Source organism: Scomber japonicus, chromosome 19 (assembly GCF_027409825.1).
Source record: "Scomber japonicus isolate fScoJap1 chromosome 19, fScoJap1.pri, whole genome shotgun sequence".
Taxonomy (NCBI): Eukaryota; Metazoa; Chordata; class Actinopteri; order Scombriformes; family Scombridae; genus Scomber; species Scomber japonicus.
The window spans coordinates 15,008,467-15,150,832 of NC_070596.1; the positions used below are offsets into that span (position 1 = coordinate 15,008,467).

Consider the following 142,366-nt stretch of genomic DNA (forward strand, 5'->3'; position numbering starts at 1 on the left):
TCATTAAAGGAGTTCAGTGTCTGCTTTGTAACTCAGAAGCTAGCATGCTACCTAGCATCACACAACTGTCAGCTGACACAGAATCACTGCTGTCAGCAGGAATGAAGGTTAGCTGGTGGCTACAAGGAAGCAGATTAGTAAACACAACATCCCCTGGCATCCTGTGTGTCTCCACTGCCATCTACTGCTGAAAGTCACACATGTGGGCAGTGGGCACAGTATTCACCCTTTATCAGACAGCTTGTGTGCTCTCTTAGAGCTGAATTTTATTCCAGAGCTTAACTTTACATGTTAAATTTGAAAGTAGTAAAGATTACATGCTGCAGGGATTCATCTCTAGAAAATAACTGTTTTACCAAGTACATTTTCCTTAAAGACTTGAAACAATTAATCTCTTACAAAATAGTTAATCATTGCAGATCTAGATTGGTCTCTGAAAATGAAACTCGTCACACACAACATGGCATCATGAAACCACTCAAACTGATTTTGTATAAATACTAGATTCTTTATTTAAATATTGTACATTTTTTAAAACATATTTACATGAATTAGACCTGCATTGTTACACTGTATACATAGGTGTATCTTTCACACGCACAAACATCGCTTGCTGGAAATAGGACAATCATACCGTACAGACTGCAGAAGCACCTTTGAGAACTGCTTTACAGGAGAGAAAGATGGGGGCAGATTTTGTTAACATCAAAACACCAGGCGACGTGGCCGAGACGAGACAAGCTTGCAATGACAGGAAAGGCCTCTTGATTACAGGTCTATCTATTTGTTAAGGCTGAAACTGTGCTCACCCTCACACTTTAAGTTCACAGCACCAACACCCCCCCTCTTTGTGCATATAGGTTAACATCATTCTGTCAAATATAGGGCTATCTTTGAAGTAAATACAAGCTCAGAGCCTTTATACACAAACCATTCAAAAATACAGAAACAGACTACTGTGTGAAATAAACTTTGCAAAGTGGCGCCAATAGATAAGACAGAAATCATGCAAAAAGGACAGTACAGATAGTTTGACAGCGAATATCCAAATAATGGTGTAGTAAAATTTTGAATTCATGTAAAATGTGGTCATTGGAGAAGACAAACTCTTTCAAGTGTTGTACTCCTGCCATCACATATGAACTGTTTGTAGCATCCTTCCTTCAAATGAAAGAAACATGCAGGACCAGTGGCAGCAGTTGTGCACTTTCTACCATGATAGATGAATAACACAGTGACAATATTGGTCTCCACCAACACAATGTTATCTTTACATCAGGGCTTACACAGCATTGCCCTAATCATGTATTTATATATGGCTTTCCTTCTTTGGTTTCATAAACCTGTCTTATACTTTTGTTACAGATAACCTACACATACAACGCAACCTTTGTTCTGATCAAACAACTATAAGCAAAGAAACATCTTAATGTCTTTCTGAACATTTACATCCACACTACTTTCCATCTTGCCAAGATTCTGAGCACGAGGAATTTACAGTATTGCTGCATGACGTTTGTGACAACAGAGCGTAATGACATACACAAAGAAAATGTGTCTTTGGTGCACCTGCTTTTAAACTGTGAAGACACTGTTCGAACCACTGGAGTGAAGGAGTGAAGTGTTAAACAACAACATGAGCAGGACAGTATTACCAATGTCTTTGATTAATGTCATCGATTTAAACCAGCACACACATTTACATGCACCCTTTTACAATCATGGCGACCTATGTTCGTATAAATCACATCAAGTCATATGCACATGCACACACACACACACATTACAAAAGAGAAGCAGCAAACAAATGTAAAGGGGAAATACGGAACTGAGAAACAGAAATAAAAATAAATTACACACACACACGCACACACACACACACACACACACGCGCACACACATACACGATTCTTGTTAAGATAGCTGGATCTTTTTGTCATCCATCACTCATATCAGCAGACACTTCAAACTTTACCTTTAAAACCAAGTAACGTTAAAAAAATACATCTCTTCCTTTAAATTCAAACCTGACCTATCATTGCAATTGTAAGCATTACCAGATGCTAGCTTTAGCTTTGTGAGATAAACATTAACATTTAAATACAACACATGTCCAAATTACAACTTCTCACATGTATACAACTCACACACACGCACACGTTTTTCAAAAAATCTTTCCTACCGCACAACTGCCGCAGCCGTCTATCTCAAATATGTTAGCAAATGTGTTGTTCGTTTCAGCAAGTGGAAGTGTGGGGTTGATAAAGCTCACTTCAAGATTGACATCTATACAAGAAAATATATTTATGAATGCATGTGTACACCTTCCGCCATAGTGACGTTATAGCTCTTTGCTTTCAACAACCAAAGCAAAGACAACATAAAAAGGCCAAGACGTAGACCTAGAAACAAATATATTTACAACTTATCCGGATGTGCGCAAAAGACAGATTCCTCAGCCAAGAGACGAAACCTGATTAACCATCACATGTTGGCTCTAATAAGTGTTTCTGCTTGGATTTCTCTAAGCAAAAAAGCAATTAACTCTTCCGTGGTTCACATTCCCAAACCCAACTCTTTACATTTCTTTGTCTAGTAACCCCCATCTATTCCTGACGTCAGCTTCCTCAGCCCATCTATACGCTTTATTCAAAACACCTTAACAACATGGAACAGATTAACAAGTGGAACAACAGAGACAGATAGCTGGGTTCAATAAGTCAACTATCACTACACTCAAGGGACTCCCAAACCATGGCTTACTCCTTTTTACAAAACCGTCTTTTTCTACACGAGGGCAACTGGATCTTAAGGCCCTCTCAGCCTGATTCCTGTTCGGTCAAATCAAACCATCTTTAAGTACCTAAAAAGTGTTGATGCCATGCAATGAGACATGGGAGACTGAAAGGCATTCCCCCCAGCCCGCTGTACTCATCTCCTCCTGCGTCATGATCAACATGAAAAAATGTCCTAGCTGCCTGCTTCCCCTCAACCATTCAAGCACCAAAACAAAAACGAGGGAGAAAACAAAATGTACACGGGTGGACGTCGGCTCCCCCCCGTGGTGAGGAGTGTGTGTGTTGTGTTGGTGGGCCTCTCTCTCTCTCTCGGCCCACGGGACGCAGTGCATTTTGGGAGGACTGCAGGTGGAAGACTTGGGCAGTCGGGAAGGAAGAATCAGCCCCAGAGAAGTGCACATACACACACTCTCACACATGCTTTTTTAGTCTGTATATTCAGCCACAATGGACAGCAGCACCGTGATATCGTCCGGCTTCCCTCCTGCAGAGCAAGACAAAAAGAGTGTGAGGAACCGTGCCAAAACATCATCACCTGTTCATGTGAAGTAGGCTTGGGTGGGCTATTTTGAGCCCACTTACTCAAAAGGAAGTTCCTGTTTTATTTTGCTCTGGACAAATGGCTAAACTAGGTGTCAATATAAACATATTCTCTTACGTTGTGATTAAGACATTTAATAACATCTGAACTATATGTACTATATTAAATGTTGCGCGTTAAAAAGGGAAACATCTGAGGAATCTACTCACCTCTTACATTCAGGCCATTGTCACAGGCAAACTGTGCAAAAGGGGACATATAGTTGGGATCATAGGCAAGGTCGTGAGCTTGCTTTGCAATACTCTGTGCGGTCTGCAGGATGCTGTCATAGTTTGTAGTCTGAAATGAGAAAAAAAACTACAAGCATTAAAATGTGAAGAACACAACATGTATCTAAATATATTTATGACGTATTGACACACGTGTGAGGATTATGAGTAAGCTGATATAAGAAGTGACACCTTGAGTTTTTTGAGCTCCTGAAGAATCATGTAGTCCGGCATGTTGTCAAAGAGGCCATCGGTCGCAGTCAGGATGATGTCACCGAGCTGCACGTCAAAAGAGGAGCTATCAGCTGCGTCAGGACTGGGGGGAGGGGGGAAAGGGGGCATGGCAAGATCAGTCACGCGTGAAACAGGAGCACACTGCGTCTGGGCTGCTGTCAACATTTTCCAGTACGAAGTAAAGCAGGTCAGAAGTTACTCTACCAAATCTGTGGGCATTTAATCCGACACCTGACTCGAAAGCAGCCTGTCCTTGCCAGACACAGAAAGGCTTGTTGGTGCCGTGCCCGAGACCTGAGTTTATTTCCTGGGAGCCTTTAACCTTATGTTACCGCTTCATCTTGAGGCTTTTTATTCTTAAGTGATACACCAGAATCATAAAAAGGCACCTAAAGAGAAATGTTTGGTTGGTCAACAAGCTTTACGTGGGAAATAAAAAGAATGAATGAATAATGCCTCATTAATGGATTAGAAAAGGGTTTAGCCTTTGTTAATAAAGCTGCCATTGTCACGGGCAAATTGTGGCACTTATCTGAATAGTCTGGAAAGCCTGTGTGCATGCTTGTGCTTGAGATATTTTGTCCAGACACACCTTGTAAAGTGTGAAAACCCCCGCCTTTCCTTGTTAAGGAACGATACCAGACAGAGCGACTCTCACTGTTTGGTGTGAATGACCACAAGAAGTAGTTGTTTTCATGTTCCCTCAGTGTCTTTATTCAGCATTTATGATTTGGTTCTTTGGGCTTGTTTATAATGTATGGAATTGTATTGCTTTTGCCCCAATTTGTGTGGAGAGCACCTCATGATTGCCATTTTGTGTTGCCACTGTGCTACAGTTGTGGTACCTTTAAATGTGTTCAGTAATTTATATACTCTTAATTTAGTACAGCCAAAGGGGGGAGGGGTGTTGCATTTATGAGTTATTCACTTAGCTCGCTAGGAGTTATATTCACTTGTGATTAGATTTTAAAGGCTACAGTAAATAGCTTTATTGTTTTGAAATTCACAACTGCTCTTCTTGTATATATACTACCACTTCTCTTTTCTAGAACAAACACATAATCACCCTCTTAAGTGTCCTACCCTGACATATGTATGTCCGTTGCACTGTCTAGAACAAATCCTTTGAGCTGAGGATCCTCTCCTGTCCTGATTCTTTGATGGGAACTGACGCCAAATCTGCCAACTCAAACCAATTCAATTTTTAAAAACGGGCCAGCCTTTTTTATACAGAGCCAGACTTTAAATGATCTGCATGGCCAAAATCATCCCCAATTGCATGAATACTGCGTTACTTTTAATCGGGAGTGATGCAACTTCTTCACTTCACATCCAAAAAATTGTGATACTATGCAGTCAATGTTTAGTTTCTACAGCTGTTTGAGCACAGCGAAAACTAAATTTGAGGAAGATCTGTGTAAGTTCTCTGTATAAACTCTTTGTGGCAAACCTAGTTAAGTCACATGATGAAATGAACATAATGCCCCTGTCAAAGATTTTTTTATGGGAGCATTACAACCATACAAATAGTTTTCAAATATCGAACTGACGCTGTAAACCTGCTAGCTTCCTTTCTGGATGTTCATATGTTGACATGCTGATGAGTGTAGGATTTTATTAGATTGTGATGATTACAAAAGATGAAATATCTACCTTTAAATTCACTGGAATATAAATAAACTCAAAGAACTGGAAGAGGAGATTAGGATTTTCCATGCAGGTGATATTAAAAAATGATCAGCTCTGCAGTAGCATAGCATAAATTGGCCAGCAGACCTGTGTACACCTGCATACTGCACACACTGAAGAGTGAAACCAAAGCAGCTTTTGTTTTATCTGCAATCATTTTCCCAAAGTTCCAACTACAACTACATTTGCTATCCACATGAGCAGATGAAGCAGGTTTTAACACAACCAGTGAGCTACAATTAATTACTTATACGAGAGGTGGGAGCACTGACCTGTCACTGAGCACCACCCCTTCAGCTCCCGGTGGAGCGATGGACAGCTGGAAGGGTGTGTTAAAGTAGTGCTGTTGCTCATCTGAGCGATGAACCACCTCTCCTCCCCGAACCACCAGGAAGCCCGAGTCACCAAGGTTACATGTGTGTAGCCGGTGACTCCGTCGATCCAGAACTACAATACAGGCTGTGCTGCTCCCTGTAAACAGAGCAAGAAAACAATAAAGCTATAAATATGTAGAAGGCAGAGCTTGATGGGAGGACACTAGGAAAGAAAGTGATGTCTGCATTTCAAGTGAGGATACAAGTGAAAATTCAATTATATTTTCTCACTGATTTCTTTCGATGCTTTTCTTACTGATTAATGTTGAATACGGCGACTTATAAAATGTCAGAATGGTGGAAAATGTTGATTACCGTTTCCCAAAACCCAAGGTGACATCCTCAAACCCAAATTTATTTAGTTTACTAATCAGTGAGGACGAAAGAAACCAGAAAAATATTCATAGGTTTCAAATTAATTTTAGTGACTCGAGAATTTCGGTATTTTCTTCTTAAGAAAATGACCAAAAACATTTATTAGACTATCAATATCAGTTGGAGATTAATTTCCATCAATGGGCTAATTGATTAATCGACTAACTGTTGCAGCTCTAACATCTCTTTTCCATTCAGGAGGAAAAGAATCTGTGTTTCACTTCACTCTGTGGAGGCAGAATGTTGCAACACCAGTACATCGTCACCTTTTTGTGCACCTTCCTTTTGGAATTTGATGCTTCACTTGTGGATGAAACTGACATTATTAGGCAACCCTTGCACCAAAAGAGGAAAAACACATGTCCTCAATCCTAAGGGTCATGTCCTAGATCCCCAGTGACTGCAGCTTTGGGAGCCAGTCCCAGTAACCTTGAGCAGGGAAGGTCAAGCGCATACCCTGTCACAACTTTCCAACATAAAAATAGACCATTTGATAAATGTCGTGACACGAGGGGGGGGTGTGTGTGTGTGTGTGTAAAAATTAAGTGTCTGTTTTGGCTGTTGGTGAGGGTCACCGAGTCTGAGAAGAAATGTGACCTTGGTCACATGTTTGTCATGTCCTTGCTTTTAAAAATTGCTTCAACCATCCTGCAGTGTCAGTTACAGATGGATTCTTGACCTTTTGGAGCTCTGGTATGAAGCAAAATATCCACCATGCATTAAAGGAAAATGTGAGGTCAACTTGCTAGTGGTATGCGTCACAAAATAAGGCCTGAGCAAGTCGAATTAGTAACCTCATTGGTGTTACATCATTGAGCAGAATCTACATGTATTTGTCTTATTTAATAAAAACCTTGCATTAATAAATCACTGTTTACAGTTTTAATTTGCAAGAGAAATTAAAAGCATTACACTTATTAGCATATTATTTGATCCATTTATGCACTTTTATACAAGTATGGTTCTTGGTATTATATATTCTGTATCTCTCTTACCAAGGTCGCTTCTCACAGTCTGACTCATCCTGCGGCTATGTTATTTATTTCTACGATTATGGCCGTTCACATAGGAGGCATGACTCACCCCACCAGTGACTGTGTGTGTACTGTAATGCGTCGTCTCTGTGGGGGTCCTGAGTCGTGGTGTACTCACCTAGCAGGGGAACTTTGTTCTGTAAGAGCTCATAGTAGCCAGTGGTCAGGATACCCACTGGATTACTGGGCGTGAAGCGTCCCTCCTTCACCAGTCGCTCACACGTTCTCATTAAAGTGGCGGAGAACTGAGACGGGTCGACTCCATAGTCACGCCAGCCACCTACACCATCTGCTACACCTGGTTTACAAAAATGGGAATATGAATTGTAGTTTAGTTGTTATTTTTGGTATTGTCCAACCACCAAAAAAAGAGAGTTTATGCTGACAACGATTCTGGCATTCAACAATTTCAGATGCATGGTTGAATTATTAATCAGGCCTGTTCCTGCCATCCCTTCAAATAATGGTGCTGCAATGGTCGGTTTGGGTTCCGATTTAAATCACTTCCAGTCTGAAAATATGACCACAGCCGGTCCTGACTACAGCTGTTGTGGTGGATAACCCAATCACGCTTTTAGAAATATTCACATAATGGAATAAATTGTTGAAAAACAGATGTAACTATGTAAGTGATATGTCAGAATTAACCAGTGTACTTTACTGGATATCGGTAGTGTGAAGCTCAAGAGCCATGGAGAAGGTGGCAAAGCAAAAACAAAGGCTTTTGGACTTTTAAAAACAAGGATTTCTAGATTTCAGAGCTGTAGAACTATGACAAAATATGTATGATGATAATAACACACTATAACAATTCTCATAAAAGCACACTTCTCAGTTATTTTATGGTAAATGGCTGCATTTTTTACTATGCACTCTGTCAATGAGCTCAATATAATGTTTATTTTGATTCACTGTTCACTGAGTTGACTGACATTTGCCTTTAAAGACAGAAATAACAGAACATTGTAAGTCAATACTGTATGTAAGTGAAAATATTCATGTCAAAAATAGTTTCCATGCCCTGTGAGAAAAACAGGCTCGAGTTAGTTTCACTTTTCTTTCTGCCACAAACAAGGAACTAAAAACACAAAACTCATCCTAGGAATCACCCCGAAATTTCCTTCCGCATCCTCGTGTTAAAAAACGTCGATGATGTGTTTCCATGATAATGTTTTAACACTATCACTATCGACTTTACTACAGACTTCCGCTTGCCATGTGGAGCGATGGGGAGGGGGGCGTAATACTCAGAGCAGGCAGTTTTATACTTCTAATTATTTCCCTTAACATTAAAGACTGTACAATGTTTATGAAACCCATAAAAAGACACCGCATGTGTCTCGGCCCCCGCCACGTGAGCACCCTTTGCCTGTGTTTACCCTCCTGTCAGCTGGGCGGCGAGGACAAAGCAACCGAGTTCAGCTAAGCTAATAGCAATATGGCTGCCTCCTTGCACAACCATATTGACCTTTGCAAGACATTGTCGTGTTCACTTTAACGCGCTGTAATATGAGAGTTTACAACACTTTCCATCTTAACTTAAGCTAACCTACTTCTTCTATTTTGATGCGTTTCGTATCTTGCGGCACCGCTGCGTATTCGCCAGCTGGAGCTCATATAGGTGAAAGGTCATCTGGTGTTTCACGTCAAAATCACCCGCTGACATCACATAATGCACTTCATACACTTAATGCACAACATGACGGGACTGCAGCTTCAGTGGGTCCCCTGCACGCATACACCCGGCTTCAAGTTAGATTAAGATAGCGGATATAGAGACTGTACAAAGGGGGTAAAAGTTGGGGAGGAAGGGGTGGGGGATGCTGTGTTTTCATCCGCACGTGTAGGACAGATCACTGAAGGTCACCCGGAGCATAGCGACACTCTTTTATACACAAAGGAGAGCTTACCCAGGACATCCGCGCTCCTGTGCCGCGCTATGAAGCAGGCATCGTCCCCGTAGCACATCCCTTTCTTCAGGATCCCCTTGCGAAAATCTTTCCCGAAGCCATAACTGGCTGAGACCAGGCTGTAGTCCCGACCGTCCGTCTGAGAGAGTCCACCCAGGACAGCCCTGGCTACCAGTCTGCCATAAGACAGTACGGATAACATCCCCCAGCAAGGAGCAACCCCGTCTTGATTTAAGCCCCCGTCTCTCTCTCCCTCTTTCCCCGCACCGGGCACCGACCTGCTCGGCTACTTCTTCTTCAATCCCCCGGCTGACGTATCTACCCGTCCATTCAACCACGACCGCAGCTCCCGTGAAATAGTAACGTAGCTCCAGACGTTGCTCTAATCACGATTAAAACAACACCGTCTCGACACTCAAAGCTCTTTCTAAGTTCCAGCTGTGGGTTTCATGAAGGCGGCTCCTCCGCTGGGCTCACCGCTTACCGACATGTTTCCTCTCGTTACCAGACGGAGCGCTGCAAGTACATACGAGTGTTTAACGGTCTACCACCCTGACGTCACGGCTACACCTGCATCAGCCAATCAAAGACCGGCGCAGGGGGAGGACGCTCTGGGAGGACTGTGGAGGTTACGTAGGCGTTAGAGGTGCACTTGTTTTAAGCACCGGGACATCCAATGAAAGGCCCACATTGTATTGTATTAATGTCATAATATGTGAAAACAAGGTAGCCCTGTGCACCAGAGTTGTTAGACATTTTCATTAGTTTTTATTTTTATTTAGTATTTTTTTTAAATGTATGTTTAGTTTAGTTAGTTTTACAAGCAGAATTGGGAAGGTTACTTTGGAAACGTAATAATAATAATAATAATAATGATGATAATAATACATTGTATTTATAAAGCACTTTACATTTGAAAAACAAAACTCAAAGTGCTACAATACAGATAAAAAAATCAAAACAAAAACAAAACAAAACATCATAAAATAATAATTAAAATACAAAAGTTCTATGAAAAAGAAATGTTTTAAGTCCTTTTTAAAAAAAAGTGTTCCACAGATGAGGGACAGCAGAACAGAAGGCCCGATCACCCATGGTGCTGAGGTGTTTTGGCAATATTTCTGAGATGGGGAGAAAGGAGATCTTGCAGAGGTGTTTGATATGGGCTTCAAAAGTGAGTTGAGGGTCAACTCTTCCACCAAGGTTGGTGACTGATGAAGAGAGGAGAGTGTCGTGACCAGAGAGAACAGATTACTAGTTACCCTATTTAAAATGTAACAAGTAATGTAACTATTTCAATTACTTAATGAAAGTAATGTAACTTATTACATTTGATTGTTTTTTGATTACTTTTCTAATTTTCTAACCAATGTTTTCAGCTGTTAGGGTAAGTGTTCCCATTAAGCCCACCAACATCTAAGTTCAGGTGTTTTTCATGGACGCTGACATGATTTATAAGGGAGATCATGACTCAGTAGACTCTCACTGGTCTGTTGTGAGAGGTACTCGCAGATCTTTCACTGCAGTAAAAAAAAAGGAACAATATAATAATCAATACAATCAATGGAGAGGATTCCTCTGGCTGCATCTTGAAATTGAATAGTTTAAATCTCACCAGAGTAATGTTTTATATACAATCATATACTCTCCCTGCTGGAGTGTATAATTACACAAAATAGATGGCAGCTGCAAATTGGTTTACAGTTGGAAATTTTAATCATTTAAACCAAATTGGTTTATTCTTTTAGTTACTGACCTTGCTCTTCAATGCTTTTATTTTTCCATGTCATTAGAGAAAGTTTTACCACCAGTATTGGAAAAACACATCTGTAAGCCAAGTAATATACATACACATCTAGTATTCCTAACCCACCTTTGGTCCTAGGAGCAGCAAACTCTTTTCCCACTGATTTTAGTCAGTTTTAGTCAGTTTTTTCATCTTTCCATGAGAACCATGAAAAGGATTAATTTATGTAATTAAACTGTTTCTCTGGAATATTATGTGGAATTGCAGAATAAATGAAAGTTAATTTGGGAATCAATCAATCAATCAATCAATCTTTATTTGTATAGCGCCAAATCACAACAAAGTTATCTCAAGGCACTTTACACATAGAGCAGGTTCTAAACCGAATTCTTCAGGTTTTAACTTTAAAGAGACCCAACATTCCCACATGAGCAAGCACTTGTCAGCAGTGGCAAGAAACAAACTCCCTTTTAACAGGAAGGAACCTCAGGCAGAACCAGACTCAGAAGTGGGCGGCCATCTGCCTCCACCGGTTGGGGTAGAGGAGAGAAAGGAAGGATAGAGGAGAGAAGCACAATGAAAATCAACAATGAAGCTAGAAGGTCCAGGACTGGAATCTGTCATCCGGACGTCTACAGGCCCAGATTATCTGTGAGACCAGAAAGCACAGACAACTCCGGGGAAGAAGTTTATGTTATTGAATGCATTAATAGAACATGAATGTTAATGGATATAAGTACATAAGTAGAAGTACATTAATTTTATATTTTTTCCTTTTAATACCCCTCCTAACATTTCTGGTTATACTCACTTTATTCTATAGTGACTTTTAATTTATTTCTTCCTTATTATATGTTTTTTTAATACTTTTAAAAAAATTCCTACAGCTGGTGTTTCCTCACTACAGCTTCATGAGAGATATGATAGAGTTTCCTCAGTTTCTGTTTTTATTACTTTTTTTCTGTTTGTGTTAAACACAGTTTGACTGATTGATTTGATTGACCATCAGTTATGCTAGAGTTACAGTTAGCCAGCTAATTGTAGATGGCCATAAATTAGGTGCATACAAAATTATATTGTAGGCTATATGCTCGTTAGCAAGCACGCACGTTTTCTGAAACAACCCTTTTGTTTTTATTATTTTACGCTTGATAGTTGATATATTGATCAACAGAATGCGGAGTCACTGCAGTCCCCCGCCCCCCATATTTCCCCCAACCGGACGTATAAACGAGCGCACCCCATCCAAACCCAACGCAGAGCCCATGCACTGGGCCAAGAGGGAGCGACGGGATAACACGCATTATTATTATTGAATTTCCATCGAAGCTTTCGGACAAACCCCCAATTACTGGTAAGAGATAATTCATTTATATTTGATGTTATAATGTTATGTATTTCTGAGCGTGTAGTCTATAAAACAAAGCGGCCTAATGCCCGTTACACCATGATTATAGTGGCTCAGTGTCTCTAGGCCTGATAGGGTGACAATGATGCAGTGGTTTGTTCGCGTACTCTACCCTCTGCATTAACGGGAAAATAAATAAGTCTTGTAAGATATGCTTATAGTCGTTGAGGCTCGCATTTATTTTTTTTGTTGTTTGTTTCTTTTTCATTATCCGAAATTATAAAAGAATAACAGAAATGCTCAACTGTAATATCTTAGAATTTTTATTACGATCAATGATTTAACCCTCCTGTTGTGTTCGAGTCAAGGAAATAAGGAAAGGAGGGAGGGAGGGAGGGAGGAAGGAGGGAAGGAAGAAAGGGGGATGGAGGAAGGAAGGAAGGGAGGAAAGGAAATAAGGAAGGAAGGAAGGACGGAGGAAAGAAGTAAGTAAAGAAGGAAGGTAGGAGGGTGGGAGGAAATAAGGTAGGAGGGTGGGAGGAAGGAAGGAAAGAAGGACAGAGGAGAGAAGGAAGGGAGGAAGGAAGGACGGAGGAAGGAAAGAAGGTAGGAAGGAGGGAGGAAGGAAGGAAGGAAGAAAGGAAGGAGGGAAGGAAGGAAGAGTCAAAACAGATGGGTCAATTTGACCCGGGAGCACAACAGGAGGGTTAATGAGATGATGTGCTGCTAGGTTATATGCCCTATAGAATAATTTAAATGTGTAATCCATAGTTGATTAAAAAAAAAAGTGTTTCATAAGAGCAGGGCTATGTTTGATACTTTCATGATTATAACCTATGAGCACTTGTCTTTAGGGCAATCATGGGGAGGCGGTGTGAGACAGTGCTCCTGTCCCTTCTCATTATGTCTCTCCTGACTACTGAATTGACATGGGCTAAAAGGGGTAGCAGCAGCAGCAGCAGCAGGACCAGCACCAGGACCTCATCTACCAGCAACAAGGGGACACAATCTAAACCTGGAAGCACTTCCAACCGAAACACCAATCCTTATCCTTCTGGTGGAAGCTACCCTTATCCGGGAGCAGGCAATACAAATCAAGGAGGATATCCCAAACAAAAACCAGCCAATAATCCAGGAGTCGGTAGTAACCCCAACCAGAATGCTGGTAGAGTAAACCCTGGAGGTTATCCAAACCAGAACCCTGCTGGCGGCTATCCAAACCAGAACCCTGCTGGCGGCTATCCAAACCAGAACCCTGCTGGCGGCTATCCAGCTGCAGGTGGTTATCCTGCTGCTGGAGGTTATCCCAACCAAAACCCAGCGAGAGGGAATTATCCAAATCAATATCCACCTGCTGGAGGCTACCCAGCAGCAGGAGGCTACCCAGCAGCAGGTGGATACCCAGCAGCAGGTGGATACCCAGCAGCAGGAGGCTATCCTAACCGGAACCCAGCTGCAGGAGGCTACCCAGCTGCAGGAGGCTACCCAGCAGCAGGAGGCTACCCAGCAGCAGGAGGCTACCCAGCAGCAGGAGGCTATCCTAACCGGTACCCAGCTGCAGGAGGCTACCCAGCTGCAGGAGGCTATCCTAACCAGTACCCAGGGGGTGGTTATCCAGTCAGAGGGGGAAATACAGGACAGGGTTGGGGTGCGCCTGCTGCGAATCCAGCGGGGGGTTACGCGGGTGGTTACCCAGGTGGTTACCCCAACTGGAACCCAAACAATAAGATTCTCAGTCCCCGCTTTGGTGGAGGAGGCTATGGATATGGTGGTCATGGGATGGGAGGCTCTCCTTTCTCTCGTTCTGTGGAGACTATGGGATACAAACCCAAGTCTTCAGGTTTTGCCAAGAAAGCTGTGTTGGCTGCAGGTGTTGGTGCTGTGGCTGGAATGGCTGTTGGGTATGGACTGGGGCGTTTCCCTCGACCACATTTCAATTTCCGCAGTCCTGAAGAAGAGTACTACTACAACAACTACATGTATCGTCGTTATGGCACCAAATCCACCGATCAAAAGGACTTTGGTCGTGACTACGAGTACAAGCCTCCACCACGGGCAGAGTCTTATGAAAAATTCATGGATTCCTGTATGAACAGGACTGTCCCTCTTAAAGATCAGGGCACCAGCTCTCCTTCTAATAACAGTCAGAGTGGAGGCGACAAAGAGGATGATGACACCGTCAGCATTGAGGAGATTGGATACCCTGCCTTAATTGAGCAAATGAAGGCCCGGCGTTGTGTTGAGCAGTACATGGTCTACTCCGAGCGTTTCCTCCAGGAACGAAAAGCGGAGCCACAGTACCAGCCAAGTCGCAGCAGTCCCCTGAGCTATGGGATGATTCAGCTTTTCTCATCCCTCCTGATGCTTGTGTTCAGCATGCTCCTGCTCCAGTGAGAATAATAATCTTTACTTTCATCACATCCTGTGTGGATCCTATGTCCTTTATTATACCTGCACATCCCCATAGTGCTAACCTAAATCTTCTCCATCACACTAACAATTGAGGTATGCTTTCAAGATCTTTGGGTTAATATCACCAGAGAAAACCCACAAAAGGTTACAAAATGTTGGCGTGTACATATTAAGTAAATGAATACATTTTAAGAGGAGTTGGATTTTAAAGTTAAACTATCAGATTTATGTTGTACAAGCTGCACTACTTTTTTTTTTTCAAGAATTCATTTTGCACCTCTGTTATTTGCACTTTTTCAATCCTCATTATTAAGCACTGAATGCATAGAGACATGTTCAGGTTATTTTATTTCAGTTTTTGTGGAAATGTATTACGTCAATATATATCTACTACTGTGTAAAATAGGAATGTGACACTAAGAATTTTATATATGTACAGAAACATCCAACTAACACCATAACATCATCCATCCACCCTTTCATCTGTACTGAACAATCTAACTGGCTGATTTTCCAGTAGCTTTAATATGCTTAAATGGAAGGAACTTTAATTTTCAGTGTTTTTCAGCTTTTAAGGAAACTGAACTGATTAAAAGTGGACTTTCAGAGCAGATTTCCAGATTGTAGCAAAGGATGTACTGTGATGTTTGGAAAAGGGAACTAAATAAGACATAATTGCTTCAGTTGGTTTTCAGACACCTATTGTTTCTAAGGGCGCCTCATTAATGGACTTAAAGATGAAAAGGGACACCCCGCCACACCCCCCACCAATTTTAGGTGAGTTATCAATGAGAAAGGAGGAATAAATTTGTCTAAGAGATTGGTCAACACAGTAATGGGTCTGTGAAGCCATCCATTGTGAGCGACGTGGTTTAGTGTTTGGCTTTGCGAGGCAATTAAATGGTCACAAGATAATGTATTTGCACATCATGGTGCAAATATTTATCCCTAATGCTGTTAAATAATTGAACAATATTTCCCTGAATGAGTCCTTTAATCCATTATTAAATCTGACTTCTCTCATAACCAATACATTAGTAAACATCCTTTAAACCATAGACATCTGTTTAAGAACTGAGGGCTTCCCTCTGGACAAATGGTTTACTATCCCACAATAAACAGTTTAACCCTGGTGTGACGGGAAAATCAAATGTGTTTGAAGAACATCCTCAGAGGAAGTAATCCCTTCTGCTCGGGTATGTGGTACTCACATGTTGTTTGTAGTTCAGCTGACTGTAAAATCCTAGATTTCATGTAATAGCCCTCGACAGAAAAAGAACATGTGTCCTCTGATGTACAGAAAAATGAGTGGTTTCGTGGCCGTCAAGACTAATAGGTGCACTTGTTGTCGCTTTTAATCTGTGCAGTACGAGCCCGGTGGAAGCTGGGATTTGATTTAATTAATTTTGTCAGCTGAGGACGTCCACAACAATTCAATGCTTTAATCTCAGATTCTTGCTTCCTAGCTCCAGCTAACTAATTGGAAACACTGGCTTAACATGGAAAGGGGGATTGTAAATGGAATACAATACAAAGAGAAAAAGGGTGTATACTTTATATTCCTGCTGTTGTTGCTGCACTGTCACATTATACAGTCATACTGCTGTCTGGGTTGGAAGATTTAGCTGCTGCCAACCTTGGTTTCATTTTTCCAGGCGTATTCTTAAGTTTACAGAGAGACTCACATTTTCCAGACTATCCAGACTGCCTGGTAGTGAGCTGGGCAGCATGTCTGTGTTTTTCTCTAATCTCTCTCATCTTCCCATAACTCAATGAGATCCGCAGTCATAGGTCAGGTGTTGATGGGCTTTTTAAATCCCTGTAATTCCCACTCTAGCCTCCCCTGGCTGTCATTGTGTGTGCCTCTCAAATAATGACTTGGAAAATTAGTTTGTAACTCAGATGTTTTATTTGACTGCTGTATTTAGTTTATTTGGTTAGTTTAGGCTGCATTTAGTGTTATCTGGACTTTATTAGTTTGTGTATGATATAATTTCAGATGTTTTTTCCTTTATTTGGCTTTACTAATAAATTAAATTTGTATGCTCTCAATGATGCCACCTAGCTCATTTTGCTCATCAAATTGATGATGATTATTGGTTATTTCAAACTGCCAGAGTACTCCTGCACTCCTTAAAGTCTGTATTTTGTGGCAGATATAACTTGCAGTATATGTAAAGTCAAAATAAAAAGTCAATTGTTGTGCTGCCCGAATATTTGTAATGCTCCATTTTATTGTGATGGTCCTTGATTTGGTTTCTATCCAGCCACTTGTACTGCACATTTCTCTTTAACTATTTTAATATCCTTGTAAATCAGTTTTAATATTCCATCCAGGGTTGTGGCAAAATGTTTTTATTCAATTTGAAATTACAGTTTGACATTTTCATACAAACTAGGCTGTAGAATATCTGTAAAGTGCACTTATTTCCCTTCAGGATTGGATATTCTGGATATGTGTCATTGAGTTCATACTGAAATAATATGTCCGTCTTCTGGTTTTGACTTGCAACTGTAAGCGCTTTGAGTTATTCATTAGCTGATATGACTAACATGCTTTAATGTGGTTTGTCATGAATGTGTATGTTAAATAAAAAATGTGAAAAAAATAAGAGTTTCCCTTGCCTCATTTCACAAACACAATCATACATTCTTGCTTATTATATATTTGAATCTTTATTAAATATTAGATTAATAAAACAGTCAAGCATGAGGGGAGTGAACCAAAGACCACTTCAGCTACTTGCAGTTCAAACAGTTTGTCTTGAATGCAGTTTGTCCGCCATTCCTTAGATGAGATTTCTGAAATGGGAAACTTTAATCATTATTTAAGCCAAAGCTTTGATACATCTAGTAGTCAGATAATGGAAAATTAAGTAAAAAATGTAGTTGGCCTAAAATAAGTCAATGTTGGGTCGGTTGGTCCTTTGTGTTTAGCAATAAGTAGGACAAGTTTGAATGCTCACAAGATTGTGGACACAGTAAACATTACACCTGCTTGACACCAGCATGTTAGCATGTTGGCTGTAAACTATAGTCTTGTTAATGTAGAATGTAGCCACGTGATTGCTAAAGGCCCCCAAGTCCCATAAATAATACCATAATGGTTGAGCATAGCTCAGCGGGTAGAGCACCCGCCCCATGTGTTGAGGCTATAGTCCTCATTGCAGGTGATCCTGGTTCAAATCCTGAGCTGAGCGGTCTTACCCTGCGTGTCATTCCCCCTCTCTCTGCCTCCTGTTTCCTGTCTATCTCCACTGTCCTGTACATTAAAGGCAAAAAAAGCCCGAAAAAATATATTAAAAAAAATACCATAATATGGGTTAGGGTTAGGGTTACCACATGGTAGCATGCACTCCTTTAACACTGCCAGACTCCCAATTGACAGATGAAAATAAACTTGATCCCCAGTCAATCTCTGATTGACAGTCCAATCAGAGATTTGTCTATGTTCTGCTAGTGGCAGTGACTTTAATAATACTTGGACAAACGTATCGTTTATTAGTCAATAAAGGACAGAAGGATAATTCATTTAAAGTAGCTTTTATTTGGTTTGCATTTTCACCATCAGCATCTGTAATTGATAGTTTTCTTTGTGGTAAGAGGTCAGATTAAATCACCCGCATCCATGCTGCGATGAGGAGAGGCACGGCATATCCAAGAGTGAGAAAGATGTTACTCATGGGAGCAGGTGCACCTGATTTAACATAGGCTCTCCAGCGAGACTGGTTGTGATATCGTTGGTTTTCCTGGTAGTAAACCCGTTGATCTCCCTCAGAGGAGGAAGTCTTGTGGCCATGATGACTCTTAGATCCATATTTTGGTTTACCAAGGAAGCCTAGCCCATATCCAGTTCCTGTGCCTCCAAGCATGCCCGCCGCTGCTGCTCCTGCCCATTTTAAGCCATTCTTGGACAAGCCACGACTCTGAGAGGGAGGTGCTTCTTTGCTGTCACTTTTTTTGTCTTTTCCACTCTTGAAGAAACCTCCACGTTTACTGTATGCGTACTGTGCACCTGGGCACAGAGCTACCATAAGCAACAGCCAAAGCCACAGTGACAAAAGCTTCTGCTGGCCAGTCATTATTGGAGTTTCTCTGCCCTGCAAAAACACATCAACATCAAGGCAGACGCTAAATAACCTGAACACGTTAACTTTAGATACAAGAGTGGATAATAGCAGATATATAATAGAAAGGGCTTTATTTTAGCACGGTATACTTATTCAACAGACAGCGACAGGTCTTTCAAACCTGTTGGCAGCCATTCAAACTGGCATTAAAGCTTTTGATTTTGCTCAATGCACATCCAAAGTCACATGCTCTCCAGCACAAACACAACAGAGGCCTGGAACGATCCACATTCTCTGTCAACACTGGGATTAGCTGGTCATTATGTGTGTGATGCATTTCTCTCCCTTTCATGATGATGAGCTGTTTTTCCTGACTCTAATATGCAATATACATTTCCATAGCCTGCTACAAAACATATTAATAATGTAGTATCAAACATACATACATATGCAGGTGTATGGACGTCATTGTAAAGAGGTTATTTGTTCAGTTACACAGGTAAAAAGATAAAAGATTTGATTGTTGATATGACATAAACCATCTTGCATTTAATAACATAGAATAAAACAAATATTACAGTTTAATGTAAGAGATTTGTTACCTTTCTGCCTGGTCACACAGAGAGGTTGTGATGCTGGAGCGGCAGTCCTTTCTCAAACCATTTACTGTACAGTGCAGCAGAGCAGCATGTTGGTTTTCAGTATCAATTCAATACCAACGTTCACACAAAAAGAGCCAGCAGAGCCCCTCCCCAAAAACAAACCATGCTTTGCCATTGGTTCTAGATCAATAATATCGTACAGGTTGAATGATTTCTGCTGATGGTGGCATTTCTCATACAGTTGTGACAACTGGATTTCTCCCATTATCCAGCAAATGCAGAGGCAAGTAGATACTAGTTGCCAAAGTACTGAACTGACTTTTGTACTGTGTTTTCCCTGTTATACTCTTATTATTCACTATTATGCACTCCCTTCTTTTTTACCTTTTTACCTGAACTCATTACACAACGTGACAATATTTTGTAAATCCTCAGTGTTGAGTGCTACTTTGAAAAAAAAGTATTGATGCCATGTTTTGTTCCTTACTTATGTGCTGTTAGTGTACCTACAACACAGTGAGAAATTTGGGACAGAGAAATAAGTATATATTTCTCAATATGAAGGACATGCCTGTGCTATGATTCATCACACAGAACAAAGGAAGAACATTCAACTGAATGCTTTATGCACAAAATTAAATGAATGATCACAGTAACAAGAAATATAATAAAGAGAGATGATTGTTCAAAAATATGAGACTACTCACATCCTAAAAATTTGGGAAAAATTCCCCCAGGCAACAACATCACATAACTATGAATCTTTGCTTTGTGTCATGGGTTTAGAGGATCCCCTTGTGCGCATCGCTTTGGACAACTGTAGTTTTGTTCAGTTAAACTGCATAGAACTTTCTGCTCTACAGTACACAATTGATGCAGTCATTTGCTATATTTGATCAATTTCATGGTGTCATCATTATTTATAGTCTGAAAGAGGACTTCCCAGACACATACATTTGAGAAGTACATTTACTCAAGTGCACTTTTTGTCTTTAGAATGCTACCTCCAGCAGCTACAACAGTAAGGTGCTGCTTACTCACTGATACTTATATAGTATATATAGTTATATATATACTTATACAGTATTATTAATCTAATGATGTCATTCATAATAATATATCAGTCAGGGGGACGAAATGAGTATGTTTACTTTAATTTAGGTACATTTTGCTGCTTTACTAATGTACTTTTACTTAAGTAGAATTTTCCATGCAGCACTTTTGCTTGTAATAGAGTATTTTTACATCACTGTATTGGTACTTTTACTAAATAAATGATCTAAATATTTATTTCTCCACTCAACACAGCAAAAACAGGGTGCAAGATACAAAAAATATAAAAATGGACTTGTCGAAGGCAGCACATTTACATAATTTTATTTCAGATTTACTATTCATCTCTGTGGGTAAATAAGGATGTAAAATAAAAGGGATTCAGGAAGTGAAGGTAGATTTTTATTTTAGCAGGTCGGCATGACAATGACTGGGTATCATGTTTACACAAAAAATCTGAAGAATTTAGAAACAATTATTTCTTTACAGTATAATACAGTAACAAAGTATCATCCCACTTATGCCCCAGGTTTCAAAGTGGTCAACCATAAAACCTCCATGTTTGTGTTCAATGTGGTTTGCATCACATGCTTTTAAATGTTGGGGAAACATTCATGCTCATCTTTTACCCACATTTTTCCATATTTCCTTCATGTGCAAAAATAAAACCGTCATGCAAGGAAACATTTTTTCTTTAAGTGATTTTAATGAGTGCTGCACATTTGTCGGCATAGTCTAGTTTAACTGGTAAAGTAATTGTTGCATGACCCAGTTTTTAACTTTCAGAATGAATGAAGTTATTTGAGGCAGAGAAGATTGCAACTGGAAGCACTAAGCGGCATTACTGATCCACTTCCTTCTACGGAAACTTAGATGACATTCTCGAAGAGCTGCATGGAAGACATTATACTTTCATCCTGTTGAGAAAAGAAAACAGATAAAAGCAGAAATGTGGTCAGGTCAATGAACGGAACGTGTGCTAAAAATGTTGATTTTGATGATGGGTTTACCTTCTGGCAGGTTTCTATGAATTCATCGATTGTCACCACTCCATCTCTGTTCCGATCCATTTTCTGAAAAAGGTCAGACATTAGAGAGGGAAAGAGTGGAGAGTCTAGTGGAAGTTTTAGGTCTTAGGTTTTTGGGTTTTTTTTTGAAAATTGAAAAAAAGGTGTTGGATATGAAAATCAGGAGATTCAGATGGACACATGTGAATGTGAGGTAGTGATGCACGGTTGAGAAGTTTTTGACCTTTGTCCGCTGCTGTCACCAGACTTGCAAATACCGGTAACATTGTTACTAGTTGAACTATTAAACTAACACTGACACATTTGCACATGTTAAAATGACAGGTGTTATGCAACTTACAGGTACGTTTCTTAGCTTGTGCATTTCAGTTGGGTTTGATTCAACTTGTTCTTGTTCAGTTTAAATTCCTGAGAGAGATGGTGTCAAAATATTACAGTCCACCAGGTACAATGACATACACTGAAAAAAATGTTTTTTTTTGGCCCACTAAATATTACTTCAATCACAAATGTAGATTCTACAAGAAATTACTATTTCAGTGTTTTTACTTAAAATTGACACCTTTTATTTAATGCGTAACTTGGTATTCATATGTATTTTGGAATCTTCATTTTAGTAATAATAAAAATATATATATACTTGAGCGATGGAAGTTGACCTTTGGTGACGTCACAGTGAATTTGCGCTCGTTACTTTGAGAGTCAGACTGACACAGATCAGGACCTGAACCAGGATGACAATGGCTTGCTCCCTCAGTCGTTGAGTATGTTTATGTGTTTTATCAACATTTTCACGATACTGTTTGTCAGCTGAAGTCAGTGTTTGGTTAGCCGGCTAGCTCATTACTGTACATACTAGCTAGCAAACCTGACCCTGAAGGTAGACAAAGGTAGATGAGATGCCATCATTCGCTGCTTGATGGAGTTCCTCAGAGAGTCTGCAGAGGAGCTCACCAAAGACTACTGGGTACATTTTTACGTATTCTGATGTAAATTTTTTTCAGTGTACACTTTGGTTTTGGACCAGAACAATATCTGAATGTAATATTTTATTAAAATACCAGGATTAGACTGAGTTGATTCAGAGGTAGCGTACCTGGAAGAATTTCTCCACATGTTCAAAGGGGGAATCTTCCCGTACACTCGGTGAAGTACACCTTCCCATCATGTCATAAATGGACGTCATTATTGCCAACATTTCCTGCAGGAAACCAGTAAGACGTACATTACCTGCAGAAATCATGAAACTGCTATAGATTTTGTTTCAGTGTTGTTTGTTGACCACACCTCTTTAGTAATGTAGCCATCCTTGTTGATGTCATATAGATTGAATGCCCATCGAAGTTTCTCTGTAACTGAGCCTCTAAGCAACACAGACAATCCTAACACAAAGTCCTGTAAAAGTAAGCAAAAGTTCAATCATTAGCTTTCCTTAAATGACAATCATTGTCTTTAAAACTAAAACTGACCACAGGACTTCAGACCCTGAAGAACTCACTTCAAAACGGATGGAGCCACTTCTGTCCATGTCAAATGCATTGAACAGGAAATGTGCATACATGGTTGCATCTGAAAACACACAATATGTGCAGGATTGGTAATTAATTGGCTTTGATTAATTGCAACACACTTATAAAACTAGATTATTTATTTTACACTGAGAGTCATGACTGACTTTGCTTGTCTTACAAATGTATGATATTTTGTCCTGTTTTTCAGTCCACACAAGCTATTAGTTTTGATATGGATTAGTCAACTTAATACTGATTATTCAGACACATCAGAGTTTGTGTTATGTGTTACATACTGTACCTCCTTGAGGGAAGAACTGTGAGTAAATGACCTTGAAAGTTTCCTCATCCACTAATCCACTGGGACATTCCTATTAAAAGAACAAACAAACATTCACTGGAATTTCGGTATCTAGAGTATACTAGAGTATACAATTAATTACCACAGCTGTTGTCAAAACATATAATTAGTCATTTTAGATTTTGAAAACTGTATCAGAGATTAAATATGTGAACTTTTGACAAATTTGCAAAATGAAGACCTTGGTTTACATTTGTGTCCAAAGCTACACTGGTACACTTTTTGCAGTAGCATGTTAAAGTTAATATCATGTGGTGCAGGACTAAGACCACTAGAGGGCAACAAGATCATGATATCAAAAAACTGCTTTAACTGCATGGGGTAATCATGACTGAGGCCTTCTGTGCTTTTTATTATTCCTCTGAATACAGCTCCTTCAGAGTAGTCAGTATCAGTAACAGATAGGCTAATGGTGTGCATTTACAGGCTGCAATTTCTTACATACTTAAATCCATACATGTGATGCAAAGAACAGTACTACAACAACACTAGGGAGAAAAGCAAACCAGAGATATTGAAAACTTAAAATGCCCAAAATGGAATCACAGGCTATTTTACATACTCATTCAAAGCAGGCGTTGTCTTGCAGGTCATGTTGGACATTAAACAAAATTAGGTACACTCAATAAAAAGGCAGAATGCATGACTAAAAGCACTTTTGAGTAAGTGGTTGATGTATGCTATTTTCCCAAACTGTTGTTTTTTGTATGGTAAAGTTTTGGATACTAACTGAAAAATAGTATACTACAATAATTACATACTGTTTTCAGTTGGTATGTAGTATGGAACTGGGACAGAGCACAGGTGTGTTTCTTTGTGAATACAGCCTACATGTAAAATTTAAATTAGTTTTTTATTTAATAATAAATAAATAAAAACAACCAAAAACTGGAGCAGCTGATTTCACTGGAACATGCTGCTAAATAAACTTAGTTTCACAGCAGACGGTTTGACCACCAGGAAAAACTAAGGTGGCGCTAATGACATTAACGATGGCTCTCTTCAGTGTGTCAGTGAAGCATCAGAACCCTGCAGGTGACAAAACCAAATGAATTTCAGCCATCATAAATGTTGCTAATTACACCTGTGCTTTTCCTGCTAAGACATGTCAAAATGCTCTGAAACATGTCTGTTTGATTACTTAAAGGTACTTTGTGGAAATGTCATTTCAAACATTTTTGCTTACACTTTGCTTCTCTCACCACAACTCATTATCTTTTCACAAACCCCATAAACAATTGCAAAGCCAGCTTTATTTACATTAGCTTGTGGTTCTTTAAGAGCAGTTTGCTACCTTTAATGGCATCTTACAGTCATTAATTCAATATGCATTACCGCCCTCAGCAGTCACGACCAAAATATGTGTCAGGCCCATGCATGTGCATGCTGGTGTTGGCAGGACACAAAATATTAAACAACAAAGGCAATCATATGGCTAATATACATTATATGACCAACGGCATGTGTCCACTTTAGGCTATGAAGTGGCACTGCTGGCCTTTTTCTTGACCCGCACAAAATGTGCCTGAAATAGCCACATGTAACATAGCAAATATGGCCCAAATATCCCAGATCAAATGTGGGCCTTTTTTGGTAAATATGCAGTGCTCTATGTGTATTCAGGATGTTGGCCAGTTCTGGTTTATCTGGTTTTTCTTGGTTGACATACAGCATTGCTATGGCTTGCTTGTGGCCTAGATCTAGGACACAGGAGTGAACTGTCCAAATGCCATAATTTCATGTGGTATGTTGGGCTGGATAAAAGTGCTGAAAGTGTCAGGGGTGGGTCGCATCTGGGCCACAGCAATTTTGCTATCTGGGGTAGTTTCCAACCTGGGTTTACACAACACAAACCGGAGAGGTCACAAGATGGTTAACAGGATGAAAAAAACATCTTCTCATCTAATCTTTGCTTTCTTCCTGTGTGAATTACTAAATCAGTTTCAGACATCTAAGCTTTGTCTGAGGGGAGGTACAAATTGTCAGACTTTGAAAATCCCTGATCTAAAATATACTAAAAAAAACAGACTGAGAAAGAGTAGAATAGTTGTAGAACCTATATAAATACTATCACTACAATGTTGGGAGGCACAGTTTTAGACAACAGTGTGCCTCCAACTCTGTGGCAACAGTTTTTGGAAGAACAAAACGAGGTCCATAAAGAAATGTTTTTACCTCATATCTGTGCACACTCAGATTATATACATCAGCATCTTCTCACTGTCTTTCTACAAACATATGTCTTTACACAAAGTAAAACATACTGTATAATTACTTACACCCTCAACTGGAGTCTTATAAAACCCATATTCCCAAACTAACCCAAAACTCAGTGTTGATAGATGTTGTGAATGCAGTTGTTGTTGATATCTGTCACATTATCCACATCATTTCTATCTGCTATACTCATTTTATATTTTACTATCTTTTGTCTCCCCCTGTCTCTTCTATCTTTATTACTTTATCTTACACTAATTAAAAAAAGAAAAATGATGACTGGAACCGGATGAACTGGAACATCGACTGAAATTTATATAGCCAGGTTCCAAAATGATGTGGAAGAGCCAAGGCTATTATAGCAGCATGTTTATGCAGGCTTTGGACTGAGAGGTTTAACAAGTACATACATATCAATGTGTAATATCAACATACCTTTTCCACATGTACCCATATTTTTGTCATGTTGTGTATATTTAGTTGAAGAAACTGTAAATTGACCCTGAAACATATTCTTTAATAATTGCTCATTCTGAACTGCACCCCTAAGTCACCATTACAATCTGTGTAATAATCTTTACCCCTGACTGTGCTGATTGTTCTCTTACATTTTTGAAACCTCTGTAAAGCGACTGAAGCTCCTTCCTGGTGAACTGAGTCTGGGCTTGGAGCTGATCGAGGCCCTCAGGTTGGTGGCGCACCATGGATAATTCGAGGTCATTGTCACAGCTGTCTGCCAGAGGAAGGAAACACAGAAAATGGGGGAGGTAGGAAACAGAGGGAAGGAAGAAAAAACCAGGAGGAAATAGTGGTAAGACAAGAAAGAAAGAAAAAAGGAAGGAAGGAAGGTAGGGTACGGAAGGAGTTGAAAAATCTAGAAACCCAAATAGATGGGAGGCAAAAAAAAAAAAAAGATACTGGACATAACTCAAAATGCTCACCATCTTTAAAAGAAAAACAAAATGTAAAATTGAAAAACAAAAATGAGAGGTTTCAGAAGGAAAGGTGAGACAAGGGAATGGGTAGAAGGTAAAAGAGGGTGAGAAGAATGTACAGAATTGGATAAAAAGTAATAAAAGAAGATAAAACAGCAGCAATTAATTCGCAGAAAGGTGGTCAAATTATGGGTCAGCAGAACACATAGCTTTGAGACATAGTGATGCAAAGAAATTAGGGTGGTTAGAGGAAATAAGCAGATACAGTGTGGGATAACTAGTGAGTGAGAGCAGTTTAACGACAAAACATCTTTTCACTGTGGACACTTTCACTCCACTTACTCTGTCACTTATTCACAATTCCCTATAAAACAGAGAGAGATTAGTGACTCTAGTTATGAATAATTCTATTTTTCTGCAGTTGCTGACAGCTGTAGTGATTTCAAACACAGCATTTGACTTGCCATAAAAGAACAGGTGTCACTAATGATCAATTATGCAGCAATAATTGATCTTGTTAGTTACACCTGTTCTTGGCCAGTCTAAATGTCCACCATGAAAAAAAAGGTTTATTATGTCAGGCGATGAGACTAAACTGGCAAAGTCAGTTAAATAAAAAAATTAGGGGGAAGAAGTTTGCAGAGAAAGCTGTGGAGGGGGAAATACCACTGGAGCTACTCACCATCTTTACAAGAAAAAAAAAGTAGAGTGAAGAGGTGAGAGAAAGAAAGAAGAAAATTCACAGTTCACGGTTAAAATTAGCTTAAAAACTATTTACCAATTCACCAACACTGTAAATACACACTATTATAGGATATGTTCACATTTTGTCCAAGTATCTTACAACAAAACTCACATATGTACATTAAAACAAAGTCTCAGTCTTTCCTCTCTGTGTTACCCTGCAGCTCAATGGGGTAACACAAAGACAACGTTTTTGTACTGAAAAGACTGCAACTTTGGGAGATTGATTTGTCTGATTGTCTAATGCAGACCGCTGAAGCCTCCGGTCAAAATGTGGCTGAACTGTGGATTTTATCATCCATCACTTACACTGAAGTTGTTTTTGGAAGTGATCTCCTCACAGCCAGTATGAAGAGGAGGGGCAACTACAGTTTCAATGTAGATACTGCTAAAATGTGAGTATGTGAGTATTGTTTTAAGATAAACTTGAGAGGATGTGAGAGAGTTAAAAGAATGCAATTACTCATAATTTTATCACATTCAACAAAATCTAATAATAATAATAATAATAAGTTTTATTAAGGATTAATATCCCAATGCTACAGAGAACACAAAACCCTTATAACCAACAACATAGTTTATTTTCTTCAAACATCTCTTTACGTCTTACCTTCCAGTGACAAAGGCTCCCAAATTCCAAACTGTTTGAGCACAACAATAAAGAGTCCAATGACAACAGCAATGGCAATAGCTTCCATGCCATCCAATCCCATTGTTGCCATGCATTAGATATCACCTCTGCAAAAGCCTTTTTCAAAAAATGTAACTTAAACAAATGCTTCTCTGATGTGCAACTAAACTGATGAATTTTACCGAGCACTTTGCATCCAATCATGTCTGGCCTTCAGCCACCTCCATCAGTTTGTTCTACAGGCATCAGCAGTTATATTCACTTAAATGAAACCCCTGACTTAAACCACTGACTGGTTAGAAAAAAACTCTAGCAGACTGACTGCAGAGCGTCCTCCTTTAAGAAAAAGTCCATCATGCGCTCTTGTATAGAAATTAGTAGATTAATCTCCCCAAATGATGCAAAGCTATCTCCATTTGCAAACCATCCATTGCTGCATTTCACGTCCTGACCAGTTCATATTAGGATCTCTCCCACAACTCCATCAACCCAGGGGCGGCTCCACCCCCATTTTCTCCATCTCCTCTCACTCTGTGTGTGTGTGTTTGAGGTTGGTGAGGGACAGTGGAGAGAGATAGAGTGTGTATGTGTGTGTGTGTGTGTTACTGAAGGAATTTCTTTACTTATAGTCTCTGATTGACAGTCTAAGCTTTCTTTATTTGCTCAGTCATTTCAAGGATGCAAAGCTGTAAAACCAAGCATTGATCCACATCCATTGATGGTTGGGAACAGCACTTAGAGTGAAGGAGCCTGCCCTGCCCTCTGTGGCGCTGCTTGTGTCTACTGTGCCATTCGGTGATACATGGTCAATAAATCAGACAGCTTCACTCAAAGCTGGTATACAATGTGACTGTTGTGACTGTAAAAACAGCTCTGTTTATGATATTGTAATTAAGAATAGTAAAGTTGAAGTAGAAACCTCTGTGCTGCAAAGGTGTGCAGCACACTTTAGAGATAATGTGTTCTGCCAAATACTCCACATAACAGTGTATTCAGTGTTCTGTGAGCACATGTGGAACATGCATTTTCACAGGTCTGGGTGAGTGAGTCTGTGCATGTATGCTGTGCTGGAATACTATAAGAGTGATGAAGACGAATATGAGCATATAGTTCATAGCTGATGACTCTGCACATCATAATGGATTCAGTTTAAGCAGGAAAGGGGGGTGGAGAGCAAATCAATTGTTGAGAGGTTAAATATTGGTCTTAGAACAGGGAGAGAAAGCAGGCCAGGAGTGCATTTTGATGGCCGGGGAGGGTTTATACAAGTTAGAGACTCCAAATGGACTCATCATTAATGTCCAACAGTGCAACGGCTACTGAAAGAACTAATGAACTACTACCACAAGAAGAGTGTTACCTTTATATGTCTACTGTTCATTTGAACTACACAGAATTTCTTCTTTAAGATGTTTTGGTACAGAATGGGATTTGATGTCTCCAATAACCATCTGTTTTTTAATTTGTGGTTTACTGTAGTACAGATGTTACTACCTTCTCTACGCAACTGAGGATGACTGCTTTTCCTCTATAATAGAAAAAGGATACACTTGTGGTGGTGCTCTGATGAAGGCTTGTTGTTAGGATTTGGAGTAAAATGGTAAACTGAGGCCATTGTTCAGGTTCAAAATGTTTAAGTCTGTCTTAACACAACAGGCAAATGTGCTTACAGTGTAACTGATGCAGGGAAGTTGTCATTTTGTGTATAATGTATTTACAAGTTTATCTAGACAAAATATGATCTAATGGAGTCACATGATGTGGATATCTTCCATAGCTACAGTCTTTTTAATAAAAATGTCCCTGTTTGTGTTTCGATACACAGTGTTTTGCTGTTCAATAGCACTGGACGGATTGTAACAAAAGAGGCAGTTTGGCACTAATAATACAGTAACTTAGAAAGATATCGACTTGATTTAAATAATTAGGACAGCTGGACCTTTATTTTAGCTTAAAAAAACTTTAAAATAGGAGGGAGGACTGTGGATTTTGTCCCTCATTACTTGCATAGAAAGTGCCTTATGAAGGAATCCCTTACTGGCCAGTATGAAAAGAAGGAATCATTAAAGCAAGAAAATGTATCAGTGTTCATTTGGGCACCTGACTGTTGCTTTAGGACAGACTGAAAAAAGTGTGAACCTATCCTTTAAGTTCCCGTTGAGTTTTTGGAGTGCTGTTATCTCAGTTATCACTTCAGCAGTCTCGTCTTTCTTAGGAACAACTGGAATAACCTTACAAAAAATGATTTAGTTAACTGTGCCTTTTATAAATCAACAGATTGTTAACAGTGAGATCATAGATGATGAGACTGTCCAGCTGATACAAGTCTGAAAATACTTTCAATCTATTGCATATAATACTTTTGCTGAAGTGTGGGTTGTTTGCACTTTGCCAGAGAACATGCAAGATGTATGAACTCATGTGGGAACTCATCTGCCATGAAAATAATGCAACATTATAGTGTTTAATGCATCTTAAGTGCTGGTATATCCCTGTTCTTCTATTAAAAAAAGACAAGAGTCCAGTTGCTTTAGCCTGCAGAGATGCAGACAGTGCAGCCATCAGTCTCACGGTTGGGCTCTAATGACTGTAGTGAGAGCATTACAGCACAAGAGCCTGAGCCCATCAGTCAAAAATGATGACACAACTTCTCGATATACAATTAAACACCCTTAACTTTGCTTTCTCTGAGCTTTTTCTTAGTGGGCTCTTAGTCCTCTTTCACTTGCAAGCATTACATTTTTTGGCAAGACATTATTTTTTCCAGAGGCCTCATAAACACACAGAATGAGATCATCTGCCCTTTAGTACAATTTTTGTCCAGGTTTCTTTTAATTATAATGTCAAACACTGTTTCTTAATAGCCACAGCTAAAACTAACTGTCTAAGAAACTGTAAGCTGAGAGAGGGGGACAGCCATTTAAATTGTTTTCAACTATTGTACAGTAGTCAAACGAGGCCTCATCCCTCCTTAAGAGCTGATTCGACAGAAAGCACAAACATGTCTCTGCATTAATACATACCAATTACCTTCTTCTATTAATAATAATTAATAAGAGGAAATCATGTGCAGGAGAAAAAGCTGAAAAGCTGCCACAACAAGGATTTATTGTACATTTTGACCTCCAAAATATGTAGACTTTTTGCTTTAATCTTTGTTACAGTTGCAGACACAGAGTAATAAATACCCTTCTTTCTTTTACTGACACCAAATTAGGTAATAAGCCCAGAGCAAAACATTTTAGGCAGTCACACATGAACAGTCTGCTGCAAATATTTGTGCAAGTTTCTCACAGTTCATAGGTTATCGGCTAAGTGGACATTAAAATAACCGCTTTTTAGAGTGACGACTTTAATTGTAAAAGACAGATTTGAGAACTTCTAAATGAGTGTGATGTGTGAGCCACTCAAGGTCAGACTGCAACAATGCACCAGTGTGCTTGCTAAAGTGAGCACTCTCCACTGGTCACAAACTATCATTTCACCATATACAGTGATGGTGGTTTGTCAACTGAGTGAGCCATTGTATTCAGAAGAATTGGGGCAGCCACTGCAGCTTAGCTTAGGTATAAGGCTAGTCAAGCTGCTGAATATCTGCTCTTTGAATGGGTGGAAGTAGGATTTAAAAGCAGTTTAAAGGTATGTAAGGTATGTATGTCATGGATAGAGAATGGCATCACCTGTCATGGGGCCCAGTAGGTTTATATGGCACAGCCTGATATTCATACTGCAGGGCCTAATACAAAAAATCATCCTTAAACGTGAACACTGGGCTTCCATAGGAATGCTCACCCAGAGCAAGGACCGGGACCGCCAGCTGGGGGAAACCCAAAAACATCCCCCGCCCCCAGAAAACCTACTTTCTACTCTGCCCTGTCAGACCAACATTATTTTCTTCATGCTTTTTGTTGTTGAAATGATAGGTGAGCTAGATGAGATGCACATGTATAAAAATGAGTGCAGACCACCATCTATTGAAAAGAGATGGTGGTGCAGGAGACATTCAAGTGCTATAATGTCTACAGACCAGTAGATGGTGATCAAATTGTTATAAAGTGGAGGAAATGTGCTTAAACCTGACTAACAGTCCTGCTAGGAAAAAATATTAGAAGTCAGAAATTATTTTGTATTTGAGTTAATGATTTTAGTGATTCAGTATGTCATGTCCAATGGAGTCCTGCTGCAGATATACTTAAATGCTTCATAATTAAAGATCAACACCATTTCCTTGATTATGTCCAAATTAGGGATGGGATATAGAGTTGTATTTTAACTGTAGTTACTTGGTGATCATCCATCAGAGCATTTTTTTCTGTTGCTGTTTTCAACCATGTTCTTTCCAAGGTGCAGTCCATCTGTCTCTTGGCAGAGAGAGAAGTCAGCATTAAATGAGTCTGGATGACAACAGCAGGTCATTTCTGGAAACCACAGAGGCGAGATATCGTCCGCTTCTCACTGTATTCGTCACCAAGACTGATTAAAATACCAACTGAGTAAAATATTATATTATTATATAACAATTACATGACAGTATTTGCAATAAATTCAAGTATATGATATCAAGTTGACAGATTGCAGAAATGAACGTCTGTCCTGCCTGTCAGGTGCATGTATGCAGCAGACTGTCTGCACAGAAGGGTGATGTCAATAATTTAGATAAAGCAAGAAAAACGGGGTCATGTCCGTGGAAGACACTGCGCTCTTCATCTAAAGAACGTGCCCCATAAACATGGTGAAAGGTAATCCAGATGCATATATTTTCTAATTGATTAGTTACATTTTGAATTGTGTTGATTAAATTGTTAAGTTTGAAACTAGATCTTCAGTGGGAATCATTACATAAAAACAAAGAAAGGGAGAGCAGGCATTAATTTATAGCGGATCAAACGTAAGTCTATGAAACAGTGTGAGAGGTAAGAGTGGAAAGTGGCATTCGTCCATTCACTAAGTGATTGGCTGCTGAAATGAAGTGGCATTAGGGGAAGAGAGAGGTCTGCACTGTTAATGGTGAACGGAGAGCGTGAACATAGAATTTTAAATGCAGATTTATACGGTAGATTGCACAGACGCTTTAAAATTCATGTATCTCATACTGTATCTCGCTGCTGTGCTCTGCTTCGTGTCCCACTTCCCTCTGCTGTCACACACAATCATGCAGATATTTATTATACTGTATTGCTGGGGTGTAAGCCCACTTGTGGGTCTCTTTATGGGGCTCTACCTGGCCCTTGTTGGGTGGTGCTGGCTATGATCCACTTGACGAGACAGCACTTCATCAGAGATTTACGAGTGATCCGTGGTTTCTGCCACTTGGAGCCATCTGTCTGTCCACCTGGGTTCGGATCTTTCCCATTGGCATCAGGCATCAGGCCTCCATCCACCGTCTTGTCATTCGCCTGAGGAAAGACAGAATATATCTTATATGCTATGATGCTTCTACACTCTTAAAAGTTCCTACCAGAGCACCCTGCTGACCATATCTCAGGCAGGGAGTAATACCTGACCCAAGTTCAGTCACTTTCAGGCCAAAGGTCGCCTCCCTACTTTGTTCTATTTGTGACACCAAGCTTTGTGTTGTGTGTGTCTCATAAGCCAAATTCATCCTTTAATACTTGATCTGAATCAAGTATAGCCATTTGTATTGACATATGTGATTTGAATAGTATAATTTTAAAAACAAGTTTTTTTTAATGATAATTTAATGACAGAGGTGACAGGTTGGGCTTAGAGCCAATGTTACATTCCTGTAGGAAATGGGAGACGCAAACAGATTAGGAAACAGGCCTCAATACAGAAATTATATGAAAATAAAATTGCCTCATCTTCAAATGGGTATCTCAAGCACATTTCAGCCAACCAGCTACCATCTGGATGTATAGTAACATCAACTTTGGACTGGTTAGTACAAAGGATGTTAGATATAGAGCAAAGGATGTTAGATATAGAGCAGAGGTTCCTGAAAATATTACACGGCAGAATGGTTCGTAAAACCCAAATTAAGCACATATTCCTTGGTATGACTTGCCATAACTACCTTTTAGGCACCTTAAATCATAATGATATATACCACATTATGAGGTGGTCTGGTGTCGTTTGGTACTAGTACACCTGCTTTTACAGTTTAACATCGTGAATGTCAGAAAGAATCTTCAGTAGGAGTTACACTCAGTGAGTTGGGATGAACAGATCAATACCTCAGTAATAAATATTTAGACAATGAAACTCTGCTCACTTGGTATTAATATCTCTTAAAAAGCATTGACTTGTAAGATTTATTTAGCTTAATGTAGTTGATTGAAATATTTTTTCAACATTGCAGTTAGGAAGGAATCCAATCAGTTTTTATTTATTACAAACATGAAAGCATTTTAAAGAAGTCTTTAATGTGCTCAGTTGAGTCTTTCTGGAAAAGATCTAATATTCCTATAATAGAAGCACTTCTGAGAATAGGGACATGGAAGCCCTCGTATTCTGTTATTTTCATGATCACATAACATCTTGTCATCTCACACTGAATACATATTCAGTGTACCTACAATCAGATTAATATTTCACTGTTTATAAAGCTTTACATATTTGGCATCAGTGCATTTAACAGCACAATCCATCGCCTGTAAAATAGTCGAAATACTTGTATCATGATGACTCATCATCCTCAAATTTCCATTTTGTTTTCTCAGGCGTCATCACTTCATTGGACTGTGTTTTTCACTCCCATATGTGTTGACTCATAGTCACTGTCAGTGTTATTGTACAATGTACTGTGCTGTCCAGCAGTACCTCATTAAAGCCTTTCTTTTTTGGGGGAAATTCTCTTAGATTTGTCCTATCTGAAGCTACTTTCTTCTTTTTTTTCTTTGACGCCAGTGAGATCTTATTTTGTATAAAAGTCTTCTTTATGCTCTTTTATGTGTTTTTTGTCCCTGAAAAGTACTTGCTCATTAAACAGGCTGTACACATAAAACAGCTTTCTTTCAGAGGTTGGTGAGGATGTAATATAAAGGTTTTGCAGAGAAAATAGAAGTACTATCTGGGGAGCTCCTCTGCCTCTTCAGCCCCCTATTTGAATATGAAAGGATGCCAAAGCATACAGAGCGTCGAGAATGTCGCTCAATAATTCACACTCCTTAAAACGACATCAATAAAAGATTAGAGTTGGCTGCCACTTTGAAGTGTGCCATAACTAGTAGAAACTAAGACTGATGGACCATCATAAAGCGACATAAACAACTGGATACATACACCTCACCTGCACATAAACATACATATATGTTATATGTTATGTTATATGTAAGGATATATCCTCTGGAGTTTCTAAAGCAGTTTTTGGCAACCTTCTCTGGCTTGTGATCTCACTTTTAGGTCCCATACATTTCCATAACTCCAGATATCATAGATGTTGAGTTGTTATGATGATTCTTTTTTAAAAACTAAATGTATTATGATTATGAAAATATATTTAAAAATGTATAAACAATTCAATTCATACAAATGATTTGTGACCCAGCTAAAATATCTGCTGCAATCCCAGGTTTTGAAAATCTGGTGTTAAAGATCTGAAGAGAAGGTGATTAGGGGGATTAACACCCAAAGAGCGCTACATTATTGAGAGGAGAGTGGCCATGTATACCAAGTTCGTCCTGTGATCATCTAAGTCATCATGAACACACACTCACACACACACACACCCAGCGCATCTGCACACACACACACACACACACACACACACTGCTAAAACCAACCTCAAATGTCTGTTTTTCTGTCAGCTCAGATGTAAATTAAATAGCTGATGGCTGTTTCTGTAAATTATATAAGATTCAACTTTATTGTCATCGCACAAAGTATTGCGACAATGGCATATAGTTAGGTATCGAAGTGCAAATAGGGCAAAAAAGTGCACAATTACAGATATTATGTACAAAATATTAGGTGGTATAAATGTGTAAATGCAGGTAAGTAAAGGATCTAACTGAAAAGTGTTGTATACATGCACAAGTATGTCAAAGTAACATTGATAAATAATACATATTATAGGTCAGAGTGGATACATACGCTGAGGATGCTGAGGTACACAACTTATGATGTGTCCCAAATAACATCTGCTGGTGGTTGGCTGGCAAACCAACAACTTTTTAGAGCCTTCTAGAGATATAAGGGATTATAACTGAAGGTCCCGTGTTTTCAATGATATGTAAATTACAAACCTTGTGTTGTTTAATTACTGTGGATTTCTTCAAGTTTGCATCTTTCCGAGCCTGCTGCTTTCACACCTACTATGATGTAATCTGCTTTTATTTATTTTTACCATATGGCTAAATTGTTATTGACCAAATTACAATGAGTGACATTCAGCAAAACTAACACATGCTATACATTCATATGTGCCTTGAGGTCGGTGTGACACATGCATGTGCCTTGTCACAATTCTCTTTAAAGATTAAGATCACATTTTCTCTGTAAAAGTATATGATCCTGATCTTTTCTCTAATCTCTAATGTTCAGCTGAGTTGGAAGACTTTCTGTTGTTAATAAAGTACTGTAAGTTTGCTGCAGATCACCATTTGCACATTGTAAATCTCGATAGGAATACTACCATGATGAATCACTCTGTCTGTTAGTGGATTTTTTTTCAGGAGTGAGAGAATAAAAATATAAAAATAAAAAAGTAATAAATGTTTACTGTACCTGCATTGCGTCTGAGTTTGTGTTGCTGTTTTGTTTTTGCAGAAAATCGGAGCTTCTCCGCTCTAATTCCTTAAATGCTCCTCAGTGAGCTGCAGCAGCTTGCAGAGAGACAGAGGAAGACAGAGAGAGAGAGAGAGAGAGAGAGAGAGAGAGAGAGAGAGAGAGAGAGAGAGGAAGAGCAGCTAGATGAAGGAGGAGCAGACAGAGATATCACACTCAGTGAGCCTGAGGATAAACTCTGTAAAACTATGATCGCCACATGTTGCAGATTATCAAAAATGTGCACCTGATGAGAATGATTCAGTCAGTGACAGTGCTGAGCATCAGTTGTGTGGAAGCCTTGAGCTGATCTCAACAAGTGAAGAGGAGGCAAACAATTTATAGCACGACAGAAGGAGCAAGATGTGGATGAGGTGTTTACATTGTGACAAATGTTATTGGAAACGCCAGACATATCATAACCTGAGTGATGATGATTTTGTGGTGTGGGTCCAAGCTCAGTCAGTCACTAACAGTCCATGTCTCTGTGGAAATTAAAAAGGATTGCTGTTTTATAACTCAGTGTGCTTGGCTTCCACATATAATAATTTAATACAGTTTCTCTGTCACACTGCTAAAAACAATTTCTGACTTTTATCTAGTCACTTTTTTTTCTTTTGGGGACAAACTGATGTGTCATTTTTGTACAGCTCAAAAAATATTTCTGCAGAAACAAAATTTACAACAATATCACAGAAATAAGACACATTTTTAACTTAACTGACTGTTTAATTTTCATTTTTACCATTTCAGATATTTCAGTGCATATAAATCTCATATTACTGTATTTGTTGCATGATGGTTCCCCCAGCAACATATCATCAACAATAAATTAACCACAGTGTCAAGATGGTATCATGCTGCAAAAAATGTATCCAACTGTATCTGACTTTGAACTTTGAAATGATAGTCCGGTTAGTGCACACTCTGTACTTTGCATCAGTTTCTGTATCTATGGCTTCACATTAACCTGAAAGGTAAATGAATACAAGTACAGGAAGCTGCCTCCTGAGCCAAAAATATACACTGACATTGCTCCTGCATCTGTTAAAGTGCCTCTTCTCAAATTCTATGAAAGTTGAGAGGAGGAGGGCGTTTTATTATCAGGGGGAATCTGACGAAGAAAGAGAAGAAAGAAGAGAGAAGAGAGAAAAATATGGTTTGGCTTAGTAATCCATAATGAGGGTTTTGTGTGTGTGTGTGTGTGTGTGTGGGGGGGGGGGGTGGTTAACAAATTTTGTTGTCGTTGCCTTTTTCATTGATGATCAATAATGAGAAGCCAGCAATAAAATGCATGTTAGCACGTGTATATGTTTATAAAGCCACACTGAGTCATCAAAAAGTGTCATTCCATTATATGTCAGTTCTGTAATATGACACAAACATGCTGGTGACATGAAAGCACTCTAGATCATTCTAAAATGTTGCCATGTTTGGAAGCAGGACAAAACATTTTTGAACAATCCTGTGTTATTTATATATTAATATCTATTATTATATAATAATAAATACTCATATTTAATTGGCTTAATGTAATGATTGGCGGTCCGAGAACACAAAATGTCTGACAGCTACACTACTATGACTGCCATCTAAACAAAATGAGACACATTCAATATTTGCGTACTGTCTGTCCTTGTGCCTCTTATCTTCCTACAGGTCTGTCTCACTCCTGCAGACACTGAAGTTATTTTTAGCCTTACAAGTTCCAGAGAGTGCCAAGTTTCCCCGGTACCTTCCACATCAGTTCAGGGTTTAATTGAGGGTGTGTGTTCAGTGCAGATGCGCTGGGTGTGTGTGTGTGTGTGGTGTCTGTGAAAAAGAGTTTCTTTTATTTTCTTCGCTCATAAATGTTGCATTTTTTTTCTCTCCAAAACTGACACGCATGGCTGCACACATTTGTGCACGTATTCACACTTTTTCACCAGCTGTGCTGCAAATATCCATTGTTGCTCATCCTTTCATATATTAGGAGACATATATCATTGGATTGATACCTGTTTATGACTTAGAAAATAAAACCATGATCATAGTTTACATTAAATCTTCACAGCCCCATGGCTGAGATGGTATTAAAGGTTTTCTGTTGTTCTCACTCTGAGGTTATAGCTTTTCCCCCAAATGTCCAAACATAAAGCTGAAATACAGACAAATCTAAATTAAAATCTCTACAGCTATCCTAGTAAACAAAAATAGGAGACCACATTCTGTCTACTAAAATCTGACTGAGATTTTTTGAAGAAGCAATACATGAAAAATACCTTTTCTCCCCTGTGGATAGCTTCTGTATAATTTTCAGGATAACACTAAATTGCTTTACAAAAAAATGCAGCTGTTTGGAGAACAATACGTGAAAGATTTGATTAAAAAGTCAAGGTGTGCCTTCACCAGTCACTGTGACTGTGACTAGACACAGTCGTGTTGCCAGAGGCGATACTTTGTCTTTTTAGGCATCAGAAGTGTTTTGTGGATCCTCTTCCTCATTGTGCTCCTTTCCTCCCCTCCATCCCTCTGCTTATTCTGCCTCTCTGCACTGCTGTCATTGATTTATCTCCATACTTTGGCTGTAATTTGAGTGAAAATTAGAAGCTGTTGTGTTTTTGCTGCATTGGTATATGAGTTTTGTTTTTTATATTTCTTGACTCATTCCATTTAGAGGATCCAGACAGCTGCTGTTTCAGTAATTCAGCTAAAACGGTTTGAACTTTCAGTTTTAAACTTGGTGTGATGCTAGTGAAGATGTAATAAAAATATAACCACTTCATTTACCCTCTGCTGCACCCCACTCACAATTTCCTGACCCACAAGGCTTGCAGGACTCATAATGCCAAAGCATTTCAGCATTTTAATTAACTCAGGAATCCTAATCTGTCTCTTGTGTTAATTACATGGAGCCCTGAGCAGCTCTCAAGATGCTGTCATAGTCGTTTTTATTAGGAACCACCACAGGTTACAGGTTAATTACACTCTGTGCCACTGCTTACAGTAACTTCTTTCCCACTAAACCTCACTGAATATGAAACAGCAGATAAAAATTTCATACTACACTGCCATTTTTCGTTTTTCAGTTTTTGCACATCATAACTAATGCAACATATACACCATATCTGACCTGAATTACTGCAGGTTATTGGATTTTATGGCATTGTAGTGCACAATGTTTGACATGTTGTCATTGTGTGTAATATTTCATAGTTTCACATGTAATAATTGCATATTTAAGCAACAGAACACTTGAAATGGACTTTAAGTTATATTAAAAATAAACATGTGGGCTTTTGTGTGTGGCATTTATAAACATGCTTAAAAGGGGAAATTGTAATTCTCTATTTTGCATTGAACATATTATTGGTTGTGTGAGGGAAATTAAGCACACAACACATCAACAAATCAAGTATGAATATCCTTTATCATATATGCCTGCTTATACAGTTCATTTTTAAATATTTAATTTTTGCTTAATTTCAATCTTGATTATTCTTCATCTTAAGCATGTACTCTTTAACTGAGAGAACTTTTGTTGTGAAAGATGTCTTTTAGTAACTGAGTGTGAACAAAGAATAATTGATTGAGAAAAGCCAAGGATGAAGGTGCAGATGAGAGTGTCATAAGGTGTCCAGTCCGCTGTTTCCACATGCAAAATGTATGAAGGGCCTCTTGACAGGTAGGAGGTCCCCCAGTAAAGAGAAACATGATAAGTCAGAGACAATGGGCTCACTATTATAATGTAATTACTTCTGTGAATGATGGCATGCTTTGTAGCTTCTATGTCAGGTGACAATATATCATGTGTTTCACTCTGCTTCTTTGTTGTTTGTTTCACACAGACACTGAGCCTGTGTGCACGTGTAGCCAAAGTGTGACTCATTTTCAGAGTGGAAAAACAGCCAAGTCAGTAGTCAGTGGTCAGTCTAAATGTCAATCTGTTCTTTTTTGTGATTTTGGAGCACATGAGACATGCAGGGCTTCATACCTGTAAATGTTCAGCACCACAGACAGCTACTGCAGCACCTCAGCCACTCAGCACCATGAACAGCGACATATTTCAGAGGTCACACAAGCTCCTGAGGTCCAGCGCACTCCCCATCTAGATTTTTATAGCATTTTTCAAAAGACACCTACAGTGTGCTCAATTTAGATTAAAACAAACTGAAACCCTATAAATTAATAAATATTTCACTGAGACTTTTTTTAAAGCAGGTTTGAGTAATTTAAAATAAGACATGCAGTTTGTAGCCCTGACTTCCTCAGACAAGTCATTCAAAAGTCAAAGCCAGATACTTACCTTAAGTTTTTACTTACATTTATTGTTTAATTATCTTAACTGCAGGAGAAAAGTCATGCTTGTTTAGTTTTCAATGTGGACACCAGATGTCTCTCTTGTCCAGAACATATTTTAGAGGCAGAGAACTGGCTCTTGGCTAGAGATCTTTTAGCAGTCTGGACAAGAGCAGCAAATTTGAGAAAAATCAGATGCCTACCAGTAAAGGGTAATTGTAAGTTTCTTCTCAGTAAAAAAAAAATCTGAATACTCCCTCCACATATACAGATAGGATGTGAAATGTGCTCTCTTCTGTACTCTCTCTCTTTCACACACATGAATTTTTAAACCCACATCCTAGTTTGTGATTATGTTCCAGTGCATAATCACAGGGTGTCACTGTGATCCAGTGTGAATATTCAAACTGCTCATATGGCTCTGCTCATACTTGTCATGACTCACAGCACTTCTATGTCGTATGGTCGTTGGTTTACCCTTACGATGCTCCACCATCGCACCTGAAAATAAATAAATGAGAATTTTTCGTCAGGCACTCTGTATACTTCCTCTTGAGATGGAAGGATTGGGACTGGCAGGCCTGCTCTTCCTGCGGAACCTATCAGACTGCAGCTCATGGAGCACATGGGTGCAGCTCGGCGGCCTTCTTTAGGCCTGGTTGCACAAGACATTGTGGAGAATATTGCACAGCGGTTCTGCCACCATTCTCCTCCGCTCAACTGCATAATTCAGACCTCTCTCACTCTCCCCACCATGAGGGTAGCCTCAGAGGAGAAAGTAGCCACACTCCTCCGGAAGTTAGCCATATTAGTAGTCCTCCACCTCAAATGCATAGACAGACCTCCCCATATTTCCTGATGCACAAGTCAGGGGGCATTAGACCCATACTGGAGCTGTGCATCCTGAACAGCCACATTGGACACAGACCTTTTCTCATGCTGATGGTCAGAAACTTTTTGCATCAAGCTGGGCAACTGGATGACACCTAGAAGACATGACCGATGTGTACTTCCACATCCTCATCCTACATGTTTGCAAGCAAGGAGGATACCCAGTTTGCTCTCTGGCTCTCCTTGAGGTCAACTAACACCCAACCATTGGGGCTGGATGCATTAGCCCACTTGGTTTGGCCTTCCTGATTTGCCAGTAGCATAGCAAAGACTACTTACCTGGTGTTTTTTTGGTCAAAGTCACATGAGTCTTGTATGCTCTAAAAACAGTGAATAAGGTCTTCTCTTTGCTCAAACACGGTATTATATCAAATATGTTACTAGATGTGTGCGGGCCATTACTTGTTCAGAAACACCCGTCTATTTGGGTAATCTGGAAAAAAAGCTGGCAAACCAAGATTAGAAAAATAAGATTCTCACTTTGGATACGTGAGAGGTGGCATGTTGTATTATCAGATTGAGCTGATGTGCGTAGCAGTGGTAGTGGGTATTTGGGTTACACATTGAGTACTTTCCTCTGAACACCAGTAGAGGCACCCCTCATCACACTGACTCCATCATATGCTGGGCAGATGAGCTCACTTTTCTGATCCTCAGGAAGGATGGCAGCCAGACACTCTTAAGTGCTGTTAATTTGTCTTAGTTGTAGCTGACAGCAGAGCGATGAACTCAAAAAATATTTCCTGTAGCACAGCACAAGCACTAGTTGGGACTGTGTGACAATATTCATTGTCTTATCGACAAGGATTGATAAAAAATCACCCCTCTGGGCTTCTTTGATGGTGTGTTCGCTCACAAAAAACAACACACAGTCTAGTAGCTTCTTCTGCACAGTTTCCTTAAATATATTTTTAAACACTTTCAAAAAACCCATGGAATAGCCCAGGCTCTATTATTCTCCACAGGATGTGACGATTGTTTTCCAGATCTTCATTGTTTCTTTGACAGCCAGTCCTCTGGCCTTCATCTAGCTGATGATGCAATGATCAGCCTACCAAACAATTTCTTGCCTCATACTATTGTCAAGATGACTGCTGCTATTTTAGTGCTGTTTACATTTTTCAGAAAGATGTTCAGGTCTTGTACCCCCATCACTGTCCAAAATTATTGATATCTACTCTGTTACCCAGGGAGGATTTTCTACCCAAACACAGCACAAAAAGTGAACATAAGCCTCTCCAGAGGTTGAGAACTATGGCCAAATGTTTCACACTGTACAAGATATTTATGATCATGTACATCTCATCAAGGAAGCAGTTCACTGTTCAGGAAGACACTGAAAGATGTCACAGTGAACCAAAGATCAACATTCAACAGCAGGAACAACATAGGAACCCAACAGCATGCTGAGGAGAGGCTACCAACCCATGCCCAGTAATATAATCTGTGATTTTCTATAATAAAGTAATGGTTTCCGCAGTGGTATGAATTTTACTGCATTTTCTGTAGTATGATCATTTTTACTGTGATTTTCTACAGTAGTGTGTTGATTAATGTGGCCTTTTTTGGCTTAATACACAGTACTATAGAGTAATATACTAAAAATATTCACGTTGATTATCTGTGTAGAGACGCAGTTAATTATTGTGGATTTCACTGACATGTTTTACTGTGTAATTTACTACACAGATGTTCAAGCCCTCAGGGAATAAGCTGTAAATATCTGTTAAAATAACTAGACGAGGAAAAGGCGATTCACAGGATGCCTGCAATCTGTATTTGTCCACAGTGGAGCTTTGTTCCTGCTCAACGTTTTCTTTCATTGTGTAAATGATCTCTTAATGATCTTGTTTACCTTTCAGCGACAATGATTACTTAGTGGGCCGAGAGCATAGCCATAAAAAGAAGCAGGAAATCTGTTTCTGCTCACAGATTTCTCATTTGCTCTCGGTCAGTGTCTCAAACACACTCGTGCACACACACACACACTCACAAAGTCACATAGAGTGGATTTACATTTTTCTCTAGTTACTCCACAGCAGATTAAGTGATTTAGAGTTTGAGTAGAGCAGGAGTTTCTGGCAGTTACTGCGCCAGACTTCACAAAAAAACACAACAAGGATAGAATATCCATGGTCCGCCTCAGTTTCCTGGCTGAAATGTGACGTCAGTCTTGAGGGAAAAGGGGGGCTTACTGAGATTCCCTTACTATCTGCTGAGGATGTGAAAGGCTGAGGCTGCCTTTGCACCAGCACCACCCCCTCATTTCCCCACAGTCAACAGGAAGGCTGGAGGCCAAAGAGAGTCGCCACACTCTGCAGGAGAGGAAGGACGTAGAAGTCCGGCTGTACAGTTAGAACAAAGAAAAACTAAGGCAAAGGAATGAGCAAGAATCAGAAAGAAGTCAAGAAAATCCAGTCAGTTTATTTGCAGAACTTGGAAAAACTAAACCAAGGGATAAAGCCAGAGAAGAAGAGTTGGAAACCAAAAGAAGGAGACTTTACTGTGCCAATGGAGAAGCTACGACAGCCTCCCATAGCTGGACAAGTAACCAAAAGCTCAGCACACAGAATCAGCAGAGATTTGACCTGCTCCATCTGTTTGGATCTTTTCAAGCAGCCAGTGTCTTTGCCCTGTGATCACACCTTCTGCCAGGGGTGTATTGAGGGTTACTGGTCTGGTCCTCGGGGACACGGGCAGGGAGGCACAGGCTCCTGCCCTCAGTGCAGGAAGGTGTACCCCGGGCAGAGCTACAGGCCCAACCGCATTGTCGCCAACATTGTGGAGAGCTACTGTCATGGGCTGGAGGAGAGCGGGAGTGAAGCCTGCCTTCCAGATGTTGGGGTGCCAGAGAAGGCTCCTGCTCCCATCCCACGCTGCAGCAGACACAGAGAGGAGCTGAAACTTTACTGTGAGGAAGACCAGGAGCTGGTGTGTCTGGTGTGCGGTCTCTCCCAGGAACACAGAAATCACACCATGGTGTGCGTCCAGGACGCTGAGAAGAAGTATAGGGTGAGTTAACTTTGAGGTACATGTCTGCTTTTACACTGGGAAGGTGTAATGAACTTGCATTTGCTATGTCCTCTCTAGATAGTAGGTGAAAGTTCAGAAAAAAATTGAGTTTCCACTTGCAAGAATTGTTTAGATTGTGTGCACTTTTTGAGAGAATAAATGCTGGACTTTCTTGTGTTTAAAGCACTTGCTTTGGTTTTCTTTAGTTTGTTGGAAGTTGTTGTTGTGCATTGTTTCTATATATGGGCATTTGGCTGAAAGGAAACACTAGTGCTAATAACTACTGTATCTTACATAGGGATTTTATCTGTGTTCATTTATCCCCTACAGCAAGTAGTAAAAGTTGAAGTGACAGTGAGTTTAAAGTGAGAAGCAAGTGACATGCAGTGATGTTGTGTCTTTGTCCAACCAGGCGTCTCTGAACAGCTCCATGGATTCCCTCAAAGCTGAGCTCAATACAGCACTGCAGTATGACAGGGAAGCTGAGGACGAAGTCAAGAAGCTTAAGGTGAGAGGAAATGCAAAACAAGAATTTGGGGTATATTCAGTACATCTTAATGCACACACTGCAATCACTAATGCATTTCCTAAAACACCATAAATGTCCAGTTTGACCCATAATTCAGAATTAATTATGTTTTTCTGTCTTGTTTTAAGACCGAAATGAAATATTCCAAAGTCATTACACTCAAAACTCTATTAAAAGTGTCTAATTAGAGTGATGTGTTGTTAATTCTATTTTGACAACCTATATGCTAACACTGTAATCCCTGAGATATGTAAAGGTAAGTGATAGCTCCCAGTGACAGTGTCCATCTTCTTCCAACCACTTAGGAGCACACAGCTGACCTAAAGCAGCGCATTGAAGCCCAGTTCAGCGACCTGCACCAGTTCCTTTACCAGGAAGAGAAGCTGCTGCAGGTGAAGCTGAAAACTGAGGAGCGGAGGGAGCTGATCCGCCTGGATGAGCACAAAGCCCTGCTATGTGTGGAGATCTCCCGTCTTCAGAGAGCCGTCCATGAGATAGAGGACAAGCTGAGAGAGCAGGACCCGTTCACCCTGCTGCGGGTAAGCTTGTAAAAACTTCATACACAATGGATTAATGCAGTCCATCTGGAAGTTATAAACAAATGATGATGAGTCAGTGCTGGAGATGATTAAGGCGAGAAATGCTGAGCCCTTGATTTCAAATTGATTAGTTTCCAAAACTATTTATATCACATTTAAACCAGAAGAGGTAACAATGTGAGGATGAAAGTCAGTTTTATACATATACACATTGGTGCCAAAATGTTATATAGGCGCCAACATCAACATTCAAGATTTAACTGAGCAGGGTGTGACCATTTTGGCTTCCTTTCTAAGTCTGCACACCATTTTAAAGGCTGTAAACATGCTGATCATCTCAGTTTGTATGTATTCCAAATGTAAAGTTAGACATTGTCCCTACTACTTTTTAATAACGATAACTTTCACTCAAAGAAAGCACAGACAGGATGTAGGACAGTGATCTCACTTATTCTGGGGGATAAGGAGTTTAGTTCAGGCACAGGGCCATATATTCTGACCAAGGCTTTGGGACTTTCCCCAGGCCACAGGGAGATCCCACAGGGTGGGATAGCGTGAGCTCAGACATTGATGTAATGTGGAAAAAAGCCTTCTCTTCTTTCAGACACAACAAAACTAATCACCGGTCTTTATTTTTCTTTCCTGTGTTTATGCCTGCATCTGATTTCAGAGCATCAAGGTTTTGCTCCAGAGGTGAGTGTGGGAAAAGCTGAGCAATTTTTTTTTACATTTTTTTTTATCAGAGATGGATTGTGCTTTCATTCTCACTCCCTTCTATTCTCTTCACTTTGCTTTTGTTGGCAGGCCATCGCTGAAGTTTGAAAAGCCTGCTTTTACACCTCCCAGTCTGTGCGAGGGTCGATTTGCAGGGCCTCTGCAGTACAGAGTATGGAAATCCATGAAAGGAAGTATTTACCCAGGTACTTTAGTAACACTTTGGCCCCATCTCCCTATAAAAATGTGAACTACAAGCACTGAATTACACAGAAACCAACATTATGCAAAAAATAAATAAAAATAATCTTTCGATGTTCCTCTTTTAGTTCCAGCAGCCATCACATTCAACTCCAGCACTGCCAACCCTTGGCTCAGCCTGACCTCCTCCCTCACCTGTGTCCGCTACCAGACCTTTAATCACACTGTGCAGGACAACCCCTACAGGTTCAATGCTGCCCTGTCCCTGCTTGGAAGCCAGGGCTTCACTCACGGACGCCACTACTGGGAGATTGAAGTCTACAGCAGCACGGTCTGGACTGTAGGGGTGGCCCGGGAGTCAGTGCCCAGAAAGGGAGTCATCAAAGCACTCCCAGCCAACGGCTTCTGGACTCTGTCCCTCTCTTATGGGATACAGTACATGGCTGGTACATCCCCTCCAACTGTGCTGTCCCTGGAGGAACCACTGGCCAGGATCGGAGTGTACCTGGACTACAAGAGGGGCCTGGTGTCTTTTTACAATGCAGAGAGCATGACACACCTGTACACCTTCGGGGAGAACTTCAGTGAGACACTGTACCCTTACTTCAACTTGGGCTTCCTGGATAAAGTGCATGAAAACGAGCCTCTCAAAGTTTTCTTACCAAAGATTTAGCTAACTGTGAAAAACTACAAAGGAAAAGGGAAATAAAGTGTCTATAAGTGTAAGTGTTGGTAAAAAGTTACCAAACTAACATGAAGTCAAAGATATAAAAAAAAAAAAAAAACTAAACAAAATACATAACATTTATACTTCAATCTTCAGTGTAATGTTGATAATACAATTATCTGGGTAATAAAAAGTCACTGCTGCTTGTAGACTGGATCTACAGCTGCACATTTCACATCAGAGAAGCTGTGCTTCAGTGAAGAATGTGAAACGTCTGGTCAGTTGTGAGATGAATGTAATGTGCTATTTCAGTTAATTATCTTTTTTGTGCATGATACACTAATACACTCAATAGAGCATTTTAATCACTCAATACTGTGATTTATAGATGTTGAAAAAAAACTGTGTTGTGTCATATGAATGATGTGTTTGGTGAATTTAGGGACATTGGGAAATATAAATCTTTTGATTGGTGTTGGAAGCAGAAAAGGAAAAAAGACTTATGTAAAACCCTCTTGGGTTTAATAGTCTTTTTTATATGCCCCTTTTTTAAATATAATTTTGTACATGTGTTTTGAACTTGTGGTGCTAGATACACTGAGTGTACCATTTGTTTACCCTGGTTGATCCAAAGGCTGATGAATGTGAAGTGGCACCCAATATCACACAGAATTAGATGGGTAATATTTTAATAAAAGTACTTTGTAAAAATTGTTTTTCCAACGTGTGCTCATTCTGGCATGAAAATAAATAGTACATCCTCGTCAATTGATAACAAACTGTAGAGGCTGAAGTGCTATTTGTTATTGTTTAAGAGTAACATAAAAAGGTACCCTGTGGAGTTTTTGACCATCGGTAGTGATATAGAGCAATGCTTTTACAAGTGTTTGTATTGTGCAAGTAAATGAGGATAAACATTGGTTTTATGCTATTCCACTAATTGTCAGTTGTTGGTGGTAGCGCAAAATTAAACAATGCACCAACAAAGACAATGAAGAAGACTGCAAGCTAGCAAACGTGAATGTAAAAAAAAAAATGCATTTAACAGGTTTATTTGTTTAATAGGTTTTTCGAGGACAAAGTTACTACATTTTTGTACACTGAATGTAAACATAACTTTGTTTGTTTCCATGAAATCTCCGCAAGGCTCCTTTAAAACTGGGCTGAAAATCTGTGTGTAAAGTTTCTTTTCTAACCAGCATCACTGACTAGTGTATTAGGCACCGAAGCTAAACCCCACAGAGATTTCACAGTGCACTGATACACCCTGGGGTATACCTTACATCACTATAACACATTAAATCATGCAGCTGGCAATTTTTTATATTTTTCTTATTATCAACCAATCTCATGTGCAGAGCCAAACCAACAATGAACTGATCCTACTTATAATGTATGTACCCAATGTCTGATATGCCTTATTCCTCTGTAGACCTCCATTGTTGTCTAAAAACTATTAAAAACACATAATTCATAGTTTGTTTGGGTCTGCACATGAGATTTGTTGACAATAAGAAAAATATGAATCACCAGCCTTACCCCTTAAGGTATAGAAACATTTTTAAGGATTATCATGTCATCTGAGGTGTAAAGGCAACATTTTGGATATATTGAAGAATGTGGTGGTAATTTCTTCTGTTATCATTGTGTACTGCTGTTGCAAGAGAATATGATGCACAGAAACACAGTTTGAGAGAATGTTAGTGCACTAAAAATAAAAGTAAAGCAAAGGCAGGCCAGAAAAAATATTAAATAACAGATCAGGTCTGATTTAACAAACTGAGTTTTCAACTAATTAGATTTTTCTATCTACCAAACCCATATCTAACCATTGTGCATTTGTCAAGTAATATAATACAACAAAGTGCATTACATTCATTCAAAGTGATCGAACTTTCATCCTCAGACAGTAAAAAGTGACACAGTGGATGTCATGATTAAAAAAACAAGGCAAACTATATCACAATATATACATTTTATATCTTCACAGATTGCTGTGATGTAATCTTGTTACAGGCAGTACTCAAAATAATCAATACAAACGAGTCCTTGCCTTTCATCCTATATAGCTACAAACTGAGGAAGGGTAAAGATGTGATTTCTCTGCATGGCTTCACTCTTCTCTAACAGATGTGAACGTAAAGTATGTGGGTTGGTGTTTGTGGTATCAATCCATGCATTCACTCGTCTTTGGAAAATGGGTGTGACTGACCAAATGTTAGGGGTGAAGTCTCTATTTAGGTTTTGGGGTAAGTGTAGAGAGTCACTTGCTTGCATGTAATGTGTCCTGGAACTTTGTGCTTGTGTAGCGCACATGAAATCCTTTTTTACTGATGCTGTCATCCGAGTGAAATTTTAAAACTATGGCGTCCCCAGCTGAGTAAATCTCCTCTGGAGCCTGAGGAAAAAAAAAGAAGATATAGACAAAAAGAAATACTATTGTAAGAATAGTTGTGTTTACATAGTGTTTACTACTCAAGACTGATATTTTTAGCCTTACCCCAGATCCACAATATCGCCCCAGCCTTGGAGACTTGATGTCAGCGCCGTCATATAGCTCCACATAATCATATCCACAGTCTGCCTCTTCCTCAATCTCAAATACTTGGAAGATGATCTCCACTCCGTAGCCCTTCTCAGCAGACACTACCCACAGACAGTCGGATCCTCCAGGGTAGTTGTTATCTCCAAATTGAGCATGAGAGTACAGGTCTTTTGTCTTGACCTCGGCTTTAAGGCTCCCTCCACATTCTGGGAATTCACAACCACAAAATTAGAGGGTCAAAAAGAGGAGCTCGTAAAAGTAAGGAAAGAATGAAGCTTTTTAAAACACAACAGAAAACAAACCCAGACTTGAAACGGCACATTTTTGGTCTCTAACAAAAGTATAATTTTATTCTTTTTGGGGTGGAAAATAGCTTCATGCTTTGCCCACCTGCTCTGTATGAAGCCTCAAAGCCTCTCTTTTGCACTGAGTTGTCAGAGAAAAAACGCAGGAACATTTTGTTGCCACTGGAGATGACTGGAGAAGGCTTCTTTGTGCCACAGAAACGTCCCAGACTGGTTGCACGGGTGTCTCGCCCATCATAGATCTCCAGATGGTCATAGGCACACTCCAGATGAGCCTCCATGTCGATCTCATTGAAAACCTGAGTCATTTATAGAGAAATGCAATGAGATATTAATCTATGATATGATTTTAACTGCCAATCAGAGCTTTAATTTATTTTGGGTCACGACATACAAGTTTGATTCGGTGGCCCGCAGTCGTGGACAGGGACCAGGTGCAGGCCTTCTTGCTGGGGTATCTGTCGGGCCAGTTTGGGCTACTGATTGTGCCTGATACACTGTTCACCACATGATCACAGCCCGCTGAAAAAAGCAAAATAACATCTCATAACAATACAAGTAAGCTGCATCGTTGGGTGGTAACATCATTTCCTTTACTTCAATGCAAGTTCCCCCCGAGGCCTTATTTCCACTGTAAATAGGAAGCTATGAAAAGTATGGCAAAAATGAAAGCAAACTAAAGCTTTCCACACACAGATATAAGGGATTTCCACGTGGACATTTTAAAATAACTAAGCAATAGGTAAACAGGACATCCTTTGGCCCATTGCTGAAGGGTTGGTTCATCCAATTTACAAAGTGAAACACTCACAAGTTCCCACAGGGACCATTTACTTTTAAGTTTCAATGCTGTGAGCACCACCACTAACAATCCAATCACATCTGTTGTACTGAGTTAGAAATCAGACTAGATAGGAGAAGAGTAATTTGGGCTGAATTGGCCCTTTAAATCAAACAGATGAGAGGACAGTAGAGATGCATACTGTACCTTCCTTGCAGTCATGTTTATTATCGTGCAGCATGAAGCCACTGCGGCACTGACAACTATAGCTTCCGAAGGTGTTCACACATTCATGCTGGCAACCTCCATTTTCTTTAGAGCATTCGTCTATATCTGTAGAGGCGTTTAAAGAAATTAAAACATGTCAATGTGTCACAATAAACTGCAGAGAACTTGTACATTATTTTTAGGCCCATATCAGTTGCTGCTGCAGTGAGGGCAAGCACAAAGGCTTTCTGTTTTCTTCAAGGAGGAAGAAGAATTTGTCTTCAATTATATTCAGGTCTGATGATCCACACTTACATTTGGGTATACCTTATGTTAGTAGTTTTGAAGTGAAAATGTAGTTAAATAGTTTAGTGCTGGTCTAGTGTGGATGGAGGGCCAAACTTTAGTGAAAAATACGTCCATACCGCCAATCAATGAATAAATACAAAATTAAAAAAGTGAGCTGTCCATTCATAAATGTTAATGTTAATGTTACTGTTAATTGAAGCAGTAAATCAGATGCTCCCATGTGGATTTGTACAGGAGTTATCAGCTATGTTTAAATTACAAAAGGAGAAAGCCTGCAGCAAATATAATGGACCAGAAACATAATTAATTCCACAGCTATCTGTTGGCTGACTTGTCTAATCATTTTCCTGAATGGTAAATTAAGTATTCTTTGAAATATTTATTTGGAAAGGGTTAGGGCTAGGGTTAGGGTTAGTTAGGGTTAATACAAACATTGGGTGCACCAGTTAGAAATAAGATTAAATGTCAATAGTAGAAAATGTGAAGGTGATTATGAACATGAATTTCAATGTGTAAAAAATTATCCAAGCTTTAAACAAGCTGCACTGTCCAATTCTGGTGGCAGAAACTGAAGACAGCTGCTATAATTACTCTTCCGTATGTGGTGATAATATCAATCCATCATTAATGTGCATACGTAATCTTATCTAGATAGTTCCTTCCTCAATACGTCATATCTTACCAGAGAAGAAATGAGCCTTGAAACCTTTCTTGGAGACAGTGTTGTCAGACTTGAATTCAATCCTCATGTTGTTGTGCTGGGAGGTGATGACCTCAGGTTTCTCTGCTCCACAGAACTTCCCATGAAGCTTTGATTCAGAGCTCAACCCACTGCGCACTTCCACATAATCGTACTTACACACCTGATGGTAAACACTAGAAAGTTTTACTCATGATCAAGGGAAAAGAAGAACTGGCAGTGAAATTCTCATCTGTAGGTTATGTGCTGGTAACTTACATCATTGCCTTCAGTCTCAAACACATCGAACACCAGGGTGATGCGATACTGAATGGGTGCCACCAGCTGCCACACACAGTTTTTATTGGGTGGGTATTCTTTGGGCCACCCAGGGGTGGTGAGGGACCCGTTCAGCTTGGTGATGAAGCCACCACAGGCAGCTGCTAGTGAGAGAAAACGCAGATTTTAGTGGTACAGTAGATGTGTGAGAGGAGAAGTGTTCAACCTGCTCTTGACTCTTTTAATGAAAAAATAACCCATTTAATTTTCAGGCCATTAATTAAATGTTAAATGACAAGAAATAACAACATAATAGCCCAGTAATAAACAACTGCCATAAAATGATATTGTGGTACTAGTATTACAAGTTAGTAATGGTAACCACAGCCTTTAAAATCAAAAGAATAACATTTTAAATCAAACATTTCAAATCAGGGAATACATCAAATTATACAGAAGAGAAATGTAATATCCATTTACTCTGTTTGGCTCAATCAACAGTGACCTACAGACTGTCAAAGACTAACAGCAAAGCTACAGTGGGGAAGGACTGCCCCCTTGTGGCAAAAGAGTAAAATGCTGCATCTCAATATACGCTTGAGGATTAATGCAATAAAAAAAACCTCACATAATTTCCACTTTTCATCTATCTATCTATCTATCTATCTATCTATCTATCTATCTATCTATCTATCTATCTATCTATCTATCTATCTATCTATCTATCTATCTATCTGATGACAAAATACTTCATGACTTTTTTTTCAAAGTTGATGCTTTCCAGCTGTAGCCGTCAGCCCTGTCTGACAGAGGGTTTTTTGTTGTGGCCAGGAACTCAATTCAGCTAGTCCATAGCCTGTTGAGTGGGCCGGGTTCAGCTACTGAATGGGTCTGAGGATGAATGCACTCAAGTGGGAACAAATGTCAACTACAGACCCTGCATGGCCTCCTCATTGGGATCCAATTCTCAGTGGGCCTTTGGGATGCTGTTCTCACTTCATCTGTCCATGCATTTTATATCATGTATGCATTATTTCAGCAACATTATGTGGAACAGATGCTCATGTGGGAATGTTGGGTCTCTTTAAATTGAAATTAAAGGGTACGGTCTAGACCTGCTCTATGAGAAAAGTGCCTTGAGATGACTTTTGTTGTGATTTGATGCTATATAAATAAAGATTGATTGATTGATAGATTATTATGTGAGTGTAGAATATGCTGAACGAGCTTCAAGGCTTTTTGAAGTAGTGGCAGTCTAACAGCAGTTTTAAGATAGTGTGATGAGTCGTGCTCTACACTCACTATCACAACTGCGTCTGTCCGCTGCCAGCTCATATCCAGGGTCACAGGCACATCTGTAGCTGCCCAGTGTGTTGAGACAGCGCTGTTCACAGTGACCATTGTCCGGTCTGGAGCACTCATCCATCTCTAGCAAATGAGAAATCACACAATTCTGTTTTATACACTAGACAAAAGCATCACCTGCCACACGTGTAAACCAAAAGTCGTTTTCACAGCTAACCTTTAAAGAAGTTGGCTGCAAACCCAGCTTTGTTCACTGATCCATCAGATACAAACTTCAGCCAGAGCTGGTTGGAGCTGCTCTTCATGTCGTTTGGTTTGTCGTAGCCGCAGAAACGGCCCAGCAGTGGGCTGTTCTCCGAACTGCCATCCCTCACCTCCACATAGTCGTAGGCACAGCTATCGTGTCTCTCAGTCTGCAGTCAAAGCAAGGACAGTGGAGTTTGGAAAGAGACATTAAAGCAGACCAGATGTTCTCTCTCATCCATTTTCTAAAAGAACGAGGCAAACCTCCTTCACTGCTTTCTGTTTGAAAAGTAACAGTTTTACTTCTTACTATACTTCTCTGTGTGGATCTAACAAAATGTGTTTCTGCAGAAAGAATATTTTACAAATTAAAACATACCTCAGTAATTCACCTACATTCAACTTTAACCACCATTCATTGCTGTTTGTTTTTATCTTTCCGTACTTATGTTACGTATGTAATTAATAGCAACAAAGGGGAGTTTACCTCAAACGACTGAAATGAGAGGCCAACGTCAAAACCTTCTGCTACTGTGATTTTCCACACGCACACTTTGTTGGACTGGTAGTCATCAGGATAATTGGGGGATTGGATCTGGCCGCTGTCCCGCTTCACCTCTCCCCCACAGATGGCTTCACAGGAGGTGAGAAGTGAGATTAATGGCAATTTGTTTAATCCAGAGATGGGCTTTCTGCTCTTCTACCTTCAGCTTTCCATGTGAAAACAAATGTAGAACTCATCGCAATGGCTGATGATTCACACGAGAGAGTAAAATCATGACATTGCCTGTGCTGTACCTTCGTAGACCGCTGAAAAGCCTTTTCCCAACCAGCTGCTGCTGCTTCTGAACTCAATCCACAGTCGACTGTCAGTTGAGATGATGGGATCTGGAAGTGTGTCTCCACAAAAACGGCCTGTTGAAAAAAATAATGACAGCACCTGTCAGTAAGTGCTTCACAGTGCTGACTACAAAGTATATAGCAGGAATCAACTGTATGACATGTATGATGACAGGTGTTTGGATGATTTTTGTGGTGAGGGGGTAAGTTTGTTGCAAATCTTCTTCCAAGTACCTTTCAGAGGAGCTTTTCTCCAGAACCCATCTCGGACCTCCACATGGTCATACCAGCACAAATGACTCCTGAAGAGGTCCATGGAGGTAAAATTCAGAACAATCTAAAATACAGAAGGAAGGTGTGGGGTTACAAGAAACATTTGATATTTGTCCACTGATTGTACCTGTTATTGAATTAATGTTTCCAGTTATTTGTCATTGCTCACTTTCTCTCCAGGAGTCACGGAGATCCTCCACACACAGTGAGCGTATGCTGAGTAACCGTTGGGGAAATCTGGGGAAGAGAAGTTTCCCACACTCTCCTGCAGGCTTTCCCCACATTCTGTCATAGCCACATAACATTAACATATATAACATTATATATATATAAAAAAATATATATATACACTCTACAAATCTAATGCATCTTACTTGTGCATTTGTAGAGTTTGCGAGCTTGTGAAATGTCCCCTTTGCTTAGCCTGGTCCTCTGCCCAATAGGTGGCCGGGCTCCATTGACATCATATCGTGGCAAGATTGTGTCTAAGAAGACGCCTCTGTGTCAGAAAAATCACAAATATGAGCAATTCATTGCTTAAATAATATCTAAAGTTAGATTAAAATTAATTACAGCACAAAAAGGCTGATCAATAATCACATATAATTGTGTACATGTGCAGGAAAAATAGTTTCCCAAAAGTTCAAAGAGAATGACAGATTCTTTCATATCCGACTCCTGCTCAACACCTTGATACTTTATTGATTCTGATAATCTCTTGCTGGGTTTGGAGCTCACTCTTGTACAGTTCCCATGGTGATGCACCCGTGAATGACAGGCATGTGAAAACAGAGCACTCTGAATGGGGCTTTTCGCTGGTGCCAGCCGGCTCAGTGGAGCCCGCTTCTGAATGCCAGAGAAAAAAAGCCACTCCAGCCCAAAGGCCTGGCAGTTCAAAAAGCCTGAACGGCCAGGCCTTTATTTAGCTTGGCATGCCTCCATGACCCACACCAGCAAAGCGGTGATGGAGGTAAAAAACCAAAGCACAGAGAAAGGCAACAGGGCAACAACATGCACGAGACAGCAATGAAAAGGAGACTAGTGTGAAACCATTTCTGTGACAATAAAGGGCCAATCCCCCGAGGTTTCCTTTGGAGCTTGTTTAGCAGAGCCAAATAAAAGGACAAACACCAGGTCATTGTGGCAACACGGCTGTTTATACATTACACAAAGACAGATTGTATTAAGGATTTCTTAGAACCAAAGCATGATGGTGGCAGTGTGGGTAGAGAAGCAGGTTGCTGCACACCAACCATGTGTATTGTCACTACAATAGTATCAATGCTCAAGCATTAGGCTGTTGAGCTAGACATTTACCCAATCACTGCTCCAGCAGGGGTATTTAATGACCTTTGAATTGTACAGTTCATGTAAGTGAATGCTGCTCTGTTAACAAAGGTAAATCAGAAAACTAAGGAAACTCACAGCTGGGAAAAACTGGGAAAACTGATTTAAGGAAAAGACAATTCTGTAAAGCATTACAAAACATCACATACCAACCTTGAAAAAGTATTCCTTGCATAATGCATGATGCTGCCAAAGTCGTACACTTCCCCAAGTGAGTCGACCTCGCCTGGCTCCATCTTCAGAAAGTTATACTCTTGTCCTATTGATACACACACACAGACATTGTACTAAATGCAAGAAAAAACATCTGGAGAGTCAGTGAGCACAACATACATACATTCACACTGATTCATGTCTACTATGCATGTCACCAAATCCACATCTGCAGTACCTTGTTGGATGTTGTCTCTGATGATGCTTACATGCTCATCACGGTCCGGACGTGTGTGTTCATGCCAGAACCCAATCACGTGGCCAAGTTCATGTACCACAATGCCAAACTTGTCACAGTTCTTTCCGATAGAGATGGCCTGAGGGCCGCCACCTCTCCTTCCCACGTAGGAACAACACCTGCAGGGGGCAACACTTCAGATCCACATCCTGGAGTATCTAGAACAAAGACTGACTCTCTGCTTCTTGTGAGTATTAAAAGCTGTACCAGTGTGTTTGCAAGTTTGATTTCCCATTAATTACAACCTATACTTCTCACTCTTCAAATGCAGGTATTATTATATGTTTTGGGAAATATCTACTGTTACCTTTAGGTGCTACATGCTTCACTATGTTCCCCAGCTAATCAGCCATTCTATACTGAGCAGGCAGGGTACTGGATTGTTTACTAAAAAAAAGTCACCTGCTGCTGGAAATGACTCAAAACAATGAACTGAAAGACGATAAAATGCTGAAGAGTTAAATGATCATTTGTGTGTTCTCATTAAAAAAAACAAGCAATGTAATTCACATACATGTAGTCAGTTGATCCCTTGTTTATATCACTGTTATGTTAATATTTAATATAGCAGCACGAATTGATGCGAAAGAGTATGCTCTGCATTAACTCATGACTGTATTATTGGACTTGGACAAAAATGAATGCAGACTTCATGCATGTTGTGGTGGATTACACAGCTCACACAAGTATGCTAATGAAAATGAATAAAAAACAATGGATTCCTGGAACAGCATGGTGATAAATATATTTGATTTGTAGCAAATGTAAAAGTATGGTCCCTTTAAAGCAGTTTGGGCACCCGACTCACCCACAAGGTCTGTAGGTGAAAACAATGTAGCTTTCTTCAGTCGTCCTCTCAGTGAACGTTACACATGTGTGCCTCTCCCAGTGACGCATCGCCTGACGGAAAATGGCTCGCTGACTGCCTGAAAGGAAACTCTGAATTAGAGTTTGACAGCTTCAGGATGCCAGGCGACCTGGCAACGTCTGGCTGTTTATAGCACACAAGTCCCCTGTACGAACAGATGAAAAATGATTGCGTTTACATAGAACTCACCACTGAAATTCCCGCTGATCATGTACGGTATAATGCCATCTGGCCAAACTCGCTCAGGTCTGGAGGTAGCCGCCCTCCTCCAACGATGGAGTGTGTGTCTGTCTGTAGCCCTCTTACTTCTGACACTCTCATTGGAGGTGGAACTGTTAACTGTAACAGGTGCATAGGATATCTTTTCACTTGATCACAGTTAAAAGAGCCAGAGCCAAAGAGCCAAAAGAGTCAGTCAGAATTATTCATATAATGGTAAACTAATTTCTACTTTGATACCTGAGTCTGTTTGGTTTGTCAGGACGGTGTGTCGTGCACCTTCAATATTGTGGACCTCTTTAAACATGAGAAGGTCATCTTCATCCAGGGCAATATCTCCCAAAAAGGCAGCTGTGAAGGACAGATAACAGACAGACAGACGTTTATGAAGCTGTAACCAAGGTAAAAAGAAAAAATACAGTCAACACATTCATACACACAGGACTGTAGTGTGAGTAACTTTTTCTATTAAGTATGAATCACATGAATACTTGTTTGTTGGGTTACCTACAGTGATGGACCCACAGCGAATTATCACCTGAATCTGTAATTCCCCTAAAATGTACTTTTTTTGTTTTCCGACTGATAACTTTGCTGTTTTGGTTCACCCTCCTATGCCTGCCTAGCATCAAATGGCAAGCAGACACAGTTAGCAGCTAGTTGGTGATCATAGTGGAACATTTAGTAGCTAAAAAGCCAGAGACAAAAACCAGAGCTAAAAGGGGGGTAAATATTGGACTTACACTACATTGACCAGGTGGCCAGATACATGACTCTAAATGAATGCTAATGTTGAAGCTAAGAGGAAGAAGAAACCTCAATTCGAAAACAGGACACTAAATTTAGATCAAATATAATACTAAAGATGATATTGTTACTCACAAAACTCCTACTGTTAGCATATTAAATCAATTTTACTTATAAAGCCCAATATCACATTATAATCTATACTACTTTAGTATGGTACTACTTGTTGTTCAAGCAGTGACTGAAATGACTTTCTCCATTACTTTCTACATGTCTCCTGCAGACAGAAGCAACCCACTGGAGGATTTATCTATGTCTGTAAGTAAATACCTCTGTTTTGAAAAGAGGCCCAAACAGGACCCCATGTGTCTGTTTGATCTGCAAACAGACAGTGCACACAATCTGGTACTGTACACAAACTGGTACATACTGGAGAACTATCTGTCCAGCTACTGAGTCATTTTAAAGGATGAAGATGTGCACTGAATATTTTACAGGACTGTGATCACACTGTGCTGGACTGTTCAACATTGCTGAAGAGCTACTAACAACAGCAACATACAAATCAGCATTTTGTGCCCACAGTGGCGGCACTATTGTTGCAGAAGCTTTTTTATGAATGATGATGGCTGCACATGATGTCCCTTTTCTTTACCAGGCTTCATTTTCAATTACGTCCAAATTTATACAACTCTGTTTAACTATGGTAGCCTTGGTCAATAATCCACATGTGTATCTTTTGATCCATTTAGTTAAGAAATACAGTGAAACTCCTTCCTAAAAAGCAGTGTTTTTGTGGTACATTTCATGCAACTTGCTCTTAAATGTTCAGCAACTGATTAACCCAGGGGTGATGTCCTGTACATATAGAGCAAAGATCTTTACATGCCTGATAAGGTGAAGTTGTGCATCATTTAACAGCTTTAAAACATTAGCAGAAAAAGTGAAGTTCTCTTCTTCTTATATTTGGTTCAAGGCCTGAAGTTGTTCCTGCATTTCCAACAAATGACAATGATTTTACAGTAGCATAAAAAGCTGAAAGAGAGAGAGAGAAGGTATGTACCATTGATGGGAGTCTTTAAAGTAACAATTCTTCAGATTTTTATAATCTCTGTTTTCCTTTTGATCATCATTACTCACATATAACCAGTCTATGAGTCACAGTCACATGCAGTGTGATAAACAATGACTTGATGTGGTAATTGACAGTGTAGAGCAAAGGGTGAAAGATAAATGTTGAGATAAAAACACACAAGCAGAGGTGGGCAGAAAGCTTCTGTTCTCAATATGGCAGATCAATCAGGATAAAAATAGCTTATTTTTCAACCTCCATAGTTGAGGATTGGGATCATCAGCAATCATTAAAAAGCAAACAAACAAGAAGGAAGGATGATTGCCTCATAGTTTAAAGTGGAAGGATGGTGCAGTGTGGTGTACATGGTTTCATTTATTGTGGATCACAGAGATTTTGGGTGTAAAAAACACACACTGATGAACACCTGTAACAGCACTGAATCAAGTGACATTGACTCAACCACAACAGGCACCTGTTAATATGAATCATAGCAGAAAGGACTACAATTATTAAAAAATAACCATAGCCTCCTGATATGTTTGACAAATATCCACCAGATGAAATCGTTTTCTTTTTTAATTCTTGTCATGCAAACTGAGCTCACATACAGTATTAACTTTCAAAGGTTAAATAGAAACCAACATGCTGAAATGTATGTGTAAATGCTACTGGTATGAAGAGCTATTTGATGACGTGTGTCTGCTTGAACGACACCAAGGCTTCATCCTGATGCCAATATTAGGATTTTCTGGCTCCAGCAACTGAAAAATATATGGACACTGAGTGGTAAACCCAAATCCAAGCTTCAGAATCTTTTCTGATAGATATAATGAACATCACACACACTCTCTCGCCATGTTTTCTCCTCTATTTCTATCATATATCCTGCATAAGTCAAGCACAACAGCTCACCAGAGTCTCTCCCATTAAATACCTCATTTAGCCGTGTGATATAACAACCACTGAAAGCCTGAAAGTCCAAATGAAAAGACGTAGCAGGCCCTGTGTCAGCCTTTGAAGTGAATTCACTCATGCAAATGGTGACTGTAAATGACTGTCACCCCTGCGGTGTGCACCCCATGCCCCGAAGCCAGAGGGATTTCACCGGCGTCCAGCCGAGGACGGCTCTGGCATGGCCTCAATGACCTCTAGTCTCCAGGCAACTGCCTCAGAGACGAGTGGTGTGTTTTGGAAGTTGCAGAAGTCACAAGTGAAAAGGCACCCCAACCAGCTGGACAATCCCCAATAACCAAAGTAATTGTTTGGCATATCAGATAACGGGGAGAAAAATATTGCATTTTCTTGAACAGATGAGAAGGCTTGTTACAAAATCATGTCAGATTGATTTACACAGTAAGATCCAGCCTGGCTGCTTCATGACAATGACTTTAGATTTAAAATTTAATTCATAATGCAAGATTTAAATATCACTATCAATGTCCGGTTTATCTGCATATCTATTATTAATATACTGATGTAAAGTAGATGATTTGCACATGTCAAACTTCTAACTCTGACTCATGAATTAATGTAATAAATCTAAGAAGATTTATACGTTGGGGTTTGACAAAAGTTGTTAGTGTTAGTTTTAAGGCGGGGGCCTCCCCATAAACTTCAGATTTCCCAATGGAGTCTCTCATTCTTAGACATCATCTGTCTAGAACTTTCTATAGCTCGAACCAATGGTGCAATGGAAAATACTATCGACAAGGTACTGGAGGAAATTAAATTAGCTAATCTAACCTAGATTGGGAAATAATGCCTGACTGTGTACAAATTTCCATACCATCATCAGTATACGGTCTATATAATTTTCTGTAGTAGTTTATGGCACTTATGACTGATTTTTGTTTCTTTTTTGTGTGTTTTGTTTTGTTTTTTTCTTTGCGAGTTGTCTTATTCATGTGCCATCCAAGATTGAGGAAGGGAGGAGGGTGAACTTTTGAAACTGGAGGAGCAAAGAAGAGTGCTTGTCAGGCAGTTGATGAATGTCATGATGTACACGGATTAACAAGAGTATCATGTTTGCACACTTATGTTAGAATAGTCTATGCCAATATTACAGATGTATATAGAGGCTGATGCTTTTGCTGTTATATTCAACCTAACTACTGAAAATAAAAATCTGAACACACAAACAGAAAAAGTCAAACTTGACTCCCTTTAAAAATGTGAATGATGCCTTTAGCTTGAGATCAGTTGACTAAAATAGATTTTCCCCTAATCAGACTACAATATACTTCACCAGTAAAACAAAGTGAAACAGATTAACTAACATATGGCAAGAAAGGGGCATAGATACAAAGAGTCCTAATATGTCCTTCAAATGCTGTAACATATGAGGAAAATATAGGTTTGAATATTAAAGTATTAACTGTGTAGATGCTCTCTCCAGTAAATAATATCAGTCTACTAAGACTGAAGCTGCTCTATATTAATATAAACTGCATGTATCAGTAGTAACTGCACTGTTTGCTGTGCCAAGGAATCACCTCATCAGCTTTGAAAGGTTACTTCAAGCAAGTTATGTTCTTGACTTCAGCTGAACAAAGAGATACATAATAAAGTAAAATAAATGGGGAAATTATTCACTTATTGCAATTAAACGTCAATGTTACTGTGTGGCTGTGGTTTTATTGCTTTGTACATTAGATAGTGAGTTGAAATTAGGTCATTTCTAATATATTAATCCAATGACAAAAAAAATCCCTGCACCAACAAACTACAAGATTATAGCACACTTACTTTGTATCCTTTTTGCATTTAAATATTGTTATTTACACATGTTTCATCTGCCACAACCTTTACATATAACCTACATCATTTAGACTTGCATTTAACTTTTAGCCTATTTGTCCCCCTATAGTCAACGGTAGATTGGGGTTTGAAGATCTTATCAATATTGACCAAAAGGCTTACACAAAAGCAAGAAATGCAAAATATGAACACATTCGCAGAGGAGGTGAAATCCATTTTACCAGCTTTACAGGGATCCTTGTAGTCGATTGCATCACCGAGGTAGGTAAAATTTGTGTCCCCAAACTCCCAATCAACTGCTAGGGACAGGCGCAGACCGCACAGCAGGAACAGAACTGTAGGAGCCACTGCCATCGTTTTTTGGTAACACATCCAGCAGGAATAAAGTTAAATAGGCGCTGGGAGTTGTAGGGGAGAGAAAATAGCGCAAAAAGTTCCTCGACAGCGGCGGTGTGAGATTAGAAACACGGCGCTTGTTTTCTCACGTCTCCATTCTGCTGCAGTGATTCGCTGAGCTCACACAGCTCACTGCAAAACACACATCCATGCATCTGAAGCCAGAGAGCAACTTTACCTGCTGCACACATATGGGTTGTGAACATTAATGCACTGTGTAAGCCTCATTTAATCTTTCGTTCTTTCTTTAAATATTTTTTAGTTTTTGTTTTGTTGTAGTGGATCATAGAGGATCATTTTGCAATATTGAGTTTAGATAAAGGACGATATAAAAATCGCTAGTTATAATCTGTACGTGCAAATTTTGCATAAAAGCAGTTAATTGACCTGATACATTACCAGCAGGCTGCAGGATCTTCACATCCACGCTTTCCCAAATGTGTGGAGACGCAGAGCTAGCCTATATAACATTTCAAAAAGGAAAATGATACACTTACTGAGGAACTGTGGAACATCCTCATGAGCTGCTCACTCATTGATTTAAACCAAAATGTAAATTTATGCATTTAGTTTAAAAGTTCGTCCTCTTCAGTTGTCAATCAACAACCCTGTTTTCTGCTCTTCACCTCAATTTGCTTTAATTTAGTGATGACAAGCTAAGATTCAGCCCCCGCTATGATCTGCTTTTTATATTGGCACAAAGAGGGAATACTGCTGCCATGACCCCCCCCCCTCCCTTATTTGTAGGTGAAAGGACAAACTGTTGTCTCCAGTTTAGTTAGTTTGGTGTTATATGGTATCTCTACTGCAGCACCCACAGTTGCTTTGAGATCAACTCAGTTTTTTTAACCATCTCCAAAGGCTGATGGGACATCAGGTCTAAAAATTTCCCTTTTTATTTTAGTCACACAGAAGTTATGTGTGTTTTACAGTGATTCTACCATCTCTGAGCTCACATCAGAAGCAAAGAGAGTTTGAAGATACACATGTATATTGTCATCAGATTTTTTTCTAAATCTTTAGGCACACAAATAGGTGCATTTCTCAAAATGTCAAACTATTTCCTGATAATATGGGGTCAGACATGTCGTTCTGGACCAACAATGTATTTTCTCTTTTAACTGGCAGGACTTGTTTACATAGGTTTGTATCTTGGCACTGTTGCTCTTCTCTTTTAACTGGTTCCCACAGGCTTTGTGTGCTCTGGTAGCCTCATGTACACTGTTCAGTGTGTAAAATGGATAGACAACAAACAAGTCAATTCAACTTTTTTGTTGTTGTTTGACTTTTCCAATCAACAGAAAACACACAGACTAGAGACAAGACTTCCTGAACTTGTGTAGTTCAGTATGAATTAGTGATGTTGACACTATTCTATTCTTTAAACCATTGGCGCCGCCAGGGATGGGCTTCCGGGGCTTAAGCCCCGAATGTTTTCAACAAATCCCTGATTTTTTTTTCCCAATTCACTTTCTGTTAATAATGCGTGGTATTCATTTGAAACCCAAATCAATGCTATAGTGGAACCAACGTCCTTTTACGATTGTGGTTTGAGTTGAAATGTGCCAGCCCTGCACCTGCAACTTATCCAATCAGCTTCTTCATTCATGGACAAACTTTTTCAAAAAGAAACAGCCACAGAAGCAGCCAACATCAGCCTCTTTAGATGGAGACAAAAAATAATAATTAGGCTACCACTTTAAAATCATTAAACATTTCAGAATTGATGAATATGCAAATAAATTACATTTCAGAATTTTAACTGTGGCATAAGAAATGTGTTCTTCCATGTGAAGTCAGTTCCCAGCGTATAAGAATGAGTCATGTGTAGGTTTGTGGGCTAAGCTCTGGATCTCTTCTCACCCTGATCCACCCCTGCTGAACAAGAAATCCAAGAATGGCTGTAACACGGTGAATCAGCTTGACAACAACTTGATTAAAGACAAATTGGAGATGAGGAGCAGATGGGAAGGCAGGCAGCAGATCAAAGCTGATTAGTGATGAGCCACAGGTGTGGAAAAACACAGGAGCAGACCAAGAGCACCTGTGGACAAAGGTGAGGAATAAAAAGCACTGCTTTTACCAGAAGTCATCAGGAAAACCAGAGAAGCAAGAGAGCAGAAGAGCTCTAGATATGAAATGTTAAAGAAATTTTAAAACTGAAAGTGTCTGTTTGATTTATGCTTAATTGAAACTCCAGTGCTGCAGTGATAAATTCAGTCCCTTGATACAGGATGATAAAAGGTTGGAGAAACAAAGGAACACTATATTAAAAACGAATAGTGAGACATTGAAAAAACAGTGAGAGTTACATGAGAAGATTGATACCACTGTTTGTACACTCTTAAGTATGAAGCTAAAGCTAGCAGCTGTTTAGCTTAGCATAAAGACTGAAAGAAGGGCAAAACAGCTAGCCATGACTACATGGGCAAATGGAGGCCAATGGCTCTGTTTTTGTTTTTTTTAATAGATTTTGACTAGATGTTTGTTGTTCAGAGTTGTTTTTCTGAAGGTTTTGGGGCACATGTTAGACATAATTACTGATAAGGTAACAAATTAAAATGAGTCACCTCATTTAACCATATACTGTAAGTTTCTAGCTGACAAATGTTGCTCCTATCTTCTACATTCCTGTACAGGTGAGAGCTTACCTAGACGGTTGGAGCCTCTTCTAGCTTGGATAGCAGAGTTACCTAGACAGTTGGAGCCTCTCAAATTTGGATGGGAGGTATGTGTGTGTGTGTGTGTGTATATGTATGTATGTATGTATATATATATATATATATATATATATATATATATATATACCTGATACATAAGTACATTTCCTTCTTCCTTCATGTCTCTTCAGAAGAAAAGAATAGAATAGTTTAAAGAATAGAATAGTGTCAACATCACTAATTCATACTGAACTACACAAAAAAGTTGAATTGACTTGTTTTTCAACACTCCTTCATTTACACATATCTACCTATGCTTGACATCAGACGGTAACCTTGTATCAATGGTTCCAGCAAGAATTAAATGTTACTTACAGTAAAAATAAATGTGCCATGTCAATATTTCAGGTATGAAGTTCTTAGGTTTAAATGCAGATAAGCTGAACAACCATTACATCAAGAGTGACTTGCGTGGTACGTGTGTTTACCACTAAGTGGCAGTGATGGATAGGTTGTAGAAGTGAGCAAACCTGCAAGAGAAGTGAAATAAAAAAGTACGTAAGAACAAATGTCTGTGGAACATTGTCTGGTTATTCAGACAAACAGATGGTAGAAACACACTAAATCACACACTAACACATGTGTTTTGTTAAGTTGTGTCAACTCATGGAACAGTGTGCCAAAATGATTGAGTGTGGCGAGAGAGAGAGGGAGCCGAAGACTCAGTCCCACCAACTTCACTCCTCCTCTGCCAGCACACATCTGCTGCTGAAGAGATGGGACGCTGATCCAGAGACAAGCACTTCATGCCTTGGAGATCGGTCTTCACAGCATGGCTCACTGCATCACAGGGCTGTGAGTGGAAAGCTGGAAGAAGACCCCCAACTGAGGAGTATTTATGATTACCTTCTCTTCGGCTGAGCTGATGCTTTCTCTTAAATTTGGAGTGATGTCCCAGTGCTGGTGCAGGCGGGTCCTGCTTGGTGTGGAAGTGGGCATGCTGGTGGCGGTCCTGGTGGCCGGCTGTGCAGGACAGACCCATGGCAGGAGAGAGGCTGGGTCATCCTGCTACGGAGGATTTGACCTCTACTTTGTTTTGGACAAGTGAGTAATTCTTCTGTTTGATCACAGAAGATGAAAACATTGAGCAACATTCAAGGTGTTCTTCAGAGACATTGATGGGCAACTAATTGCATGAAAAAATATGTGCTACTGTCCTGCAACTAGCATTTTTTTCAACTTTAAGTATTACTCTGTCTAGTGTTTATCTTGTGTAAAATCAAAGTAGGTTTGAGGCTCATTTAAGACAAAATCCATAATTTTTTAAGTCATAAAGGTAACCCAGTCAACTCAGCTGGCAGAGCTGTTTATTTTCAAGTCACATGTCCAGCTCTTTCTCGTTAAAGTGGTACGTTCGAGAGGTTTGCTATAGGTTAAATTTAAAAATAGGACAGTGAAACACTCATTTAGTCAAAAAATCGACTGATTTATTGTGGTGCAGGATGTGGTGTGAGTGTCTCGAAATGTTTTACAACTCCATTTTCCAATTGTTTTAAGTAGGTAATAAACCGACAAATAGCATTTGACCCACAACAACCAAGGGCTGTGAAAAAAGTGGAATGCCCCTTTAAAGCTCAGATATGCTATTTAAAATGTGGTCTGATCAATTGTGTAATTTTCTAGATTAATGGATCAGTGGTTTGGTCCATGAAATGTCAGCAATTAGTGAAAAATGGTTTTCTAGACTAGCCGTCAAATGTGTCGTTATATCTGACCAAAATTTAAATCTCAATGTTGTGACGATAGGAAAGGAGAAAAGCTTGAGAATGACTTAAACAATGAATCTTATCAAAATGATTGCCATTCATTTATCAATAATAGTTGACTAATCATTTCAGTTCTAATTGTAATACTGCGCATATCAAACAAACATGGGAGTAGATGTGTAGAGATTTGAATGCCCCGTGAGAGCTGACATTAGGGTTAAATTACATTGCCCATTAAACTGTCATGAAGTCTTAGCTAATAAACCACTGATCATAAAAACCATCACGAAGGGAACAAAAAGCTTCTGAACAAGTCAAGTTATGTGTCTGTGTGTTGTTGTTTTGTAGATCTGATCATAACTAACTGGGTCAAATCAAATCATAACTGGGTAAAAATGGTGGTTCTGTTAATGTTCTCTCAAAGATCCATGTATACATTAATGGAAACAATACTAGATATATTATTTAGCTTTTTTGCAATCAATCGATGTTTACTATGAACAATTTAGAAGTTGTGAAGAAATGATAGGAAGTGTGCTTACACAATGACATCTTTATTTGCAGAGTACTTTTGCATTCATCTGGATGATAAAGTGCATTGCAGGGATTCTTGTTGTCAAACTGCAGCCACGCTTAGGTGACAGGAGCAGGCAGCCCAGCTCTAGTCCCAACTTCAGCTCTCTGCACTGCAGAATGTAGAACCCTTTCTCCATTAGAGCCAGATGTTCCCAAGATCCTGAGATTTTTTTGGCCGTCTCTGCAGTGGTACTCACATCACAGGATAAATGAAAACATAAGGAGAGGGAAAATAAGAGAGACACAGTGCAACGTGAGAAGAAGCTTTATCGGTTATGAATATTGGCCACACAGTTCTCTTTAATCACTGACTGATGCATAACTGCTCTCCTTTGCAGATTCCTTTGTTACATCTGCACCTGTTGCAAAAAGCAGGACCTGGTATAAAGCTGAACTCATTCAAACAAACGTGGCACTTCGGTTTTTCATTTGGCATTTAAAAACTGGCAGTGAAGCTGCATGAAAAAAAAAAGTGGAAAAATTAAGCAAAAGCACTCACAGGGAAAACACACAGGCTAAAAACTCTCTAGCCCGTGTGATGTGTCACCATGATAGACACAGGTGCCCATACATTAAATACATACAGTACAAGATGCAGACAATTAATGTCACGTAGACAACCGCAAAACAAATATACAAAACAATGCATCTGCAGCAAAATGAATCATTAGATTTTGGTGTCTAAAGATTTCCAACAAAAGCACAAGGAACCATTTACTAAATTAATGTTGGCTAAATGTGAAGTACTATTGATCAAAGTCATTCTGCTTTTCTTTGTCTTTACATCATAGGAAACTAAATATCTTTGGGATTTGAATAGTTATTTGGACAAGATAGACAATTAGAGGAATAAAGTGGAATCTGGGAACTTGTAATAGTCATTTGTCTTTTATTTGACATTCATAGACCAAAGCATTGATGATTTAGTAGACAAAAAATTCCACATCTTAATATATGAGGAAAGTAATCATTTGGTGCAGCCCTGTATTGCGTTGTAATGTAAATGTTGTGTTTGAATGATGAAATCCATAAAGACTTGCTACACAGCTGGAGAAAACAGTTGTATCACTCTTTTCCCCCCAGCTGTAAGGGAAATACTAAATGGCACAGACTAGATGTTAAGTGCAACTCACATCAAGTTTTGATTAGTTTTTTTGTGTCCAACTGTCTCCAAATGAAATTAGAGCATAAATTATTGGGATGGTAATAAACAAGAATTTCGAAACTTAAGAGCTTTTGCTACACATATACTTTCAAGAAAAATGCAAGATGGTGAATTGTTTTCTTGTGAATCTTTTTCTCAGATCTGGAAGTGTCCAACATTACTGGAATGAGATATATTACTTTGTTGATCACCTGGCTCACAAGTTTATCAGGTACGTTCACACAGAAACAGTTGTGATTTGAAGTGGTAAAGAGAAGAGAAAATAAACAACATAACACAGCAGTCATCAACAGTTATCCCTGTCCTTTTTTTTTTCTCATTCCCAGTCCTCAGCTGCGGATGTCTTTTATTGTATTTTCAACAGAAGGGAGGACTCTCATGGCATTGACAGAAGACAGGTGGCACACTCAAACGTCTTAATGATCCACTTTGCGTGTCAGTTTTGAGCTGCCTCATTCAATTTATATCTATACCCATTTCTGTTCATTGTTCTCCTGTTAATGATCAGAGAGCAGATTCGGGCCGGACTGGAGGAGCTACGCATGGTGCAGCCAGGAGGAGACACCTATATGCACAGAGGTTTTCAAAGAGTAAGTCATCTGTTAAGTCAATGGGGAAAATGATCCTGCTTAACCAACAGAATGGCATCCAACTATTTAAATGAGACCCATTTAAATTTATTGCCACTGACGCCTCAAAACTTCTCTCTCAGGCCAGCGAGCAAATCTACTATGGGACTGGAGATGGTAAGTTGAACATTTTTTCCTTTTCAACACTTAATCAGTTCCTGTACTTGTCATTTTTAGCCATTCATCAGTTGTATGGCAGAATCATCATAATCAAGAAAGAAACAACAAAAACATTGCTACTCTTTTCATCACATGAAGATTAAGTCCAAAAATTTTTTTTGCAAATGGCCCACGTTGATTTTTCTTTCGAGGAACACAATCCAAAAAAGAAATGGGGAAAAAAAATAAAAGGAAGAATGTTTTTTCTCACTATTTTTTCTCCAATCTTGGCTCTTTCAGGCTACCGGACAGCCAGTGTCATCATTGCTCTGACGGATGGTGAACTGAGAGAAAATCAGTTTGACCTGGCACAAAGAGAGGTGAGAAGGATGTATTTTCCCTCCTCACTGTTTCTTGCCATTACTCACCAACAAATGGAACATTAAGGAAACATAAAGGACAAATCCAGCATCACATATGTCAAGAAGTTACTGCTGCATTGCTCTCTATGGGTTCAAATTTCTAAGCTTGTGCTCGTGGCCACATCACACCATGACGTCCTTCAGCTGTCTATGGCATAATGCTACACAATAGGACAAGCCTTTACGTTTCAGCCCGTAAAGAACAGTGCAGCTGCAGTTTTATTGCTCTGGTGGAGATTTATCCTTAAACCTCTTCTACTACACCCTCCCTTTTTTAGGAGGGGGCTCTTTATAGGGAGATAGCAAGTCAACAGTTTAGGCCACATAGAGTTGAACATCATCTGAAAGCTGGTAACTGAAGACTAATTTGAGATGCAGCTCAGCACTGTGGGTCAAGATTTTTTTGTCATAAATCTTTGAATAAACATTGTGTTTCGGTTAGGTGCCTGCTCAAATTGTGAAAATTTAGAGTGTATAAGGGCTTTAGGAACATTATCAAGTATGTGGAAGTATATGACGCCCATTCCCATGATTTATTATATTTTTTAAGATGTTGCAGCATTTTTTTGGGTTGATACCATTTGTTACACAGATTTGGTACAAAATCTAACCATTTTTGACCACTTGAGAAATGATAAAAGTGGTCAAAAATCCATTCAAAACAGTACATTAAGACATCAAGACATTATATGCTATGATTTTGTATCAAAAACTTGTGTTTTTCGTGTTTTTTTTGGAAGAATTGCATTTGTCAGCGATTGGATGGTGAGCATTTCTGTTCTGGAAATTGCTCAGAAACCCCCTTATTGTCTTCATACCTACGAAAACCATAAATCCTCTGAATGTTCTAGGTCTCCGGTTTGTGGTTGTAAAGTTTCATGAAACTGTGATTACCCTAGAGGTCACTATAGGTTGTTTTATACAAAAAGGTCAGGTCAAAAAATCATCTCACTACAATGAAATGGCTGCTGTGGTGACTAACATTATCACACATGAATACAATTGGACTCATTGAATCCACAGGAGTTTCCAACTTTCCAGTCATACCAAATTCATGGAATTTCAAGACTGTTTATTGATCCCAGCATGCAGAAATATTCAATTACAGCATTTTTAGAATAGGCCAAAACACATTTATACCTCATGCAAAAACTACATGGGATTAGTGAGCATGTCTGTAAAGGGGAGACTACTTCTGATATCTTGAGTTGAGAGGTCAAGGGACCCTTTAAAAAAGAAAAAAAGGTCATGCCCACTATTCCTTTGATAAAACTAAGGATAACTTTGGTCTGTCCGTCCTGATGAGCATGACATGGTTGATACCAATTGATGCCTTAGGTCATATGATACCAGTGTCTTCACTCTAGTTTGAGCCTCTGAAAGGTGATGTTGGCCAGTGTTCTTGTGGAGTTTAAGAGGTTAAGGTTTTGTTTTTGTTTTTTTTTTGTTTTAAATCAGGCCAGCAGAGCGCGCCAGTTGGGTGCCACTGTTTACTGTGTGGGAGTAAAAGATTTCAATGAAACTCAGGTAAATAAATACATTAATCAACCAATAAATCAGTCAACAATGTATAAATGGATCACCCAAACAATCAGTTAATAATTCAGACACATTTCTTGGAAGCTTTCAACAATAGCTGACAGCAAGGACCATGTCTTCCCCGTGAATGATGGATTTCAAGCGCTACAAGGAGTGATTGATTCGGTATGAAACATTGAGGTTTTTCACTTCAATGTTACAAAAACATGCATATTCTTTGTCACATAATTTAATTTATCCTTTGTTTATCTTTTAATTTCAATATTTCCCCTTTAGATCCTGAAGAGGTCATGCATTGAAATTCTGGCTGTGGAGCCCTCTAGCATCTGTGAGGGAGGTAAATGTGTTTTTATTACATCATATTTAATTTAGATATAACATTGCAACTTAAACTAACAGTCATATTATTCCTAGTAGACTAGTCTGATGACTTGACCTAAGCTTCTTTAAAAATCTACTACACATTAATGTACTGCAAGAAAAAATTACCAGTCAATTTAATCCCATTTCAGAATCCTTCCAGGTGGTTGTCAGAGGAAATGGTTTCCTTCACTCTCGCGATGTACAGAAAGTGCTTTGCAGCTTCCGCATCAATGACACAGTTACTTTGAGTAAGTGCCTTCTCCAAAGGATTTCACTTCCAAACTTTACTACTGTGGTTTTCCAGGCTGACGCTGACAAACTAGGATGAAAAACAAAACCAAAAAACTTTACGATATACTTTCAGAATTGTTTTTTTGGCCTTTAGGCTGCACTAATCCATAATCCAATCCATAAGTATATATTAAAGGGTTAAATATGAGATGTGAAAGGTGTCACTCGTAGTGATGAACCCACTAAGAAGTTTGACTCTGCAGTTCCCCTCAGCTCCACAGATCTTAGAGATTCTTTCAGCTCATTGTCTAGGTTTCATGGCTCTTACTGATGCATCACCACCACCAGCAGACAAAGTTAGTGAATAGTATTAGCTGGTAAACCTTGTAGAGTATTTAGCATCTAAAGAGCCAGACATCTGTGGCAGATATTGTTGGAGATCAGACCAGAGCAAAATGAGAGTGAATGTTGGACGTCAGGGGGTATTCGAGGTAAGAGGTTCAACAAACTCTGAGTGTAACCCTGAACTCTGAGCTGACTTACTCTGAGATGGGAAACTGAATATCCGGTTCCAGAACAGCTGATCTGAATTAGTTCAATCAAGTCTGACTGAGTGTGATCACCTTGAGTTTAGCGCGTGCACAACCGCTATAAAAAGCCATCATCAATGGAGCCCAGATACCTTGATTCACCATGGCAACTACTGAGAAAAAAAGATCGAGGTACGTCACCTCACTGTAACTGGAGCTCCCCCTGCAGGCCTGTGGCGAATATGATCATATATTTCACTAAAAGTAACACCGCTGCAGACGCTAGGAGAAAGAGGGAGAAGCCATTGACTAACCTCACTTAAAATTGTAGCATAGGCCTACAGGTGACAAAGTGGTGTAACGTAATTGAAAGCAGCTAAAAATGAAATTAAAAAAAAAACATAATTTAGAAAAGTAAAGCACATTTTGCAGGGCAATGATTGTACCTGTCGCTTTGATTTTATTCATAGTTGACGTAGGCTATTAAACAAAGTATTAATTCATTTCAACATGTAGTAATTTAAACCCCCAACAGAAAGCTGCTTAACACACGTCCTCTCATCTAATATCCTGCTGAGTAGATTAACATTTTAACATTAACACAATTTTACTTATTATATACATATTGGAGTCATTGTGTGACTAAAATGTGACGATGTGTACATGAATATTAAATAAAAATACTTCCTAAAAATAAGATTAACAAGAAGGCAGATATGGCCGGAGAATGTTAATGATTGAGTGTAATCGGTGATAACAGATATGCTAACTCTCAGCAAGAAAATGAGTGAGCATATTTTCCAAAATGTAATGTTTTCCCTTTACAGAGCAAATAGCATGACTGAAGACACACAGTTCTATTATTGAGGACAACATGTTGCTGTTTTGGCAGTTAAAAAAAGATAAAAATCTGTTAACGTCATCTTGTCGTATTTATTGCGTAATTGTTGTTTGGTAGGTAGACAAAAGTAATGATTCTTCTGTGACAAATGTTAATGTGAGTGAAGAAGTTGAGCAAAGAATTTGTCGTAAATCCTCATGTTATGAAATGATTGTCAGAAGATAGCAGAGAAAGTGTGTGAATCCAAACAAACATTACATAAAATTCATCTATCTATTAATAGGCAGGACATAAAACAAACAGTTTTGAGATTCCAGTCAGCAGCCAAATACACCATCGTGCCAAGTTTATTTTGGCCATTTGAACAGCGATGGGTGAGGAGAGAGGAGCTCTTTGTGGCCCACAATGATTTAAATCCCTGTCCTCCCCAAAAACCATCAGCACTATCTTCCTCTGCTTTGAATCAGCTGGTATAACGTTCAGCGCTTCTCAGATGTCTAAGAGGGAATGTGGATCTCATCAGGGACGAGCACCAACTCTGCACAAACTAGACACTCACTTAGCCAGGGTAAATAAACCACAACCCTCCTTCATTTGCCTCATTTTCCATAAGGAGAGGAAGTCCAGGAATTTAATAACAAAAAGAATATTTTGGAACTTGAATCTCCTCAAGTTTCATGTCTGGTACAGAGAAAAGTATGATGAAGTTTTCCTTTGCTTCACTTTGGCCATTTACTGTACACAAATGATGACTTAACTCACAAAATATAGTCTCAAATCACATTACCATGTTACATCATGATACAAATGATCATACTCATTCTCATTCTACAGTGAAAAGACCTTTGGTGGTGAGAGATACCTACCTTTTGTGCCCAGCCCCTGTTTTGGAAAAAGAAGGAACGTAAGTGATTTGATTGTAATGGTTTTTCTTGTTGTGTGTTCAGTACCACAGATAACTACTCAAATTTGGTTAGACTCACCAGTAAAGAACATCAGTTTGTCACTAACACATGTAAAAGTGTGTGGTTGTTGTTGAAAATAGAATCGGAAACTTCTCTCTTAGATGGAGTAACTTTTCTGCAGATGTTCAAACTATTTGTAAGCATCTCTAAGACTTTGTATCCATGTTGAGATTCAAAGTTAATTCAAAACATACAAAATAATCTTGTAAACTGATCAGTTTTGTCAACGTGGATGAGAAGTCTTAGAGTTGCTTAAAGTTAAGGAATGTTTTAACAGTTTCAAGGCAATTGTGCAAACCTAATCTGCTATGTTATGTTGTGCTAAGTTGTATGGTCAAAAAATACATAATAGCTACTAAATGGACCTTGATTGTTTTTGTCAGGACAAATATGAACACTTGAATCATTAATATTGTCTACTAATTTATTGCAACAGCAATCTACTATGACAAATCAAAATGCCTGCTGTGGAAAAGGCCTATAAATCTGATTATTTTGGCAAAGATGAATAAACAAAGGGGCTCTCATGTGAGTCCAGCTATTGAGATTCAGATTTGCAAGATTTATTCAGGAAGCAAAAGACGTGAAAGGTATGAGACAGATTTTTGACAAAGAAGAAAAGGGAAAACTTGTGATGCTCATTGAGCAAAAATGCAAAACATGGAGAAGTTTATCATGCCCTCAAGTTCACTGTCAACATATCAGGAGAGATTTGAGCCTTTAGTTTGTGTGCAAAAGCTGCAGCAGTTGGAGCGAAGTGTAAACTGCATTTTTTATGCAGACTAAATTGTGAATATTTGTGGAAATTGTTCCTATTGTTTTAAAGACAACCCGTCGGTAAAATGAATAAATTCAATTTTTCCTTGTTTCCACTGTCAAGCACGACCAAAAGTTTGGGAACCACCAAACAGTTGTATAATGCAAATTCAATTAAGGTTTTTACCAAATGTACCCAGGATCCTTGCATTCTCACCAAATCAAAGCAAGTGTGTGCGTACACTCATTTACTCTCTTTTCATTTCTACAGGGCTGCCACTCTCCACGTCAGCATGAATAATGGCCTGAGTTTCATATCGAGCTCCGTCACAATTACTGCTGTCTCTTGTGTAAGTAGGAAAAGTGAAACATGAATGGACTAAAAAACTGAACTCGGACATGGGAGTAAAGTGTTATACTAACTTTTTCTCTGGGCACAACCACATTATTTACTTGTTGCTTGTATACTTGTTGGGAATAGATTTAATACCAGTTGTTTTGTAGCTTGTCCTGATTTGTTTCTCTTTGATGTCACTATGTAACACTTATCAGAGGCTATTTTGTGCCTTTTGGCATCTGCTGTTCCTTTTGGTTTGTCTTTGAAGAAGGTCAGGCCACCTGTTGTCACACATGGCTTCTGTGCTGCATTTTGTTAGTAGCTTTTAAGCAGAAAAGATGTTATACAAATTTGAGGCAATCCATAATGTCCTCCGCACATATCCCTGCATGTGATTCAATGTATTTATCCTTATAGGTAATCATAAAAAACACCTAACCTCTTTTACATGAAACATTATTTAAACATTTTATTTGAGTTATTTTGTCCATCTCACTATAGATTTGTGATCGTGACTAACACTGGTAATTTTTCTTTGAAGTCTGATGGGACCTTTGTGGCCATAGCTCTGCTCATCCTGCTGCTCCTGCTCACCATCGCTCTGCTGTGGTGGTTTTGGCCTCTCTGCTGCACCGTGGTATGACAGCCATCTCCATCCTCTCTGAGTGAAGCACACAGAGAACACTGAGAAAGATCAACTATATCATGGATAGTTATGTTTATGGTCATATTTTACACGTTTTAGATTTGAATAATCGGTAAAGGACAGTGTTTTGCAAACATGCATAAAACAGTTTTGGAGTTAAAAACTGTTAATCATTTAAAGAAGAAAAAAACACATTCATTGTTATAATACATTAAACATCATTTGAGGTTTACAGCACATTTATTTTTTGTTTGCAGGTCATTCATGAGCCACCTCCTCCAGTAATAGATGATATCTCTGTGAGTGGTTGTATTTGTTCTTCACTTCATAAAATGTTGTAAAATTCTTAGCACTGATAGTAATTTCTTAAAATAGCAGTTCAATGACTGAGATTAATTAATCACTTTTATTATGTGCTTTACTTGGAGAAATTATGATCATATGTTACATATGTGACACTGCTGTTCATCCCTGGTTTTCTGAAGAATAGAGTATTAATGCTGTTGTGTGAGGTGGTAGGCAACACTTCGATCACTTTTGCTTTACTGTTGTGAACATGAATACTGACTGAAAAGGTTTCCTTTATCTTTAGGATGATGAGGACGGTTATCCTAAGAAGAGGTGGCCCACAGTGGATGCCTCATACTACGGAGGCCGAGGAGTTGGAGGCATCAAGAGAATGGAGGTAGAGAAAATGGCCAATATGCCAATATGCCAAGGCAGAGCTACTGAATCTGGTGTGTGTGTGTGTATGCATGTGTGTGTATGTATATATATATATATATATATATATATATATATATATATATATTGCACAGCTACTAAAATAGGAAAAGATCCATATTAGACACTATTTCAGAAATTGAATAAACATCATCTAAAAAAGATTTGTTGCAAAATTCTGTTCCTTTCAATAGTAAATATAGAATCGGTATCTGTTTGCGACCTTCAGGCTCACAGACAAAAGACGTGGGTTGTTTGGAAATGTTGAAAGACGGGATTGAGATCAAACAAGTACGGCAGGAACACAAAAGGGAAGCAGGAAGCGACTCATTCCATAAAAGAGATGAGTATGCAAGTTCATGTTAGAGGAAACTGAGTCAGTTTGCTGTTGTGAGTAGTTTGGAGCCAGTGAGACCATCTGGCCAGCAAACTGCAAGGATGAAAGATCTATCAAATGCATGGTAGAAGAAAAGAGTAAGACAGTTTTAAGGCACAGAGATCAGGAATATGTAAAGTGTGTGTGATAATCAGTGGTTTGAAAGTACGTCTGTGGTTAAAATTCCTGTATTTTTCTACTGGAGAGTGTCAAGTACCAGCCAGCTAAATGGAAAGTAGCTACAGTAGGTAGAAAGACAAGGTAAGAGAGCAGTAGCAAGAAAAGTTAAAAAGTCAAGAGAATTTTAGAAGAATAAGAAGAGGCAGTCTGATATCTGATGTGGCTCCCAAAGAGCTGAATCAAATGACACTGAGACGTCCACAAGTCAGGAGGGACCACATGACACGCCTGTGTGAAGTGTTTCAGTAATGCAGTCTCAGGAGTGTGTGCTGTGAACTTGCCTTGAAGTTTCGCCCCTTCCAAATGCAGCAATGGAAAATATGCACAGCTTCATTTAAGTGTTTTCTCTGCCAAGTTAAAGCCTTCACGGCTTGTCTGTGGCAGCTGCAAAGGAGTAAATTTGAGTAATGAACTTTCAAGGTTGCTTTCACCGGTTTCACTGCTGATGTGCTGGATCATGCTTGACATTTGCTTTAGCTTTTTTTAAGTAGCTTTTTAAGCTGCTTAAGTTTATGCATCAATGTGATTGTTTTGTCAAAAATAACTGTTTTAATAATATTTCAAAAGCTCTTTTCTTTTTCCTTTGACAATGGACACTACTTGTGGCTCTCGTGGGTCCTTTGCTGAATTTTTGAGGTTTTATGCCATAAAACAAGTTTTAAAATAAATGTCTATTCTCTCAGGTTTAGAAAAAGTCCCACATTTGAAGCTTTGGAGTGTGTTATGACGCAGTTAAATTTTGTGGCCAACTTCTGTTTTCTTCTGGATTCTTGTGGACTGGGCTTGATTAAATTCTATGTAGACAGACGTGATATAAACATCTGGATAGGCGATGAAAGAGTAATGTTTTATATGCAAAAGATGAATGCAGCAAGTTGTCAAAAGGATTAACAGTATGAAAAACATTAAAGTAATTTGATTTAATGCAGGTGTTGAGGCACTGGTCCAAAAAATGGGTTCTGTTGGGTCTGACTGTATCAGCTCAAATCAGCTGCTTCATTAGCTAAGATCACAAAATAAGTGCATGTTGGCACAATACATTTTTCTTTTCTCTAGATAAATATTTAAGATTGTAAAAATCTATAAAAAATATATCAAGTATGATATTTGTTGTCATGTTGCCTACAAAAATGCGGTTAGTTTTAGACCATTTTTTAGACCATTGACTGCAGATCAGTGCTGACAGCTTCCGTTTCTTTTTAGGTCCGTTGGGGCGATAAAGGCTCTACTGAAGAAGGAGCAAAATTGGAAAAAGCTAAAAACGCCAGAGTCGTGATGCCTGCAGAGGAGTTTGATATGCCTCCATTACGTCCATACTACAATATGCACAAATCCAACCGCCCTCAAAAGTGGTACTCTCCCATCAAGGTGCTTCAGTTATCTTACATTAACTCGTACTGTCTCATATTCAACTGCCAGTTAATCTTTTGCTTAGCATTTATATCATCATTAATGTAAATATATTACTTGTACGGTCAAATGTACAGTACAAGTCAGAAGTTTGGATACACCTTCCCGTCTCCAAGCCTTTAACGGGAACTCTATCAAGAAATAATGTTATATGCAGTATTACTCTATTCCAGTAATCCAGAGGCTCTAAAACCATTTTTGATACCATCATCTATTTTTTCCTTTTTCAGTGTTTCTGGGAATGAAGTGTTACCAGGAAATAGTTAATAAAATTGGTTTCCTATTAGTCAGCTGAATGGATGGTAATACGTACCAGACATGAACTGAGCTAACCCCTGAATATGGAATCTCTTGAGCGGATCTTATTGCTAACAAATTACATTCTTTGTTTATCTGTCTTTCTACCATTTAACGCTTCCTATGCAAGAATCAAAGAGAGACGTCTGGAACAAAAGTGGAGCAGATACAGTCTGTCAGAGTCACAAATAAACGGACAGACAAACTATTTTTGTTTGGCGTAACTATTTGCTTGAACTTAAACTCTTTTTTAAAGGATTATTTGTTTCTGCAATGCATGCCAATACACACGTTATGGTATTTTTTTTATTTTTTTTATCAGACATCATTGGTATAACATGCTAGTTTTTATTTATAATGACATCTATGATCATCTTTCTTTAGGGCAAACTGGATGCTCTGTGTGTATTCTTAAGAAAAGGCTACGACAGAGTGTCCGTGATGCGACCTCATCCTGGAGACAAGGTGAGGCATGTTCACAAGCCAGAGATAACCGAATAATGGAAAATGAAAGGCTACTGCTGCCTCTATGGAGTAATGAAAAACAGCATGGCGCTCTTTATAGCTGTAAGATAAGCACGCACGCATTCAAAACAAAGCAGTTAATAAGATTGTGAACTAACTATGTCACCGTTTGGCCGGCAGACGTTTAAGAATTTGCCAGACTTGAAATTCATGACCTCTGGAAATGAGGGATAAGGGAAGTTTGGGGCGAAGGCTCAGGATGAAAGAACAAAGTAGAGACCATACTGAAATCTTATCTGCATGACAGATTGACTTTAATCCGTGGAAAATAAATGTCAAAGCTTCATCAAATCATAAGAATTGTGACTAGAGGACTCTCAAAGGACACAGGGAGTAGACAAAGGTAAATACGTCTGCAGTATTGTCTGGAGGAATGCTCTTGTCTGTAGAAGTCATTAAAGACTAGATGCTGGCTGCCTCCTCCAGCTCCCAGCGTCAGCACGGTTCGGCTGGCAGGAATGCTGTTTTCTTCCATGACACTCACTAACAGAGGAATTTCCTCTTTCCATCTCTAGAAAGCTGTACCCGTCCAAACCTGCCAATTGTTGAGCTGTGTTAGTTTCTGCAGTTTTCAGAGCAGGAATACACTGCAGTTTCTTGTATTTAAAGAGCTTTTCTTGACATGTTGCATTGCTCTTTTATATTCATGAACAAAACAAGTATCCAGAATGACCTGTGATTGCTTTAATTTGTGCCAAACCAACGTCTTTTTCCACAGGGCAAGTGCATAAACTTCACCCGCAGCTCATCCTACCCCGCTCCTCGCTATCCCATCTACAACCATCCGTCCACGCCTGTCTACACTTTGCCCCACAGCTACCACCGTCGTCCATCAGAGGACAGCCACCTCTTTAACCTGCCCCCCTCTCCAACTTCAACTCTCCCCCCTCTGCCGACCACTCCTCCCCCATCCACCAGCACTCTTCCCATGTACACCCCACCTCCAAACAGAGCCCTGCCACCGACCAACATGGACGCTGTCTCTGCACCTCCTTCTCCGACTGGCTCTCTACCGCCTCCGCCTCAGGGTCCACCTCCCTCTAGAGCGCCTCCTCCGTCACGCCCTCCTCCGCGCCCCAGTCATGAAAACCTCTAATGATGATAGGGATTGAGGAGTAGGATCCAAACTCAGGATTGAACCCTGAAAAGACTCTTTCACTGAGCCTCTGTTTAATTACAGAGTAAGTGATTAAGTGACTGTATAAAGTTCTCTCTTCAGGTTGCAGCCGGTGATTCAACACCTGAACAGTGAAAAACTTCCAGCAATTAAGTCTGTTTCCCTTAATAAGTGGCTAGCGCATGACGTGCCATGAACTCTGACTTTTTCTTTAAGTCTAGAAGGTGAATATTTAGTGTAGCAAGCACAGCTTTGGCTATTAAATGCTATGGGAACAAACCAATTTATTCACAAAAATAATAATCATTTTAAGAGTTTAATCAGCAGGAAATCCAATGGCTCAGCAACTGCGTCATGTGTTTTATACATGCAAGTTTATTTGTCAAATGTTGTCTCAGAAAATGTATATTTTGTGAGTGAATATTCATTAAATCCCAAATATATATATGTATATACAGTATATGTGTGCGTATATCCATCATATTGCATTAGATGTCTGATTTTCATAAACAATGACGGTTTTGGTGTTGGGAATTTTTAAAGTTAATAAGAAGGGGGATTGAGATTCACGCATTAATTCTGACGTATTGATCAACATGGAAATAAAAGTTAGGAAACAGAAAAGCACAACTTTAATCTGTAAAACAGTCAACAAGACACTCTTAAAACGCATAAGTTACATCTTTGGCAGTGAGTGATGCTGACTGTCAGAAACAGTTTGAGGTTTATAGGACTGATAAACATGATTTCTGGAAAATCCTTATTGAGCAGCCAGAATGTCAGATTTGTTAAAGTGCTGTGATCAAATTTCTTCATATAATTAAATAGTATTTCTCTTTTTTTTTTTTATCCCTCTGTGTCAGAGGCTTTAGCGGAGCTATGATGGATGTACTGAATGTGGCACACACTCATGTGTGTCCAGATTGATGTATTATAGCGATGACAATTTAAGACTTTAACTTACAGCCTACACACCTATGGCAAACTGACATCTCCCTTGGCTTTCCTGGTAGGGTGGGACAGCCTAAAACATTAATGTCTGTGTCTGAAATCACTGCCTTGTTAAGTCAGTTAGAAATCCTCACCTCAGTTGTACGTGTCTAAGCTTAGTTGGCTGACAGGAGTAGTGTTTTATGACATTTTGACATGTCACAGTAGGAACAGGTATTGAATTACATTCAGTCCATTTAGCTATTCATGTTGGCACACTGAAACTGTCATGACTTACTGCGACACTGAACAGAGCCATTGTTGTTAATTATTAGTAACTGTCAAGAGCAATATAAAGTGAATACATTTCATACTCAGAATTCAGACATTCAAAGGACATTAAGGATAGTACATCATATGGAAAATAGGGATTGATGTTGGAGCCCAGAAGCTTTTTTATATAGTTTGTAAACAGCATATTATTCCTGCATGTCTCCACCCATCTTCAGCCTGAGCAGAGATCTCATAATTGAAAGCACCTGTATGTGGATGTGCAATGCCTTTAACTTGAAAACACTTTTTGAGATTGATTGGTCCTTACAATGAATAGTATGTATGTACAGTCCTTGTTATAAATCAGCCTCCTGATTATAATTTATTTCTTCTTCAAATAACCTTAACCCTTACATATTGTTCAGGTTAATGTTTTTGTTCACATGAGAGCAATAAAAACACCCTAAACATCTTTCTTTTAGACTTTCCTAAAGTGACCCAGAAGATACAAAAAAAGGAAACATTTCTTTTTGTTTTTGTGCAGCTGGTACACATTACTGCATTCCTCACATTCAATAACATTCATTGAAATCATATGTTGTGTTCTCCTGTTTGAGGTGAAATAGAACCATAGTCTGGTGTTATTGTGAATGGTTTTTCTCTATAAACAAATTGCTTAAAACCTAAAGAATATACTCTGTTTTCTGAAAGCTTAGTCAAGGATGAATCACCCGTTTATTAATGACTGATGAGGTACTTATGAATGAAATGAAAAAAAAAATAGATTAGTGGTTCAGACATTTAGCATAATAATTGTGGTCAGAATATAAAAAGACTGTGAGGGTTAAGTATTTGGTGAAAAAGTGTAGCTGCTTTTATGCTGTTACATTTTCCACTGTTACTAGAGAAAGCGCTGAGTTGTGAGATGATCAAGTTTATAATAACTGCCTTGTTTATGCAATTATTTAATGACCAGTAGCAGTAGTGAGCACTTGGCTGCTCTGTTCTTCTTTCCTGGCAGGTAATGCAAACCTGATGTGCATATAGTATGAAGAATCATATTAAATTACTCAGTTCATTTATAACTAGACTCTCAACAGTTTGGATTAGATGCATACTGACCCTCAACAAACTTTTGGGAGTTTGACATTATGCAACAAGCCATGGTGCAGCCACTAAGATGAATCTTATTCCACTCAGATATACTAAAATAAATCCCAATATATCTTTTTCCATGTGCTTTCCTTTTCTTTTCAATTCCTTCTCCACTTGGAAATGCTTTCACAGATGCATGCAGTCCTGTGGGCAGTGAGCTCATGAAGGCGTGTCTGACAAAAGTGCCAGAAGCAGAGGCAATTGGATTAGAGGCAGACAACTGCAGCAATAAAAGCAAAATCCAACTATGATGCCATGCAGATCTGGAAGAAGTATTTACACAGCTTCACACTTTACCAAGTCCACCAGAAAGTGGTGAAAAGATTGAGGATAATTAAATGTTAAGTTATGTCTTCCTATGTATAGTTAAGACCATTGAAAGAGCAAAGCAGGTTGAGCTCCATGGGGGGGGGGGGGGGGGCTAAAGGTATTTCCTGTCTATTTTTAGCCCTTTCTTTTGGCTGTTTCCAGTGTTGTGGGGACAGAGACTTTACCTTTATGAAAATATAATAAAATATTAGATCCTCATTGACAAAAAAGACAACAATGCTAACATTTCAGCACAATTATCAGCCGTGCTTTTGAGGTGTGCACACGTTCCACTTTCAATGTATGAAGAAAAATGTAAAAATATGCTCAACACTGGCCTCAACTGGCATGATCTACACCTCAGTGGCACAAACAATGGCAATCACTGACATCACTCAAATAACCGTCTCCACAGATATGCAAGTGTATGAACCACAGAGTAGCTCTGACACACAGCCTTGAACTCATATATAAATCCTGACGTTTTTACCGTGATAAAATCAGCTCCTGACTTGGCTCAATCTTGACTTTTTTCCATGAGCTCTCCTTGTCCCCAGTTCAGGAAAATTACTCTCATACTAAAAACCGAAGCTCACATGATATTTTTACCGATAGTGATGAATAAAAACAAATGTCTCATCTGTCGCACAGGCTCGGCTTACCTTTTTCTTCCTCAACAGGAGGTTTAAGCTCCAACTTGTGTTTTTGTGGTAGTTTATTAGGGGCTCAGCTTGATAGCAAAAAATGCCAGGAAAAGTGCCAATGAAAGAGCAAATCTGTTTTCCATTTTGTCTCTACATTTTGTTCAATCTGTATAATCTGGTATTGATAAAAAGGATGATAAACCAATAACATTCCTAAAAAGACTACATCTGTAGCTTTTCCCTGGTTCAAACTTCTCTGAACTGTACTTTATAAAGACATGATTGTGACAAAAGCAATATGGAACAACCAGGAATTGTCATCTACTTCAAGTAAACTTCACCATCACTACCAATACAGCAGAGAACTCCAGCAGAGAACTCCAGCATACCACAAACACCACTTTCTGACACAAATAGCAAAATCTCAGGTTTAACCACAAAAGCCTGAATCTCCTAGTATGAAGTTGGCAATGAAGCATGTACAGCCTTTTCCAGTGACATGAAACTGGCATATAGCTTGACATTTTCATGGTGTTTGTAGAGGTATGTTTCTTCTACCACTTAATTATTGCCTTTATTATCCAACTCAAAGTAGACAGAGCCAAAAAAGCGGGAATAAAAAGGATAGTGATTACTTGACAAAAATGGTAAACCAGATTCAAAGCCTGGACAGTGTGTGTAAATGGTGTTTGTCTTGAATAAACAGGATGCCATTATATTCAAAACCTTTAATAAAATACATAGTTCATTTCTTTCACGTACAAACTTTCCTAATGTCCAGTATTAATAGCTAGATAAAATAAATGAAAGATATTATACATGAACAAGATACAGCAAGCAAAGGCAGCATGGTTTACAAAAAGTCCCTATCTATCTGTGCCAGGTCGCAAAGCAAGTCAGGAAATAAACTCATAAGCATTCATTAAGATCATACAGCTTTAAAAACAGCTTACTTAAAACTTAACTCTGTAGAGATGTTTGCGTGGTCTATGATCAGTGGATCTGAACCACAGACATGATATGTTTTCATTGAAGTACCGAGAAATAGACAAAAAAACAACAGTTAAAAACAACAGTTAGAGAACAAACAAACAGAAAAGACAACTATACTCATATAACACTGGTGCAATTTGAAGGAAAATTAAAGCAGCAAACTTAACCATTCTTAAGCATTAAAGCAGGTAAACTTGAAATTATTAAAGAGGACCTATTATGCTAATTTCCAGCTCTATATTTTTATTCTGGGAGTCCACTAAAATAGCGTTGCATGATTCACAGCTTATTTATCTAATACTGGCCCTTTATGCAGCCCCTCAGTTCAGCCTCTCACTCTATTCTGATGGGCTAGCAGAAACAGCCAGTGAGATGTTTGATGAAGAGCTGCAGATGACCAGCACACCTTCAACAGGTAAACAAATTACTACTATTTTGCAGTGCTGAGTAATGGAGTCATGGCTTGGTGCGATTACCAGAGCAGAGCAGACCAGTGAACTCCCGTGGAGCAAATGACCATATAAAGAAATCTGTCACAAGCCAATGTTGTCATTATTAGACACTTTAGCCACATTTAATGACCATCTGACATTATAACATTATAAATATGACAGAAAATAAAGAAAAGCATAATAGGTCCCCTTTTAAATCCTTCATAATCTGTACAGTACTTGATTGACCAGTCATTTGGGATTTTTTGCAATTTGCCTGTCTTCTCTGCATAATATTCATTAAAAAATTACATTGCTTTAACTGTTGATATGAAAATAACTATTGCATAAATATTTTTTTCTCCTTTAACTGTGTAAGAGAAATGTTTCACATGATTACATTTAAAATCCATGGGTTTCTTTGAATTGCATCTCAGCACGTTTAATATCTTTTGCAGCAATGATACTGAATCTGCAACCATTTAGGTTAATTACATCTCTGATAGGCACAACTTGTAATCTAACTGTAAACAAAAAGGTAAACCACTCAGTTAAACCAGGGGGGCCCAATATGCCGATCGCAATCCACCAGTCAATTGCATTGAGTTCCATTAAAAAAAAAAAAAAGTTGTCCCTCCTTCCTATGGCACCTGCCACTTGATATGTGTGACTTGAATGACACGTATGAGCGTCCAGTCTGTCAAACCCAGAATGCAAAGCGAGTAAATTGAAAATAAACAGTCTAGTCTAATGAGCAAAGTGAAGTGAAGGGACGGTCAAGGAGAGAGAGAGAGAGAGAGAGAGAGCCGCAATCAGCAAACACTACACACCTGCTGGAACCACAAACTATTTTATATCTTTGAAAGGAATGAAAAAGAATTTTGAGAGACTGCTTCAATGATGAATTTGTGATTCTGCTCTGGTCACTAAGCTCACTGTTAAAGTTGTGAAAGGCACAACATTATTTTTATGTGAAGAACCCAGAAGGGGCATTTGGTGTTATTGTATGTCTAACTGTCAGATATGCTATTAAATCTGTTTGTTTGGTTGATCATTTATAGCTGGTCAAAATTAAAAGTAGCTCACAAGCCAAAAAAGCCTGGGCACCCCTGATTCAAACTGTAGAAGTGGAAGCTGCAATCACTGTCTTTTTAACTGACAGGTTTATTGAAGCGCTAATATAGCTATTCATGTTCACTGATGCCATAATGTTTGTTAGGATTTGAATAAAACAGCTCCATATTTTCAATTATGGGCCTGTTAATTGAAAAACACACTGAATGCTTTTTGATTCATTATTTGAATAAACAGCAAGTTATGCAAGTCAAAAAAATTACAGATTTCAACAAAGCCCTTTTTGATATCATTACTTTTGTTCTTATCAGTCAGATTCTCAGTCCAGAACCAATCCTTCATGTTCACTTTAAGAACCTCACGGTCCATGTTCAGACTATTGTAAAGTGCTGAAATGGCACATCATTGTGCTCAGTCTGAAAGCAAATCAGATGACTGAGGTAGAAAACAAGTACATACTTGATAAAAGGATAATCTAGTATTGTAATACTGCAGTAATGATGTCAATCATGAGTGAAAATATGTTAGAGGTTTGTGTAACACTGCAACTGAACCATACTTTGGATCCTTCTTAAGTTGCAAAAACAAAAAGCTGACTGACTTGGCATTTTTAAAAGATGTGTGTACTATATAATCAAGGTTTCCCCTGAGAACATCTTGGCTGAAAAGGCGCAGCAGTAAATGGATCCTCCAGAGCTCTTCCCCCTATGGTCCAGGAGTGCAGAGGCCCCACTGCTACTGAACCCACGGCGGCCTGCTGACCGATCCTGGAGACAACCCGGTGCACCGCCACCGGCTGCTGGAGCAGAGGTGTTTCCGTGTGCAGAGGAGGGACACGAGTACTAAGAGACTGAGGAGGAGGAAGAGGTGATACTGGGACAAGGTGACTCTGGCTGCTGCTTTGGATCTGTGGTGTGCTCGACTTAAATATGTAAGCGTTATCAGGGACAGCTTTGGTGGTTTCTAGCCTCTTTCCAAACGGTGCCTGCAGGAAAACATCAGATACCTCGGAAGGTTCATGAGACAAGGAGGAGCTGCTGAATGCCATGTTGCTTTCTTTTCCTGGTGTTTTAAAAGGGGCCAGCTGGAAGACATCAAAGGTGACTGGGCTGTTTTCAGACTGGAACTGAGATACTTGGTGGACAGGTCTGGTATGCAGGCTGGTGGAAGGAGCTGGTGTTGTATGGTGTTGAATGCTGCTCTCATCTGAAGGCAACATGTGTTTAGTATAGACACATGCAGCAGTCCTCTGCTGCAACATGCTTTGCTTCTCCTCAGTGAACTGCACAGTCCCAATGGCTTTGAGTGTATTACTGTTGAGCTCCCTCTGCAGGTCTGTATGAGGAGGAGACGGGAGAGAGGTAAGCTATGAACATAAAAACTGACGTGCTTTTCTGACCTTTTTAAAAAATGTTTCCTTTCTAAATTTCTTGCATATTCTACAAAATCTATTTTTCTATTTATGTTAAACATTATAGAATGAAATGTTTCTCAAATCGATCACAATCCAATGACAGAAACTGATAAAAAAAATTCTTGTTGGGCATTGGTGACAGAGTCATATTAAAGTGGCAAAAGTGCAACAAATTTCACTGTTTGCAAATCTAACATGATGTTTATCAGCAAGCTCAGATGGGTGGTGTGAAATACAGTACAGCCCGATCAGTACTGGATTTTTAAATCAGTTATCAATATTTCAGAATTTGAAAGATCCAATAATGATATAGTATATCAGCAGATTTTTTTTTACATAAACACATGAGACACATTTTTTGATAAGCACCCTTTACATTTGGTTGTTAAAAACCAAAATATATACTGAATGGTACATTTTACAATTGAAAGGTAAACTTGTCCATGCTCTCTGGTGGACAAAATGACCTCATACATATTTTGGCATTCAGATACAGACATTTCTGGACACTTCTCAGCCAATACATATACATCTGTATTAGACTAATGTCCTCTGACAATACTGTCGGTCTCAGGTGTGAAATTAGATACACTTCAAGCATGTGGTATATTTCTGACTCCTGCTTCTACTATCTTTAGGAAAGTTTAAAAAAAAAGAGTTGAACAATGAAAAAACAAAAACCCAACAACAACAAAAAACTGAAATGGATTAAGATTTGAATGCAGCATGAAGTCAATGCTTGGTCTTACCTGGGTAGACTTAACCTGCTATCCAAGCAAAATAAAACTTTGATTAGTGCATTACACAATTAAATCTACCCTCGTGCATTTTGCTATACATTAATAAATCAGACAATGGATCATTTAAGCCTTTACTCTCCCACTCAAAGCATTAAGATATGTTGGCATGCAGAAAGACAATCAACAAACAAACAGTTTAAAGACGCCCTTCAGAAATATTTAAAGACATAAAAATTATATTCTTTCTCCGTCATTAAAATTTGTGATTATGTTAACTATTTTAATTAAAAAAAGTTGAACTGCTAGACAAAAAAATGTTTTCTATTTCAGTGTAAAGTGCATTCTCAGTGTACTGGAGCACTGGAGGCTTCAAGTTTCCACATCACATTTATAAGCTGCCGAACTTGGACCCTGACTTGCTTTAAAAAACTAGTCGCGATGTCACAAAATCATGCATGTCATTTAAGGTGAGCACAGACAAGCTTTCCCAACTCAGCAGATGATTTTGAATGCAGCTTCTATCTAAAACCCTGCACATACAATATTCTGCACAGTGATGAACAAACTAAAGTGAAATGATTGAGGGGATTTTAAATATATGTCTATGTAGGTATAATTATCCTGTGTTTGGAACAACAATTAACAGAAGACAAACTTACAATTAAAACTCAACACATTGACATTCACATTTGTATTTTATTTGCCATCCCTTTATAATTCTTTAATTATCTCACAAAAATAGAAGGAGCACACAATACCACAGCTCTGACGCAGGTTTGGGCCATAAAGACATGAAGAGGCTTCTCAAAACACGCAATAATTTCAGATAACTGACAGCTTCCATTTTTGGCAAAACAACAGAAAAATGAGGGGCTTCTGTGTCACATCGAGGACTAATCTCACTACCTGCTGGGCTTTTACCGATTACAACAGCACGCTGGCGGCTACAGGGAGAAGCTTGGGAGTTGCATAGGTTCAAACAGTAACTGCAGATGAACGAGCTGTTAAGTGGAAGGATCGTGTAGAGAATCATACATTTAAAAAAAAAAGGGGGTGGAGAAAGGCTTCAATTGCACATGCAGTACCTACACATATGCTCAAGAGACTGCTGCTATGAAAATAGCTTCCTCTGTAATGTTTTTGAAGACTTATTTGGACCAAAACAATAAATTAAAACCTTTTAAATCACAAAAAAAAAAGTTTAGAAACTGTTTCACAAGATGATAAAATCAATTTGATTTAAAAAAAAATATATCAAAGACCAGTGCTCAATGCTTATAACATTTTTCTAAAATTCAGCATCATGAAGTAATAAAAGGTAACCACATTTGATGTTGCCTGTATGTAAGTGGAATAAATAAACCCATTAATACAATCCTGAATATTTAAAGTCACCTCTGAATTATTATCCGACTTCCAAAATTTAGTATTTTAAATAGATTTCACTAAAACCACACAATAAATGCTATTCACAATCAATTTCTAACATGACAAAATGGAAAAATAGGAGGTGGAGGTCGTCTTCCCACTGTAATCATGCATGGGAAGCAAAATGACTTTGTTTGATCCAATAGAAACATTTCTATTACTGATTGGAGAAGATTAATTCAAACCCTGGACATGCTACTGTGATAAGCATAGCACTGCTGCAACATCAGTGTTGTATCTGAACTTTAAGACTAGCAGAGTAAACCTTCTCACACTTCACAGAGCCCCTCACACGTGACATATCAGACAAATTCTCCAGTGGTTCTGCTGTTGGACAGTTTATTGAAATATGGAGAGGACTGTGAGGCTGGGGAGCAGTAAGCCAATGTATCCAACTCAGAGAGAGCGCTGTGGCTCTTACTACCTGAGAGAATTTAGGGGGGGGGGCTGTGCTTTCAGAAGAGTTTTTAATGACAACGTCACTGTCGCCATGTTTGCAGCAAACAACAACACAAGTAGGCTACTGTAAAACACATCCAACAATTCCAACTCCACACACACATACATACTTATCATAACACTGTATACCAACACACATGAACATAACATTCAACAACACTGCCATGCTTTTTGATATGAATTCTGTGATCACTAAAACTGGTAAAGCGAAACAAAAGCTTTACAAAGCAAACATTTCTGAAAAGTTTCCTAGTTTCGCAGTGACTATGAAATGAAACGGGACTAAAATGATCCAACAGGTTAAGCTCCCACTCCCCAGAAAGCTGTCGACTGTTTCGAATAAAAATATAATCCTTCAATCAGTCCATGTAAACACACGCAACACTTTCTTTTCACAGAGGAAGAGGAGATGGAATAAGACATTGGATTCAGCCTAATCTCCAGGGTGAACAAAGACTAGGATTATCATCTATACATTTGAATGTACTGACAATTATTGAGTAGATATAACCAAAGAAAAAAAAAACCTTTCTCAACACACAGTTCCACAAAGAGGAATGAAATATTTATATATTCTTCATTATTATTCAGTGATTATGGTGTTAAGAATCATAGATATTTTTTTATTATAGTAGACTAATATTTATTTCTTACATTCATTCTCTAACACTCTATTCATATTAACATTTATTAACAGGAGAACAATGTCTATATATAGACAATGTATACAATATATATACAGTGTGTATATATAGACATTCACAAATAAAGCAATATGTTTTCCACAAGTAAAGCTTTATGACAATGACTTTATATATACACAGGAAGAATAACCAATTCTATGGTCTGGATTAGAGCCTGCAGGGATTGCAGATATATATTTACATAAATGAGGAGTAAACAGATGACAGGAATGTAGGAAGGATTGCACAATGCGGGGTGAATGTTTGTGTTAATTTTAAAAATGAAAAAAAAAAAAAAAAGTGTGTGCAACTTAAAATAATTTTTTAAATGCCATATTAGACTGTTCATACCAAAAGAATCACCTGAATAGTCATGTTTGGTCTCTATATAATAGTTACTGCATTTCTATTATTTTTGCTAGTAGTGTATAACTTTTATTATTCAAATTATTTCATATTGATATGGCACACTGCTATAAACACTGCTAGATGACCCTGATTTGTCATTTAATTTTAAAACAACCTATTGCTTGCCTCAAGGATAAAATTAAAAATAAGCTGATAAAAAAAAGAACAGCAAAAGAAGAAGATCAGGTCCCAAGTTTAAAAGTACAGTTAATTGAATGGTTTGGACATGATTTGGTTTGTAGTTATTTTGTAGCAGTTAAGAGTTCTCATCAACATTATTTCATGGCACTTTCACTGTTAAGTCTGCTCAGGGAAACTTTGAGTATCCCACTCTTCTCTTGTTCATACGGTGCTCGTGCTGCAGAGGGAGCAGCAGAGGCACACAGAAAAGCAGGAGGTGCAGTTATGGCTGTTTTTGTTTTCAGATTGCAACTCAATTTGATGTCATATTTCTAATCTATAGCAGCTTTAAACTGTTAAGGATATTCCCTGACAAAGGTAACATTTATGCTACTGTGCAAAATCAGGCTATGTGACAAAGTTTCAAAGAAGTTTCCCTTTTATAAAAGAAATAAGCTAAATGGTCATTTAGTCTTTCGATGGTTTCACTGTAAAAATGTGCAAATAAATTTGGGAAAGGCAAACAACGACAAATTCACTTGTGCACAATAATAACTACGACCACTTATAACTATGCCTATTGTACATTACAACAATGATCTTCTATTGTTTGCTATTAGACATAATGCAATATTGTTCAAACAAACTGGATAGCAATATTATATCCTGATTGACAGATTGAACGATGTTAATCTTTAGAAAGGGTGATGTTAGTGGAGGGTGTTAATCGATGGACGATACGTGACGTGTAGAGGCTACAACAAAGAGAAAATGTGAGTGAGAGGGTGAGAGATGAGAGGTGAATAGAAGCCAGATAATGCGATGGATACGGCAAGAGGGGGCGGGAATGATGAAGCACTGAAAGGCAAAAGGACGTTTCTACTGTAGGAGCTAGAATGAAGATGACAGCCAGGGGGGAGCAGGAAGCTAGCTATGACAACAGTGTTGATTGCTGTTATGCTATGCCAGTCTATAATCCAGTGTTACAGCTTCTACGAGGGGGAGGGGGGGTCGCCTACAAGTCGATGAGCTGGTCCACCAGCAGGAGGGAGCGGGCCAAGCTGGGCAGGCTGGATTCAGAGCCGCCACTGTTACTGCGCGAGTGGCCACCTGAAACTGGCCGGAGAAACAGGGGGGGGGGGGGGGCGAGACGAATAAAGGCAGACAGAAGGAGGAGGAGGAGGAGGAAGAGAAGCAGAGGAGCAGGGTTCACAAGAAGCACACACAGCAGTCAAGGAAGGGGTGAGAATGAAAGAGAGAGGAGAGAAAGAGAGGGCAGAGTTTACCCATTTACTTCTAGTGGTTTTCAACATTTAACTGAGCTTAAGTGAGAGGGACGTAAAAAACTGTGCAAGCACCTGATCCTGTTATAAGTACGTTTGACTGTCATTAATTATATAGCAAATTAGCATGCAACTGAGATGAACCCAATAAACAGCCAATTCCTGGATGTATCTATGAATCCTAAAAACCAACCTGACCCACCTGTGAATCGTCACGGAGACTGCAGAGGCTTACCTTGGGAATTCTTTCGTCCTGTAACGGGAATAGGATCAAAGTCGTCGTCCTCTGTGCCTGCCTCCGCGCTGGCTTGTTGGGGCTCAAAGTCTGAGATGAGGAGAGACGAGTCTGCAGAGGATAAGAGAAAAGTGTGTTGGTGATGTGAGAGTGTGAAAGAGTGAAAAGACAGGAAAAAGGAGCTTTGTGGCCAATTAAAAGGATGACTACAAAAATGACTAAAAACATTTTCCCTCATTACCTCCCTCACCGTGATCAACATTTTCATAAAATTAGCTATTACTGCAAAAAAAAAAAAAAAAGTCCTCTCATCCTCTCCTCTCCAAAGGCACAAAGCCTGCCTGATAAGGAATTATGATGCGAGATGGAGCTCAGTAGTAATTAGGATCATACAGCTACTGTGCAGACAGTTTGGCTCCAATTCAGAGCTGTTAAATGCCCTCCATCACCAGCCAAGAGGCAACAACTGAACCACAGCTGTGGAACTCTCGATTTGAGCCGCAGATTACAGTTTTATAGAGAGAAGCAAGAGAAGCACTTGATCATTTTTTTTAATGCATATGAAACAGATAGCAGAAGCATGTAAGTTGATGTCATTTATAAAGACTCACTGCTGTAAGTTTGTTTTGGAAGTGCTCTGCCCTCTAGTGTTGAAGCTTCAATGGAACTTAAAACATTTTCCTGGTCTTAAAGGGTGCAGAACTGTTAAAGCTGGAATTTGTTATTTTTAGTTACACAGAAATGTAAAACTGTGAAATAACATATGGAAAAAAAGAATTTGTGGATTCTTGGGAAAACTTACCTGCTTTAGGCTGTGCAGGGTCTCCAGACAACAGACTGAAATCATCCAAAGCAGAGGCAGCAGAGGTCGGGGCAGAGGAGACAGAGGAGGTGGCACTGTTCCCTGCTGGAGGTGCGGACGGACCGGAGATCAGAGAGCACCCCAGGAGAGAGTCGTCTGCAGTGAGGGGGTCTGAATCAGTTCAGGAGAAGACAAAAGCAGGCAAAAAATAAGAGGAGGTAGAAGTCAGGCAAACTGTAATATTTCTTATTAGCTCTTCTTCTGTTAGCTTCTGGTCTTAGTCTTGATGTAACATTATCAAGACATGTAATATATTAATATATTTGTATAACTCCCCTCGTGGGCATTATAAATGATAACATAATAAAATATGTTTGAAATAATACAAAATGTGTTCATGTGAGAAGTTATAATTACTGACTAAAATGTCCTTAGTCTGCTTGTGCTCTCATCATAGTGAGTTATAAACCATTTATTCAATGTTTGTATACTGCTTATAAATGTTAAATAGGGTGAATTACAGTAAAGGGTTACTACAAATGTATTTTTACACACACACATACTTTTTGCAGACTCTTCCACAGAGCCTCCAAAGGGATCAGACAACGACAACAGGTCGGGAAGCATGAGTGAGGACGTGTCTGGAGATTTGAGTCCTTCAATCAGCTTCTCTAAAGGTCAGAGAAGAATTAAAGAAAAAGAAAGGACACATAGTTGAGTAAAGTACAATAACAATATCAGGTGTAGGAAGAAAAATCTAGGGCAATACTGCCTGCTAGTATATTTCTCACAGAGAGATAAAAGACAAACCTTTGCACAAAATTAAATATGTACAAAAGTCAAATGGTGGTCCAAAATGATTGATCTTAGTTAATAATCTGTTGAGATACTCCCACACGCTGACCATGAACTGTTACGTCCCTGGTTTAAGTGCGTCTAGGTTTTTTTTTGTTTGCTCTCGCTCTCTGCCTCATTTCTCATAATTGGTCTCTGCTGGCACCATGAAAGTAAAAAATGCTCCTCAGAAATAATGATTTTTAAAAAATCCTGCAACAACAAAAGAGAAAAGTTGGGTCATTCTTCTTCAACTTAAATACTTTGAAAGATTGAAACGTTAGTTAGTTTGGAGCCAGACAGGCAGGTGAACACATAGCTATTGTTTGCATTTCCATGTTATGATTCATTAATTTAACTGTAGATAAATTAGAAGAATAAACACATTTTTTAGGTATTAAAGACATACATGTTTGTTACATAACATGTTTCATAATTGGCACATCTATCTCCATAGATAACAGAGTTCACATTTCATTTTTATGGAGACAACATATGTTTGAACAGAGCCAACAAAAAGATCACAGATGCATGATTGTGTGTACACTGGAGATCACAGAGGTATTTACCTGGTGTGTCTGACAGTTCGAGGGTCCGGAAAGGATCTGGGACAACCAACAGTGAGGCTCCTGAATCCACATCAAGAATGGCTGATGGTTTTTCAACTGGAAAACAGAAACCATGTGATACAGCAAAGATCTATAATCTGTGTTATGAAGCCTAAAAATGTATGTTGGGACAAATGGTTCACATTTGTTTATGCCAACTACAACATTAAGTATATTTACTATCTCTAGGCTTTAAAAAAAAAACAAAAAAAAACAACTACTATGAGCACTTTAAATCCAGTAATTATTATATTAATATTATTACAATAACCACTTTATTCATGGCATCATTAAGACAGCAATCAAATTCTCAACCTTTTGTTTCTTGTTAAAGGCAGCACATAAACCATCAGCGGCATCATTTGCTGTTATTTAAATGTTGGCATTTAGTTTGTTCTGACCTAACCCTATGTACTTTATTTATGTGATGCACACAGGCAGCACTCGCTTTTGAAAACTACTTAAAGCTATCAGAGTAATGGATCAGGTGCATTAATGGATTTACTTCTTGGTTTGACATAATTTCATTACATTCCTTCAGACTGGTACAGTTTAATGCATGTAGCATCACAACACCACTGAGGACTTGATGTGGTTCCATAGTGAACCCATTAACACCACACATACAGGACAATATAAATGTACTGACAATAAAAGCTCCCCCAACTCCCCAATCCCATCAACCCAGACAACATCTACAATGCCACAAATAAATATAAATTACATGCCAAGTCAAAGTTCTGTGGCCAGTCCCATGCAAGACAAGAAATCACACTAATGCAATACAATGCTAAAAAAAAAAGGAGAGCGTAATTAGGTAGTATCCCAAAAGGACAATAACAACAATAACAATAAATATCCTTACAGTAAATCTCAGTCTAAGCTATTTGCAAAATGAATTGATCCATTTTTATCTGCTTTGTCTTGACGTACACAAACTACATGCTTACTCATGCTAATTGTTGTTGTTCCATTGCTGTCTACCTCACCGTGGGTCAGAGAGAAACACCATTTCAAACCGCTATATGTCCTGTGCATGTAGTTAGAATTGACAATAAAAATACTTAGACTAATGTCTGACAGTTGGTTGGAATGATGTCTGGACAACAAACAAATGTATTAATGGATACATGTAGCCCTTTGACATGAACCATCTCGAGTTCAAGGGGGTCCAAGTGTCTTGTTGACATTTAACCACTTGAACCCTACACTTACTAGGATTATCAATTAATTAGGACAATTTTCTTTTCTACTGTTTAACAATCTCTGTCTTCAAGCCCCTTGCTGCATATTTACATGAAGACACCTTTTTTAATAAAATAATAGTTGCATTTAAAAAGGTGCAATTTGTAGAATTTAGTCGCATCTAGCGGAATGGACTTGGCAGAAATGTTATATAATATTCATGAGTATGTTTTCATTAGTGTATAATCCCATGAAAATAAATTGTGTTTTCATTATCTTAAAATGAACCTGTTATATCTACATAGAGAGTGGACAACCCGCAGCCTCACTGCCACAAGAAATCCTACACACTGGTCCTTTAAGATGTTTTGGATACTTTGCATTCGGTGGTTAAAATCTTGAAATCAACCAATTTAAGTGTTTCTTATCATTTGTTTCTAAATCAGCATGATTGTCAAATTAAATGAAAGGGTAAAATGTGACATACCAGTTTCTTGCGGTGCATTGTCCACAACGGAGGCCTGTAAGCCTGGTATCAACTCTTCGCAGGATGCTGTCTCAGTTTCTGAAAGTGTATCTAGTAAAAAGAAAACAAAGTTATTTACTGTTTCGGTGACATATTTAAAATACTACATGCATATGTGCAGAAACTTTACCGTTAGGCTTTTTGTCATCAGCTTTGAATTCCTCTGCAGTGAGGTTGGAGAAGTTGTCGTCATCAAATGGGTTCCATGCAGGCTGTGTAGGGGTGTTGGTGGCACAGCCAGAGGCAGGAACAGTTGATCCAGCTTTGCTTTGGTCCTGCACTGCATCACCAAGCTGAACAGGTTGGATGAGGGTTGATTCAGATGTAAGTGATCTAGAGGAGAAAAAAAACCCCACAAAATATTATGTTAGAACAAACAACTAAATAACTGAATCTGTCACAAACATAAAAGCATGTTATATCTTAGATTGTAAACATGCCACTTACTGGTTGAGGGCAGCGTCTCCATTTGCTGCTTGTGTCTGCTGTGAAGAGTCAGGTGCTGGAGCTCCAGTGATGCTGCTCGCTGTGGCGTCACTCGGGATGCGTTTGTGGCCTTGTTCCTCAGTTGTCTTTGGAGAAGCAGGTGGAGTCTAATCCAAAGAGAAATGGAATCATAAGAACAAGATCAACATCAAAGATCCACAAATATTCTGGCTGTCTCATAAAATGGTTTTATTAAAGACCATCATTAATGTTTACAAGTTAGTCACAGCCATATTGTTGAGAAGCCATATTAGTGGGTTTTTAGCTTATTCAGAGGCAAATATTTTGGAGAAAACAAAAAGAAGAACAAAGTGAAGAAATAAAAAAGGAGCAAAATGATTAACAATATATTTAGAAAGTAAACAATGTAAAATAAGCTACACCGGATTATGGAAAAACAAAAGGACAACAGATTAATAAGTCTGTCAGCTTCTAGACAACAAGTCAATGTTGGGGCACTCTTTGAAGCTTGCTGGTGAGCGGCAGGCCACTTACCATCTCAGCTGCTTTTTGGCTGATCTCAGTGGAGCCAGTCTGAGCCTGGACAGCTGGCGGCTGAGTTATCTGCTGCTGCTCAGACACAGGCAGCTGACCGGAGGCTGGTTTGCTGGGCGAAGGCAGGGCCGCCGGCTGCTGAGCCTGGCCAGCCTGCTTGCGTCGAGCTGGGCGTTGAGGTGGGGCTGGGCTGGATGGAGTCTGCGCTGCCTGCTGGGAGGCGGCATTGACCATAGAGGGAGGTGTGGTCTGTTGCTGAACTGTTGGCTGTGCCTGTGGTTGGACGTCAGCCTTGGTCACTGGGGATACTGCTGTTACTGCTGTAGTCTCTGCTGTAGGGGCTGCTGCAGGCTGCATGGTCAATAACATAAAGACAGATGAAATCACCCCTGTCAATCAAAAGGTTACATCTACAAACCATCTCGAATGATAAAATAATCAAGTCCTCAAGGTCAAAAAAGCTAATGTGGATTTAAAATTGTGTAAAAGCAGATACTAATTATTATTTTCAATGTATTATCTATTAATTTTTACAATTAACTGATTTATCATTTATATAATACGTCAAAAACTTGACCCTTAAAATTTCTCCAGAGCTCAATGTTACATCAAGATCCATGTTTTGTCAGACCAACAGTCCAAAATGCCAAAATATTACATTTACAATGACAGATAAAAGCTGCAAATCCTAACTTTTAAGAAACTGACATAATTTTTAGAGGGATGAATGACTTCATTGATCATAAAACTGTCACATATTTATTTTCTCTTTTTTTATTGTCTAATTTTTTCAGCACTAGTTTGAAAACATGTACGTCGACACAAGCAGGCATTAGGCTTTACTGAGGACATCAGCTTTTTTTCTTTTCTAGTTTTTGCAAATTTGTATATTGAAAAAATGCTGATGATGATTCAGGATGTGTTTCAATTTGCACCTCTTTTTGTCTCAGTATCTACCTGCTTCTGTGCAGCCACAGCCTGACTGGAGTTTTGTGACTGGATGAGTGGCAGAGGTGCAGTCTGAGCCTTCTGCGACTGGAGAGCTGCTGCTGGCTGAGAGAGGTTCAAGCTGACTCCTGAGGGATGTCAGAAAAAACAAACTACATGTTAAACAATAGCATGGACATTTTTAAAAAACGAATATTTATACAGATGTATGTTTCAGATTATGTTCATCTTAAACAAAATGCAATAAAGAGGACAAAAAAAAATTATCACAATAGTTTATAACAGGTACAAAAGCTGGCATCAACTGACAGCATTTCAGTGTAACAGCCTGGATAGTCACTTTGGACTTGTGGTTAGATTGCTTTAATTTGTAGGAGTCTTAACCTGCATACTTGATCTGCTCCTGTTGAGAATTGCAGAGTTCAATATGTGCACAGAGGATTAGAGGGATTCCTGCATTCATACACCTCTTTATTCAATAGCTTGGCTTCTTTTTCTTGGGATCGTTAGGAGAATAATGACGGAGCACTGTACGTACCCACAGGCTGAGCTGCACCACCAGGGAGATTAGCCCGCTTGCGAGGGGTGAGAGCAGCAGGCTGGATGGGTAGGATGCCAGCAGCAGGCTGGGTATGAGATGCTTTGGGCCTTTGGCGGGGAGTGATGGAGGTTTCAGTGGTGGGAATCGGATCTGTCAGTCTGACAACAAAGGGAGGATGTTAGCCTACTTGTTAATCATGACAAACAGTGTCTATATAATTATTTAATGAATATGAGAATATTAATAACTTCTGCAAATGTAGTATTACTCTGGATTTAATATGATGTAAGCAGGTCATGCTTACCTTGGTTTAGCCTGGCTTTTCTTTGCCGCTGCAGCCTCACTGGCTTTGACTGGCTCAGGAAGTTTAGAGGGAATTGGAGAATTCTGAATTACGGAAAAAGAAATCTACATTCAATTATCATAAGACAGATACTATAAAAACTTCATTAAAACTTTTTTTTGCTATTGATAAATATTATCATTGTTAATAATCACTTTCTACTGTATTCATGTTTTTCCTCCCACGGTGTGAAAAATGAGATGTCTGTTTATGTGGGTCAGGCACAGAACCAAGAGCAGATTTCACAGAATAAGACGAGGGAATCGATGGCTGATGAAAAAAAGCAAAGCAAATCCAAGTATTTCAGCTGACCCTGGTGCTGAGAGACTAACCTTCACATTCTGTACAGGGCAAGTCCGCTGAGCTAGTTTAAAAGCAAAGAAGGACACCTGGTAGATATCTGGTCTTTTGTCTGGGTCTGGCTCCAGCATGTACCCTGAAAAAACAGAAACAAGAGAGTGAAAATGTAAAAGTGGAGCATTATGAAAGAAGACATTCATATGTTAACCAGTAGTGCATGTCTTTGTGGACACAAAATTTGATGTTGTTGTCGAAAACATGAATTAATGTTGAAGGACTAACGAATGAGGCAGTGAAGATCATAAGAGTAGCGGGAGTTATCTGGAATGGTGAAACTGCCATCACAGATGGCCACCTGGCTTTCACCAAAGGGCAGAGTGAAGAAGCACAACTTGTACAGCAAACAGCCCAGCGCCTGGAGAAGACAATCATATGCATGCCCCACCACACCGAACACAAACAAAGAGAGAAGAGAAGAGAAGAAAAAGAAGAGAAATCAAAATACCAGTAAGTCACAAAGACACAAAGTGGATTTGAGTTTAAAAAAACATTGGAATTGAGATTGGAAAGTTTGCTTTTAAGATGTTCAGATACAACTACTGTAATCAATACTTTGTTTGTGTTTTAGAGCAAAAGAGCCTCAATGACTTAGTTTCACAGTATGTGTTGCTGGAAGTACTGTGTTACTGCATTATGTACATTTATACATCACCATTATGCTTATCACAGGATAACTCACCCAGACATCTGCTTTTGTGGTGATAATCTTATTGTTGTAGAGGTTCACCATCTCAGGGGCACGATATGATAAAGTGGTGTACCTGAAAGAAGACGGGAATAATTGAGTAAGAAAGAAACAAGACCTACACAGTAGTACGTCCACAGGAATGTGCATAAATGCTAAAGATGGTCGTGATTTTAGCAATGTCACATTTAATTTCGCATCAAGAAAAAGGTCCTTTGCACACAAAAAATATCCTTAAACAGTGCTATGCAGAGCTCCACAGTTGATAAACTTGGATAATTCAATAAAGCTGCTCATGAATGAAAAACTGCTGACAGTTTCTGTGTCGCATTACCTAAAAAGAAATCCTAATGAATGAAAGCTGCAAATATTGCCAAAGCAGATGAAAAAGGCACAAACTTTTTGATCTCTTCCTCCACGGTTGCCACTCCTTCAGTCTGTGGGCTCTGGAACTTATTAGTGGCGCTGCCAAAGTCGCACAGCACATAATGACCCTTGTCATGCAGAAGGATGTTCTCCACCTGTAGATACAGAAGAGATGAGAGTCACATAGACAAAAACAACACTGTGTGATAGATGAAAGGACCCAATCTGGACCTTCAGTGTCGGGAGCTGGCACAGTAATTGACCCTCTCTGCTAAATTAAACATTGTAGTTTCTTTCCTCCTGCAAGATGTATACTTGAGATAATCCAAAAATCCATGTGAAGCCACCTCCACATTATGCAGATTTACATCAAAGTAAAAACTGCCATGCTCCTGTCATTATATTCCAGGACACTTCACTTTCATTTCTTTTATGGAAATCAAAAAATTTGCACCGCAATGAAAACCTACATTCCCACATGGATGAAAACTGCTTAGTGACAGTAAAATTAATGCGACAGCCACACTGCAGTTGACTAGTCCTTGCAAAAATTGAAAAGTATTTGAAGTATTTTGACAACTGATTGTCTCCTCTCCAATCTCATTAGTACAATGCATAATTAAAAACAGCTTGAAATCAAACAAACATATCAATCATATTTCTTCAAACATGTCATGTCACAGCATGGTGATCTAGGCCCTGTGATAACACTGGACTGGCTGGCTGTTCTCACCAACACACTGCAGAGCTGAGCATCACGCAGAACAACAAGTGGCTAAATGTGTCACCTTAAGATCTCTGTGGACGATGGGTGTCTTGCGCTGGTGCAGGCGAGAAACAGCGTCACAGGTGTCACAGAAGATCTGCAGCACCTCAGCTTCAGTGAAACCAGTCTGCAGCCTTTGATTCATCAAATTGACCACCTGGCCTCCTGCCAGATAATATTCAATACACAGCAGCATAAACAAACAGGAGAAATGAAGCTCACTGGTATTTGACTGTGTTTTATGGCTGTTTATCTATTATAACACTGATATTCTGTTATAAGCAAAGCAAATAAAAATATATAGTTCATCCTTTACACATAGTTTAGCTATTCATAATTGAATGCAATCCTTTTTTTGTGAGATGTGCTAAACATTTTTTCCAAAAATAAAATTGTACCTCTGTCTGACTGGAGTAGTTACATGTATTTATTATTATTATGTTTTGACTAGAAAACCCAATTTTAACAGTTCATAACTCTATTGTGTTATATGCTATATATGTGTACAGATTCATTATGTAATAATTGTTTGTTTTGTTTACATAATGACACAATGTGAAACTGCTACCAAATCTTTTTCAGTAATTACAGCATGTTACTGACAAGCCCGTTTCCCTTTCAGCACTCACCCTTGCAGTAGTCCATAAGTATGAGAACCTCCCATACATCCCTCGATCCCATGGCGGTGATACTGGAGTCCAGATAACCAACAATATTCTTGTGACCGACAAGGTCTTTCTGCAAGACCACAGACACACAAAACAATAAAGTTTGTACCAAAACAGACAACTACAATGCTGCTCTACCATCACATATTATGTTACTAGTGTTAGAGAGCGGAAAAGCCTAAATAGCCATAAATAATGTGTCACACAAAGAGCAGATCAGACAGGAGGGATATATTTTAACTCTTTAAAATTTGAATGCCACAGTCTGTTCATACAATGTCTGCAGTGTGTCAACATCCTATCAGTGTGTTCTGGGGTGCAGTGTGAGACCGCTGCCTGCAGAGGGTGCTGCAAAATGGAGAGCTGAAACCAGAAATCTATTAGGTAATGAAAAAATGTCAAGTGCTGCAGCTGAGGTGAAGCACTGTCTGCCTGTGTGTGTGTGTGTGTGTGTGTGTGTGTGTGTGTGTGTGTGTGTCTGAATGTGAGAAAGCAGTTAGTGAGAGAGGAAGAGAGATAATGAGACAGACTGACAGGTAAAGAAAACATCATGTGATGAAGAAGAATGACAACCAATACCATCTTTGAACTAAATGTGAGGGTCAGCTGTGTATGTAATTATGTTTGGTGTTTATACAAATCAGTCACTTTTTAGTCATTTGAACATTCACTGCTTTCTTTCTGAGCATTCCTTCTGACAGAGACGAGCGTGGTCAAACCCATCATATATTTGTCAGAGGCCCACAGGAGAACAACCAATTCAAAACTAGAACTATTAGCATCTCATCAAAAATCAGATAGTCCTTTATTATGCATTTGTGCTGATAATGCCTACAACTCATTCTACAATCTGGCTCAGGACATGCAAGACAATACTATGAAAACAAAAACACAGCACACCATGAACCAGATAAAATAATACAGTAAAAACAATGCTGCTGCAGGCTCGGTGTTGACTGAACTCAGCACTTGTTCTTAGTTACTCTGGACAGAATAAAATGTCTTTCATCTGGATTTCTTGGAAATTTGCTGCCACAATTATAGATTCAAAAAGACATTTGATTTGTTGTTGCCTTAATATGAGATTTTGACCCCTACAGGAAAACCACAGTTCAGCGTGAGAACAAGCAGAGAGATGTTTGATCTGAGAAACTCACCATTATTTGAATCTCGCATTTGCACACCTGCAGATCATGCTCATTGTTGACATACATCCTCTTCAGGGCACAACGCACTCCTTGATTTGTTCGCACAAGGAACACTATTGCAAAACCACCTAGAAGATTGAGAAAGAGACCAAATGAGCTGTTAGTTGGCAGGAATGATTAGACTTATCACCAAAATATTGAGTCACAGGCACAAAACCAAGACAGGACATGCTTCTTGACATGCACCATATTATTGTTACCACATTTAACTTCAATTAGTACGAGATTTAGGTTCAAAACTCACATTTACACCAATTTCACAATATGAAAACCGATCATGGTGCTTTTGGAGATTAAGCTGTCATTCACTAATTACTTTAAGAACTATTTTTTGTTCCCTTGTAGCTTTACATCAATACGGATGATCAGGACCAACACCAACTGGTGTAGCCATAGTGTTATGTATTAGTCATGTCATTGCTGCAGGCTTTACATAGAGGCCTACATTGAGGCCTAACCATCTGGTATAGCTCAGACTACAAATTCACTTTACAGACTTTAGCTGTGACAGAGTCATCAATTTCAACCAGACATTGCGGCTTCTACTGCATCCTCAACTGGTGCGAGTGCCAGTGTTGTATGGCACTGTGACACAATAAATCTGCAAGTCACCTGTGAACATTTGATGGTTTGCATCCACCTCTGATGCAGATACTAAAGTGTGGTAAAGACATTTTTGACCAGATGCCAGACACAGTCTTCCTACATTATTTACTGATTGAACACTGGCTTTGAAAACCTTGACTTGCTGCCAGACTGACACACTGATTTAAAGACGGATGGTGTAAGGCAAAGATGATGACAAAAGTCTGTTGTCGACTGTACAATGAACAGTCTCTGTCTATAAAAGAGTCATTAAGAATATATATAAGCATAAATCACTACAATGTTATCTTTTACACAATTTCTTAACTTGTATTATAATGAATGCAATCTGAACAAAACTATTAGATACAGATGGTTCACAGGATGTTATAGAAAATGATATTCTTATTAAGAAACTACAGGTGGAACTAGAAATAGATACTACCTAAAAATCCAATGCCTTCTTGTGAGGTTTGAAACAAATATATGCTCAACCTGCAGCTACAGGCCTCTACTCCAGCACTAGTAATTTCCAGTCTTCAAAATGACAAACAACCAACATCTACTAAGGCATAACAGAGTAATAATACAGTATCTACTGTACACTAGCCCTTCATTTATTTATTTCAAAGGGATCAAATAACTGTCAGGCGCCCAGTAGCCATCCATCTCCTTGAATCACTCCTTTGAATCACAAAACAGCTACCAGGAAACTGTTGTGCTAGTTGAGAGTATAGCTGAGAGAAAGCAGCAGGCCTCTCTTTTGCATTTATGTATCCAGGATATATTGATGCAAAGCTCCATTATGACTGTGAGGATGGTATATGATGACATCCCTGTACAGCCATGTGACTCATGCACTCAGGCACACATGACTCTCTCCCATTAGCAACATGCATGAAGAATAAAAGTGGCAAAATAAACAAAAACAAATGGCATCATCTGGTCTGTGCAACCCCCTCTCACCTTCAGCAATTATCTCATCCACAGTGACTTGATGCCGTCCGACTGTGAAGGCTCGTCCAATGAAATTTCCGCCTGCATGACTGGATCCAGAGCTGCCACCTCCTCCTCCAGAACCAGGCCCAGAGCTGACCAACTCCCGACGAGAATCAAAGAACTTCCTCATGTTGTCGATGTGACAGGAGGAGTGTTTGTGGCTTTGGATGCGAGGCAGACACAAGGATGAGCTGCTCGTTTGCTGTGCACTGGATTTTTTTTCTTTCTTTGCACTTTATAGACAAAGCAGATCAGATTGAAGACCTTAAGAATCAGAGGAAAAGTCTATCTGCAGCCTCAAAACATGCAGCGACGCCTTTGTCACTTATGATGATGACGTTGAGACAACCCAGATTTTTGGTGGCAAATATCCCATTTGCTTTGCCAACACAAGCCAGTTGGTAATAGCTAGAGCGGTTGCGACTAGCTGTTATGTAAGTGAATTAGACCACCCAGGAGGCTATAGCATCCCCGGATAAAGTGTTTCTTTAGCTATCCATCCAGCTGTTCATGGTCGGCTGCTGCTGCTGCTGATAACATTAGGTCCTTCTCCATCTCGTCCAGCCATTACCCAGCTAGCTAAGTGCTAGCTACTTACGCGCTATGACATTTCGTGTAAGGTTATCCAGGTTATCCTCTGAAGATAATGTCTCCGAGTGCGATGTATCCGACGTGTAACTTGTGAGATAGCGTTGCCCGACAAATCTTCCCATCCTCAGTCAAGTGGAGCGGCCGTCGGACGCCACATAGCTGCCCGTCGAGCTGTTTAATTGCTCCAATTTGCAACAAAACTGTGATTTTTTTTAGTTAGCTAACGCATTAGCGCGAAGCAGCCTCTCGTCAACACACAAACAAACTACCGCAGAGGAGACCAGGGACACGGAACCTCCCCCTGCTGCTACTGGAGCTGCAAATGTGAAACCACCAAATCTGACATCTACCAAAAAAAGACAAGAGGTTTCTACCCAGCAGCCGAGTCTTTGCAACCACAGCAATCTCTGGCTGCCAGCGATATGGCAACATCCAAGGAGCTGTTGCTGTTGATGAGCGGAGGGAATTATGGGTAATGGAGTTCGAGGGACTGCCCCCCTCTTCCCATCTCTTCCCCCCTCCTCCCTCCTCGCCTGCTCATATGCCGCATTCAGGTTTTGCCGTTCAGCCGGTACACGACTAGTGAGTTGGGAAGGTTACTTTGGAAATGTAATGGGTTACAGATTACTAGTTACTCTATTTAAAATGTATTAAGTAATGTAACTGTTTCAATTAGTTAATCAAAGTAATGTAACGTATCACATTGGATTACTTTTTGATTACTTTTCTAATTTTCTAAGGAATGTTTTCAACTGTTGGGGTAGGTGTACCCAACCAAAATCTAAATTCAGGTGTTTTTCATGGATGCTGACATGATGTATAATGGAGATCATTTCTTATAAAGCAAGATTGCTCTCTTATTTGAAAATGTATCCATTGGTTCATGTAGATTTCAGAATAGCCTATAAAATAAAGATATTTTATGAAAAAAGTCAAAAGTCTGGCATGGGCTTAATTTGTACTGTGACACATTTTAAACCTGTATGTGCTCCAAATAAGCCCAAGTCATGATTTATTTAGATGATTCATTTATATTTATTCCTAAAAGAAAATATTGTTTTCCAAGAATTAAAAACAGCAATATGTATTCAGTAACATGTTCAATATTAAAAAATTAGTCAAAATCTGAACAAAATCTTAAAGGTCTAACTTCAGATGTAACCCTATTTGTAATCATCAACATTTTCATGAGTAGGGGAGAACTAGCTTGGTAGTCACACTTTTTACTTTCCTTTGAATTCCTCATGAATCGTATACTGAATATATTCCCTTTTAATTTGTAATGAAAGCCTCAAGTGTCAGGTAGGAATAGAGTGGTCTTAGATATGGGCTGTCAAATATGTCTTGTGCACTTGTGACAACCATCCCCATCGTGTGGTTGGCAGTCACACTATGGGGTTGGTTGTCCCTGTTATTATGTCTTAAACATTATTTTAAAAGCTTAGTTTCACTGAAATACAACAACCTAACACAAAAATAATTTCTATAAGTGCATGTTTTGTTCTAGTATGACCCTTGTTTGTCTTTCTGACAAAGTTCCAGGTCATTTTGCTATCTTAAAAGAAAGAAAGAACTAGATCACACTAGCTACGTATATACCAACATGTGACAACCAACCCCAAAGAGAATGTGACAAGCATCCCCAACTGGGATTATTTGCTACCAGCAAAGCTAACAACCACATGTTTTGGTGTAGCCAAGAAAAAAACCTAACTATCTCTCTCTCTTCATACTTTTGAATGGTAATGATTGTTTTTATTATAAACTCACTATGTAAAAGCCCAGAAGAGAAACACTGAAGAGTTGGACATTTTCACATGAAAAAGACTAAACGTCCTCTCACCTCAATGTCAAGCAGTTTACTCCAAAAATTATCTCTGAAGTAACATCTCACCTAAATTCTGAAATATTCAATGCCAAAACATTTTAACAGCGCCCTCTTGGGACCGAGACCTGATGAATGTGACAACCAACCCCGTTCTCCCCTAACTATAATTTAACATTGTTTCTAGTAACTGTAACGGATTATAGTTACATTTATTTTTTAATTAAATTACGCAACGTTACATGTAACTACTTACTCCCCATAAATTACGTAACGTTACATGTAACTACTTGCTCCCAATGCTTCCCCCAATTTTAATTCAGAGTACAAGATATCTGCCATTTCTATGAGATAATGTCTTGAAAATAACTAGCCTACAAAAGCCTCCATTACATTGAAATAAACGTCAAAAATGTGCTGTTCAGTTCATTCATCTTAATACAACAAAAACAGATTTAATTTGGGTTTAGTTTTACTTGTTTAACTGCAAGCGTGTTATTTTTCAGTTTAAATTTCAAGCTTTTTTTTTTGAAAGTCCGTTTTACCAATAGTACATGAATGCGTCCTTTGCTTGAAGCGAGCGAAAGGAGGATCTTGTGTGGGTGGGACGTGTGAGAGCAGCTGTAGGTCAACGCCTTGTCTTCTTGTCGGCCTTGCACAGACTTCATTGTCTTCAACACAGGTAAGCTGTAGATGTCCGTCTTTCAGTCCGTCATATTTCACTCATATTTCGAGGTGTTTTGGGGTATTAGACTTGGCGCAGTGTGAGAGGCGGTTGGTGCGCTGCCTGCAGGGTGTGCCCGCACCAAGTTCATGCAAGTTAACTGTTTAGCCTACTACTCTGCTTCCTGAATCACTTTTTTAGTTTTTTGATTCATGTTTCATTTCAGTTATCCTGGTCATTGAATAGTCAGGTGTTAACAGATTTGAGAAACACAGTTAGGTGCAATGATAACTTTACAGATTGCATATTGATGTAAATGTTTTTTCCCAGTCTCCTTATAACGCACAATAAGTTACTACTATTGTTCAATTCCCATGTGAGTATTTTCCGTCATTGTTTGAGATCCACCTAATTGCTTTCAATGATAAAAGTAAATAATGCGTTTCAAAGTGTAAGAAGAGCAAATTTGACAAGGTTGTATAAATGACTGAGATGTTCCAGGTACTGAAATACAACGTATGCATTATTATATAAGTATTAATGAGTCTGAGTACACCGTGTTACTGCTGTGGTTAATACCTGAAGATATTTACCTGAGGAATAACTCATAGCTTACTAATGTTTCTGTTTTGTTTGTACTGAAAATGATTTAATTGTATTTATACCATTTGTGCTTCAGCAACAGTATTTGCTTTGTCTTTATTGGTAGTTTGTGGTCCATACACACAGCTGTGTATTTACATCACAAACCACTCAGGTTTGTCTGTAGACCACGCAGATACTATATTTGATTAGTAAATGTCTCCACTGACTTCAAGGGCATAGTGTTAAAGAATGTGTCTGATTTGTAATGCAAACTTTCATTGTGCTTGAATTTGTGTATCCATTGGACATACACTTTATATACCACTTCATTGTTGATTGCTTGTTAAATGAATAGCTCTTTTTTTAACTAAGTGGAGTTTGACAGATATATGATAACTCCAAGTCATCATATATCACAGACAGGAAAACAAGAAGGTCTGAAACCCCAATGCACTTATTTACAGTGGAGTGATTACAGGTGTGTCCAAACAAACCAAAAACTATCTTAATCAGATTAGCTTCTAGGATGCCTGCAGACATGGGACACAGGAGAGCCTCTGGCCAAATGTGTGTGACGGAAACCCTCTCTGAGATGATGAAGTGCATACAATATTGATCACAAGTTAATGAGGGTCACTTTTAAACCTGAGACAATTTACTGCCCTTCAACCTGATGCCACATTTCCTTTCCTCATCCAAGTGAATAGGTCCTTGTGAACTTTTAGATACATAACTACCACTGTTTATTTGTTCTTTTACAGTTTTGTTCATCTCCAGCTTGAAAACCCACACTCTTACTACAATGGCAGCGGTAAGTCTCCTGATATCTGCTTCACGACCCGTTACATTTACATTTATTTGCATTATTAGTAGGAAACTGAAGTATATTGCTGTTCTTGGTTTTGAATAGGGCTGGACAGCAATTACCTTTTGATGATTTGTCATCTTTTATTTGAATTATATTGTATTGAGATGGTACTGCTTTGCTTTTGCAACCAGGAATAGGAGTTACGTCTTGAGTCTGTTTTTAAATACAAAACATAAACAAATTGTACAGAAAGGTTATACTTTATGTTGATGTGATTCAGAGCATTAACACAATCCCCCAACCCTAGTGGCAGGAATGATTTTTAATAGTTTTATAAACATCTGCAGTCGATATCTGAAAAAAGAGACATTTGGATCTCTTTAACTTTTTTCAGCATTTTGAAATGACAAAATATACCTGCTGTTGACCAATGAATAGATAAATGTGGTGTGTTGCATACTTGCCTTAAACCTTTGAATATTCACTATTATTTAATATTTACACATGTTTTAAGACATAAAAATACTGTACTTTAAATAATAATTTGAGTCATATGCTTTTCTGACTAAAACAAAATTCTTTATTTATTTTCTTTATATGCATATTCTCCTCCCACACTGAAAAAGACTTACTCTATGAACATGCAACTTTATTCAATTTCAAAAGATTCACTGACACAAGTACTTTTCTACATTACCCACTGGACCTTGATTTTCATGCTTGTATGTGCATGTCTTAAATTTGAATATAAGGTGTGCACAGAGAAACTTCCCATTTTAGCAGATAAGTGTGAAAACAGATCTCTAAATTCTGCACATGCATCACTGCACAGTGAAGCTCAAACATCCAAGTGTTGTTACAATGAGCTAAAGACACTCTTGAGTGGAGTGGTCATTGGTGTGTGCTTATTTTTATTTCTGTTGAAAAGATATGTGGATATAAGTTTGCCATTCGAACTTCTTTCTAACCAGATCGGAAACCGTGGAACAGTGACTGAGGCGGCTGGTTTCGATGCAGACGCAGACGCCCAGAGGCTCAGAGGAGCCATGAAGGGAGCTGGTGAGTGATCCAGTCCTTATTCTCCAGAAACCATCATTGCCCAAATATATGTTTGACCGTGTTGTTAAAACTAGGTCTCCATGGAAAAAAAATGTAATTATGCTCTTTTTCTGCCTCTCTCCTCCTTTCTAGGAAAGTTTGAAACCTAAAATGCTCAGTGCTTGTGTTTTTTTCCTCCTGTCCATTCATTCTCCTGAGTGTGCCGCTGTACTTTGCCTCATCTTTACACATTGCGTTGTAAAGCTTTCTATTCACTGAGATAGCGAGAGAAATTAATCTTGACTTGGCTGACACAAAAGTAGTAAACTAATCTCATTATGGGTTGCACTGCTCTTAAAACATGTTAGCAGGTATGTGTCACTCAGAGCTACATCCTAACAAACATTCAACATTCGAGTCTGTAACAAACACAGTTTTCTCCCTTATCACCAAATTTATAGTGTGGAATGTTGATGCTGTTAGAGTTTGCTGTCATAATCATCTTCTCCTGACTCTAGTTTGAACTCTATTGCAAACACATGGTTTCCATGTCAATACTTACAAACAATTCAGGATCATCTCCATGGTTGCAGTGCTAAACATTCTGGCTGAATCCTTGTGCTTCATTTGTGCTCCAAGGATAGAAATACAGGATCCTTTAGACATTAGCAGTGTGTGTGTAAAGAGATTCAATATTGCAATATTTTCTTTCAGGCACTGATGAGGCAGCTCTCATTGACGTACTAACACATCGTACCATTGCCCAGAGGCAGCGTATCAAAGAGGCCTACAAACAATCAGTGGGGAAGGTGAGAGTTTCTGACCGAGTTGTACTCTAAGGCAGCCAACTGTCATCTTCTTCACTTTGGGTGAGGTTTTACTGTGATAAAGTGCTGATAATGTGCAAGTTAACCATTAACTGTAAAGCAGAAGTGATTACTATCTGCAAACAAACTGGGACAGAGAGGACCTTGTAATATGTGGGAAGCATGAACCTTCCCTTCCATGAAAAAAACAAAAAAGTATACTGAACCCACAGAGGTATGCTGTTGCCCACTGACTCTTTCTTTGTTCCATTAATATGTGGATCAATATATTATCTAAAAGGGAAGTCTGGTATGTTTATTGTATTGACATAATGAGATACTGAACAGCACACCATGCAGTGTTGGGTATGAGATCAATAAAGTTATCTGGAAGTTTCCACCGAGGAAGCTCCTGAAAAAGCACAGCTTGTGTGTTGAATCCTCACAGACAGAAAGAGTGAGTCATGTTGCACACGGCAACGCCCACGTGTGGTCACACAGGCTAGTTGTTCACAATCCATAAACCACACCCTCTAGCGGAGACAGCAGTCCTAATGTGTGAAGTCATGAATCCACGTTGGCAGCACAAGACCTGAACATAAAGCCATTACTAACTGGTTTTAATGTGAAAAGATAATTACCTTGCATTAAAGATGGAATTCTTGATGAAGCACTGTGACTGACTGTTGGTTTTCTTGTTAACCCATCTGTTCCTGTCCACCCTGCAGGACCTTGCAGACGATTTGTCCTCGGAGCTGAGTGGGAACTTCAGGACTGTCGTTCTAGGTCTGCTGATGTTGGCACCTGTGTATGATGCCTACGAGCTGAGAACCGCAATTAAGGTTCAGAGTTACTCATTTACTTGTTCTGTCTTTTTAGGATAAGTTTGGCGATATTCTATATTTTTCTAATTTTTGACAAATCCCATGAAAGACCAACAATGAAGCAAAGAAAAAGCCTGAGATAGCCTGTTCCTCTGTGCCATAGATCTCCATTGTTGTACAAAAATTGTAAAAAAAACAAAAACGGGTGACGTCATTATGATGAACATGGGCATTATACTTTATTTTCATTTGTGAACCACACATACTGCTTCTGTACTGTAAGTACTGTAATAGTATCAAATCTGTGGCAGAAAATAATCCTCAGCAAATGCATTATTTACTTATGACTGAGATAAATTTACTATAAACTACAGTGCCTAGCTGTTTCCGAAATGTATTTATATAGCCTTTACTTTAAAATGTCTTTTGTATGTTTTTGGTAACATGTCTTTAGTAGCAATGAATGCAGATAGGGTAGGGAAATCGTAAAATGTTGAAAGAGCAAGATTTTTGACAAAAATTAAAATATAGAATATAGTTAACTTAACCTTCTAAGTTACTTTTCCTTAAATCCATAAACTTATCCAACTCTCCTTTTATGGTTGTATATTGTTTTAACACATATCCATTTTTATGGACTGATCACAGGGGGCTGGAACAGAGGAAGCTTGCCTCATCGATATTCTCGCTTCAAGGTCAAATGCTGAAATCCAAACCATCAATGCGTTCTATAAGAAAGGTAAGTGTGTCACTTCTATGAATAGAATTCCTGACCTCAGTTCACAGTATGTCTCCATGTCCAGTGGTGCCTGCTGTATGGGTTGTGTATGATATCTGATATTGTGCATCAGTGACCAAGCCTCTGTTCTTTTGTTCTAGATGCAATGACATCCATTATTAGAAAACAGTGAATGTTATAAATTATTCATGAAAGGCATTCCTGCTCTGTTTGTGGCAGTTTATTGTTTGCTTATTTGTTCTTCTGTGCTTCAAGCGCTTTTTAAATGGCTTTGTCTTTCACCACGTGAAAATTAACTGTTAAACTGTATTGCTTACATGTATGCTTTGTGCCTATTATACTGGCATAACTGGTGAGGTTAACACAATATAATGTTAATGTTACTGTAACTACTTGTACTACATTCAACTGTAAATATTTCCATGCCAAACGTAATTCATTTTTCTCAACTCATATTTTTTGCTGCTTAGAAGTCTTTATTTTTGATATTAACATTGAAGCACATAACCTTTTAGCTTCTTTGAGTTCATTGTTTTTGGTTTACTTGAATCTGAGAATCTCTCATCAACCCTTGTTGGCAGATGTTCCCAGAAAAGCTCAGCTAAACTCACTGAGCGCTACCTGCCCAGCATTAAATGGCAGATAGAAAAAGTTGGTTGGTGACATGTTAGCTGCAACAAGGAGATGAAGTTTGGTGGCTGTTTTTGTGGCTAAAAATCAATCAATGCAGCTATAACTGAACTGAGTAGCTATTAGACTCCATGCTCAATTTTAAAAAATTGTTTATCTTCTTATTTATGGCAGAACATGGTAAGAGCCTTGAAGATGATGTGTGTGGAGACACATCTGGAATGTTTCAGAGAGTTTTGGTCTCTTTACTTACGGTGAGCAAACGTCAACCCACATTTTATGCAATCTATGCAATCTTCATTCTTGTTTATTTATTATACTAATGCACTTTGAAGTCACGTTCATATTTATTCTTCTTTATTCTTTATCTTTGCACTAAATGTCACCTGATTTGTATTGTTTGATGTACTGTTGTTGTGTTATATGTGCCTTGTAAGGTGACCTTGAGTGCTTTGAAAGGCGCCTTTAAATAAAATGCATTATTATTATTATTATTATTATTATTTTCTCTATCCCAATTTGATACATCTTTATTTATTTTAATGGTAATACATATAAAACTGTATTGTTAAAGAATATAAGTCGAATAATAGAGTTTACATATTTACACCCTTATTTCTTAGTGGAAAATGTCAACACTATATGAGATCAATTTTCTTGTCGGTTTGCAAGGATTTAACTATTTTTTATTTCTGTTGGACATGAACTAACAGTTGTAAAGTGTCAGTAGGAACCATTTGAATATACTGTACATAATTTGTTTAGGGAAGGGGAACCAGTGGTCACTTCTTCATCATAAAAACATTTGGTTTTGTTATGCCAACATACTTTAATCATTTACTGGTTTTCCTTTAATGTGTCCTCTGCGTTGCAGGCGGGACGGGATGATAGTGACAGCGTGAACGAGGCCCAAGCTGCGCAAGATGCTAAGGTAAGGGTTCAGGTCTTAAGTTTAAAGTACTATAAAAACCGGTGTAGAAGAGACATTTTAAATGTGATTTTTTTTTATTCAAAAGTGGGGTGCATCTTATACACCGGTGTGTCCTATACAGGAGTAAGATAGGTTGGATCTGGATATGATTAAAGGTCTTTAAAAATCCGTCAACACTAAGAACAATAACTATAACAATAACTATGAAGATAATATAACGATGTGAGTGTCCACACTTATGAATTTTAACGTCCTCTAAACAGCGGTGTCAAGCATGCGGTGCCCGTCCCAGCTGTGTCGGCAGCTAATGAAAATAGATATTGATGACCCGTTAAAGCTGTATGTTGTACAGAAAAATAAGAAATGAAACCAGATGGGTTCGCCAGCGGGTACTAATTCAGTGTGTTGATTAAAAGTATTTCAGGACACTAGTTCAAGACAGCAGCAGATATTGGTGCGAGATATGCCAAAGGGCACAGATGAGCAACCTTTATTGAGCTGTGGCAGAGACACACAGTATGAGCACAGATCTGAAGCCTAAAAGATTCACTAACTTTGTTGTTTTCCCACTGGATGTAACAGAGGATGATGCTTTGTTTGACTCTGGGACTGACACAGAGTCCGAGTACAGTGAACCTTCAATGACTCAGGTGCAATATTTGCGGACAGCAACAGCTCTGATGAAGCGATTTTGGGACTTGAGTAAGCACACAGCTACAGACTGTATCAAATACTGTATGTAAGGTTACTGTGCTCTTTTAAAAGGTTGAATTGAAATTCATCGGCCAACCCAAACCCCGTCTGAGTTAATATACCGGTTCAGTTCAGTTATGCAAATCATTACCGGACCATTAATCATTAAACCGACACCATGTGTTTTGATTGTGTTTCAAATAAGGCAAGGCAAGGCAAGGCAGCTTTATTTATATAGCACATTTCATACAGTTTTGCAGTATAAACATATGTGTTTATGAATGAATAACTACTGGTGTATTCAAATAAACTAGTCTTAAATAGAGAACAATGTTTTTCCCAGTATGACACGTCCCAAAATAGACTGCATCTTATACACCAGTGCAACTTATACACCAATTTTACGGTATATGTTTAGGTTTTGACTCCCAGCATGATTTTTTTATTTAAATGTTTGTCGTTGCAGGAAATCTATGAGGCTGGTGAGGCTCGATGGGGCACAGATGAAGTGAAATTTCTCACTGTGCTTTGTGTGAGGAACCGAAATCATCTGTTGCGAGGTATTCTTACAACATATCCGCAGACATCATCACTCAATATCCTTTTGTTTATTAGTGTTGTGTGTCATGTGAAATTACTTCCTTTAATCCTCTTTTGGATAGGTCATATAGAACATGAGGGAGATTTACTTACCCCTTGTAGTTTTAGGAACAAAATATTGAATTAATGAAGTGTGTAGTGTCATAAAACAAAAAAAAAAAAAACTTTTTGAAACAGTGGCACAACAGTTCATTATTATCCATCTCCACGTTAATCATATTATGTCCTCCTTTAGTGTTCGAGGAATATCAGAAGATTTCTGGAAGAGACATTGAGGACAGCATTAAGCGGGAGATGTCTGGTTGTCTGGAGGATGTCTTCCTGGCCATAGGTTTGCCTCTTCTATGACTTGTTGGTAATTTATAGAGATTCAGCCTTGTTAATGAAATCTGCTAACATTTCAATTCTGGTTCCCATAACTCAAACTTTATAGATGGAAACGAAAAGAAGACATTTTACTGCCAGTTTACAAAGTGGTCTGTGGGAAATTTTGTGCAGAAACACACTGCATTGACTGCTTTTAAACCAAAGTGGTCACCAAGATGAGGAACTCTTATGCCTCAGGAAACACATATTTATACTTTTGTACATTGAGCCATGAAACATCTTGTATGGCGGTCCGAAATAATAAGAACAATTCAGTTGATTAGAGTTATCTGCATCTAATGTTGTGAAACTGGTGCCCATCTTCTGTTGAAATGTGTCATAGAGGTGATACAACTCCAAGGTCATTTTTGCACCTGCAGTTAGTGGTGGTGTATTCCTTATGTTGTGAATGTTGCCTAAGGGGCTTATCTCTAGACATGTACAGTTTGTACATTATACAGTTGTATGTAGTCAAGTACAGATAAAAGAGACATTGGACTATACAGTGCCACAGCTTAAAAAGAAACTATAAGAATTAAAGTGCAAAAGTGCTAAGTGCTGAAATGCCTGTGTATTTATTGCACATTGCACTATTGCACTAAGATTTAGCATTAGAGTTTAGCAGCTTGATGGAGGCTGGAACAAATGACACTTTCAAGCAGTTTGATTTGCAATTTGGCACACAGAGTTGTCTTCTTGATGGCAGAGGTTTATATTCAGAGGAGAGGAGATGTTGAGAGTCTGTAATGAGTTTTGTTTATTTCATGACTGCCTGCTCGTACAAGCTCTGTATGGGCTCGTATTCTTTCTTCACTATTACCTTCAAAGCCATTTTGTCCATGCTGTCAAGCCATGCTGTAATTCCACATCTAATGAGGCTCTCCATGATTGCCATACTGACTCAATTGCCTTGCCTTGAAACAAAGTCTGAAACACTGCTGCAGTCTATTGCACGGGTTACCTATATGTTTTCCAGTAAGGAAGGTTGTCTATGCGGACACTTAAGAATTTATATGAGGTTACCTAAATATTTGTCTGGTTTTTGATGACCACTGGCTCATGGTCAGTCACTTGTATCGGTTTAAGGACCATCTCCTGTACTTTGGTCAATTTTAGATGAGATGATTGGTGTCACACTACTTGATGAAAGAGTCTGTCTCGTTGTGGTACACTGAACAATCCATGTCCTTGTGGAGAAAGTTCAAAATTGAAGTATCATCAGAAAATGTATTATATAATTACTCGGGTGTACTTTCCTGCAGACATTAAGGTACAATGTAAAGAGTACAGGTGATACCCCACAACCTTGTGGGACCCTTGTATTGTTGTGTTTGGTCTCTGACAGTGTCCTATTAACCTTCAATTGTTGTGTCCGATTAGTAAAAAAGAATAATTAAAAAAAGAATAAATGAATAGGCTTTTGTTTTCTCAAGATGCTTAGAGATAATGTGCGAAATACTGAGGAGGACATATTCAGTGCTATGCTCATGCTTAAATTGCTATATATCTAACATTGGCTCTACCCCCTTCTTGAGCAGCAACACTATTCACAGTGTGGAACAGGGTGTTTTAGGCACTGGTTTTATGATTGACTTCTTCAACAAAGCTGGGGCAGTGTGAGTCATGTCAATTCCTCTGCACAGCTTTTGCACAGCTTTTGGCAGTCTGTTATAGGCAGTGGACTTAATAGTGCATAACCAACTTGAAAGACATTGAACACTAGGTAGGTCCACTTCCAGCCAGCAGGTGGCACCAGTGTTGTCACATTCATGAGAGAAGTTTTGTGATTCAAACCTCGAGTTAAAGTCATTCAGCTTGTTTGATTTTTGTTGTTCATCCATGGTGATCATTTTTATCTTTTTTAAGTGTTTGAGGTTTGAAAGCTCTGTTGCATCATTTGCCTGTGTTGCATTTTTAAGTCCTGTCATCTTGTTACTTCTAAAGGCTTGCTTTTTTATATTTATGCAGTCTTTAATTTCTTTTGTAACATATGTTTTATTGTTAGGACAGACAACAACATTTCATGTAATCGGTTATGATAACAATAGCCTCATCAAGCTCTAGTGGAAATATGGACTGTACACATAAACACCCTCCCTCTTATTGCCCTCTTACATTCAGTCTGTTTATGTTTGCTTGATTTGAAAACAAATTTATATAAGGGAATTAGGTTGATCATGTTATGGTCTGAGTTGGAGAGGGGGGGGCTTTGAATTTGCAGAATACGCACTCTTAATGTTGCCATATCATTTATCTAATTTATCTAAGATCATGCATTGCAGTTATGTATTAAAAGCATTACTTTTAATGTGGTGGGATTTGCTTTTGCTTTACAGTGAAATGCCTAAGGGACCGTCCAGCGTTCTTCGCAGAACGGTTATACAAATCAATGAAGGTAAATATTTCATGCTTGTAATGGAGCTTCTACACTGCAATATGTAGCCACATTCTTGTTTTTTTCTGATGCTAAACTTGTCATAGTATTGAGTAAATACACATTATTTCCATCTGCTGTCTGTTTCTCTGTCCATGTGTGCCATCTACATTTAGAGATCAAGGCACAAACCACAAATATAAACACTACTAATATGTTTTAATGTGGTTCATTGGTTATGAATACACACAATTACAGTAGAAACATCAGCTCACACACGCTCTCTCGTCAGGGGCTGGGAACCACCGACAGTGTCCTCATCAGAATTATGGTTGCCAGGGCTGAGATTGACATGCTGGACATCAAAGCACAGTTCCTGAAGATATATGGCAAGACTCTCCACTCCTTCATCAAGGTGAGGCAATAAAAGCTGGGGGCGGAGAAATACTGTAGTCAGCAAAAGCTTTGCAATACATCAGCCGGGATATAATCATAATTGCAGTTCTTTATTTAATGGCTTAATGCATTTTTTATTTTTACTGCATACGCTTCATTTGAGTAGCTAACGTCCTATCCATGCAGAGTAATATTATCTGTTTTTTCAAAAGTCTTGGAGTCTAAAAATATCACAGTGTTATTAGTTTGGCTTCATGGTCCTTTTAAATCTCACAGATTATTTTCTATTTACATAGGGAGACACATCTGGTGACTACCGCAAAATCCTGCTGGAGCTGTGTGGAGGAGAATAAAAGAACGATCAGAACAATATCCACCTTTTCATTCAGCAAACCATGTTATTGGCTTTCCTCTTTTGATGAATATACTGTCCTGTGTCTTACCATTTTCTTTTCCGTAGCTTTAACATTTCACTGATTGACAAACAATGCTTGTTTAACTGTTTGTAATGCTAATTAAACCAAAGAGCAGCAACCTTTTACACCTGTCTGTGTTTTTGTTATTGATCCAGTATTAAGGATCAATTAGTGGTATTAGTTAGAAAGAGATATATGCTTCTCACATCTTTTAGAACGTCCAGGATGAATGTTATTGGCCCCCAGGCTCCAGTCTTGTTACAGTGCAATATTTTCATCACTGTCTACTCATTGAAGTCAATTTGTTTAATTGGTTGCTATTCCTCATTTGTTGAGTCAGCCCTGCATCGTGTGACTCAATTACATTAACGGGATGCTAGCTTGATTTGGGAGGCAGTAAAATGTTCTCTAATCAAGTTGAGGAGGATGTCCCATGGCTCATACTAACAAACAGGTCCATCTCAGAGCTTCCAGGGAAATAAGTGGTTGTATCCAAGGTGACCACTAGGTGGAACCAGGATAACTCTCCATAAAGTTGACATGAGGCAGCTGGAAGGCCATCACAATCCTTACATTCCTGGATAGTACAGCACTCAGTGTTTACCAGTGACCTGCAAAATATGACTATCTGCAATCTTGTTTCCTCGTAAAACTCTCATACAGCAAATTCCTCCACTGTCTGTGTACAATAATAGCCTGACTCATCACTATTGAACCCAGCAGAAGAGGTTCAGGCTTTACATCAAAACACTCTAAATTTTCATCAGGCCATATTGGACAACTGGCCCAGTTTCTCAATTTATGTCTGTCTCTGAGGGACAGCCAACCTCTGTGGCCATCTGATGAGAGCCTCATTTAGTCATTTTTGAGTGTATTTGTTATTTGAGATTATAATAGGAGAAAGGTATTAGTATCATTCAAATGAAAATGCTTTCGAACTGAAAATGCCTCCGTTTTTATTGTGTTCGGTATAAATCCTTTTCATGAGCACCTTCATTATTTGAGTCCATTCATTAGAGGAAAGGATTAGTTTTTTCATTGTGTACCATAAAACTTGAATCAATGAAAATAAAAACATTTATAAAAGACCATTTAAAAATAAGTTTCAACAGGACTAACCAAACCTGTGACCTCCCCCAGAGATACGTCTTTTTCTATCAACTATTCTCAATGGTTATATGAAGAAAGGTCACAGCCAAGATTATTTTATAAGTCTGTACACTCACTTTTGATTAAAAGTAACAAGTTGTTCTCTGACGTTCACAGCAAGTTGTTTAGACATGCAAGAAGTCCTTGATAAATGCTAAATCTGATGTATTAAACAAGGCTGTGTAAGACAGTTCATGAGTGTGATCACTATAACCCACGCAATGTCCTCAACATGAGATCATACAAGGAAACAGTTTGTTGTGGACATGAACTTGTGTGTGTTTGTATTGATTTATGAATATGCTTTGATAATCCTACTGCAAATATCCACGTGAGAACAAAAATAACAGGCTTGGCCTAAAAGCCAACAGCAGACAACATGTCCTAAAGCATATTGTTGTATATTGAACGATCAAGCTTGATTGTACAATAAAACTGTATGTCTGACTGCTGACATGTAGGTGGTGACTACGTAAAAAAAGACTTCAACCAAGTCAAAGAAATGTAACTTTTGCTTTAAAGCAGAGTTACATGGTCTGGCTCAACTTTCCACTTTACATTTCTGAACTCCTCACCTCTCACTCTGCACCAAAATCCCTCAGATCTGAAAATCAAATGTTGTCAAATGTTCCAAGGTCCAGACTTAAAACTAAGGGAGACCTTGCTTTAAGTGTTATAGCCCCAATGCTGTGGAACAAACTCCCCCTCAGTATCAGGTAGGCTAAGCAACACAACATGGCTCACAGGACAAGCCTTTCTTCTTGCACCCATCTGAGCTTCAAGAGCTTCAAAACCTATGGCGAGACAGCCTTTAGCTATGATGCTACGAGTCATTGGAGAAGTCTGCCTGAGGATCTTAGGATCTCACCTCAAAACTTACTTGTTCAAGCTGCTTTCTTATATTTTATTATCTTTGTTTTGATGTTATTTTATTATTATCATTGTATGAAAAGTTGTAGTGCTCTGGTGTAGACATTCATTTGCCATCTGCTGCTTTTGTTCACATCAATCATAAGTAGTCTGGTGTGGCTCTTGTGTGCCTCTTCAGTGATAAAGATGGACTGGCTCTTCAGGGTCAGTTTAGTAGCTGCTAGAGATTTTACTCATATCACACAATCTTCCTCAGCAAATTGAGTTTTCCCAGCTGTCGTGGAATTTCAACATTTCATTATTTCTGAATTTATTTTTTATTGAACTGATTTATTATTTTCTTGAGCACTTCTGAACCTTAAGGACTCCTCACCCATTCTGGCTCAAAATTTCAATTTCAAAGTTCATCACTGACTTTAGAAAAATCAATTGAACTAACAACTTAGTTTTCTGGAGCTTTTAAATGAGCGGAACTGATATTTAGCCTTCATGGGAGACCTCAATGAGATGAAAGTGCTCAGAAAAATGTAAATTTGAACATGTAAAATTCCATGACAAACTCCACAACCCTTTGAAACTTATATTTTCTAGAGTTTTAGGGTTCAGTGGTGCAAATATATGTTTAAAATGTAATTTATGCCATCATAAGTAGAGCAGAGTGGCATGTTACCTCACCCAGTGAAAAAAATGTGTGGATTTTGTCTGCAAGTTAATTTTGATTGAGGGGCTAACATTTCATGCAGTGCAACTACCAAGAAAGACAAATCAGACCTCATTCAGAAGCCAAATTGTGCCCTTGAGTAAAACAAATTATATATATTTTCTAATTATGGTACAACAATAATTATCAGAATCAGGTTTATTGTCACTTCCAAATACAAGTGAAATGCTGTCCATGACATATCAGTCATATTCACATTAAAAACAGGTACATGAAAACAAAAAACATATTTAACACTTTTAAAAACATAAAATCATAAAAAGAACAGCTTTTAAAGTAAAGTGCTGATGTGTTTACCAGTGCAATGAGAGGTGTCTAAAATTGTTTTGTCTGAAACAAGTATAAATGGTATTGTGTCATCTGAAATGTGGTCCCTCCCATGTACTGCATTACTATTTATTGTGCCCCCCTCCATATTGATCTATTATTTTAACCTGATCATATATACCACAGTGGCACCCCCTAATATTGTCCTTCAGTCTATTTATTGTGCATTTTCTTCTTTTTTCTGGATTTTAATACATTACCACTTTAATTATATCAACACGTGTGATTAGGAGTAATAAACAGCAAAGGGAACAACCACATTTGAGATGCATATATCTGTCGAAGCTGCAATTAAGCTAATAAATTACACAAACAGAATGGTTATCATGTTTGACCACTGAGAGATTACAGTGAAATGTGCATGCTGCAGTAATAGATTAGTGACACAGGCAGGTGGAGGGGAGTTCCCTGCAGAGAAAACTGAGCTGACAGATGAGAATTGAAATAGAAAGGGAGATTAAAAGAAGCTGAATCGTTTGACAGCCATTACTATTGAAACTGTCTTGTCTTTGAAATTCATCTATTTCTATGGAAATCAGTTAATCAATCAAATTAATTCATCACATGTAATCATTTAAGGTACAACCCCAGTGAAATGAGCGTATGTCTGCCGTTCAGATCTGGTCCTCATTTGTGGAATTATACATTGCTATGTGAAGGTTTCCTGCAAGTATTGATTGGAATTTATTTGAATTCTCATTTTCAATTCTAGTAACTTGAATAGCACATTTCATCATTCCTTCAATCTGTCAATCATTTATATAGTAGGTCTAAATTGCAGCTTTTAGACACAGCCGACTGGATGAAAATGCATTTGGTGGGTGATTGAAAGAGAGAGAGAGTGAAATTTCAGAGCTGTTCCAAGGTTAGTAAGGGTCAACCCCATGGGTCTACCCTTTTCTTGACTGACTGATGGGCACAGAACCACTGATAACACACTCATTCATATGGAATAGGCTTTTGAAAAAAGTTACATGGAAAGGCTACAGCTGGTGTCGTGAAAATGAATACGATGAAATCCAAAGCTAAGCTGGTGCTATTTCCAACTGTAATGAACTGGAACAGAGATACTGCACCAGCTCAGGCAGCAAAAGTATAGAGGAGAGAGATTTGTCAAAGATCCCACTACAGCTGCTTGGATGCACAGACAAAAACACATGGAATCCACCAGTGTGATGCTGACACACGCAGGGACACATTGTATATTGATGAAAGTCTGCACATATCTTTATTTTCATTTGAAATGCATGTACAAGCCTGGGGCATGACTCACATTCAAGAATGTTGTTTCAATGTAAAACACTTTTTCTGATTTAGCTTTACTGAACCCTGTCAATTATGCAGTCTCAGGTGTGTGCATTGATTTTGGAAAGAGATGAGGCTGTGGATTTTTTGTTGTAAATGAAATGTTTCAGTTTCAAAACCAACACACCACAAACAAAATTCTATTAACTTACATTGCGTTGCTGTTGTATGGCAGCAGAAATCTGAGACAAGGTAATTTAAGGATGTCAGAAAATACAACAAAAACTTCCTGCGTGGGTAAATAGAGATTAAACTGCACAATACTGCACATTCTCCCACTTGGTCAAATTATAAAACAACATTTTGTGAAAACTCATAGCTGTGCAATTGTAATAATTGGAAAACATAACAGAAATTGAAGTTATTGGGAACAAATCTGTTCCCAATAACAAAGTGACTGTAAAACTCTTGTAAAATTGTTACTAGACATTATGCCACCTTAGAAATATAGCAAAAGTCAGACCACTAATGCAAAGAAATGGATTCATGCTCAATGCTCTTTTAACTGGATTTATTCTATTACATAGCTCTAATGTCTCTGATGTATGGAGAGGCAGCTTTTTCTCATAATAGACCAACACTGTGATCAGCTTGCTTCTGATAAATGTCTGTAGAGGACTTTGAGCAGCATCTTAAGATCCAGAGATCCTGCCAGAATTAAATTAAAATGGCCTACAATAAACTAATGTTGTGACAATTTAAAAATGTAATGTATTTTTTAAATACATATTGATTGACTGTTTAATACATAGCACACTAAGCAAGTGTGAAAATGTTTTGTTTTTTTGTTGGAATTTGGGCAACACATGCTTCTCACCTCTGATCAAATCTGCCTTCCCCGCATAAATTATTCTTATTAAAGCATTCTTAAATTCACCTCTTCCACTAGCCAGCAGTCACACACTGTGCTTGTTTACATCCATGTCTGATGCAGTGAGAGGACTTGAATCAAGACTACAGGTGGCAGATTGATGTTTGTGTACATGAGGTGAATTAAGACCCTTTGAATCTCATGAGTCAGATGAAGGTGGGATTCTGCACCTCAGGAGATGTTGTATGCAGATATTTGTCCTGGAGGGGGTTTTATTCATGTTTAATTCAGAGCATCAGTCAAATCAAGAAACCAACTTGATGAGAAATTCCAGTAAGATCAAAGCTTCCTCTGCAGAGCGCTGTAAAAATCTTCTTTGCTGTGAACTTCAAACTACTTACTTCAGTGTACAAATGTGTGCTCAGGGGGCAATGCATTATACTAAGTGTTAACAGTGAGCTATTAGGCTGATATCAGCTGTAGAGAATTGGAAAGGTGAGCAGGTGTCACCTTGTCTCAAGATGAGGTTTTCTTGACTCACTGGCGGCTTTAATGTAGTCTAAGGGAGCCTCGAGTGATATAATGATGCTTAATGGCATCCGAGAAATTGCAGATAACATATCAAGCCAACATTGCTCTGATACTCTAACCTGGCAAGAGCTTCAGTATTAGTCATCTTGCAAGAGTCAGCAATGACCTAAGCAATCATATGACAGTCACCTCACATTTCAGACTGAGAAGCATGCGCATCTCCTCACATGATTTTACTCTGATGACTTTATTTTAAGGTCACCTCAATTATAGTGAAACATATAATATGCATTAGTTTAGTCAAAAAGTTTTGTATTAAGTTTTCATTTCATCAAGTTATCAAATCTATTATTGGAAATATTAGTAATCCATTGATAAAAAAACAAAGGCTCTACTTCCAACTAGGCCTTCAATTCTGTAGCCACAAATGTTAATAAAAGGTTTCTCATCTCCCAATAAGCCATCAGCACATTAGTAATCTGCAATTATGCATTTTAGTTAAACATTGATAATGGATTAATTATATATTCATTTTTGACCACTTGGGGACATCGCAAGCCAGCAGTGAACACAACACTGCTATTTGCGCATCATAGCATTAGTGTTTATTTGGAGTTGTGTTTATGGCCACCTGATGAAAGATGTTGATTTAAGTCCAATATTTACTCTCTTTTTTTCACAGTATGTGGCTCTTCAGCTGTTAAATGCTCCACTGTGTTCACCAGCTTGTTCTTTAGCTTTTTTACTGAGCATATCTGCATCTATGTGTGAAAATGATGATATGAGAGCAGTGAGAGAGAACCAAAATAGAGAATGTACAGTCTGGAAAACCAAAAGACCTGAAATATGTTGAGTTATGCTCTGTGAAGGAGAAGGTCTGCAGTTCTCTGTGGGTTAATCACTACAAACGACGCCTTTTACGTACAAGTAGTGCGGCCCATATAAAAATATTGATTAAAGGCACTTAAACAAATGGATTTGGGTCTGGGTGCAGGGATCCTAACCATGACAAATTAATGAAAGGGCTAAAAAGACAGAGCAAGGGTCATGCTTGAGGAGGATAGACACCAGCCAAAGATATATTTCACAACCTGGAAACCCAAAGGTTACTCTGTTAATTGCTTGTTACTGAGAGTGATTTATTAACTACTAATAAATGCCAACTGAAAAAACACCTTCTACAAAGTATGTGTTATGGTTAAAAAACATTAAAAGTCTAATTAAACTGTAAAATTTACCAAGTAATATTTACCCTGCAATTACCTGCCAACTTACTTCTACATTATATCCAATTCAAGTCAGATGTAAGTTGATGTAATCAGTGTGAAAATACATGCATGAAAATAGTTGATTGTTCTTTAAATACATTTGAATATTGATAATGGAGCCTGGTGCAGCTCAAACAGCAGGTAGCCCATCTCCTTCACAACTGATTACTTCAAACAATAATGATTGTTGGAGCCAAATGCTTGATTTATGTTTTGATGAATATTTTATTTGTTCTGGTTTACTATTATTATTTATCTGATTAATTATGAGATATGAGCATGAAATATTCTGGTTTGAATTATGAGTTGAATTGATAATTTTTTTTGTTTTTTTTTGAACGGATGAAAAGAGACAAATGAACGGATTTGATCTGTATGTCACTCCATGCTGCGGTAAGAAACACGAAACATCTAAGTTTTTGGAAATAAATGTCTTGAACAAGAGGAGAGAAATGTTTGGATTTTATTGTCATTATATGAAGCGCGTCAGACATGGATGCATGTAAACCGAGAACCAAGCTCATCTTTTATAAGAAAAGATAGCACTTATAATGATGTGACACTGGGATAGATTTCTTCTGCTGCCTTTGGGTGTGAATTGATTCTTGTTCTTCTTTTCCAGTATAATGCTTATTTATAAGCCTGGCAATACAAAAGATGACAGTGCTATCATTATAATGTATATTACATGTCATGTACAATGTAATGTAGATGAAATGTGGATGTTTTCAGAGGAATATACTTAGTGTTCTTATCATGACATTTAGACAGTGAGATAATTCCCTTGTCAGGTGTCAACCTGTGATCTTGTTCTTCACACAGTGGATTGAATTCTGCAGTTACATCATGTGTCTTTCATTTCTGAAAGCATCCAAGCTAAGTAGCACTGTTACCAAGACTTTTTATCTTGTTCATCTGTAGCTTCTTCCAGCGATATGAGCTCAGTCACTTCTGCAAAACTAAAATGACGTGCTTGCCTAAAAGTCCAAGGCAATTTAAGGATGAGGAAGGATGAACGGCAGAGGCATAACTGCAGTCTGACTTCACCATTCATTCTCCATCTATACTACAATGAAAAGGTCATCCTATTATTATTTTCAGCAAAAGAAATGTCCTGAGCCTCACTTTGCCGTGTAGAACCAGAGAACATGTAACTGTTATTAACAATGCACTTTAAAACCTTTTATCTAGGGAGGGTTTGAGGACAATGGAATTACAGTAAGCACTCACTTGTCAAGATGGGAGTTTAGGACACAATACTCTAAGTGGAGACATTTTCAAAATGCTCCTTTTTTTAAAGCAAGAAGCTGTGCACGGTCTCTCACTCACAATTACTTTACTCTTTGTTGAGAATAACATTTTGATGTGATCACCATCAAGTTATTTGCCTATAAGGGGTGCTAAATGTAACTTTAATTGCGAACGACACATAGTTTAAGTGATTATGTAAATACATTTCACTGAGCTTAAAATCCAATTACATCTTTGAATAGTAGGTAAAAACATCACAATTGACTAATGACTTACAATAATGAGGCTGTAATTTCTTTGTTACCAAGGAACTTCTGCATGTCAGTTTCAGTCCAGAAATTGTTTGCACTTGTTTTTAAATCACAATAACTCAAATAACTCCAATTATTAAACAACAATTTATGAATTCATTGCACTTTAATAAGATGTTAAAGCAAGATGGCTTCTGGCAATGCAGCTACACAAACAAAGAAACCAACCAACCAACAAACAAACAAACAAACAAATCAATAATCCAACAGCTGCCACTTCAAGTCCTGCTCATGTCTGTGAACAGATCAATAATATCCTGAGATCTATCAATCGTGACCACAAACTAATTACTGTAGTTCAAGATAAAATGTCATCGTCAAGTCCAGACTATTAATCTTTTTGTGACTCTGCCATCTTATTGGCTTACTGTCATTTGCACAGACTTCTGCCTGTGTCTCCTCTCTCTCCCTCTCTCTCTCTCTTCTCCTCTCTTTGTAAAACAGCAGCAGCCTCAGCTCACTCACCGCACAGAAGCGCTCAAGGAAGGTCTGCTCATCAAATTCATATTGAGAAACGCCAACGCAGGTAAGTTACCAGGTTACTTCTTTTATCTGTATTTGTTTGTAAGTTTCTTCATTCAGATATTTGCTTGCATCGTGTCATAGGTATAGTGGAGGCACCATCTTCTCCCCCAATAAAAAAACAAAAGAAAACAAATACAATAGCAAATAATAGAAATATGACTGTGTTCAAATTCTCCTGTAAAAAATAGTGACAATATTTTAAATAGTTGCAAGTTACACATGTTATGATCCTTACCCTGTTCATGTTCATGTTCATGTTCATCATCCATTCATTTTAGTGAGTGAAATATTCACATGTCAGAAAGGTCACATTGTTTCCCCCTTTGAATGTTTTGCAAACAACATAGTTTGGGGTGATATGTAATTCAGGATCTATTTTGCATAACCAGTAGATTAATATCTTTTTCAACCCCCAACCCCCCACCCCTCTTTTTTTCCTTCAAACCAATGTGTGCTGAGGCATACATTGGTTGGGGTTAACAGCCTTATGTGCTGCAGAGCTCTGTTACATAAGACCTCTTGACATTACAATCCCAGGGTCTTTGTTGAGACTTTAGTGATCAAGTCAGACTATTCAAGTTAATATTCTATGACATCTATAATGAGAAATGGGTTAAATACAGCATTCAAATGATTGAGGATGGTACAGAATCTGATCTGTAAACATGTATAAATGTATTATAAAGGAAGGAAAGGGAGGGAGGGAGCAGGGGTTGCTTTGTTTTGCTTTTTGTTCTTTTACATTATGTTTTTGGCTTCTTGCCTTTACATGACAAACAGTGTAGAGACAGGAAGCTAGGGAGAGTGAGAAGAGTATGACATGCAACACAGGTCGCACCCCTGGCTTGGAGTCGAGCTGTGAACGTGGTATCCAGGTCGATACTGTACTGTCTGGTTTGAGCTTACAGGTGTCATAACATCAGTTCTAAAAGGAGAGTCCATATTTTGTTTATGAGGCTGAATATATAGAGTGTAAGATCTTTGAACAGATTTGAGGCAGAATCTTTTTAATAACTATGCATCAAAGATGAGCTTCTCTACATTTAAATGTAAGCCCTTTCCCGCATATGTGGCAATGCATAATTCATAATTTCCTTTTCAAATTATAATCACATACAGTTGCAAGATTTCTATGCTTACTGTATGAATTAATGTGGTACAGTGTTTGTACAGTAGATAATGTGATACTAGTATTTTCTCCCACTGAGATAATTAAACAAATCAATAACAACCAGAAAGCAGAAAACCTCACTTCCACACGATTCATGAATATTCTGATCAGTAGTCAGTGATTAGGGCGTGCATCAGTTGTACCTTAAGTTAATTACACATGGAAAAAGGTCTTAAGGTCCCTCTTTGTACATTTATTCTGTACCTGGGAAACCCCACAGCAACGTAAGAGTTATAAAAAGTACAGACAGACGCTGTTGATGCAACAGTGGTAAACGCTGCCAAATTATGATGTAATTATGTGCAAATCACATGGAAAGCACATTAGTAAAGAGAGTAACTGTAGTCACAAGCAGCCCCCTCACCAACACTGACTGAATGACTCTTAATGGAGGCATTGTCTGTGGTGAGTCATCACAAAAATCACAACAGAAACCAACAATATGAGCTTAATGTATCTCATTGTAACAGCACAGCTACTACATGTAAGATTTTGATTTGATATGATATGAAAATCATTAATGTCCCCGAAGGGCAATTTGGTTTGCAACAGACCAACAAGATGTTTCCCTTATTTTGTCCCCATCTTGTAGTTTCAATTTGCCAATCTGATTCAGTAAGAGGTAATACATGAGCGATGACATTTTACTAAACCATTTTGCTTCAATGGGCTCATATGAAATGTATTTGTATGTAATAATAGTGAAAATATGTATTCATCTAATTCCAAAAATCTATTGAAATAGATTTGCTGCTTGGCAGTGCTTTTGTTCAATAATGGCAAAAATTCACATTACCTTGAATTGATTATTTTTCATGTTGTACAAAGCATCAAAATTGAGGCCTTATCCATGTTGTGGAATTATTCTACTGATGCTGCAAAGTGCTAAAAAGTAGTCGGCTGTTCAGTAATAATACTACAATACATTTTATCCTCTAAATGCAGACACAACCCTGTAATTTGACATTTTCCATATGTACATTTCAGTGGAGGATGCACAATGTTCTGTTGGTCATTTTAGCCCTTCACATTGGAATACCTTTATAATTATGAACCCTTTAATAATGGTGTTAGTAAAAGCATGGTTAGTCTATAATGGTCTCCAATTTTGTTAATGTCATGACCTGTTTTCACTATAATGCTGCTTTAATTTTGCATGTGTCCATGGGCACTGATTTGATAGACCTCAAGAGAAGATGTTTTTAATGTTCTGTTGAAACGGTTCTTCTATTATGGACAGGGACAGATTGAGCTTTCCTGACCATGGAGGGTAATCATAGTGGCTTGTCTGGAAGCACACAGCCATCTGTGGATGAAGAACAGACTGATGGACACATTTATGAGGTTGCCGTGCAGACCAACTCTACCAACCACAGTTCCCAGTTTGCAGATGTGGCACTGCTGCAGACCTTCAAGCCTCTCATCATCCCCTGTTATGTGCTCGTGGTGGTGGTGGGGGTCTTTGGGAACTACCTCCTCCTCTATGTCATCTGTCAAACCCGCAAGATGCACAACGTCACCAACTTCTTTATCGGAAACCTGGCCTTCTCTGACATGCTTATGTGCGTGACATGTGTCCCCTTCACTCTCGCCTATGCCTTCAACCCTCACGGTTGGGTTTTTGGCTGCTCAATGTGCTATCTTGTGTTCCTTATCCAGCCTGTCACAGTCTATGTTTCAGTCTTCACGCTCACTGCTATTGCTGTTGACAGGTGGGTGAATCTCTCTGAAATGCCATACACAACTGTTTTTTAGTGCATTTTTTTCTGTCATCATCTCCTTCCTTCAATAGTGTTTGTGCTGTCATTTTGGCAGGGCTCACTCAAAACAGTTTCTCAGGAAACCATCCTAGTTTTGAAATAAAGTTAATTTCCTCTCTAAATTAATGCATGTATTTCACATTTCACACATCATTTCAAGTATGAGTAGTGTATGATTGTCAATATAAAAAAAATGTAGAAAATCCTATCATTATCTGTTTATATTTATCTAGAAATTAAGGAAATATGCAGATAGACTGATTAATGAGTGCATACTTACAAGGAATAGCGAGACTTGAACAATAAGGGTTCGTGTTTAGTAAATGCATGGCTAAAATATTACACATCTTGATTCATCTCATGTATTAATATCTGATGTAACTTGAACTCCACTGCCTTAATATTAATCAGTGATAATACATTAGAAACTTTAATTAACAAGTCAATTCATGGATTAATTAACATCAACATGGCTGCAGGATTTTGCCAGATGACTGCATTTGAGAATACAAAAACAGAGACCAAAGAGTTTGGGCTTTTAGTAGTATGTACCTGATGGGAGCCAACCAAAATCCAGTTATCCTATTTTGTGCATGGTGCACACACAGAAGAGTCAGATGCGACTCCCGTTAGACTCCTGAGATCCACAGACTCTCTGTTGCTTGCTGTACCAAAAACTCACATCTGCAGCAAAGCCACCTTCTGCTGATTTGCCCTTCTTTCTCTCCAGAACTGATGACAGCAGCGTTAATTACAGCTTTTCAGCACTAGTTGAAAACTCACCTTGGCTTTACTTTCACATAAAACTAGTGCTCCACTTATTTTAGTCATGCAAACCTCTGATCAAGGTGTAAATGATTTTCCTCATTTTGTTGCCAGGTGGCACACATGTATGTTTAAATTGTCTGCTGTTTCTCACTGTTTATGGTTGCCTCTCACTACAGTTTTGTTTTAAAGAGGCTTATAAATGCACTAGTCTGGTTAATATGATATGAAGCTTCAGCCATCCTATTAAGTCTGATCAAGCGGATATCTGTCTTTTTAATGCCAAATTCACTCTTTTTTTTTACAATCCTTTCACTTCAGCTGATCAGAAATGTCAGTGGACACACAGAGGGATTTTTTTTTATTAAAAAGATTGTAACTGTGGAAGATATGCTCTTTATTTGACTAACTCAGAAGACTGAGGCCTCATATTAACTTCAGATAAACTTTTAAATACATTTTTGCACAGTAGGAGGACTGTGGATATTTGCGCCCTTCACTTAAATTGTAAGTGCATTAGAAAGGGATTGTGTAATGTTCAGTATGAACAGGAAGAATAAGTATGGCTAGAAAAATCTCTTTCAATGTTCATATAGGCACCTCACTATTGTTTTAAGACAGACTTGAAAATGTAAAAAAATTAGCAAGTTACTAATGTAATAGTGACAAACTCACAAAATTTTGTGCTGCAGGAGTCCATGGTAAATACATTAATTCATACATAAAATCACAATTTGTCTTGATCAAGTAATTCGAACTACTCTAGTATAGATGAATGTGTATTAAATTTGCGCTGCAGGAGTTCGTGATAGATTAACATAAATTAATACATGAGATCATGATTAGTCATGCATTAATTAAGCATGAGACCTTTTTACACTAACAATAAATTAGCTCTGTCTTTTCCATTTTTTATTGCAGATATTATGCAACAGTGCACCCGCTGAAGAAGCGTACATCTGTAGCTACCTGTGCCTCTGTCCTCACTGGAATCTGGCTGCTGTCTTGTGGGCTGGTAGCTCCTGCGGTGACCCACACCTACCATGTAGAGTTCAAAGAGGAAGGCTTCACCATCTGCGAGGAGTTCTGGCTGGGTCAAGAGACAGAAAGACGTGCTTATGCGTACAGCACCCTGCTGGTCACATATGTCCTACCACTGTCGGCCGTCTTTGTCTCTTATCTCTGCATTACTGTCAAGCTGAAGAAGTGTGTTGCGCCAGGCCACAGGACAAAAGGTCAGACTGGTGCTCAGCAAGCTCGCAAGAGAAAGATCTTTCGCTTGGTTGCACTTTTGGTGTCCGCCTTTGCAGTGTGCTGGCTTCCGATTCATGTGTTCAATGTGCTGCGAGACATTGACATTCATCTCATCAACAAACGCTATTTTTTGCTTATTCAGCTGCTGTGCCACCTGTGTGCCATGAGCTCATCTTGTTGTAACCCTTTCCTCTACGCTTGGCTACATGACCGCTTCCGCGCCGAGTTGAGGAAGATGTTCAAGTGCCATCGTCGCATTGGAGTGCCTGCAAATCACTGTGCTGCCAGTGTGGTCCTGTGACTACCTGGTGAAGAGGATCCTTTTTTGTTTAAATGTAAGTTCCTGGTTCATCTTGAGTAAAACTGGAAACTTTGGTCTATCACAGAATTAATGCAGTTTGTCCTCTGGCCACAAATAATATCCATAGAAACATTCATAGCAATTCGTTATGTTGTGTACAGAGATGATTGTTCATGGTAATCCATTCATTAGATTTTTGAGATACAATATTAAAGTGATGCATTTGACGCTAGGTCGAAATTATGCCAAACCATTGCTTTAACAAATATAAACTTTGACCCTAATGGTGACAATCGAAGGATGGTAAATTGGTTGATACAATTGAGCCTTTGTAGACCATGAACATCCATATACTCCATAAGATTTATATTTAGCCATTAGTTTTATAAAAAAAAGTCATGGACCATGGTGTTGGTCAAGGAAACCTTCACATGATGGTGGTGTTAGATGAAAGGTCAGGGGGTCAACAACATCTGAAAAGGGTCAAGAACGGTACAGTATGTCTTTGAATTTCATCCCCTGACAACCATGTTCATTCATACCAAACTTCATACCAAGCCAATCAAACCAGTAGTTGTTTATATATCTCTCTCTAAAACAGCATTATTAAAAGTTGGCCAACACTGCTACTGGAGCAAGTACTAGGTAGGCTAAAACATAAACTGCTACAAATTATAACCCTTCATGCTTTGAAAAACAGAAAGTGAGATTGTGAGATGTATAAATACTTGAAATATATGAAATCGCATACATGTACTGTATACTGTATAGGATGTATGTGAGGAGATGTGACTTTTAGATTAACAAATTAATGAAAATAAACATTTGAAAAAAACTAGCTCAGGGTCGTGCAGCGTGCTTAGATGTGCATAGATATGAAGAGAAAATGAGAGCATCAGTTCATTGTGTTGTCTTTAAAGTCATTGCAGAGGTTGTTTCCACCAGAGTGCTGGTGTAACAACTATTCACTGTATGTTGCATCTATATGGAGCCCTCTGGAATCAATTAAATTAAGAAATGCTTTAAAAAAATGTTTTAAAGCCTTGAGGTTATGAGGACGCACCTTAATAAATAATTTATCATATTATTCCCGATAGCATTGTGTAATGGCAGTGTCAAAATACATAACTATTGCTGCTCTCTGTTGCTTTCCATGTGCTTTTTATGGTTTCTATTGCCTCTTGAAATTTTATATATGAAATGTGCAAGATTAATTTATATGGAATAAATGGAGTCAAGATTATTACACTACTGAAATAATCAGGATGTGGTCAAAAACTGATAACAGGCAGTTCTTCATTATATTTTCCATTATTTAATTTGCATTATAACGATCATGCCTTTTGTTCTGTATTCTCTGTATACATATGTGTCTTCTTCCTGCAGATGAACAGGACATATTCATCAAAGAAGTGTGAAACTCATCTTTTATACATGAAATGTAAAAAACAGGCCATTTTCTTACATGAATGGATCCGTTAATATAACTGTTGGTAAAATATGTAAATGCTTCGTAGTGAGACATGAAAAAAAAAAAGTTACTACTCTGTGAACACACACAGTGGAAAATTGTGAGTAAAAAAAAAAAAACTCTGCTTAAGATCAATGTAACTGCATGATGGATGTAAAAGGAATTAAATTATATTGAACTTTGTCAGACTGCAGCTGCACCATTGAATTTGCTAATTAAATAACAGGGACGACGGAAGTGGTTTCTGCATATCAACTAGGCCTGTTAAGGACATTGAAACAAGGTGATAATTTATTGATCTCTTTGATCATTTTAGCTTGGGCTTGCCAAAAATTACATCACTTTCTAGAGCTGAATGACATTTTTATAGTTATACACCCTGAGATATAAGACCAATTCATCACAATTCTGTGTCTATTCACTGCAGTTTAATCTCTGATGAAGAAGTGTAAGGCAGCTAAATATTCAGTTTTTAAAATTCATTTTGTGTCTGGCTGTCAGCTGCATACAATATTCTTTGTGTTCTACAATATTAAATCATGATCTTAGATCATCTTCCAAAAGCAAGTTCAGTGCTTGCTGAAGAAAAATAAAATATTAAACTCAATAAAAACCCAGGGGCAGATGAAAATCTAGCACTCCAAACTTATATTCAGACCAGCATGCTGACATTTTTAGTGAATAAATAATGGAAAAATACACTGTATTTCTTCAAGTCCAATCAATCAATCAATCAATCTTCATTTATATACACTGTGTGCACAATTATTTAGCAAGTGAGTATTTTGACCTTATTGTCATGTGCATGCATATTTTCCAACTCCAAGCTATATAAACTTAAATACTAATTAGATTTAAGCATTATCAGGTGTATTGTGTAATGAGGGAGGGTGTGGCCTAAAGTCAACACCCTATCAACACCCTTTATCAAGGTGTGCATAATTATTATGCAGCTTCTTTACCTCAGGAAAAATGGGCCAAAAAAGAGATCTGTCAGACTCTGAAAAGTCAAAAATTGTAAAATGCCTTTCAGAGGGATGCAGCAGTCTTGAAGTAGCTAAGATGAGGCGTGATCACCGAACAATCAAGCGTTTTGTTGCAAATAGTCAACAGGGTTGCAAGAAACGTGTGGAGAAAAAGAAGAATTAAGAATTAAAGGTGAAGTTACCAGGAAGCCATTAACCTCCGGTGCTGCCATATTCCAGAAATGCAGCCTACCTGGAGTGTCCAGAAGTACAAATCTGAAGACAGATTTTTCAAAGGTTTTATGGACAGATGAAATGAGAGTGACTCTTGACGGACCAGATGGATGGGCCCGTGGCTGGATCACTAATGGGCACAGACCTCCACTTCGAGTCAGTGTTTGGACAGCAAGGTGGAGGTGGGGTACTGGTATGGGCTGCTATTATTAAGGATGAGCTAGTTGGACCTTTTCGTGTTGAAGATGGACTTAAAATCAACTCCCAAAACTACTGCCAGTTTTTAGAAGATACTTTCTTCAAGCAGTGGTACAGTACAGGAATAAGTCTACATCATTCAAGACGGCCATGATTTTTATGCAGGATAATGCTCCATCACGTGCATCCAAGTATTCCATTGCGTGGCTAGCCAGCAAAGGCCTTAAAAATGACAGAATAATGACATGATCCCCTTCCTTACCTGACCGTAACCCTACTGAGAACTTGTGGGCCCTTCTTAGACATGATATTTATAGTGAGGGAAGACAATACACCTCTTTGAACAGCGTTTGGGAAACTGTGGTTGCTGCTGCACAAAAAGTTGATCATCAACAGATGAAGAAACTAACAGACTCCATGGATGGAAGGCTCATGACAGTTATTGAAAAGAAGGGTGGTTTGTTGGTCACTGAATATTTTTTGAAATGTCAGAAGTGTTTATTGTACATTTTGAGTTATTTGTTATTCTTAGTTTAATAAATGAAAATAAACAAGTGAGATGGGAAAATTTTAGTTTTTCATTTAGTTGCATGATACTTCTGCACACTGATAGTTGCCTAATAATTGTGCACACAGATATCTCCCAAGAAGACCAAACCTCACTTTTTCTTTGTTAAATATTCAGGTTTGAGGTTTATTAACATTTTGGATTGACTGAGAGCACTGTATTTGTTCAACAATACAGTTAATCCTCAGGAATACAACTTGCCTAATAATTGTGCATTTTTTCAATTAAGTACCATTTCATCATCCACTTACATAGCTGGTCCTTGTTTCAAGAGAGCAAATCATATATTGAAAAAGTATACATTTTATCATAGGTAAAGCAGACGGTCACGGAACCTGATAGCATCCAGCTACACAAGAGCAACTTGCAACATGAGATCATTTCCTCTCATGAACAACACTGTGATCCAGATACCTGAAGCAGATAAATGGAATTAAGTCTAATTCATTTTAATATTTACACTTAATAAAAATGCAGAGCAGCTGTGATTCAGGAGGTTGAGCGGGTCATCTACTGATTCCCAGCTCCTCCAGTCCATATTTTGAAGTGTCCTTGGGCCAGACCCTGGAACTTGAATTTCTCCCGAAGAGCAATTTAAGCACTGAAGCTGTGCCATCAGTGTGTGAATGTGTGTGTGAATGATAGATCCTAGAGATGAGCAGGCACCTTGCACTGTAGCTCCTTCCAATAGTGTATGAATTGGTGAATGTGGCCTGTAATGTAAAAGCACTTTGTGTTTGGAAGAACAGAAAGAAAATAAGTGCAATCCATTTACTATTTTACCTACAGTATGCTGTTCCTACTGTAACATGTCAAAAATCTGTTAAAAAAGGAAAGAGTTGCTATAAATGTAAAAAACCATTAAATGTCCTCGACATTTCACATTGTGAATATAATAAATGCTTTAATAGCAGGCACTTTCATGTGGAAATTACCTTTATTGCTAGGGTTAAACCTAAAGGTTCAGTACATTATGTGGTGTGACCAATAACTTTAGATTTTCGTAACCATTACCCAACTTCAACACAATTTTATTTCAAGGATTTTTAACGTTAACCAAGTATAAACAGCAAAAAATATACAATCTGTTACTTAGACTGCTAAAACTTCATTTCAAAGACGTCGTGGCATCTTTTCTGAAGAGAAAAAACTGCCTGCTTTTTGTGTTTAAGCTTTAATTTTTTTTTCTTACGCAGCCATAACCAAAAAAGTAAACCCTGGTCTTGATATGTAACCATAATTGGCCATGTTATGATTTCTCATTCTCAGACGAGTACAAGATCTTCTGTGTCAGAGCAAAGTCTCGAGCTTCCTGAGGAGTGCGAATGTATGAGTCAATTTCACTGTCGGAGATATCCTCATCACCATTTACATCCTGGAACTCTGGCTGATCCACTCTCCTTTTCTTAGCATGAATCACACATGGGGGAGCAAACAACACCCTCTTCCCCCAGTTTTGCTCTGCATCTAGTTTTTTGGTGTCTGTGTCACTAAGCAGCTCAGGCACTGTGCATGGATTATCATTTCCATCTCCTGACTGCTCTGCCCTTTCGGGATTGGGCTCACATTCTTCCACAGGGGATGTTTTAGGAGAATGATCGACAAGCTCAGAGATTTGGGACTCCTCACAGCCAGCCTGACACTCTACCAGCAAAGCATCTTCATGGGTTCTCATAGCCCTCCGTAGCAAGACGCCCCGGTTCTTTAGTATGTCCTCCACATGCCGAACAACATTATCTGGTGTTACTGCTTCCCTAACCCAGGGGATCTCCTTACCCAGCTTACACAGCACCTCCTTTATCTCGGCTATTCTCTTCATAGCAGCCTTGTTCTTATTCACTTTGGCTAATTGACAGAATTTCTCCAGAGAGAATTTGAGACGGTGCTTGTTGGGGTTCAAAGACTGCCAGGCCAAAAAGATTGATGCCATCATAATGGGGACAGGCCTACGGCCGGTCACGATCCAGGAATCTGCTGCTAGCTCCACCAGGGCCAGGGCACGTTTGGTTAAGTCCTTAGAATTCTCAGCAAATTCTTTAGGAACGTGAAGTGAGCTAATTTTGTACCTGACAGAAAACAAAAAAACACTCAGTAAACATAGGAATAATCTTGACATCTTTTAGGATAAAGGCTATAAAGAGTCTAGATGAACTTTTCTTGGGAAGTATCCTTTTGTTTCCTGCCTGGTAGACATTACTCATGTTAAATTAGTCCGATTAGGTGGATTAGAAGCTCATGTCTGAGTTGAACTAAGGTGACACTTTTAAATGCCAGAGTACAGTCAGTGCAGGGAGATGCCAATGTTTTATTTCACACAAATCTTTTATTTTACTTCTATTTACTTTTCACACTAAAATCAAATTAAATGAGAATCATTCCTATCCACTAATGAAAATTTGTAAATAATAAAAGGACAATTCCTTGTAGGCCTCAGTCACAAAAAATATCTTCAAATATTACACATTAAACTACAAGTTAGTATTTTATAAAAATCTGATTCAACAGTGTAACTGGGTAAATGAGAATGGGATGGGTCAGAATTAGCAGTTATTATACAAAAATGTCTTGATGGTAGGCTTGTTAACATTTTATATTACTGGCAAGCCAACAGAAATATTAAGGTCACTTACTCCTGGCTGTGGGCCTCCATTACATCAGTGAGGCTGATGACTGGAACCTCGATTTTAAGGATCTTGACCATCTCTTGATAGACCGCACCCACCACCATTGGGTCAGCATCCAGCAGGCAGCTGATGGTTCCCATGGTAATGGGCCAATTGAGCTGTCTGCAGCTGATAAGCGTGCAGCATCCAGCAAGGATTTCTTTCTTCTGGAGGCTGACTTTGATGAAACTTTCATGTTGATAGGCCCGGGTGTAAAGGTTCTGTGAGTGATCCATGATTTCATTGTGGACCCTGAGAGTCCGACATATGGCTTTTAAACGCTGCAGACCTGTAAAGATTCAACAATAGTATGAGCATGTGAGTGCAGTGGGATCTATAATATATAGAGGAGGTACTATGTAATAATATCTCTAACAAGGAAAAGATCCCCTTTGAGAGGAGGTCTCACCTTTTACCAGGTTCATACATGGCTTCCTGGCCACAGCTGTCGATCGGCTATAGCTGACATCTGTAAAAAGCACACAAAGTCATCTCAAAATTTGAGGGTTTCTGGGAAAGAAACACTTAAACCTAATTGTTTTACATTTACTTGTAAACACCTGCTATCTTAATCTTATCCATGTCATTTAATGTTGCAATACCAAAATAAAATAAAGTCAATAATATTGTCCCACAGTGTTTCATTATGTTTTTCACAGTTCCTCTTAACTCCGAAATCAAATATTAATTGGCCAGTTGGACACCATATCTGAGAGAGGTGTTCTGTGGCCTGGTGAGTTACTAGGTGATCAGTTAAGTAAGCAGCAGCACAGCAAACATTGCAAACACAAAAGATTAAATGTCTGAATAAACTGCTACATGGTGACTACTCTCTTATCACAGAAACTATAAATATCAATCAATGACTTTAGACACACTTTTAAGAAGATCTCTGCCTCGACTGTGGCATGTATAGCATCAAAAATTAAATTAAACTTAATAGTATATTCACTTGAGGTTAGCACAATTCAATGTTCAATGACTGACAAGCTCAAATAAGCTCAATAAGACGGTTGAAAAATACTTTCTGCTGCTTTCATATCATAGGGCAGCTACAACTGTCTCAAAATTCAACATTTACATAACAGAAAGTAGCTGCGATGAAAGATTTTGTGCAAATACAATCATAACTGTCTGCCTAGGGAAGTGAGAAAACGTTTTATAAATTTGGGTGAACTTGCACTTAAATCATGTCCTCTGGGAGTTTTAATTAGTGTTTCCATTTAAGGAGTGACCTTGTTATCTGGTGACTTTCATGTCATGGCGACAGCAGCTGTTGAAATCATTAACATTGACCATAGTGAACACTTTAAAATTCACTTAATAGCGCAGTGTGTAGATTTAAGTAGCATCTGGTGGAACAGACATTGCATAAATGGGGAGAGTATAGAAATAGGGGAATTAGTTGCAATCTTCAACCTCACCACTAGATGCTACTAAATCTTAAATCTTAAACACTG

At 38.7% G+C, this 142,366-nt stretch overlaps 11 protein-coding genes and 1 long non-coding RNA gene across 18 annotated transcripts in view; 5 read left to right on the top strand and 7 right to left on the bottom strand.

The window, feature by feature from the left end:
* Window positions 1–493: 493 nt before the first annotated feature.
* Window positions 494–9,735, bottom strand: LOC128380551 (protein phosphatase PTC7 homolog). The gene is made up of 6 exons (XM_053340408.1): window positions 9,225–9,735; window positions 7,433–7,612; window positions 5,804–6,002; window positions 3,801–3,924; window positions 3,549–3,678; window positions 494–3,282 (listed from the first exon to the last, which is right to left on the bottom strand). Exons 1-6 carry the CDS (start codon window positions 9,424–9,426, stop codon window positions 3,224–3,226), a joined length of 894 nt encoding a protein of 297 aa, XP_053196383.1. The 5' UTR covers window positions 9,427–9,735; the 3' UTR covers window positions 494–3,223.
* Window positions 9,736–12,241: 2,506 nt separating this feature from the next.
* LOC128380565 (calcium-binding protein P-like) lies at window positions 12,242–15,494 on the top strand. Its single transcript, XM_053340430.1, has 2 exons — window positions 12,242–12,325; window positions 13,174–15,494. Exon 2 carries the CDS (start codon window positions 13,181–13,183, stop codon window positions 14,711–14,713), a length of 1,533 nt encoding a protein of 510 aa, XP_053196405.1. The 5' UTR covers window positions 12,242–12,325; window positions 13,174–13,180; the 3' UTR covers window positions 14,714–15,494.
* Window positions 15,495–18,278: 2,784 nt separating this feature from the next.
* Window positions 18,279–19,454, bottom strand: sprn2 (shadow of prion protein 2). Its single transcript, XM_053340435.1, has 2 exons — window positions 19,404–19,454; window positions 18,279–18,831 (listed from the first exon to the last, which is right to left on the bottom strand). The coding sequence occupies exon 2, from the start codon at window positions 18,811–18,813 to the stop codon at window positions 18,343–18,345; it is 471 nt and encodes a 156-aa protein (XP_053196410.1). The 5' UTR covers window positions 18,814–18,831; window positions 19,404–19,454; the 3' UTR covers window positions 18,279–18,342.
* A 1,826-nt stretch (window positions 19,455–21,280) lies between these two features.
* Window positions 21,281–33,276, bottom strand: LOC128380567 (calsenilin-like). Of its 2 annotated transcripts, none has more exons than XM_053340434.1 (8): window positions 33,105–33,276; window positions 26,182–26,306; window positions 23,297–23,366; window positions 22,983–23,053; window positions 22,772–22,879; window positions 22,581–22,685; window positions 21,467–21,529; window positions 21,281–21,373 (listed from the first exon to the last, which is right to left on the bottom strand). In XM_053340434.1, exons 1-8 carry the CDS (start codon window positions 33,247–33,249, stop codon window positions 21,326–21,328), a joined length of 735 nt encoding a protein of 244 aa, XP_053196409.1. In that variant the 5' UTR covers window positions 33,250–33,276; the 3' UTR covers window positions 21,281–21,325. The 2 variants fall into 2 exon arrangements, with proteins under 2 accessions (XP_053196409.1, XP_053196408.1); XM_053340433.1 differs by lacking the exon at window positions 33,105–33,276 and adding an exon at window positions 27,863–28,019.
* Window positions 33,277–44,070: 10,794 nt separating this feature from the next.
* On the top strand, window positions 44,071–47,566 carry trim69 (tripartite motif containing 69). The gene is made up of 6 exons (XM_053340429.1): window positions 44,071–44,788; window positions 45,201–45,296; window positions 45,623–45,856; window positions 46,527–46,549; window positions 46,661–46,776; window positions 46,900–47,566. Exons 1-6 carry the CDS (start codon window positions 44,159–44,161, stop codon window positions 47,442–47,444), a joined length of 1,644 nt encoding a protein of 547 aa, XP_053196404.1. The 5' UTR covers window positions 44,071–44,158; the 3' UTR covers window positions 47,445–47,566.
* A 1,828-nt stretch (window positions 47,567–49,394) lies between these two features.
* LOC128380562 (bone morphogenetic protein 1-like) lies at window positions 49,395–63,731 on the bottom strand. Of its 3 annotated transcripts, none has more exons than XM_053340426.1 (21): window positions 63,562–63,731; window positions 62,890–63,196; window positions 58,330–58,440; window positions 58,060–58,209; window positions 57,811–57,928; window positions 56,943–57,121; window positions 56,705–56,810; window positions 55,579–55,703; window positions 55,374–55,489; window positions 55,166–55,268; window positions 54,890–55,006; window positions 54,579–54,724; window positions 54,066–54,261; window positions 53,846–53,971; window positions 52,544–52,704; window positions 52,268–52,448; window positions 51,277–51,402; window positions 50,683–50,810; window positions 50,374–50,587; window positions 49,939–50,189; window positions 49,395–49,836 (listed from the first exon to the last, which is right to left on the bottom strand). In XM_053340426.1, exons 2-21 carry the CDS (start codon window positions 63,038–63,040, stop codon window positions 49,702–49,704), a joined length of 2,940 nt encoding a protein of 979 aa, XP_053196401.1. In that variant the 5' UTR covers window positions 63,041–63,196; window positions 63,562–63,731; the 3' UTR covers window positions 49,395–49,701. The 3 variants fall into 3 exon arrangements, with proteins under 3 accessions (XP_053196401.1, XP_053196399.1, XP_053196400.1); XM_053340424.1 differs by having other exon boundaries at window positions 52,544–52,707; XM_053340425.1 differs by having other exon boundaries at window positions 52,544–52,707; window positions 63,464–63,731.
* A 2,516-nt stretch (window positions 63,732–66,247) lies between these two features.
* On the top strand, window positions 66,248–82,175 carry antxr1b (ANTXR cell adhesion molecule 1b). Its single transcript, XM_053340428.1, has 18 exons — window positions 66,248–66,828; window positions 69,371–69,442; window positions 69,558–69,629; window positions 69,740–69,821; window positions 69,944–69,977; window positions 70,260–70,339; window positions 71,840–71,908; window positions 72,005–72,085; window positions 72,197–72,257; window positions 72,433–72,531; window positions 74,720–74,789; window positions 75,878–75,956; window positions 76,485–76,580; window positions 76,847–76,888; window positions 77,182–77,274; window positions 79,072–79,236; window positions 79,960–80,040; window positions 80,819–82,175. The coding sequence occupies exons 1-18, from the start codon at window positions 66,623–66,625 to the stop codon at window positions 81,194–81,196; spliced, it is 1,860 nt and encodes a 619-aa protein (XP_053196403.1). The 5' UTR covers window positions 66,248–66,622; the 3' UTR covers window positions 81,197–82,175.
* A 3,066-nt stretch (window positions 82,176–85,241) lies between these two features.
* LOC128380570 (uncharacterized) lies at window positions 85,242–86,997 on the bottom strand. The gene is made up of 2 exons (XR_008323490.1): window positions 86,910–86,997; window positions 85,242–86,869 (listed from the first exon to the last, which is right to left on the bottom strand). It is a non-coding gene; the product is annotated as an uncharacterized LOC128380570 (long non-coding RNA).
* Window positions 86,998–87,000: 3 nt separating this feature from the next.
* Window positions 87,001–107,234, bottom strand: aak1b (AP2 associated kinase 1b). Of its 3 annotated transcripts, none has more exons than XM_053340422.1 (20): window positions 106,169–107,234; window positions 104,567–104,685; window positions 103,371–103,479; window positions 102,764–102,906; window positions 102,009–102,130; window positions 101,604–101,685; window positions 101,147–101,279; window positions 100,897–101,000; window positions 100,526–100,608; window positions 100,219–100,379; window positions 99,690–99,808; window positions 98,733–99,083; window positions 98,199–98,344; window positions 97,882–98,084; window positions 97,713–97,802; window positions 96,002–96,097; window positions 95,162–95,269; window positions 94,599–94,754; window positions 93,797–93,907; window positions 87,001–88,361 (listed from the first exon to the last, which is right to left on the bottom strand). In XM_053340422.1, exons 1-20 carry the CDS (start codon window positions 106,329–106,331, stop codon window positions 87,661–87,663), a joined length of 3,300 nt encoding a protein of 1,099 aa, XP_053196397.1. In that variant the 5' UTR covers window positions 106,332–107,234; the 3' UTR covers window positions 87,001–87,660. The 3 variants fall into 3 exon arrangements, with proteins under 3 accessions (XP_053196397.1, XP_053196396.1, XP_053196398.1); XM_053340421.1 differs by having other exon boundaries at window positions 94,599–94,769; XM_053340423.1 differs by lacking the exon at window positions 87,001–88,361 and adding an exon at window positions 92,568–93,394 and having other exon boundaries at window positions 94,599–94,769.
* A 1,973-nt stretch (window positions 107,235–109,207) lies between these two features.
* anxa4 (annexin A4) lies at window positions 109,208–120,610 on the top strand. Of its 2 annotated transcripts, none has more exons than XM_053340431.1 (13): window positions 109,208–109,299; window positions 110,628–110,677; window positions 111,646–111,733; window positions 112,427–112,521; window positions 113,247–113,360; window positions 113,991–114,081; window positions 114,886–114,965; window positions 115,586–115,642; window positions 116,802–116,895; window positions 117,171–117,266; window positions 119,638–119,696; window positions 119,968–120,090; window positions 120,368–120,610. In XM_053340431.1, the coding sequence occupies exons 2-13, from the start codon at window positions 110,669–110,671 to the stop codon at window positions 120,422–120,424; spliced, it is 963 nt and encodes a 320-aa protein (XP_053196406.1). In that variant the 5' UTR covers window positions 109,208–109,299; window positions 110,628–110,668; the 3' UTR covers window positions 120,425–120,610. The 2 variants fall into 2 exon arrangements, with proteins under 2 accessions (XP_053196406.1, XP_053196407.1); XM_053340432.1 differs by lacking the exon at window positions 109,208–109,299 and adding an exon at window positions 109,333–109,432.
* Window positions 120,611–131,990: 11,380 nt separating this feature from the next.
* On the top strand, window positions 131,991–134,807 carry prlhr2b (prolactin releasing hormone receptor 2b). The gene is made up of 2 exons (XM_053340300.1): window positions 131,991–132,439; window positions 134,174–134,807. Exons 1-2 carry the CDS (start codon window positions 131,991–131,993, stop codon window positions 134,805–134,807), a joined length of 1,083 nt encoding a protein of 360 aa, XP_053196275.1.
* A 4,637-nt stretch (window positions 134,808–139,444) lies between these two features.
* brf2 (BRF2 RNA polymerase III transcription initiation factor subunit) overlaps window positions 139,445–142,366 on the bottom strand; it is a 3,602-nt gene continuing 680 nt past the window's right edge. The window contains exons 2-4 of the mRNA XM_053340215.1: window positions 141,316–141,375; window positions 140,874–141,195; window positions 139,445–140,309 (exon numbers count right to left, since the gene is read on the bottom strand). Of these exons, the coding sequence (XP_053196190.1) occupies window positions 139,493–140,309; window positions 140,874–141,195; window positions 141,316–141,375 (1,199 nt within the window). The 3' untranslated portion in view covers window positions 139,445–139,492. The remainder of the gene's footprint in view (window positions 140,310–140,873; window positions 141,196–141,315; window positions 141,376–142,366) is intronic.

What these genes read in the sequence shown, in the direction of transcription:
- LOC128380565 (XM_053340430.1), top strand. Translation starts at nt 13,181, where the DNA reads ATGGGGAGGCGGTGTGAGACAGTGCTCCTGTCCCTTCTCATTATGTCT.
- trim69 (XM_053340429.1), top strand. Translation starts at nt 44,159, where the DNA reads ATGAGCAAGAATCAGAAAGAAGTCAAGAAAATCCAGTCAGTTTATTTG. An exon ending in ACGAAGTCAAGAAGCTTAAG is followed by an intron (nt 45,297 to 45,622) that starts GTGAGAGGAAAT and finishes CCAACCACTTAG; the next exon opens with GAGCACACAGCTGACCTAAA. An exon ending in ATCAAGGTTTTGCTCCAGAG is followed by an intron (nt 46,550 to 46,660) that starts GTGAGTGTGGGA and finishes TTTTGTTGGCAG; the next exon opens with GCCATCGCTGAAGTTTGAAA.
- LOC128380562 (XM_053340424.1), bottom strand. Translation starts at nt 63,040, where the DNA reads ATGTGTTACCAAAAAACGATGGCAGTGGCTCCTACAGTTCTGTTCCTG. An exon ending in CAGAGACAACATCCAACAAG is followed by an intron (nt 56,811 to 56,942) that starts GTACTGCAGATG and finishes GTGTATCAATAG; the next exon opens with GACAAGAGTATAACTTTCTG. An exon ending in GGCGATATTGTGGATCTGGG is followed by an intron (nt 49,837 to 49,938) that starts GTAAGGCTAAAA and finishes TTTTTTCCTCAG; the next exon opens with GCTCCAGAGGAGATTTACTC.
- aak1b (XM_053340421.1), bottom strand. Translation starts at nt 106,331, where the DNA reads ATGAGGAAGTTCTTTGATTCTCGTCGGGAGTTGGTCAGCTCTGGGCCT. An exon ending in CCACAAAAGCAGATGTCTGG is followed by an intron (nt 101,280 to 101,603) that starts GTGAGTTATCCT and finishes TGTCTTCTCCAG; the next exon opens with GCGCTGGGCTGTTTGCTGTA. An exon ending in TGATGACAAAAAGCCTAACG is followed by an intron (nt 97,803 to 97,881) that starts GTAAAGTTTCTG and finishes TCTTTTTACTAG; the next exon opens with ATACACTTTCAGAAACTGAG.
- prlhr2b (XM_053340300.1), top strand. Translation starts at nt 131,991, where the DNA reads ATGGAGGGTAATCATAGTGGCTTGTCTGGAAGCACACAGCCATCTGTG. An exon ending in ACTGCTATTGCTGTTGACAG is followed by an intron (nt 132,440 to 134,173) that starts GTGGGTGAATCT and finishes TTTTTATTGCAG; the next exon opens with ATATTATGCAACAGTGCACC.
- antxr1b (XM_053340428.1), top strand. Translation starts at nt 66,623, where the DNA reads ATGATTACCTTCTCTTCGGCTGAGCTGATGCTTTCTCTTAAATTTGGA. An exon ending in CTGGCTCACAAGTTTATCAG is followed by an intron (nt 69,443 to 69,557) that starts GTACGTTCACAC and finishes TCTCATTCCCAG; the next exon opens with TCCTCAGCTGCGGATGTCTT. An exon ending in CAGTAATAGATGATATCTCT is followed by an intron (nt 76,889 to 77,181) that starts GTGAGTGGTTGT and finishes CTTTATCTTTAG; the next exon opens with GATGATGAGGACGGTTATCC.
- LOC128380567 (XM_053340434.1), bottom strand. Translation starts at nt 33,249, where the DNA reads ATGCCTGATGCCAATGGGAAAGATCCGAACCCAGGTGGACAGACAGAT. An exon ending in CACCACCCAACAAGGGCCAG is followed by an intron (nt 26,307 to 33,104) that starts GTAGAGCCCCAT and finishes TTCCTCTGGCAG; the next exon opens with ACAGCTGTGACAATGACCTC. An exon ending in ACAGTTCTTCCCTCAAGGAG is followed by an intron (nt 23,054 to 23,296) that starts GTACAGTATGTA and finishes GTGTGTTTTCAG; the next exon opens with ATGCAACCATGTATGCACAT.
- anxa4 (XM_053340431.1), top strand. An exon ending in ACAAACAATCAGTGGGGAAG is followed by an intron (nt 112,522 to 113,246) that starts GTGAGAGTTTCT and finishes TCCACCCTGCAG; the next exon opens with GACCTTGCAGACGATTTGTC. An exon ending in CTCTCCACTCCTTCATCAAG is followed by an intron (nt 120,091 to 120,367) that starts GTGAGGCAATAA and finishes CTATTTACATAG; the next exon opens with GGAGACACATCTGGTGACTA.
- LOC128380551 (XM_053340408.1), bottom strand. Translation starts at nt 9,426, where the DNA reads ATGTTATCCGTACTGTCTTATGGCAGACTGGTAGCCAGGGCTGTCCTG. An exon ending in GGGGTGGTGCTCAGTGACAG is followed by an intron (nt 3,925 to 5,803) that starts GTCAGTGCTCCC and finishes CCCTCCCCCCAG; the next exon opens with TCCTGACGCAGCTGATAGCT. An exon ending in AGGAGCTCAAAAAACTCAAG is followed by an intron (nt 3,679 to 3,800) that starts GTGTCACTTCTT and finishes TTCTCATTTCAG; the next exon opens with ACTACAAACTATGACAGCAT.
- sprn2 (XM_053340435.1), bottom strand. Translation starts at nt 18,813, where the DNA reads ATGACTGGCCAGCAGAAGCTTTTGTCACTGTGGCTTTGGCTGTTGCTT.